Source organism: Gymnogyps californianus, chromosome 10 (genome assembly GCF_018139145.2).
Source record: "Gymnogyps californianus isolate 813 chromosome 10, ASM1813914v2, whole genome shotgun sequence".
In the NCBI taxonomy this organism is placed as follows: Eukaryota; Metazoa; Chordata; class Aves; order Accipitriformes; family Cathartidae; genus Gymnogyps; species Gymnogyps californianus.
In genome coordinates this window covers 13,573,148-13,717,326 of record NC_059480.1, presented here as the reverse complement: position 1 = coordinate 13,717,326, position 144,179 = coordinate 13,573,148, and the positions used below count along the sequence as shown (strand labels likewise).

Genomic DNA, 144,179 nt, shown 5'->3' with positions numbered 1-144,179 from the left:
CTTGAGTCATGCTTTCTGACGAAAGAGCTCTTGAAATTATCTGAGGTTTTCATACTTTGTACATGTATGCTTCCCTGGAATTTCTCTGTCAAAAAAATTCCCCTTGAAGCTGTGAGCTACAACACGGTTGTATTTTCTAAATGCCTGCATTTAATAAGCATTTATAGAAATTATGAAAGCTGCAAAATCTTTGCTACTTTCCAGCTCCATAAAAAAAGACAAACGTGTGAAGTAAAGAAACATGACATATGATAGAGCAGAAGAGTTTCTAGGTGGCCTGGTTGACCGCTCCAAGGAAAAGCAGCAGATAGAGAAAGAGCATTGCTTCTGTCTCTGAAATGGCCTTACAGAGCTCTAAAGAGGTCTATAACAATGGCGGTCCCAGATACACTACATAAAAATGCACAAGTGTATTCTGGTTCAGAAATAACTTGTCATATATATGGCACAGAAAGTAAAATGAGAAGGGAGTATAGATGGGAGAGTTCCTTAGTCAACTTAGACAAAGCTGTAGAGAAAAGTGACTTTTCTGTAGTTTTTTTCTTTTTGTGATGCTCCCTTTTTCTTCAAGTTAATATTAACTCTAAACCAGCTACGATTATTTTCTTTTTAAATCAAGTTGAGCTTTAAGGGGAAGGGGGGCAGGAAAAGAAGAACCAAAAGCTGCAAGGTGGGATCCCTCCTGCATGCAGTCTGCTGGAGAGCACAGTTGCAGAGGAGAGTACTGGTGGATGGTAGGAAAAGCTGCCTGACCCTCCCCATGACAAATATGTAAGTAAAAGGATAAAAAAAAAGAAAAAAAAGTACAGCTTTTCGACATTTTATTTTATGCTTCCTTCATATTTAGCAGTCCAATCTTGAATACAGCACCAGTTTAGAGTACGTATATATTCTTTTTATGCTTGTTTTGTTTCCTCTATCGCTTCAGCCTGTCTCTCAGAAATAATAATTTGTGTGTGGAAGAAAAAAAGTTGAGCTGATTGCAGAGGATGCATGTTCCCTATCCCCAGTAAAATAAACTAGGAATCCCATGTAAATGAGGCATACAGTTTATAATGCATCGGGCTGATCGTGATGATGTGTTCAAGTGTATCTCCCGAAGTTCATTAACTTAATGTAATGTACAGTGGCAAGAATGATACCTATGATTACTCCAATTAAAATTATAGTTTTGTGCTTTTCTGTGATGCAAGTTAGTGCTGTGAGAACATGAAACACACCTCATAAATGCCACCCAGCTGCAAGAGTGACAAAATGAGTCTGCCAGCTTTTCCTAATGGCATCAAGAATAATAGGCATGGCTGCAACTGGCTTTTGTTATTGCTGGAAGCTCTGGCAGCTCACCAAGCATGGTAAGACCAAGGCAGTAAGTCTGTGATGGCATTGCTCAACAAGTGATTAAAATACACTATGGAAAACATGAAAACATATACTCTTAAATGGAAATAAAAATAAAGCAAATACCTCTATAAGTATATGGTATGTGGATACCACTAAGAGAAGGCTGTGTAAGCAAGTGAGGATAGTGCACCATCCTGCTCAAAAGAAGTACAGGATTAAAGCTTTGCTCTGTTTTGAGCTCACTGCTTATTAATAAAGAGTGGATGGTAACTGAAGAGATGAAGAGACTGTATTGTGAGACACCACAGAGCACTGCATGTGTGATGTTCCTTCTGAAGCCATAATAACCATTTGATTTCTGACCCTGAGGTGAATTTTGTATACTCATATGCATGAAGGAGGTGAAAGGATATGCACTGAGATATGCCCTTCTTTCCAAACTGTGTTTTTAGAAGTGACATAATTGAGGTATAAATAAAATAACAAAGAAGGCTTTTATAGATATATATTATTATTTCAAACTACCAACAGTTGTCTTCACACTTGCTGGTATTTGAGAGTCCTGAATTTTAAATGGCACAGCTCTGCTTTACCATCTCCTGTAAAATGCACTCAATAGAGAATACATCTTAAGGGAAATTTCCAGAAATCAGGTCTGTAATAAACAGTTCTAGGAACTTTACTTGAGCTCCCTGCTCATCTCCTATTTGTCCTGTGACATCTCTGACAATACAGCCCTAAAATTGGCACTTAGCAATAGGCGAGTCCATATCCTTTACCCAAAATTAAAATGGGGACCTAGCGCATGGTAGTTGCTTAAAGTGTCTGCCATTATGTGGGATGCCAAGAGGCCACCCCCTGCTGTTTTCTATTCAGATGAATGGGAAACCTATGGATAAATTACCACCTGCAGCGCGTGATAGCGGACATTGTAAGCAGCTGTCACTGTAGCTCTGTAATTATGCAAGTATTCTTCTAATATTATACAATTAGATGGCCTCATCTCCCTTTCTTTCTCTTGATAATGTTTTTGTAGGTGTCAAGAGCACTGAACTCTCTCCTTGTTCAGTCACTTACATCTCCGTGCAATACAACCAGCACTTTCCTGATGCTCCTGGAGCTGGCACTCTTCCTATACCAGAGATTGTCTTCTGCTGCTTTTTCAGTACTGTATTAGTTTTTCGTAGTGTGAGATAGCAAAAACCATGCGGATTACTATCAGGAAGCGGTCACACCTTACCTTTATCAGAGGTATCAGGCAGTGTTGGCTGTTAGAAAGATGCAGCTGGCTTTATTTTCTTCAGCAGAAGCTTCTTGCAAGCATTTGGTGGCTGAAGTGTGATGTGAGAGATAGACTAAAAAGTATCAGTGCATCCTTTCTTTCTACTAAAAGGAATGGGATAGAAACTGGATGGTATGAAGGAAAGCCAACTTTTTCAAAATTAAAAATAGAGTACAGTTCTCAGCTGGGGGAACCATCTTAGTAGCAAATGGTTAGTTTGTTCCCTGAAGTTGTTCAGAAAAGCATATTTTACTACAAAATGTTTCTACCTTTCTCATTATATTCTCCTTTTCCTCTCCTCAGGATGCCAGTCTATAATTAGCAGTGAGTTTATGAATACTAAAAGCTTGAATTTTCCTAAAGATTCATAATAAAAATGGCTGATATTTCATTTTTTTCCCTCGCAGAACCCAAGCCTCAGTTGCCATTTTACAATCTAGTACTTTTGATTTTGTCCATTTCTCTTGTATTTTGATTCTGCAAGTCTTTATTTGAACAAGAAACTGTGGAGATCTCTTGATGCCATACAGGGTTTCAAATCTCATCCTCAAGAGGTGGCATTCATTCTGAAGTGGTCTAAATATTTATTGCTAAAGCAATCTACAAAATCTGCCCATTTTAGTTTTTTCTATATTTCTTAACCTAAGGAAAGTCAGTTACATATGATGAGGATCTGTTCTTCAATTAACCTTTTCCTGTTAGACTAAAGTTTAAAATAAGTTTAGATTCAACACCAAGGTTGCTAATTAGTATCTGCTTTTTTACCTAAATTTGGGCTGAGTCACAGTGAATTTTACGTTTGAAAGGCTTCCTTCTTGCTGCCTTAAAGATAATTCCCGTAAACAAAAGTTGTGAGCCAATTTTGAAATTGCCTTTAATTCTGCTGTTTACAAGACCCTCAAACCTTCTTTCTGCAGAAAGCATGCAAAGATTATTAAATCGCGCTTTGGAAGCAGCTGTAACGATTAGCATGTTAACCCTCCCTCCGCAGCCACCCGGCACCCGGCTGTGTGAGCTGTACTAGTAAACTGGAGTGCAGACTCAGAAAGGTTTATGGCAACCACCATTTTACAGACCTGCGCTCATGTCGGCAGTTACGCAGCCATATGAGAGGTGAACAGGGATAGTGATGTTTTAAATCACTGCAGTTGTAGAAACCAATGTGTGACTCTGCCCAAAGGCTCCCGAGTGGTGGCACCCGGGGCACAACCCCGCCGTCAGTCCCCAGGGCTTTTGCTGGCTGTGTGGTGGGTATTTACACGCAACATCGCAGGGGACTAGGAGACTGACTGAGACTTGGTGACAAAGCCAAAGTAATTTGGCTGGATATTGCAGATTACAGGTTCTCCTGTGTGTGCCTGATGTGCCATGCAAAGGCACAGGTGGACCAGAGCTGGACCAGAGCCATCCTGCCCTCTCCCATCACCCCTGCGGTTGCATTTCTTTTCAAGTCAACAGTGAGGAAATACTCTCATGCTGTGCAGAGCGCAGGACTCTAAAGTTATATTGCCTTTCTCATTTCTTCCCAAAGGTTAGTCCCTTGCTTTCTTTGTATATTCATTCAACAACAGATTTTTGGCACTTTACAGATTAATCTGCACGTTTCAGAGTATGTAAATGGATCTAAATTAAGTTGCAGATAATAAGAAAGGGCACATATCCCACACTTTGGATGTCCTGAGAAGCACTTTTGGAACAGCACAATATGTAGAACATAGTTTTCTGCATTTATTTCTTGAGTTGGTGTAAATACAGGGCTTGTGAGAGCTTGATGAATATGACAATAGCAGAGCATCATTCTAAATTGATAAATTAGAAGAACAAACCATGGTAACATAATGCCCCCTATGGTTTGTAAGGGAGTATGTACAACAGCATTAAGAGGAATGCTTCCCTACATAATTCCTCTTAGCAGAATTAGAATTACATGTTATGCTCTTCAGCTACAGAGGAAAAATATCTGGCTGGATTTTCTTAATAAAGAGGTCAGATGCTGCTAATTTAGATGCTCTAAATCTCCTCCTTTTTGGAGATTCAAAGCAATTGGGATCAAAAGTGTTTTTGAGTAATGTAATTGCATAAATAGTAGCAGCTGAGTTAATACATTTACATACCAGACAGTTTAATGTAGGAAGTCATCACCTAAGGAAAGGCAAACAGCCTGCCCCAGAGGGGAGAGGGTGCTCTGTAATTGAATAAACGGCCACTTGATGGCAACGTTTTACCACACAAAAGTAAACCCAGTAGAATTTGACAGTAGAAACTATAAACCTGGGAACACACACGTTTCCTCAGGAGCCAGTCAAAAAAGCTCCAGACATTCATACAACATGGTTTTTCAATAACCTCTGCAAATAAGACTTTTATCCACCGTATCTTGTGTATATCACAATTGTATGTCCATTTAGGAACTCCCTTGTTATAGGATTTCATTTAGCAAGTTAGCGCTTCCTTCAGGAAGCTAGCACTTTAAAGCAGAAGTGGGCATAACATATTAATAGGTTTGCAGAGTGGAAAGTTGCCTCAGTGGTAAGTTATACAGAAGATAATGCATAAATAACGATAGGACATTTTGCTGGTAAATTAGTGCTTTTTCTATTCAGAGTTTTTTATCCTGCTTCCCCACATCCGGTTTTAAGGCAAGTCTTCCCCCTGACTCTCTCAGTTCCTTTATGGCCTCATGGTGCCAATGAGGCCGAAGCACTACGGTACCCGGGAGAGGGAGCAAACCTGCCCGCTTACCAAGTGCTGTGATCTGAAAGCCCCGACAAGCCGGGCTGCCCTGCTCCGAACCTGCATAGGAACCGCGAAGGCAATACCCAGGGCTGCTCAGTGCAGTGTGGTGAAACGATCCAAGGCCTACAACGGATGAAATCAATTATGCCCACCTTTGAGCTGTGCATGGGGAAACACCCCAGGGTCAGTTCTCTTTCAGTTCCCATGGAGCCCACAAATTCACTTTTAAACCTTCCTGGTGAAAAAAGAAGTCGCTGGTCCTTGTATGGTGGTGAACTGGCAGTGATCGGGGCAGACCCACAGGTGCCCACGAGTGCACACATGAAGTAAGAAAAAATGTATGTTGGCTGTTGCAGGTCACCAAGGAGCCAAAGAGCAAATCCGTGCAATTTGGCTATTCAAGCGGGTTGGTTATGTGTAATGTGATGGAGGAGATGGGATGTCTCCCAGGCCCAGTGTTTTAGGATTGTGTCTTGGGTAGTGTTGTGTTTCAAGACTCACTAATCTTGATTACGCATTTCTTCTATTTCAGTAACTAATGAAAAAGTCATGGGGTTTATATATTTATGTCTTTGCAACCTGGGGACTTGGTAGGAGGGGAAAATACAGGGACAAAGCAGGAGTGACTCACGGGAGTAACTATTGCATGTTGTCAGAATGCAATGAAAATTATTTTGGTCTTTTGCTTTTAAGCTGGAATCCTGCTAGTAAAATGTAGGCAGATTGATTTAGCAGTAGGTACACTTAGAACTCTGAAAAAACCAGACATTTCATTTCACTGACAGTTTATGATAGTAACCCTGTTGCTACCTCTCAGATACAGCCAGTGCACGTCTGGAGTGGGGAACACCTCTTCTTCCTCGCTCATTCTGCAACAGTCATTTATTTGTTGGACTGGGGCTGAAAACACAGTTCACCGCTAAATTTGCCACAGCTAAGTTTAAACAAATGGTTATTTGTTATTCCAGCTACTGGTCTATGGGCATATATACAGTTAATATTTAAAATCCATGAAAAGACATATTCACAAGGTTTGTGAAAAATGAGGCAGTTTTCCTTCTCATAATGGCAGGGATCTCAAATGAGTTGTGTTGTCAATGGGAGCGCAAGAGGTTATATAGTTTTCCATAATCTATAAAGCTTCTTCAGAATCATGTCATTAGCTTTCCTGTGGTAGTGCACAGCAGAGCTAATAATGCAATTATGGTTCATGTAGTTAAACTATGCTATTGATATTTTTTTTTCCCAGGAGGCCTTCATTTCTAGCAATTCTAATCATCTTCATTGTACAGCTGTATGGATTCCACGTTTCACTATGAGGGAAATAAAATTGCAAATAAATACCATCTTTCCTAATGTCTCTGTAAATACCAGATTTAGTAACCATTAACCAAATGTTGGAGTCTATAAAATGTATAATTCTTTGTATAAAAAAAAAAAAAATACAGAAGAGGCCATGTTCACATACCAGTCACAAGAACAAACTATTGTGCTGGAGTAAATGAGAGCAGAATTTAATCTAATATTTGATTATTCTTATTTCTTGCTCCTGTAATTCGTTACATTTTCTGTTTTTGTTATACTAACTCTTTCTCTGTCTGTCTACTGTATTTAAACTGTAAGTATTAGAGTAAATTAGTATAATTATCACATGAAAATGGTGTGTGTGTTTAGCAGGGGGGGAATCTTCTTTTGACGTCCCATTCTTTTGAACAAATCTGGAACCTGGAGTTCTGTACTTCTACCTGATACGCAGTAAGTATGAGAGCTGGCAAGCACAGGATAATTAAGATGCTACTTAGTCTATTATTAAGCATTAATTTATGACTCCCATTAAGCAAATATTATATTTTTTTAGAAAATGAATGGTTCCACTTGTGCCAATCCCCACTACAGCAAAAATCTCAATCCTGAGATGTTGGAACCCTCATTCAAAAACATAAAGCAAGAAATAAGGAATGTTCACTGCCTCTGTGGTCTCAGTCTTCCACATCTAGGTTTGTTCTGAGAAGATAAATTATTATAGCAATGAATCTCTGAAAGGACTGCCCTGTTTTCTTGAGAAAAATTTTGTTTCTATTAACTATTGTGTTTCTTCTGAATAAACTACCAAACACATTACAAAGCCTTTAGAAAAGATAAATGATAAGGTGATAGTGTGTTAATCATTTTGCTGAGAAATGTCATTCTCCTTTAACCTGCCTGGGACACAAAGAGTTGAAAATAAGCACAAAGAGTGATTGCTATTGGGTGTCTGAGGAAAAAAACACAGATATGAGAGGGACCTGCTAATTAGGCTTCCTTAGTGGACCATTTGGAGATGGAAAGGAGTTGAAAATAAAAATAAAGCAAATATAGCTAAGGTCTTTAGATATTTGTGCAAAACATTATCTGTGATAATGAACTCTCCATGCTCTTAGTATCTTTAGAGAGAATATCTGTCATTTTCCTGCATACATGAGAGGCAATGTAGCACCAGGTTGTCACTTAGTGATCTCATGGGATACACAACAGTCCAGGTCAAACCCAAGGGAGCTGAGACGGGGAGACAGCAGGACCAACTTCAACTATCAGAGCATCTTGTTACGGGCATAGAACAGTTCCTGCCATTCCTCCCTCTGCGATTGCTGGAAGAGAGAGGGACTGTGCAGCAACAGAGCTGTCAGAAGTATTAGTAAGGTTCACATGCATTTTCCATCATAACCTGTATTTTTAAATTGCTCAACTCTTTCTACATATTCTATTAATGTTATTTTTTTCTGTTACATAATAACTGGTTTGACTTTTGTTCTTCAGTTATGCATTGAAAATATTCAACCTGGTAGTTTGAAATATAAGCAAAATGCTGTCAGGATATACTAATTAGAAAAGTTGTGCACACATAACTTCCTAGTGTCCTCTTTTGCTCTCATTTGTTCTACAGATGGTGCTAGGTCAAAGAAGCAGGCTGTCTTTACAGGACAAGTAGTTCTGAAATTACAAGCATGAATACATTTTTGTCTATGCAGAAGTTTTCTCCTTAGCTTTTTTTGCTAACCTAAGCCTTTGGTGGTTTGCTAATATTTTCTTCTCTCCTTTTATTTCATATAACAGGGAATCTGTTAAAGTGCTTTGCAGGAATCTAAAGTACAAATTTGTTGCTTTTGGGAATCAAAAACAAATGGGAAAATTTTGCTGTGATTTTTTACCAGTAAGTGAATGGTGATACAAGGAGAGAGGAACATAAAACAACTTGGGACAAAAGAATCAGTTCTCCACATCTGCTTTGAGCAGACTAATGAATTAGCATGTCTACCAAAATGGGTGATTTGACCAGTAGTATAGCAGCCACTCAGTCACCACTGAACGGTCCAGGTAAACTGAGGCACAAAACACCTGCTGTGCAGCTTGGTGTCCCAGATACATTCCTAGAATTTTATTTGACCCAGTTAGGATGCTAATGGGTAACTGCTGTTGTGTGGGTCTGTTGGAAAATCAGTGGTGGGTAAGGATTTAAAAAAAATTCATGTGTTATCCCTGTTGGTTATCAGTTTTAATAGTAGGAAATAATATGAAAAATAAAATTACCTGGTATCCTGCAAGAATTACTTTTCTTAGTGGGCCACTGCCATCCCTTCGATAGGTGGAATGTCTGAAATGCAATAAGTGCAAAGCCAAAACATTTTCAAATTAAAAGAAATGACTAATAATTGTGCTGTACTATTGGGTAGAATTTCTAAACATTGCTACCAAATGTAGAAAACAAATTGGATTGAGATCCTTAATTCTTTTTATTATTTTTTTAGGGGATGAAAAGCTTTATTAGAATTAAGCTCATCTGAAATTTATTATTCTTTCAGCATGCTAATTAATAGAGCAGGATCATGGATTTGTTAATTAAAATAAGATACCTCAGGGAAACTGAAATTAATTTTGATGTCCTAATAGAGTTACCATTATGTCATTAAATCTTGTGGATGTCTTATCCCTTTCTCTTCTCTTTCTTCCCTCAAAAAGTGAAAAATGTTTTATGCAGTTTGAATTTAGAATTAGAATATTGAATGGTGACTTTCTGAAGATGTGGAGATCAGTTGATAATCTTGGAATAGCTGTAGCCCTCATGGGAGTGTCAGGACTGTTCCCCTCATGTGCTCTGAATGAGCACCAAACTGTTCACCTCTGGGTCACTGGATCTCTGTTACTAGGGATTAACTTGTAAACAGTCACTCCAGTAACCTACTAGAGCAATTTAGTAACTTTGGCTTATTTTCCAGAGATGGAACTAGCAAAACTCAACCATCAGGCAGACATTGTAATGACTGTCAAAGACTTCCTGCACCTTAATGAAATGTCTTTCATGGATGGAAGGTGTCATCCCACAGCAAATACTGTGGTCAGTGGGGTATGTCCATGTTAGTGATTTAGTTCATACAGAGTTTTTTAAGGGAATCTCCTGGTCATCCCCGCTTGCTGTGCTTGAATGTAGTTTTGGAGCAGTCCTGGAGTGTGCAGATCCTGTTGGATGGGACCAAGTTGGAAGACATGCTCCAGGAACACACCAAGAGCCACCAACGGCGCTCAACCAAAGAGCCACACAAAAGCCAAAGCAAAACCCAGAGCCACCAAGCATGGGTGAGTCCTCAGTGCCTGTCTTTTCTTTCTACAGGTCTGCTGCTGTTGCGCTGCGCTGTTGGCTAATGTGGACACAGCTAGGGCTGTCCAGATCTTACCTAGTGCTTTGACAAGAGATCAGACTGTTGATGTGACAGTTGATGCAAATGTTGATTTCAATTTAAGTCCTTTTTACAGAAGGAAAAACACCTAAAATATACTCAGTGTTTTCTGATACTCTGACTTTCCAGTACACTTTTTTCCAATTTAGATATTTCACAGTGTAGAGAAAGGGAAAAGGAGAGGTAAGTGTGAGAGAAGTACTAGTTTTTCTTCTACAGCAAAGTACAATTGTTCTAATTTTACTTAATGGATTTTCAAGGCCAGCAAAGAAGTTCTACAACATCACCCAGTGTTAATTGCACTTGTATCCAAAACTTCTGTCATTTAATATACTAGAAGACAGAAATAATCTTATTAATATACCAGTGTATATCGTTTGAGTACTTTATCTCATTTTATCACTGAGTTAAATGGGTAAAATTTAATTAGAGACAAGCGCTAGATCTAATTGTTAGAGGCTGCTGAGCAGTTGCAGTTTGGTTAGTCTTGTGAAAGCTTATGACTTCCCAGGAAGAATGCCTACTGTTTGCTTTCAGCCTGAGAAGTGTTCAGAGGGATTTGGTTACATGTAAGGAAGGGCAAGATGCAGTTCTCTCACTGTTGAGTCTGTGTTTAATAAGCAAAAAGAAGTTGAGATTGTTAGTGAAATTCAGTTGAACTTGGCAAATGGTTTCAAGCCAAAATAAAAATAAAACCAGGTAAAATTCACTTCAGCTTCTCAAAATAGATTAATCACAGTACTGTTTGCTAAAGTAAGCAGAAAAGAGGCATAAAATGTCTTTGTTTCCAATACACAGTTAAAGCAGTGAACTTCATATGTACCTCCAGAGTGCTCTTGCCGCAGAGCTATAAAGTTATTCTCTCTGACACTCAAACCTAATGAATATTAAAGGATATTTACCTGGAGCAGAATAGCTTCAGGATAGATTTAAAAAAATTTCCTCAGAGTGCTCATTAATTAGGGCAAATTCACTTAGAGGTGAGAGACCAGTTTCAAAATTTCTTCGTGACCAAAGAGAAGGTTTGATACATGGTTTGGTGCAAGATACATTCAGGTTTTGCATGCTGCTCCTTTCTGGCCTTATTTTTGCTTAAATCACATTGGTCTGCTTACATAAATCAAGCTCTCTCTTCATGGTCACACTTCCTCTGCTTTTATCCTAAAACCTGTTTAATACGATTCAAATTGAAATATTTGGGTCTGGGGTTGAATTCAGTATTTTGGACTAATCATTTCATGCAGCTGTTTCAGAACTGCTAGGAAACCAGAATGTGTGTGAGGCAGTGCTCACCAGCAGTGCCCACAGCCCCTCGGTGTGCTGTATTTTCACGAGAACAAGATTTTACAGGTGATTTAAAAACAAAATAAAACAAACCACCAAAAAAAACCCCAAAAATCAACACAGCAAAAATCCACTCCCCCCCAAAAACTGACAAAACTAAAAACCAAACACCTCCTCCCCAAAAAAACAACCAACCAAACAAAAACCCCCCAAAGCCTTCTCCATCTACTGTGTAAAAATTGGGTGTGGAAGCTGGTTTATGAATTTCCAGTTGATTGCTGTATTTTCCTGACATCTATATTTAGGCTCTGACCCATATCAATACTTGCCGGGGGTAGCATTAAAATTTCTGATACATATTCAGTACCTGTGTACCATTTCTAAATACAAGTGCTTGAAAGGTTTCGTTCTTGATCTTTTCTTACACAATCATTTTAAGATTGCTATTTTGATCCTATTTCTCCCAGTTCAGTTAAACGCAAAATAAAGAGCAGATTGCTGAACAGTTGTTATTTTAAAGGATGTATTTTTCTATTAATTCATGCACAATAGTCACCTTGTGGAATAGCTGTTGTAAATCTACCTTCGACAGACAAATATGAGAAGCCTGTTCCGCAGTGCCCTGTGTGATACGTGTGCTGTCAGCATGGGAATTGACTGGCGAGCCAGCCGGTCAGCACTGCTGATGCCGGGGTGCTGGCTGCAGTATTTCAACATAATTGCAGACGTCTTCAGAGGGGAGGAGTTACTGTAGACACGAGCTGAAGCGAGACGCCTCACAAACCAAAGTTCAAGGTGAGATCCATACTCGACAGTAGCTGATTTAAGAAATTGATTTTTACTTCCAGTGCAGAAAGCAATACTGGGTAAAAATATGTAACTTGGAGCTTCTTATTGCACAGGGTCACAGTCTAGTACTTACGCTCGCGCTCAGCATTTCTCCCTGTACTAAAGGCAAGCCTAGAAAAGGGAAGAAGGCTACATAATTTCCTATTAAAAAAATGACAGTAACAATGCATTTTAATCCTGGTGACAATTGATATTTTGAGGAAAGGAAATTTAAAATGGAAATGGGCATTAGTGATCACCCCTCTTAGCAGCAGGGAAGCTCAGGCATTGCTCGGTGAGGTTTCAGGTGCATTTCATGATGCCTGCATGCTCTCCTTAACCTGCCTGCTGGATGGCACAGCGCACCCCTGGCTGCTTGGACCCCAGTAAGGGCAGCTGGGGAGGAGCTGAGCTCTCTTGCCTGAACTTGTCTAGACTGTGGGGACAAGGAGAGAGGCAGTTCCTTCTTACCCGGGGGAGCCGATAGTGATACAGTGGGGAAAGGGCAGTGTTGTCTTTTCCCCACTGAGTACAAGGGTAAATGTCTTGCACCAGGTTTATAGGGCAGTTTTCCAAGCAGCAGGGAGCAGGACAAGAAATCAAGCAGCTTTTCCTAATACTTTGAATTTTATTGCTGTCTCCTGTTTTTCTCTTGGTGCCTCTGACCACTAGCGAAGGTGTTTTCTGTGAAACCATTGCCATACTCCAGTTGTGGTGCCTGTAGAAAATAGAAGAGTGATTAGGCTCCAGAAAAGCAGCACGTATGCTGAACCATATGGTATCTTTGCTCTCTTGATCCACCTGGTTGACTATTACTATATGCTTTCTGGAGGAAAATCTGTGTTTTGGCTCTGTGCTGTCTGGGACAATGATGTCTTAGTCCTTGGATAGGTTTCCTACAGGCTACAGTAGTTTGTGTAATAACTATTAACTGCAGTGGTGTTTGTACACCAACTTTGCGGGGATGGATCCCTCTGCTTTTGCAGAAGTGGTAGTTATAGAAAAGATGCGATGTAACTTTTCTTTAAGGAAAAAAGGTTGGTTCTGCATGTGTAAACTCCTCCAGCCAAGCACTGCTTGCCCTGATCTGACTAGTCTCATTGATTTTAATGGATCCATGCTAACTTGTGCCTTGTGAGGATTTGCCCATCAATTTTTATAAGCTTTACAGCATGGGATGGAACAAGTATATATTACAGGTAGAGGGAATACATGTATGCGCACTCAGGTTGGTGGTTCTTTTTTATTTTTTAATACCTGTGAATGTGTTACAGATGTCTAGCACATTCATACAGAGGAAGGAAGTATACTCTATTTTAGTGCTCAGACTCCTAACAATAGAGCAAATGTAGGCAGTGGTCCCCCAGAGCCTTTTGCAAGGGGCAGAGGCAGCGAGCTCTGTGTCTTGGCAGAATTCCCCTTTGGGTGCTGCCACTCTGCTTCCTGAAGTCCTTAAGGCTTGGCTAGAAATAGCTGTACACAATTCCTTAAATGTTTGTCCTGATTTTTTTAGTAGTTTTTCCTGTGCATTTCTAAATAGCACCGAAGTATGGCTGCATCTGTGCCTGGATAAATTTGATTAAGTCTTCTGTTCCTGAAGTCCTTAGTGAGGCTGCTTTTACTCACGGCTGGAGCAGATTTTGACAAATATGTGAGTATTTATTTAAAAAAAAAAAAAGAATTAAAAAAAGCCAAAAATTCAGATTAAAGAAATTATTAAATACATAGCTTTACTTGTAAGGACCTATGTCAATGCAAGACTATTGTTTACAAATCCTGCAGAAATCTATTGATATAATCTACTAAAATTATTGCTTCAGAATAAAACAATAAGAATAGGGTAAGAGGGTACATTGTAAAAGATATGGAAATTTGTGAAAGAAATGGAAAAACCTAAAATGTACTTCAAGTCAAGGTTCATATCTTTCTATTACCTATTTACTGCAATTTTGTAAATAATGCCAGAAAATTAGTTCTTTGGGGCCGAACTGCTTCAGGGAAACGTTTATTTCATGAGTGGCAGGATAATGAAACCTGGCTCCTGCAGACGGGTGGACCTGCCAGTGCCACCGCGGGCACCCAGGAGCCTGTGCCACGGCGCCAGCAGCTCCCAGCACAGCCAGGCTGTCCTGTCCCAGAGCCCGCAAACGCTGCGGGAATGACTGGATGGGTCCCCTGCTACAGGTACTGAGTACAGCACAGACAGGCTGCGTCGCTGTCTGCGTGTTCCTCCAGGTCAGCAAGTGAGCTGCTTGGACTTGTCAAAAATGCTTTTTAAATGTTTGAAAAGTCTTCTTTCAGCATATATTTTTTCAGTGTGTTTTGTCTATTTTAGGCACCTTTCTTAATGTACTACGCTTGCTTTATGCATTGACAGAATTATTGGGATTTTTTTTTTGGTTTGGTTTTCTGGGAGGTAAAGTAAGTCTCTATTAATTTTTAAAGGTAGATGAGTGCTATCTCATCTGAGTTTTCATTTGTCATTTTCAAAGTTAGGTTTACTATATTTATCCAGCACTTTTCCTGTCCTTTTTTCTTCTTTGTTTAGGCTGTGTGTCTGCTCTCCAGGTTAGATCCTCTGCTCCAAAGAAGCACGCCTTTGACAGAGAGAAAGGAAGCAAAAACTTTTAGTCATTCTTAATCTTTATTTCCAGTTATGTCAAACTTCTTCCTAGTCCAGAAGGATTTGTTTAGTGCCCATTTTTCAGCAACCAAAGTCTTTGTCTGCGGGCTGCTCTCTCACTTCACCTGCTGTTTCCAGGGGTGAGCGCAGCAGGGACCGGCTGCTGGGTCGGGTTGTGCTGCCACCGCACCCAGGGACTTCTCAAGCAGGCAATGATAAACTCCTGGGAAGTTTTGCATAGCCAAATTTTTACACGTTCCATAGGTAGACTCAGGCCCTTGCATTTGCTAATATAGTCAATAAAAATCAGCTTCCATATAATCTGGGGGGGGGGGGGGGGGGTGGGTGTTGGGAGGGATTTTCTGTACTCTTCCTTCAGAGAATTCTCATCAGCTTCTTCCTGAACTGTAAACTCTGGAATTAAATCTGCTCGGACATGCTCCTACAGACTGTTCCAAACCAATAGGACTTGCAGTAGCAGAGAGAACAGAAAATGGTCCCCAACACCTCACTCTGCTCTGCTGGGCTCTGTGCATAGGCTCTGCCATTTTTGCAGCCATGCATCATATCTGTCTGCAGATCGCATGTACGTGATGATCTCCATGGCGACTTGGGCACTCGAGGCAGAAATATGAGCTGGTAAGTCAAGGTTACTCTCCCTCCTCCTCCTCCTTTCCTCCCAGTGCAATGCAGCTGATTACATGTGCTACGTTTTGGTATGGACGGTGCTTGTCTGGGCAAAGCACAGCCGGACTGTTTTAATTCTCCAAATCCAGTTTAAACACCTGACACGGATCAGCAGAGCCCTGCATGGCGGTGTGCGTGTGTGTGGGGGGAAGAGGGTACAGGATCATTTTCTGGGTCTGGGTGCAGGCATGACATCCCTTGTAGGGGAGGCTGATGCTACATGGATAGAATACAGTGAGAAATCCAAGGCAGTTTTTCCTGCTCTGTGCACGGGAAATGTTGACTGGGGGCCAGCAGTAGGGAAATGCAGGTAATCAGCTCCTCTGTCTTTACTGGATACCCTGAAGAAATGGAAACATAAATATTGAATTATAAAGATAGAATTTGTGTAGTCTCAGAATATATACATACATTATAAAGCAGAATTTTAGGTCTAATGTGTTCAGTTAGCCAGTGGGTACATTGAAGTTTTGCCTCTTCGTATTCACAAAACACTTTTTCCTCTTTCCATTGGTGCAAACGACTTGAAATGAATAATATTTTTCTTGTTTGTTAGCATCATCTCCCCCTGTTGTCCATCGACATAAAATGCAGCGTTCTGGAACATGAGAAAGGCAATACATTTCCTCCAGTTCTTTGTAAGCTGATATGAAGTAGACAGACACCTTCTGAAGTTTTGTGCATGCTGTGCTCTTTTTTTCTTTGCTGCAACAAGAAAAGCCTTTTCTTTTAACCTGGCTTCCTTTGAAGAAGTAACTCAGGAAGCTTCATGGCCTCTCAAGGTAAGTACATCTATAGTCTGTATTTTTAGATCATGTTTACAGAAAACTAGTCTTGTACGTTTCCAGCAATCAGCAGTCTGATGAAATGAGAGTTTCAGGCTAAAACCACATCAGCCAAAGCACAGTTGTTTTGGCTTCCTTTAATTTTTCAGCATCCAAGAGGCTCCTAAGGAGACTCAAATCTATGCTAGAATGTTATTTGAATAAAATACGTTATAAAATGTTAGCATCTGCATTCAGCTAGAAAATTTAGTGTTTGTATCTTTGTGCTTTAAACCTGTACGTACAGAATGAGTGGGAAGGGCAGGTACTGAGCCAAGGGTACCACTATTTTTGCACGCTTCTTTCCTATTCCACTTCAAAAATACCAAATCAGCAAAGGCTTTTCACTTTCAAAACTGGCCAGAGTCCTGATAACCACATAGGCAAAATAAATATCTGAAGAATAGATGAATTTAATCAGATTACTCCTATCTGGGTTCATCTTTGTCACGTACTGTCTTTTAGCAGCAGCCGGTTGGGTACTCAGGGCTATAGGCAAACATTGCAGCATGCTGATCTAACCAGCCTTCTAAATTAATTTTCTCCATACTTTCAAATACATAAACTAAGCAGAAGGACACAAATCTGTTTTTTCTTAACATGAATGCAACTCCACAGAGGTCACCCTGTTGTGACGTACAGAGGCAGATGTTGGCCTAGGGAGTTTCAGCAATGTCTATTTATGTTTACCAAATGTTTACCCCTCTTTGTTGCCCCCAAAATACTCAAGACATTCTGCATTTACAGCACTAAAAGGTATACAGCAGCAAGCAGGTTTTACAGCATTGTTGTACTCTTGCAATATTTTTTTGTTGTTGTTTTGCTTATCTTTAACCATATGAGAGAGATCTGGTTTTGTATATTTTTACTTCATAGTAGTTAACAGAAGCAGCAAAATAGTAATGTTGTGTAATATGGTTTTCATAATGAAGGAACTTGATAATATACTTCTTTTAGGAATAAGTAACTCTACAAATTATGTTTGTACAGAATGCTCACTGTATCATACAGTAACTTTTAAGTTTTTCCATACCATAAATGAAATGGGAAACATCCACAAAAATAGTCAAAGTGTCAGAGTAGCTCGGATTGTCATCAATATTTAATGTATTTACTGTTTGATTTTTTGTATAGCTTAAAATTTGACAGGTAGAACTGCAATTTGTTGTCTTTTTTTCTCTTTATTATTTGAGAATAACACTAACGCTCGGCCACTTCATGGCATTTCATGTAACAACAAGAGTTACGGCAATAACAGAACCCTGTGAGGTAAAATGATGCAGAAGAGCAAATAAAATATTTATTACCAAGTTATACATTTTTAAAAGCCAGCTACAAATTCAAAGGGGTTACTTCTTCTTCCTGTGGTCTCAGACTTTGAAAGAAAGCAGTGGCTGCAAAGACAAATTAAGATCAAAATATGATTAAACGATGAATCAGCCACAGTGAGTTCAAATAGTGCTAAAGGATCTCATTTAAACCCACAATAGCAAAAGAGAGCCTCAGACTTAGAGCCAAAATTCCTTCTGGACCTCAAACCCCATTGTGCCTAAGTATTGTCACACATGAGATAAAAATGATCAGTTTGGGGACTGCTTTACTGCTGAAGCACAGGGGCTCAGCTTAATGCAAGGATTTGCCATTTATATGCAGAGAGCTTCAGCTTGCTCTTTCTTGTTCTGGCAGAGCCAGTGTTACTGAAAGTGGTGGAAAGATGCTCATAGTAAAACCAGTAGGAGTTTGTTGAGAATCAAATGGCTAAGGTGATCGCTGCGCTGTGGGAGACGGTGCCTGTGTGTATGAAGGGGTGTGGGCATATAGGTGCCTGTAACAGTAAATACTCTCGTTACCTTCACAGCGCTAGCCAAGGTAACCATCACTGTGTCCTAATGGATGTGTTTGCAACAGCAAACCAGAAAACACAGCTTAATGATATCTGATCTTTTCATTAAGATAATAATGAGTAATACACTATAAGAGGCTGTGTAGACTTTGATACCAGGGTTGTAACATCCAGCTTGGGGAATCTGAGATCCCTGGAAAGGTTATCTCTAATTAAGAGAAAATATGCATGCCCTCAAGATGCTAGAAAGCATCTTGCTAGAAGCAAGCCCTCAGCAGCTCAGCGTACATTAGCAGGCAGGGCAGCTCATGGGGAGCAGGGCTGAGCAAATTGTGCGGAGGAGCTTGTGGTGATCATGTGTGTGAGTCCAGACCAGCTCCAGCCTTGTCACAGAGACTGAGTGCTTGCAAGCTCTCAGAGCGGATTAGGTGCCCTCCAAGACCACATCTCCTGGTTTAGCTTCATCTACAGTGATTCCGCTTTGCATACTCTAAGACTGCTTTATATAAAGTGAATCAGAGTGCTTGAAGTGTGGGACCATCAGGAGATTCATTTCAGATCCTCACTTCTGATCTGAACTAGAATGCTGACAGGCAGAATGGGACATTGTTGTTCCAGTTTTGATTCAAGCAGCTAGCTGCTGTTTGGCCCTGTTAGTTCCTGATTTTTTTTTTTTTTTTCTTCTTTTCCTGCAGAATCTCAGGGACAAACCAACTCAATCTTTAAGGACTACCTCCCTGGTTCTTCTGACCTTCTTGAACAGAATAAGCCTGTTGAACCAACAAGTCTCTGGAAGCAAACATCATGCACTCATAACTTGCCACCTGGTCTGGAGTACCTGAACCAGGTCCTGAATCTTTTCAAATGTTAGAATTGTTTTGTTTTCTTCGTAGACTTCTTTGATACCTTGGGGGATGGGGTTGTTTGGTTTTTTTTCTTGCGGGAGGGGCAGGTGGAGATAGAGAGGCTTTTTTGTTGTTTCATATTACTATGAAATAAGGAGCGTAGGAATGACAAGCCCTTCCTTCATTGCTGCCATTCATTTTTATAGAAATCCATTTGTTGTGCATGCAGCTCTCCTTGCACCAAAACCATGGTTTTCTTCCCTCTAGGACTTTTTCTAGGTCATAGTATTACCCCTCTCATTGACTCCCCAGTTTCCTTCCAGCTCCTTAAGAGCTCACCCTCAGGGAAATGGCTATCAAAATCCGGCTGGCCTCAAAAAGACTAAAACAGGCAGTGTGTGAAGGAATTGTCACCTCCTTATAATCCATCCTTTGAGGAACACGAAGGTCTTCTGAGCAAACTCCTTCTGCTAATGACAGTGCTCTCCAGGTTAGAGGTAAGGTCCTGGGGAGGCAAGCTCCCAAGGAGACAGCTTTGTGAGTGTGAGCCTGGGTGGCTACAAACCCGCACCCACTCTGGGTTGGGTCATGGGGCAGGAAAGTGCTAGTGCCCAGGAGAGGGAAATGCCTGGAAATGGAAGTGGACAAGTAGGTCACAGGCAGGGAGGGAAAGGGAATGCTAAAGTTTTCTCCGTCCTGCTGCTAAATGTGTGGTTGTCCATCTTGCTCTGTGAAACCTCTCAGCTCCTGGAGCTCAGACCAGTGATGCTCTGCAGCTCTGCTCCAGAAGTTTCATCTCTTGCATTTTTTTTACTGGGAGGGTCACTCCCTGCCAGCACTTTGGCACTGACTCCAGTTTGCATTTCACATGTGGCTGGATTCTGCCACTCTCATATACGCTGAGTAACAAGTCATACACCCTGCCTGGTATGGGTGGGGACTGAATCAGGCCGCCAGTGTAGTCAGGTTGTGATTCTGATACACACACTTCTGTGTTTGTATTTTGGTGGTGCTGGGAAATGTTTATTTCACTCAAGGTCTGTATTTTAGATATACATTTCTGGTAGTTTTGTACAGAAGCAGAAATTAAATGTATTTTATATTTGGAGCTAAGTTACCTAGATAGCTAATGAAACTGGGAGACCCTTCAGAAACAATCTTTCATGTGGAGTTATGGTTTTCATTTCATGATGCCCATGCACAAATGATACGTGTTGTCAATTACATGAGCACTTGCTCACAGACTGTGGGAGCTACACTTTTTAGTCTAAAAGTGATTGTGATAGTAAATACTTGGCAGGTTACATATTCAGTCTCCTGTACGAACATGAATTATACCTCAGATTTACCCATACAATTGGGCAAGCAAATTCTATTACTCCATTTTATAGAAGCTTTACATCTGACAAAGACAAAAGAGCAAGTCGCTGTCAGAACTATAACTGGAACTGAAGACCTCATTCATGCTTGTTCTCTGCCCAATAACCATGTGTCTGTGCTGCAGCCCTCGCTAATTATTCTCAATTTTCTCTGCAGTCTGAAAAGTGGAAGGCATGTGTGCAATGCTGATTATTGGCATATACCCACAGCTAGAGTTTCTGTGCATTGCAGAACGTTTTGGTGTGCGATGCTGAAGTCATACTGGCTGTGTGACTAATGAAACAAGCTCATACAGGATAGATTGGAGCAGAACGGAGATCCGACCAGCAGGGAGAGAGCTACCTGCAGAATGAATGTGGGATTCACAGCTGCCAGGGTGATCCCTTGGGAGTTATCCTGATGGACTAAGAGATTTTCACGTAATGAAATTCTCAAATGAATGAAGGTGTTTCTAGCAGAACTGGGAATTTTTGATGCCATTGGGAAGACTGGAATACTGTGTATCCTTTTGGTTGTGTGTGTATTGGGGAAAGATGGGTCCAAATTGAAACAGGCACAGACAGGTGCTACTGGAAGGACATGGGGAATAGAGAACCTGCTTTAAAACAAGACTGCGAGTGTTTCATCTTTAGACTGAAAAAACACTACCAGAGAGGGAACCATGACAGAGTACCTAGAAGAGTAAACAACCTGTGGGAGAGAGACACATTTAATTTATAGAATGATATTACTGGAAGAAAGATTATATAGAAAGTGGTTGTGAATAAACACAGGATAACAAATAGAAATGAGGTTCTGGGATTATCTCCAGCAGGAGTGGGGGGGAAGATAGCTGGATAGATTTGAGAAAGCTGAATATATTTCTTAATAAGACCATGATATGTTTGACTCTGAAACAAGGATCCAAATTTAGTGAATCTCAGAGAGATCCCTACAGTCTTATTCTAAACAGCAACTCAAGGACACAGTATATATTGTTGGATGAGAGGAAAAGAAAATATCTGTCCTGTACATTAAGGCCAGACAGCAATATTTCACTCTGCACATACACACCCGAACTCAGTCAGGCTGAGGAGCAATTCGCTCAGCTGTTCAAGGTGCACCAGAGAAGGGCAATAACCTGCTTCTGCCTTGGCAAACGGACACCATGCTTTCTATAACTATCACAGAAGTGACACTCTTTAAACAATTTCCTACAAAAAAAGTTACCCAAACCTCATTATTATCTTCCAGATCACAGCCATAGTTTGAGGAATTGTCCAGCGTCCATCACAAAAATCGAGGGAACCTTTTCCCATAGCAGGAATAGACAGATGAGACTTTGGAGAAGAATTTTGCAAATAGCTCGACAGCATGTTGTGCCACCAATCAGGCTTAACCAATTTTGTAAAAAGCTTCTTAGTTTAGACTTGGTTAGACTGATCAGATGTAAATTTAATGCCCACAAAATTGAATAGTGAGAATTAGCTGTGTATAAGCAATTTTAACATATCTGAGCTCAAGAGGACTCAGACCCTTGTAAACCAAAGGGCTTTAGATGCTTTCAAACGCAAGTGCAGAATTCCCTTAATCCACAAGTGCCCCAATAAAAGATGCATCAGAATAGCTGCCTTGCAGAAACAAGTGAAAGGCAAAACAAGCCTAACAAGTGGTACTGCCATGTTGTCTCAACATTGTTTATACATTGTTCACAATAAACCAAGACACAGACCAAAATCACTCAAAGCTGTTAAAAGTTCAGGCTCACTAATCTTCTTTTCCCTGTGAAAGTCTATGTGGGGCAAAGAAATCCATATTAAAATCAATACTAAAATATTAAAATAGTCCTACCATCTTTAACTTGTTTATTCTTTTTTTTCATCAGCAGAGCACTTCTTATGAGCTCCAAGAGTTCACATCTCTCATGAAACGTAAACAACAAACAGGAAAGATTCTTGGGAGAAAATTTTTAAGTCCAAATATTTTTGATTATTTCAATTACTGGCATGCACATTTCAGAGATTAATGAAAGGGATAAAGTTTCTCTTTTACCAGCTTTTCTCTGCAGCCTGAACTAGCTGCAGGAGATGACTAAAATTGACAAATGTCTGCAACAGTTTGAATATGTACCAGGCAAGATTTATCAATTGTAAAATATACAGATGCTGGAGAGCTGTGACCTGCTGGTCTCAGGTGGTCTCTGGGTGCTTTCTGTCTGCAGCTGTGAGTAATGGCAAAATCCTGTGCCAAGCATTTGCCCACCAAGGAAAAGAGATTAGCAAAACCTAAACTATCACATAAAACAGGCATAAAAAGTCACATAAAACTGAAAGGTAGACTGAAATTAAGTCTTGCTGGTTTTATAATACTGACTGTTCTCTAAAAAAGAATAATGTCGGAGGGACAATAAGCACAGCAAAGCTGGGTATCATGGCAAACAGTTTTTCCTCCTGCATTTGTAACCAGCTCACAGGGGAAGACAGTTTGAGCCAGCCGAGGGTTTCTCTGGGGAGCTGTTGTTTTGCTCGCTCTGGCAGGCTGGCATGACTGTGTGCCAGATTTAGGGTGCAGAACTCCCAGTGCCTGAGATCAGAGCGTTAAAGCTCGTGTGTGCCGACGTTGGCATTACCTGATTGCCTTGCTGGGCTGCTCCAGCGGGGCCCTTTGGGATGTGGCTACAGCATGTTTTGAGCTTGAGCCCAAACTCATTCAATTCTGCACTGCCATGGTGCCCAGCACTAACCTTAGCTTTGGGGTAAGAGGCTTCCCCTCTGCCAAGACCAGGAGGGAAGAACAGGAGTGAGAAGTGGGTCTTGCTTCTCACATACTTCTTTCCATTGCTGTTGTCTTCCTCCTTCCCCCAGTGAAGCTTATTTTTCTGCAAATGTGCGGTTGAATTACATGACCACAGCACCCAATGTCACGCTCTTCTCAGCCAGAGATGTCTAAAGCATGACTTGAGATAGCCCTCAGGCACCCAGCTTGTGCACCTCTGGAAGGAAAGAAATCCTAATAAAAGGGAGATGAGCAATAAAAATAGACAGGTGATCACTGGCAGCCCCAGACCTTTCCAAAACCCACCGTCTTGTTTATTTTTTTTAAACAGCTGGACCGGATAATTATTCATCAGCAAGTGGAGCTTCTTGAAGGTATGGTGCAACCCTTGTTGCTCTTTAACAGTGCTGGTACACAGCTGTCTGCAAAAGGCTTCCAAGTCTTGCCCCCACCTCGTTGAAGTCGTTGCGAAGCCTCCTGCTGCCCTTGCATCAGGCCTGTAATGTGGTGTTAGTGTGGTGAAAGCTCACTTTCTTTATGCCTGTTCTGCAGCAAACCAATGAGGAGAGAAAGATTACAGTGAGTGATCTCTACACCAGTCCTAAATTCTCTCCCTCAGACATCTGCCTCTCAAAGTTATTAAAGTTTAACCATCTTTCCAATCCATGGAAGAATTTATTGTCTTTAAACAATAATTAACATGCTATGAGAAACCAAAGCAAATAAAGAAAGGAAGGTCAGAAGACACAAAATGAAGCATAAGAGTTTCTATTTACATAGTTCCTCAGAATTTCGAAGTACTGAACAAGTATTAAGTTCTGCAAGTAAAACATTTTTTAATGTATTTCTCCCATTCAAAATGTTTTCAGCCTGATTCTTGGATACCTCACTGGGTGAAAGTTTTGTCACTGAAGTGATACAGCCTCATATTGTTACTTTTCACAGATGATAAAGTAATAAAAAGCCCAAACCAAAACTCAGGATCTGAATTTTGTTTTGTGATATGTACTTTAGTGTACAGCAAATCAAAGTCTTTGAACTAAACGTTCCTTCAAAATACAGACCTGGCATTATTATTTCCTTATAATTGTATATTTTCTTTGTGTCATTATTTCAAAACAATTCTTTAAACAGTCTCTGTTCCATAGATTTTTAGCATATATACTAATATATATACACTAACATTATACTAAGGTCATGTTCTACTTGTTTTGCTTTATTAGCCATACTTGGCACAGAGACTTCCAGCAAATATGAGATAAAAAACCATTTGGGACAAAGAGTTTACTTTGCAGTAGAAGAAAATGATTGCTTTGATCGTAACTTGTGTTCGCCTATAAGGTCTTTCACCATAAGGATTGCTGATAACACAGGCCGAGAAGTGATTACAGTGAACAGACCCTTGAGATGCAACAGCTGCTGGTTCCCCTGCTTCCTGCAAGAGGTGAGTGAATCCTAATTGCCTTTTGTCCGAGCATCTCACTGTATGTGCACAGCATTAATGAAGCCTCGTGCAACCTCTGCGAGGAGGGCAGGAAGGAATTTGGACCCACCTCTCAGCCTGGGGGACTGCGTGGAGGTCTTCGTTTAGAAGTAACTGTTGATAAACGAGGCCCTTTTAAGAGTTACTTTCCCAGCATGCCTCCTTCCTTTCATGGGACCTTACTTCCCTGACATCCCAAATAAAGCTTTTGTGTCTGATGATATAGATGTCCCTCCAGTCAGGTAACACCCCAAAACACTGCTTGCCCTGACACAGACTAACGTCTCTTAGTGCTACAGATGGGAATCACCCACTGTACTCTGAGTGTGAAGGATGGAAAATCCCTGGAGGCCATTAGTGCATGTGGGTACGACTGGGAAGCAGCTCTCCGAGGAGGCCGATGCCTCGCTGCATGGCTGTGCCTCTTCAAGGCCGTATATCTCTGGGAAATTGCATAACTTGGAAATAAGCTGCTTTGAGTGAAAAATGCAGATCCTGTAGAGTATCAGATCTTTCCTCCTTATTTTTGACTCTCCTTTATTCAGGCATCTTTCTTGGTTTATGAAAATGTTGTATAGGTTAACTCATCTACCTACTTTCTCAGTACTGCATCAGGATTTAAAAAAAAAAGTCCTTTGGTAGCACAGCTACTGTATAAAAAAGCTTATAGGATACTCACTGATTACAATAACAAAAACTTTTCACAGCACATGGCTTTCATCAAATCTAATCTTATATGTAAGATGCTAGCTTCTGGTGCAGCTTTTGAGCTTCATATTGTCCACTATATTTAAAAGCACCATTAGACAGCCTTGTAATATCCAGTTCACAGTTTGGTAAAATTATATATAATTATATTAAATAAATATTTTGTCATTATATAAACAATACAATATTATGGACAAATATACTAATATAAAATTAGTTTGTAAGATTTTTTTGTTTTCTTTTCTTTGCTAGTTAGAAGTTCAGTCCCCACCAGGTACAATAGCTGGGTATGTTGTACAGAACTGGGACCCTTTTCTGCCAAAGTTTACTATACAGAATGAAAGTAAAGAAGATGTACTAAAAATAATTGGCCCATATGCAACTTGTGGCTGTTTTGAAGATGTTGACTTTGAGGTATGTTTCTTATGAGTGTTAAGAATTTTAAAGTTTTACTACTTTGAATAAAATTCTTGCTCAAAAATCCTGTTGTTCTACCCTTAAAAATATTATGTACGTTGCTATAATTATGGAACAGAAGTACAACAATGTGCATTGGAGTTCCTGACTTGTACACTCAGATTCCCACAGATGTTTTCTGGACAGGAGTGACAATTCCTTCAAGGAAATAAAAACGTCGCTAAGTGAAGTCGTGGTCCTCTGCAGTCCATGAGCCACTTACCCATTGATTTTGATAGGCTCAGGGTTTCATCCCGCATGCATTCACTGTTACCTGACACATAGTCCCTCGAAGCCTGTGGCATTGAATCTACTGTCTTCATTACTCTCAGACTGAGAACCATGGGTGGGATTGCTGTCCAATATGTCTACATCCATTTGACAACATTCATCAGGAGAAAAATAATTCTGAGGAGCCATTGAGATATTTAAGGGATGAGAGGGAGAATGGGAGATGCTCAAAGAAACCCTGGGCAGAGTTTTCTGATGTGAACAAAGTGCTTTGCCTTTGTTAAGGAATCATAAACGAGCTTCTGTTTTGATGAACTCATTAGCCAAATCAGAAGACTTCAGTGGGTGCTGTCCAAAATTTCAGTATACTGAGAAACGTACAGATGGCTACATAATTGAAAACATATCTGTCAGTTGTAGGGGACAGTGGTCCACAGCAATGATACTGCTGTGACTTGGAGCATATCAGAAACACAAGTTAGGAAAAAAGAATCATCATGAAAGAAGAGCAAAAGTGGTATAAACTTTCACAATTGCTTTCCTCCACTTTTCTGCCAGCTCTACAGATGCTGATGTTTCCAAACTTGAGACCCTTTCTTGTGTGCCACTCCTAAAGGCAAATCTGACACTAATAGAGCATCTCAGTGAAAAGAATAAAAGAAGAACCTGACAACTATAGCATACTCTGTGTGTTAGGGCACAGTCATTAATTCTGTGGAGATATAATCAGTATGTACTTGATTTATTTACATATAGGTGTATTCCTATTTTTTTATTTGTGCAGGTAAAAGCTCTCAATGAGATGTCAACGATTGGCAAAATTTCCAAGTACTGGTCTGGATTTGTAAACAATGTCTTTACCAACACTGCCAACTTCGGGATCCAGGTCCCTGTAGATCTTGATGTGAGAATCAAGGCAGTAATGATTGGTGCTTGTTTCCTCATTGTAAGTATGCAAAACCAAGAGGCAGACCTATAGAGGTGGGCAGGCTGCAACCAAAGGGGCCTTTGCTATCCATTGTGATCCTATAGAGACATAAGTGCAGTGGAAAGCCAAACGTGCTACCTAAAAGATAAGTTAACTGAAAACCTTTTAATTTTTATGGCTGCTTTTGTTTTTTCCTTATTTGCTGAGCATCTTTAGGTTCCTAAATTTTTGTTTATTAAACTGTTTAAATAGTATTCCACATGTAGTTCAATATCTTGCATGGCAGGATCAAATATCAACATACATGTCAAACCTACCAAACTCCCCCAAACCCCTTTCTGTTGTGTTTAACGGGTGTATGAACCAGAACAAAAGTTATGTTATTTCTAATGGCAGTTTCAAACCGTGAGTGCCACTTCAATAATTCTGTCAAGTGTTCCATGTAAGACCTTCAGGTCATATGAAATTTCCCAGAAAAATTCCCTTGTGAAGATAATCGTAAGATAAGAATTACATGAAAAGGAGAATACTCACCACTAGGGGTAAGGATAAAGTTAAGAAGCGTGTTTTATAGAATTACAAATTAATATTTGCTGTGTACCTCTTTTACCAACACTAACGTGTTAATATTAACATGCAATGGCATCATGGTTTAACCCCAGCTGGCAACTCCCCCCCAAGTGGGATGGGGGAGAGAATCAGAAGAATAAAAGTAAGAAAACTCATGGGCAAACTCACAAGCAAAGCAAACCAAGGAATTCATTCACCACTTCCCATCGGCAGGCAGGTGTTCAGCCATCTCCAGGAAAGCAGGGCTCCATCACACGTAAGGGTTACTTGGGAAGACAAATGCCATCACTCTGAACGTCCCCCCCTTCCTTCTTCTTCCCCAGCTTTATATGCTGAGCATGACGTCATATGGTATGGAATATCCCTTTGGTCAGTTGGGGTCAGCTGTCCCGGCTGTGTCCCCTCCCAACTCCTTGTGCACCCCCAGCCTCCTCGCTGGTGGGGTGGGGTGAGAAGCAGAAAAGGCCTTGACTCTGTGTAAGCGCTGCTCAGCAGGAACTAAAACATCCCTGAATTATCAACACTCTTTCCAGCACAAATCCAAAACATAGCCCCATACTAGCTACTATGAAGAAAATTAACTCTACCCCAGCCAAAACCAGCACAAATGGTTTCAAAATCATCTGTCATACTTACATCAGGGAATATAAAACAAAAGGACAAAACTATTTAAATTATTCACTGGAAAATGTTTGCTTTAAAATAGCAACAAGAATTCAGAAATTTTGCTTTTATTAGGATAGAAATGTAACTCTCATGACACTTAAGATTTTCAGATTCTGTTCTCCAAAACTCCTGTTGCTCAGTGGTAGAGTAATAGAAAACGATTGACTAATCTAATTACTTTATGTAACAAAAGCCTACAAGTAAGACTTTTGATAGTAATTGTTGCATTTTTGTACCTTCCACATCATTCACAGTTTGTTTATTTGTAGGACTTAATGTTCTTTGAAAACTCTTTGGATGGATTATAACAAGATGACAGAAACAATAAAATATGCAGAATGTGTTTCAGTAAGTAAAATGAACATAAATTGATCTTCTTGCTTTGAAGACTTCTACGTTAGATACTTTCTAATTCTTTTTCATTTTCTTCCAGAAATCGCTTGAGCTTTGGACATGATTTTGAACTGCACAAATCCTTCTTCCTTATAGGAAAAGATAAGAAGCTAATGATGATGTTTATTAAAATATGTCTCATGTAAATAATAATTTCCCACTTACATTTTATGTGTGTTGTAGCTAAACATACTTTTCGCACAGAGCACTGTTGCTTTGGAGCAGTGCTATTCTCTTCCTTCTCTTTTGATGTTCCTGCATGGGAAATCATGAAAGATTAGATGAAGGCTTGCAGCATCACTGATGAAAGTCTATGTTTGGAGAAGCCTTTGATGTTTTGCAAGTGCTGGTACCAGTTACTAACCACATGAGGGTGTGTTCTGGGGGTTTTGCTTTTTCATAATTTTAGAAGTAATTTTCTGATTTGTTAATTAATTAATAGTAACAAACTGAGATTGAAAGTAACAAATATAAAGACATCACCCAATGGGAATTCCAAGATGTTATCTGTTTCAGTGAGTTGAAAGAAGGGAAGTTATGTTTGCTAGTAAATTAATTTTATGGCAAAGATTTGTTTAATGAGTGGCAGCCAGAGATTAGGCTTCCAGCACTAGACTTGGGAATGTAAGCTCTATTCAGAAAATCTAGTCTTCGACTATTTTGGTTGAAGGCTGGCCATAAGGTTTGAGAGATGGTCCTTTATGTGGTAGAGGCACACAAATCACTTCACTTTGAACTATCCAGTGTTAAGGATTCTGGTTCCCATCCGCTCAAGACTTTGCTTAAAAGGTTTGTTCCTCTTTATAATATCTGGTGGTTGATACCTTTTCATTCAGACTTGCCTGAGGCCACCCTAGAACAGAATTATTCTTTTCCTTTGGCAAGCTCAGATGTTTTCTATGACTGTGCAATGGGAGCTTTTTCCATTTCAGATAGCAGTTTTACATAGCTGTTCATTCCTGCAGTCACACCTCATCATACTGTTCCCAAACAATCCCATGGGCTTTTACTAATACAAGCTTCCTTTGTAGGAACATTCATGATATTTATGCAAGACTTAAACAGAAAAATTTTTGTTGCAAAATATTTGCTGTATGAACTTGCTTATGCTTCTCTTAAGAACTCCAATGGGTCCTTCAGGAAGCAAACCAGTACCATACAATATTGGTGGTAAAAACAAATGCTATCATAGTCACCAGTCAAGTTTCCAAGGGGAACATTTTACAAATCACCGGGAATGCTGGATTATTTTTTAGCATGAACCTAGTAATTCAATTCTTGCAAACACCCAACACATCAACGGAAAGGAGAGGAGATAATGAATAATTCATAAAAATGAAAAAGAGCTAAATTTATCAGGTGATTAATTCTCAACAAATATTTAGACTAATTTTAAATTAATGTTCATGGATATGAATTCAAACACAGTGAAGTCAGGAAGTTGCAACTGATGTTCCCATAGTGAAATTAACTCAGGAATGCTTATAGATTTAAACAGTATGTTTTAGATTGTATACCACACTTAGGTATTTATACAGATTTACATATGTCTTGAAAATAATTGTAGTTAACAAGCTCTGACAATCATCATTATCTGTTAACCATCTCATTACTGGCTCTCGCTGTGATTCTTAGCAGTACAATCAGGCTGCAATCTGCAAAGTTACGAACACAGGGAACCATTGCTGTCACCTTTCCGAGGAGGAAGCACCCCGTGAGCTTCGTGGGCAAGAAGCTCCCTCGTGTGGAAATTTATAGTTTTGCAGAAGAATACAGATTACTCATGCCCATTTGCTGTTCTCACTAGTTTCACGCTGGTGTCATTCTATTAAATTCAGTCCTTTCACTCCTGACTTACTCTAATGCAGATTGAGAAAAAGAGCCAGATTTTTATATTAATTTTTCTCTTTAAATTCATTTGCCATCTTGGACAGAAGCGACTATTATTGTAGCTAACAGTCTTGGATCTCCTGCAAAACCACGTTCTTGCACTGTTGTTGAGTTGTGTGCGTCTGAACGCCCAGCTGAATGCAGTGCCTGGTGAGATCAGCAGGCTCCCCTGCTATCTGCCACTCTTCCTCTGCGATTTCCAGCTTTCTCATGACCCTTAACAAGCCAAAAACATCTTTGAAGCAAATATGTCCAACCACCATTGAAGTCAATACAAAATAGGGTCTTGTTTACCTGCAGGGCTGAATTTGGCTGTTAGTGTCCACATATATACCTTGTAGGTAAGCAATACATGCATCTATTTTTTATATATTGCAACCAGATGATAGTACTGTATTTCTTGTACTTTGTGACTTTGTTGCTGTTTTGTGTGTTAGTACAACTTTTTTTTTTTTTTTTTTTTTTTTTTTTTTTAAGTGTAATGCTTGCATGCGTGTGTCAGTATGTTTGAATGCCTCTGTTTACATCCTGAGGCAGCTTCTGGGACATACAGGAACAGGCTCAGTCCCCGGATAAAACAAAGCACTGGGGCTGGGATAGCTCTTGCTGGCTAGAACTTCCTCAGCAGCCTACTTGACCTTGGTCCCACCCTTCAACATCCTGGTAGAAATTCCGTGCCAATGCCAGTGCTTTTTCAACCGGAAGCTCCTTCATTTAAACCACAGCTGCCACACAAGGGCAGGTATTCATCCTCAGCAAAGACGACGGAGTTCTGCGTGATGTTACTAAAGAAAAGCCAACGTGTACTAAGATTTTAAAAATCTACAGCTCTAACTAGTAACTCTTTCTTATTAATAGCAATGTGTTTCACATTATGGGAGCTACTCATGCTCTTTACAAATCTCACCTTTCACGAGTCCCCCACGGGCTAGGAGTGGCTCTCCAAAGGAGAATTCAGTATTCCCCAAAGGAGGACAGATACTCTCTAAAGCAGATTCACATCCTGAACATCTTCTAGAAAGAAACATGATTGTTCTAATGAAACAGAAATTTTACTTAATCCAGCCAAGCAGATAGTTTCACACTTGATCACTAGCCAAATTGTAAATCTGTGTAGTACATAATTCTTGTGTTCAGTAGATGGCAGCAACAGTTCATTATTACAATATTTAGCTTTCCACAGATCGCAAGCTGTACCCAGGATGCTGATTAAAGATCAACACACCGTTAACCTCTAACTGATTTCTACCCTTAACCAGAGGATTTTGTTTTCTATGTCTGATATTAAACCTTTGTCACATGATGCTGGGTTATCTTTATTGCTTGCAACTTACAGCTGATTTATTGGTGACTGATATTTTATGAGATCTGGTAAATGCATGGGCAGAATCCAGTCTACCACAAAGTGAGCTCTTCTGGTCGGCCCAAAACCTGTTTTTTGCACCTGGAGCATCTCTCCAGCTTCCACAGGTGGACAGAGGAGAAGCCCCAGCCCCAGGATGTCCTCCATCTTCTGCAGAAACAGAAAGTGCTGTGTCTAAAGGAGATTGCTTTGTGGTGGGGTCCCTAGAAATGTGGAAGGTTTCTATGGGAAAAATAACTTTGCCCCTATGTCATGTCATCACAGTCCATCGCTATGTGCTGTACTGGAGCAGAGGGATGGAAACTCCCTGTAGTGCCACAAACCCAGACGACACCGGTACCTGGGAAGGAGCTGGTTTGTCCATGGGAAGATCAGCCACTTTTTGTAAGAGAGTGGCAACACAGCATCTCTGTAAGTTCTGAGATTTTTTGGTTATCTAATAATTTGGTGGATGCAAAAGTACTTCTCTTCCTAGACTTTGGTGTGTGTATTGAAAAAATCTCTTTTTATTTCAATTGGGTTATTTGTTTCAGGATGAGACAAACCTAGAAATGATCCAAAATACACATTTTCTAATGGAGTTGTCTAAGTAGTACCTGTTTGGGGGGAAAAAAAAAAGGCAATTTCCTGCTCCTGACTCTCTTAGTTGTATTGATTTCTTTTCAATTAGAATGGTATGTTCTATGTTAGAATGATACATACTAGTTTAATTCAAAGATCAACTTTAGGTTTTTAAATGTTCTTTTTTCTTCCCTAAAAATGGCTCCCTTACAGGACAAAAAAGACTTTAGTTCCTTAAGGAAAATTACCCCATATCCTGTGAAAGGAGATTTGTTGTTATTTTCTGGAATCCTAGATATTTTTCTAAACCAAATATCTCTTAGGAATAGCTTCCTTAATGCCAAATCATTATTGAAGTACTCTATTAGCACCTGCCATGAGACAACAGTTTATTCATGATTTGTCAGCATTTTATTACTTCACTCCTCCAAAATGAAGTTAACAAAACAATTTTTAAGAGACTAATACCTACTTTTTGGAGTGAGACAGCCCAGGCCACATACAACTTTCTGCTTTCTTTCCGTATTTGTTAGTATTATGCTTACAAATGCACACTAACTTTCTACAAAAGAAAGGTCAGAAGGACAGAGACTGATGGGTGCACAGTGACTGTGCCCCCAAAGTGCATTCATTCCTTTATCCTAAACGACAGTGAATTCCTGCCACTGTGAAAAGGAGACCTGCAGGTGACCTCTCATTGTTGTGTATCTCCTAGATAGCCATTGAAAATTCATCTCAATTCACAATTAGGTCTTATTCTCCAGTTTCTCCAATTCCTTTCCTTTCCTAATGGAGCCTAATAGAAAATTAAACAGATTTTTTTCCTTTCAGTGATCCCCAAGATGTGTCATTATTGGTGTTCTTCATCCACCTGGATGCTCACATGGTATTCATCATTGTGATACCAGACCAGTACTCACATTGTTAAAAACACATGCAATGTGAAGTGGTATTATGCTTGCCACTGAGAAAAGCTTGAACGGGTGCATTTGCTGCTTGCTTTGCTGAATAACTGCAAACAGTGCATGAGGCAATAACGTGAAAGCTTCAGCGCAATAAGGTTATTGCCTTATCTGTGTAAACAGATAGGGTGTGTCTTTGGGAAAGACTTTGTTCAGTAAAAGCAGAGAAATACTAATACGCTGACATCAAATGTGCCAGTAAGCGTGACACCTAAATAAGGAACGCGTATGTGATCCACAAAAACTTCTGTAAGCTAAAACTGTTTGCTTTTAGCTGCAGTGGTTGGAACCAGTGGGACTAAGCATTTTATCCTGATTTTTGTTTTTTCAACAGAAAAACGTATCTCCTCCAATGGGTATATGCATGTGATACGTATGCATATGTGATAAGTTATGCTTATAACAGTATAAGCAATCTCATAAAATGATTTCTCTCAATTCTTTCAGTCTTTTGCTCAGTCCTCTCTTGACAGTACTGGGTTTGACACGTTTCAGGGAACATGGTGTTTTAGTTGAACTGTCACCACCCTGGGTAAGGCCATTGGCTCTGATGTCAGGGAAAGGTTGAATGATTGTGGAGCTTGGGAAAAGGAAGAGTCTGACCAAGACGAATCCCTGCAAAACCCCAGGGTAACTTGAGCTGACGGAAAGAGCGAGGGTGTCATGGGAGCAAAATGAGCAGGAGGCAAAGGAGGGCACAAGGCGAATAAAATATTTCTATCAAAAGTAAATGAATGCTTTCAAGTAGCTGTGAAGTCTAATATGGTCTTTACAAATATGTGCTCAGTGGAAAAAGTATGATGGATCTTCATTACAAAATAAAAATCTGCTTGGTGAAGTCACAGTTATCTAATGCACTGCTGATCTGTTCAAGCTATGATGCTCTCTTATCTTCTATTTCAGGAATATCACTGATAGAAGATGATTAAGAAGGAAACATGTTTTAAGAAAATCTGCGGAGATGCAAAATGCATCATGCAGCATTGACATGCTTGGCACCATATATATTTATTACTACAAATATGTGTTAGCTCTCTTGGTGAACTTTTTACTCTAAATCACTTAACTGTAAAAAACTAAAATAGAAGCCTTTCCTGAAGGAGACATATCATAGCAGAAGTAAAAAAAAAAATAACCTGTACAAAAGAGATTGGACTCCTCTCTTCTCCCACACTGTCCCGGAAATTAAGTTTTGTAAATAGCTTTGTTCAGTCTGTCGTTTATAAAGCAACATCATCTTAACTGCAGTCTTGGTTGACGCAGAAGGGTTTAGAGCTCCAACACTACAGTGAAGCATTAAAACCACAGGGCTTCATTCAAAGCCCGCTGAAATAAAGGTTAGCCTTTGGATCAGGTCATTAAGGCCTTTTGTCAGATGAGTCCAGAGTAATTGTATGCAGCTCTACCAACAAGTATTTTATATTATTAACTCAGAGAAAATAACTAGTAAATGATGTAAAACATTTGTTCTAGTTCTAAAGCCATAGAAAATACTGATTAATGCTAATATAGATCCACTTAGACAGAAATCACCTGCTTTGAAATTCTGGGAAAGATCATTGAAAGAGAACCATATAGAATAACTGTAAATACCAGTGTGAAAAAGGCTTTTACCTCAATTTTGGAGACCTGCCTAAGGAGCATATTGGTTCCAGAAGCCTGCAGAGCCTACCTGCGTAGAGGCCAACTCATCCCACCCAACTTGCAGAAGCTGCAAGTCGAGGGGATTGGACCTCCCATCTCCAGCAGCAGAGAGTGTTTGTTTCCCAGGATTGGGGGGCCACAGGGCACTAAACCTCCTCCCGCAGCAACGCAGCAGCATTGTGCCTCTCGGCAGGGCTGGCTCCCGGCGTGCGTCTCTGCTGGAGTGGTGTCCTCCAGCAGCACGCTGCAAACCTGCCACAGCTGGAAGAGAAACTGCAGTCTTTGGCCAGGAGCTCCCACCAGGACCTGTCGTTGCGCCGGCAGGGTGGATGTATCCTGCTTTGGCCTTGCCAGCAGCTACTTTGTCAGTAGCAACCAGCAGCTCAAGTACGTTAAACAATTGAATCAAGGATGGGATGGCAAATACAATTTATAATACCACTTGATAGGGCAACCAGGGAGAAATACCTCCTGGGCTGAGAGTAGCAAATCTGACAAACTTGATTTAAGGAATAGTAGGACTAAATGTGAATCTCCTGAAAGCTGTGCTCAGGATTCTAAGGAATGGCTGAGAGTAACAAATCTGACAAACTTGATTTAAGAAATAGTAGGACTAAATGTGAATCTCCTGAAAGCTGTGCTCAGGATTTCTAAGGAATTGTCCTGGCCTGAGCGTGAGGTCACTGCTTTGATGAGCAATTTCTTCATGTGTAATTACTCCACATCCCAGGTAATTGGTATGAGATGAGTTTACTGTATCTGACATTGGTGGCTAGGTCTTAATAGTGAATAGGGTTTATGTCTGATGTGAATCTTCTCCGTTTTCCTTTTCCTATGTTTCCTCCTCCCAGCTTCCAAACCTCCCCAAATTCCCCAGCTCTTTGTGAGAAGCAGTGCCTGGTGCTGGGTTTCCTCGATTCTCATTCTTAATTGACCCGTAAATTCACCTCAAACTTTTGCAGATCTAGTGGACCTTCTACTTTTACAACTTCTTAATTATCTTCTTAATTAATGAAAGCCTTAATATCCCCAGTATGTTTTTATCAGACAAGTCTGTTATGAAATGTGTTAACTCAAACTTTACTGGTTTTAATAACATCCTCTCCTCAGCCTGGTTATGTGTTCAGGTATTGCACTATTCGTCCTCAGGTTGATAAAAGAAGTGCACAGTGTATATCTCAGCACAATCAAAACCAACCTCATTTACAGCTGCTCCTTTATCAGCAGGTCCCTGATAAGCCTAGAGTGCCTAATCAAGGACAGTAAAGTTAAAAGGTATTATTTTTTCATAATGCTGAATTCAAATGCAATGCTAGTATCCAAAAGACTAAAATGTTATAAACAAAAGCAGATGTGGGCCTGGGTGCTGTCAGATATTCTTCGCTGTGCTCGAACAGAGGTGGAGCTGGGGAGAGGGGGCTCCGCAGGATGGGCAAAGGGAGTGGAGAGGACTCCTCCCCTCGAGCCAAAGATACCCCATGCACCATGGCAATGGGCTGCTGCTTACTGGCTTTATTATTTTACGTACCTTTTAAGAGGGAAGATGTCAATTCAAGGCCCCAGGTGTCCTAACATAACTGCTCAATGTGATTCCAGTTTTGTAGCAGCGTAGCAACATCAGCTCTAGAGGAATTTGGCCAGTGAATCCCACCCACGCGCATTCCTCGCTTGGAAGGAAATGTATTGGAGGAAGGGAGTGTTCAAAGACTACTAACACGTCATTGCTGCTGTATGATCTAATGTTACCTGCAACAGTGCTTAAATGAAAGAACTCGGCTTTGCAAAAAACTTAAAAAGCCCAAACCCAAACACAGATAACTCTAAGCAGCCTGGAAATTCAGAGTGCCAGCTTCGACACACAGAGCTGGACATCTGCAGGATGGGGCGTGTGGAATTGGCCTGAGTTGGCTTTCCTGGTGTATTGTATTAATTAAGCTGGTATTAATTATGTTTTTTAGGGAAAAAAGCATGCCTAGGAAAATGTTGCCTGTAAATATCTATTTGCAGTATCAGTATCCCTTTAGCAGAAAACAGGATTTACATGAGCTGCATTTTAAACTCTTGGTATCACAGTTAGTCCTAAATGCTGTAACTGTAATGGCCTATTTCTTTATGTCGAGTTGTTCTTTTTCTCCCTATATCCTGGTTTCCGACTCTAAAGCGGCTTATGCCAGTTCATCTGCAGTGCTGACATTCAAAAACATGTATGACTGGCAGCAGTAAAACATTCTTTAGCCTCCTTCGCAGTCTAAGAAAGAAATTGGTTTGGCACAAAAACATTTAGTAGCAAAATCAAATGTGTTGTATTGTTTCTATTGTTGTTTAGTTGTTGTTTTCCCCTTGTGTTCAAATATCTTGAGGAAAGACTGATGATGATGGCTGACAGTTCACTGCAGGAGTTACTTTTCCTGTTTAAATGATTATCATGATTGTTAGTGACAGCCTGAGGGGACATGTTGCTGGTCAGTATATGTAAAAATGTAAGGATTGGTGCTTTATGGGGTTTGGAACTCTTAACTGCACGATCCTGCTATCTGGATGCTGAATTAACAATACTAAAACCGTTCTCACCCAGTTTCCCTCTCAAAGGAGAACCTAAAACTCATTTGTTAGACTGCAGGCTCGATGACTGACTTGACATTGTTAAATGAAATCAAATATGCTAACAGTCCTGTTACCACAGTTACAAATCTTTAATACAGAAATAATGTGTTAGCTGCCTCTTCTGGTTTCATGAATACATTTTTTATTATCTTAGTGAAGGTCTAATTACCGAACCAAAAAGAGAGCTGCACTGGGACTCGGGAGATGTCGGGTGCCTGTCAGCTGTTTGCATGATGGAATCCATTTGCCCCAGTTCCACATCAAAGAAATAATAATAATAGTAATTTATCTACTTTTAAAAATGTTTGGATTTAAACTGCCTTTTACTGCATGTACATCATGTCTGACACACTGGTGGTGGTCTGATATTAGACTCATCATGTTTTATTAAAATGTAGATTTTGCCTATTGGAACATTTAATTATTTGCCTATCTGCTTTGAAAACCACTGCTAGTTTGGATACAACGAGTAGTATAAATGCAAAAAGGAAAATTATTTATTGATTCTGGATAAGATTCCTAAAATGTGAATTGGGGGTGGGGTTAGCCTTTTAAAACGCAAACTCTCCCAGCAAGTTCTAAGTATTGTGAAAATCGTATTGGGCAATTGTCACTTTAGTCAGATTTTAAAAGTGCATTTTTGTGTGACTAAATTGTGTGGTCTTTGCCAGAAAAACCTGTACAGTGCAGAGCAGCCAATATTGTGATCTCTGGTACAGTCAGGATTTACCTTTCATCCTGTATTCACTAAAATGTTTCTGATATTTGATATTCAGTTTCACTTTTGCCCCATCATCCACAGATGATAACACTGTCTCTAATTTACTCCATCCTGCCTTATCCCTGCACCAGTTTCCACTCAGAGGGATGGAAGGATTTTACAATGCAGATGTCCAAGAGCTGCTTGGCAGGTCCTAAATCTTAGGTCAGAAACTGAAGGTCCTGGACTCGGTCAGTACCTTTTCCATTCCTCTGCGTACGCAGTTTGAGTGACACCAGCCTTTCAGAGCTGTGCACAAGTGAGGGATGGGAAACAGCAGAAAAAAAATATACCCCTTGGCTGGGGCTGCTGCCAGTGCAGCTCAGGAGCCTTTCCTAGTGTGCCACGGGGAGGGGGGCATATTTTTTTCTTTCTTTTTTTTCTTTTTTTTCCCTCTTTCCTCTTTCCTCTTTCCTCTTTTCTTTTCATTTATTTCCTGGCAGCACCCTCAATTTTTTACCTCAAACCTCACATCCTCTGTCTTTTCTGTATTTAAGACAACAACTACTCACAGCTAACCTTTCTCTGCATCTGCTAGGGCTGCTTGCTGTTCCGGGTTTGCTTTCCAGATCACAAATGCTGGAGAATTGAGTTTGCATCTTCTGTGGGATTATGTCCACAGGCACAAAAGGTAAACCTGCCAGTAATTGCTGTTATTTCCTGTGGCATGCAAACGATGCTTTCTTGAGGTTAAATGCACTTATACACAGTTTGAGCTGTACAAAAGCTATTTGCTTCTCCTGTACAGCCATGAGTGAATTTCCTCCCACGTTCCATCACACAGACTGTACTGCCTGAGCACTAAGGGAAAAGGAGCTGCTTAGATGATGATAGGAAGAAAGATGAGAGCTGCTTTGGTCAACGCAACTCCACCCAGCAAATCAGGTTACCGGAGACCTCTGTGGCAGAAGCTGGTGGAGGAACTGATCCCATTTCTGGAGTTGGGTACCACGGGATCAGACGAGGTGCCGGAGTCAGGGGGATCAGAAGCTAAAGTGGTATAAAGTAATGAATGTCTGAATATGCAGGCCGTAAGCAACATATCTAGAAAATGAGCTCAAGAATCTACAAATAATGTTTCTTTTCAGGTAAACATGCTTAAACCTAAAAAAATAAATCACTAGGAGCATGGTCCCTTTCTCACTTCTGTTGAAGCAATTCTAACTTCTCTTCTTAATGTTTAAGGGGTTCCCCTGCAGCACTGATTAAATCTGCTCACTGGAGAAAATAAAAAGGTACTGAGCATTTCAACCCACTGATCTAACAGAAAAGCACTGACTGCCAGTCATAACACCAGTGATCCTAGTTGGATAAGAAAAGAAGTGGAGCATTATTTGATATGGCAAAGACTGATAATTTACTTTGTATTGTGTGAATCATGGTATCTTTTTTCTGCCACCGCAGGTGAACAGGTTTTTTCCTACTGATAAATGCCTGAAAGGAAGAGAAAGAGATATGCTATCTCTGTTCCCTTTGACAAGATGAAGATATCCTCATCTAAGAAATAACATTCATCCCTATGTCAAAAAGTCACCTTTGCTGCCCAATAAAATCTAAATTTCTGTGTACAAGTCTTAACTGAGCTAAATATAACTATGTTATATTCCTGTTAAAAAAGAAAGGTAGCATCAAATGTTACCATGTATTCCTAATTTCCCAACCATGTCAAAATAATTCTATACCTATTTCTTAAAAAATGTTTAAAACCTATTTCTTGGCGTCTGGTATTAATCCTCTTAGTGGACTCAAAGGAGATGTGTGGAACAATGCTCGTCAGCTTTAGATTAGATTCTTATGTACCTGAGGAAACTAGCAAAATAAAATCCCCAAATCCTTGCCATTATCTGGTGTCGAGGTGAAATTCAGTGCAGGGCTAGAATAATAGGGTTTTTTTGTTTATGGAAAGTTGAATATTGAAATGAACACCTTAATTTGGGAGTTAGAAGAGAAAGGCTACAGAGTATGTAAAGCTACAAAGTGACCTGCACTTACTCATTTCTGTTTTCTTTATTAAGGATTCAAATTTAATTCCCAGTCTTGGGATTCATAATTGTCCTGGTTTCAGCTAGGACAGAGTTAATTTTCTTCCTAGTAGCTGGTATAGTGCTGTGGTTTGGATTTAGTAGGAAAAGAATGTTGATAACACACTGAATGTTTTTAGTTGTTGCTAAGTAGTGTTTATACTAAGTCAAGGATTTTTCAGCTTCTCATGCCCTGCCAGCAAGAAGGCTGGAGGGGCACAAGAAGCTGGGAGGGGACACCATCAGGACAGCTGACCCAAACTGGCCAAAGAGCTATTCCACACCATATGACATCATGCCCAGTATATAAACTGGGGGAGCTGGCTGGGAGGGGGGATTGCGGCTCGGGAACTAACTGGGCATCAGTCAACGAGCGGTGAGCAATTGCATTGTGCACCACTTGCTTTGTATAGTTTAATTCTTTTAGTATTACTATTGTCATATTATTACTATCATTATCATTGTTTTTCATTCCTTTCTGTCCTATTAAACTGTCTTTATCTCAACTCACGAGGTTTTTTTCCTGATTCTCTCCCCCATCCCAGGGGTGGGGGGGGAGTGAGCAAGCGGCTGCGTGGTGCTTAGTTGCCGGCTGGGGTTAAACCACGACAATAATTCATGATCACAAATTACCGTGATCAGGTTTGTCTGGTTTAGATTAAGTACAGCTTACTTTGCAGAGACATACATGGACAGCAGAAGCTCCAGTATGGACTACATGAATGTATAGAAAGGATGCAGAAGGTTAGTTCACCAACACTGTTACTCAGGACATGAGCCAAGTTACTCCAAGTGCTTTCTTTCCCAAACAATTCAGTATTCGTTTGTTCTTGTTCCTGTAACTATGGAGTTCACATGAATATTTTTTTTTCCCTGAGGTGGTGCCTTATAAGCAAGGTAAAATTGTTTTAAATATAATTTATTTTCCTCTCAAGGTGGACATACAGCTTGGAGTTATCACCTGTATGTAACCAGGTATTCTGTGGCTAAAAATTAATTAAATTAATCTAATTAAAATTAATTAAAAATACACTGAATCAGCATTATATTCTACGTTTGGAGATGGAAAAAGTAAATATCATAAGGAGAAAAGCTAAGCAATCTTTAGAAATTTTTTGCATTTTACAATCAGATACACAATGTCCTTTCTGCCCTTCCACTTTGCGAGAGGAAAAAAAGGCCCTAAAAGAGAAAGTGTTAGTTAGTTTTGGGTTGGTTTTTTTTCTATTGAAACAGAGTAATACATTTTGATAGAAGGTTGGGGGGTTTTTTTGAGTGGATATTAAACATGTGGATCTGTAAACAGCATGGGCTTCAGTACCAACGACATCATAACGTCATTCTCCTGAGGGCTTGACTTTGCTGCAGGAAGGAGCTGAAGGCCAGCTGAGCATCGTTCCTGCCCCGGCACCCATTCAAACGCAGGGAGGCAGAGCAGGGGGGCTGGCTGCCAGCAAGGGGAGGCTGCAGACTGCATTGGTACTACTTATTTTCTGCTGAATTTTATTACAAGGTTGATTTTCAGGCAATCCAGAAAAGTTGTTACAACTTTTCCAGATGCATCCAAGTTTTCAAACAGCTGGGATCGGCATCACGGGCCTGATGACAGCAGGGAGGCTTTGCGATGCAGGCAGCACACCAAGTGGCTCCATCAGCGATGCAGTTTGGATGATTTGGTGTGATAAAACACTAATTTGTGCAGCTCATCAAACCCCTCAGCAAAGTTACTATTTAATTCAGGCCGAGGCTGCTCCCAGGTATTTCTATGGAAGCTCAAACCCCCATACTCAGGGAGCAATTTGTCAAACTTTCAGCCCTCAGTGTAGCTGAGTGCAATCCTGGTCAGACTAAAGGCCATGAAAACGGGGCTATTAATTCGGTAGGTTGTAAGAGATGATAGTTAGGACAGGATTTCATACTGTTTTCTAGCATCCTATCTTGGAGTGGCATGAGGTTAACATTTACCTTTCAGAACTGTTCTTTCCTGAGGAACAAGGTAATTTTGTCCTTCAGGGTTATCCATCAGGAGCTCCCTGTGCCCCCGGTACTCCTGGAGAAGCTGTCAGGACTGGTGCTGGCTTTCTTACTGTAAGTCTCTAATTTAGGCTCTATAACCTCTGAGCATCGAATTCTTCGTCTGTTATTTCAAGGTATATAACATGCGATCCAAGCTGAGCTGCAGTTAGTACCTTGCTGCAAAGGTATTCAAAGCTGTGAGATCTGGCGAAGAGGTAACTCTATTTGTTGTGTTGTCTGGGCGAGGGGCTTATACTTGATGCCATCTGAAATACCTTATATTTCAGAATGATGCTACTTATTATAGCCCCCTTGACACCGTGATCATTTCATTTTAAGAATTAGCTAGCTAGTCCCTAACACAGAAGGAGCAGACTGTCTTTTTCCCTTCTTGTGAAAACATCATGCATTTTTGTTTCTAATCATCTATCAAACAGGATTATCTTCTTCATTAGGTAACTAGTACTTGTCTGGAAGTACTCCTAAGCCTTGTGGAGTAGGAATGGATAATGAAAGAAAAGGATATCAGCAGCCTAGAGATGGAAATATCCAAAGTGCATTTTGCTACAATAGATCCATTTTTTAGACCTTTTGACAGAACAGAACTGTTCTTTGCTTTGTTTTATAATTCTGTCCTGAAAATAAGACTTGCATATTGCATCTCATTAGATTTTTATCTGCATCTGTACACATTGTACGTGAAATAATATCCAAAGGCTTCTGAAGAATGAAAGACAGGACTTTCAACAATATGAACAGAAGTTGGAAAGACCCTAATACTTTTTGTTTGTTTGGTTGGTTTTTTTTAAAGCTCAATTTATCATGTTTATTGAATGATCTGGGAACCAAAAACATTGAAGAAACTAGCAGGAGACTTCTGTATTAGATTTAAAACCTAAGAAAATATTTTGTTATTCACTGGAATGTGTTATTAAAAAAATCTAGAATGTAATTGTTTTTATACAATCTAAAGATTAAAAATTCATTAATATGTAAATGACAATCCATTACATTAAAAATATAGACTACATGTTTGTAGACAATAGGACTTCCATGTGAATCTTAACAGTGACATTTAAAGAAATGTCTCCGCAAGCCAATCCTCTGCAATATATTTTACCATTTCCTCTGTAACCCTGGAACATTTTATGATTATCATTAACAAGCATCATGTAAATCTACAGTGACCCTTGTAAAATCAGGCATTTCAGTTTAATATATTCATGGCTGGGAAAATAATGGAAGATTGGTGAGGAGGATTGCAAACCTGCTCAAGTGACTTGCAGCTGGGGTGTAGAAAAACACATATATCATACTAATTGTTGTTTAGTCTTGTGTGTTTGACAAGTAGAACATCTGTGTTTGGATAACATAGGCCTGTGATAGACTTAGAGGCACCCTATCGAACATGCTTGAGATTCCTGCCCTGCTGTGGGAAAGATCAAAGCACAGTGGTAAACTACGCCTGCGTGAATCCCTGATATACAGGTGAAAACAGCAGGTTTGGTGATCCGCTAGCATGGACCAAGCTCCGCGGTGCCTGCGTCCTCGCTTGTGTGCCTCTGCCCGGGTGCTGCTTCGGGGATCCCCTGGTTGGCGAGGTAATGAAAATAAATTTACTCTTTGCATTTCATCTGTGGTTTTGTGGTTGTTCCTGTGTCCTGCCTGTGCTGGCTCACACAATGGCTTATCTACGTAACATTGATGTTAACTGTATCTTTTGATCATCTTTACCCTGAAAATATTTGGAATATACAACACATTTTGTAATAAAGTAGCTTCATTCATAAAAAGTTGAGCTGAAAGTGAGGGATTTAACACTTCCCTGTCTTAATCTCACATGATTCAACAGCAAATGGGGCACTTTGAGATCTAAGAGTATGTCGTGTTGGGTTTTTTTTAAGTAAATTTATGGTATACCTGATTTAACAGAAACCTTGATGAGTCTTTGTTTTAGAGTGATCATCTGGGTCCAAAACTCCAGCTGCTTTTACATGAAAGACCTTCAGCAGCTCTCCTGATACTCTCTTTTTGGGCCTCTCCATTCTTCATCACTAAAGGGCTGCTAATGGATTAAGGACGGTGAGTGGCTCTGCAGAGCCTACATGGAAACAGGAAAGTACAGTTTCCTCTATTTGGGACCACGAACAAAATGTATTTGTATACAGTCAGGTTTGAAATTAAAGTACTGTCTGTCCTTCTTGGGCTTCACCTTCTATGGTTAAATTTGTTATCAAAAGAGTGAATGAATTAATAGGTGCCCCCATTCCTTACCCCAATTCTCACCATCACAGATGTCTGGATTCTGCATCATGAAACTGTCTCTGTTTGTAAGACTCATTTTTGGGATAGCTATCTATAGGCAAATGTTTTTGGAAAAAAAAAAACAAACCAGCTTTAAAAGTTTTAGGAAACTTTTAGAAACTTCGGACCTTTTCAGACTTAAAAAGTGTTTCCTCAGGCAATATGAATGCACTGCACTATCTGTATTTCTCCAGACAGTATCATACCATTAAGTGTTAATGTAGTATCAGACATTAGAGTGAACCAAAGATAAGGTAATTACTTCCTCAAATGACCTGTGTTTTCAGGAAATCTTTCAGAAATAGTTCATCAGGGTAAGCACCAATCAAAGGGTTTTAGGGTTTCGTTGTTTTTTTTTTCTTTGACACGTATTTGACAGAAACCAGCTGTCATTGCTGAACATTTCGGTTACAGCGGAAACTTTTTCAGACAGGAGAAGGTGATACTGTAAAGATTATAGGAAACCTAAGATTTTTTTTTTAGGGCTATACTTTACTGTGAATAATCATTTGATAGAGACATAAAAGACAATAGTTATATGGGCAAGTTTGAACTGCCTCCTTAATGAAAGAACACCGGTGTCATTTTCGTTGTAGAAGTTACACTGAGAGAGACATTACTGCCTTCTAGAAATACTGCATCGCTTAATTTTAAGCAAGCATGTGACCTTCTGCTCCACTGCCACAGCAAAAGAAAGCGGTTAAATGAGTCAACGGTGTTCACGCCCGCGGTGCCCCCAGCAGCGGCAGAGCCGGAGGGAGGCTGCGAGAACGTTCGAGCCGTGTTTCTCGGTAGGATTCATAACGTGCTTTCTTGCCGGAAACAGCAACCGCCCTCGCTCCCCGCCCCCGCGCTGCCCCAGGCGGCGGCCCAGCGCGGGCTGCCCGCCCAGCGCTGCCTGCCCCGGGGCGGCCCCGGGCAGCTCCCGCCCCGCAGCGCTGGGTGTTCCGGAGGCGCCGGGACGGGACGGGGACGGGCGCTGCGGAGCGGAGCGGCGCTCGGCGGCGGCGGGGTCCGGCGCGGCTGGAAGCGGGGTTCGGCGCGGGACGCCGTGGAGCGGCTCCTCGGCTTTGGGAACGGGTATTTTTTTGCTGTGAATATAAGTGCCTTTACCGTGTGTGATTTCTTCTAGGTGGTCCTTTCAGGTATCCATTTTATTTTCATCACTGGGATGCTTAATGATTAGAAGGGCCACGTTTTCCAGTTGGGGATTGCGCATTAAGTTAGAAAATGTCTCTCTTTAGCAAAGTAACTCGCTTGCAAAGACTGGTTTAAGGAAAGATCTTGCTGCCGAGGCTGTCCTGGGAGAGCCCTGCGCAAGAGAGCTGACGGCAGCAGGCACGGTTCAGGCAATGGTGGTCCCGTCACCCAGCAGTGAAGCTGTCAGCGTTAGAGATATGCCTTCGCCTCAGCGAGGCTGGATAGCCAGCATGTGACCTGGTTTTTTGTCTCTCAGGTGTTGGGACTCCCAGGTTTCAGGAGAGGTGTCTATGTAAGAGGAGAGGGTACCTTACTGCATCAGAACAAAATAGTTTTCTGTCAACTTACAGCTCATTTCATTCCTACTCTGAAGGCTATTTTGTTAACTTTAGCAGAAAATAACCTGTTTAATTAGATCAACTAGATTATTAAGTATACTGTTTCTTCAGCAATCAAGGTTAAAATCCAGTGGCTGAATAGTCTAATATAATGTGATGATGAAAAGTGCCGCAAAGCTACCTATGGTGAACTAATGCATGCCTCACAGCTGTTTGACTTTCTAAGTCTGTTTTTTGATTCATAAACCTTTGCAAGGGCCTGGCTTGGTATTTAAATGGCACCATGCACGATGTTTACGCTTGGGGGCTTATGTTAATACGCTCTTGGCGGTATTTTAGTGAGCTGGATGAGAAGTGAAACTGATTGTCACACAAGTATACTGTTTTTCTGATAAAAACCGGCAGCTCTGTAGTTAACTGAATTAAGACATCTCTAAATCAGTTGCAGCGTATCTACTGACATGCATGAGGGTAAGGGAGATGTAGCTGTGTAATGCAGTTCTGAAAATGAGAAAGTGACTGAAAAGAAACATGGGCATTCTGCTATTCCTTAAAAAGGAACAATCTAGAGATTAGATTAGACTAGTTATTTCCTTACTGTTATCTGAACTAGGACAGTTTTGTTCAGACTTCCTTTGGAACCAGTATTTCCTCGATTTCCTTTCCAAAAGTTTTTGGCTGTCCTTAAATGCCTGGGCTCAAAACTGCTGGAGGGGGAAGAACACTGTGCCTGGGCACCTGGATGCCTCTGAGGGTTGCTTCCGTGTTATCCATTTGAATAACAATTCAAGAAAGTAAGGAGGAAGTGAGGAACCGGTTGGGTGTGCTGGCGCTGGGTGAGAGGGTTTAGGCTATCGCAGCAATTGACTGCTACTTCTGAGAGCAAAGGGAAGAAGTCTGGGAACTCCTGTGGGTGAGGAGGAAGGCTGGCAATATGGGTTCTAGATAGTACAACATATAGGGACAGGGTGTGAAGAATGAGACTCGTTGATATGAGTTCCTTTCTCTCGTGAGTAGTACAGCAAATGAGATGTGGGGGTCTGCTGTCAGCTTGCTAACCTGCAGCTGAACAGATGCTCTTCGCAGTCGAAGGACTGTGGGTTTTTGAGGGGGGGGGAGTGGGGCGGTTCTTTTGCCTTTCATTTCCTCTCTGCGTTGCAGTGGTTGAGGCTGGAAGCCATGCTGTGGGGTTCAAGTTGTGTTTTTAGGAGAGGCGGCTGGCTGTGTGCTGGGCGGGCGGGCAGGGCCTGCCTTTCCCACTCCCGGCATGCAGGTGTAGCGAGGGCACCTCAGACCATCCAGAGACTGTATTTCATAGGGGTCATTCATTACCAGACAGCCACTTTGCCTGAAGCGTCTCCAGTTCCCCCAGTGCTTCCTTCCTGCCAGCAAAATCGCTTCTGCTTTCCCTGGCGTAAAGCTGAACTCAGGTATGCCCCCTCTTCCAGAGAAGAGAGGATATTTATCTCTCATCTGTACTCCCTTTGGGAGAGTGGACCCAGAGCTATGAGTTACTGTGGGAGTCTGTCAGGAAAGGGCACAACTTGGTGCCTTTTCCTGGCACAGGCTCCCTTGCATAGCCCTCACCCAAAAGAGCCCCAGTGAGGGGTGAGGTGCTGGGAGCTGGAGCCCCACCGTCCTCTCGCCCTCCTGCACTCCAGCTGGGGGATTTTGGGGGATGTTTGATCAGCAAATACCTCAGGTAATGTAATAAAATGTGAAGGACCCTTATAATCCTAGCATAATTTAGTTTGGAAAGGATAACCTTTGGAGGTCGTTTAGTCCATTCCTCTAATTAAAGCCAGACTAAATTCAAATTTAGATCAGACTGCTTAGGGCCTTGTAAAGCTTTTTATAAGATGTATACAAAGATATACAGCTGCTTCTTCTGGAACACCATGGCCAGCTTATTCACTCCAATACAACTTACTCTCGATCTACGTTGTGAATTCAGGTTGCAGCATGTGGCCAGCGTAGCATAAGGGATTCATGCAGCTACTGTTTTTGTTGAACCAAAATTAATTCAGTAATGGACTTCTACTTGCTGAAGCACTTTCTTTCTTTTTTTCTTTAATTCTGTGGAATTTAACTCCATTACAAAGAAATAGCATTCTCCCTTTTTTGTATTAGTGGGAGCTAAATGCAAATACCTTTACTTTTCCCTGCTAAGTAAGTAATGTTTCAATGATTGCTCCCTATATTTATTTTAAAACTGTTACTAGAACTAGTAACACCTAGCAGCAAGTAAAGCCGCACTTTATTAAACTGAAATGAAAATGTAGGCTTCAAATCATTGCTTTGTGTAACCCAAGCAGCTGGAACCAACACATTTCTAAGTGACTGGTCTGCCCACTGCTACTGCTTCTTGACTGAGGTTTCACCAGCTGGGAATTTACCCATGTGTAACAACATGGCTGAACAATATATTGTGCAATATAAAGGTTGACAAAAGTGAGGTTTTGTTCCTTGTTCCTTTGGTATTTCAGAATTTTGTGTTATTTTACAATCTTTATAAATTATTCAGATGAAAAGCAGGGCATGACTGACAATGTGTTAATCTTGGTGACTGCATTGGAGGTGATAGGAGGAGTCTAGATAAAAAGCAATAGAAGAAGAGAGACAATTTTAGTAAAAGAATCGTAACTGTTCTCTTTAGTATCATGTCTGATTAAATGGGACTTGAACTTTGTAAAATCTTTGTTGCTTTTCTAGCTAAAGAGCATATCAACATTTTCTAAATCCTAGATTGCACAGCAGCATATATATGTGGTTGTAGGGAGAAAAAAGATTCTGGGCTACTATAAAGCCTTTCTTTTAAATAAGTCATATGATTCTGTCTCTACTCTCCCTTTACCAAAGGGTTCAGTTGTAATTCTCAGTATTTCACTGAAGATCGGGTAGCTGGAATATCTCACAGTGTAAACTGATAAACCAATCTTTTGCTAGTTTGAATAATGTTTTTTTATTAATCTTTAATTTGTGCTGTTCCTACAATCTGGTAGTTTTGTCAACATATTTTAATGTGGTCATGTATTAAACTTGTCACTCTGTTATCAACTATGAGAACAAGGTTTAAGTTATGTAGTTTGAATGTGTTCTTTCAGATTTTTAAATATAGATGTATATTTTTAAATTATTTCCTTCCTATTACTTTTTTTTAACCTGTGTTCATATGGGGACCGGAATCCAATTAAAGTACATAAAAGAGGATGGTGATTTAGTAAAGTTAGTAAAGTAGAAGAAAAAGTGTATTAAAAAAGGAACACTTTAAGACCAATTTATTAAACAAAGAGGACGTTGTGTACGAGTTGGGAAGTGAGCTAGATGCCATGTCATCCAGAACCATTAAACATCCTCCTGTGACTCTGGGAGTGAAAAGCAGGAAGGAACTGCTTTCAGTTTCCATTTCTTTGCCAGCTTTGAATGACCATCTTTATTGAACTGAACTAGTTGGAAGAACCATAACAGACAAAATATATTACTAGTTTAAGTTGAACTGCATTCTTTTTAAAGAATAACTAGGTTTATTGTTTATTTTAAAGCTTTTGATCCTATAAAAAGGAGCTCCTATACTGTTCTTTTTTATACTTCCACTTACGGATCTCCTGGCGATTTTGGACCTCTGTCTTTAATAGAAGTTGCTGCCATTGTCTTGCTTCTCTTGTTACCCCAGAGACTGAAAGGAGTATCTCTCAAGGTTGATGCTGGCATCAGTAAATGTTCTTTCTGCCTTTTTTTAACTCCTTGTGGCAACTCTGGAAGAGTAGAAAGAAAAAGACAAGCAGTGGGTCCTTTCGCTCATTATACTCTGCTGTGGAAGCCCACTCTCCTGTGCAAGCCCACCTTTTATTATTGTATGGAGGCAGAAATTGGTTACATGATATTTAGTAGTACCACTTCAGAAGTGGAATAGCATAAAGAACTGAATAGGTGGTAACATGGCCTCACGGCTGCTCCAGGATTTACCCAAGCAGGTTTTGTAGTCAACATCAATACGCTAAACCAGTTGCCCTGAAATTACTGCAGTAATTTGTTCATATGAACTGCATGATGTTTCTGAATGGCTGCACAATGGAGTCTTGCACTGCAATGAAATAACTGCACATCCCGATGCTTTCCTCTGATTTGAGGATGATTTCAGGATGCTCAAACCATGAATGCAGGTGTAGATAATTCAGACTTGTGTTGTGGTGGAGACATAGCCTAGAAGGAGGCTGAGATATTTAAAGTTATTTTAGCTTGTATTTGTAATTCAGCTTTCCCATATGGTTTAGACAGGCAAGTATCTTTTATCAATAATAGAGAATTCTGAATAACTCTTGTCTGAAATTATACGTTTTAAAAACCGTGAAATAAAAATGTTGTTTTGCAGAACAATTGTAAGCAGACCCATGGCAATGCAAGGTGAGTAAAATATAAACAAAAGGTCATCTTTTGTTAATATCAAAGATAACGTGGGTCCTTCCGAGGTGTTCAAGCAATATTAGCTTAGCTATTAGTTTGCCTTCTAATTTTATGAAATATGTATGAATGTTTTAAATTGAAATTATTTAAATTTTAAAATTGGATCATTTACAAAACATAGGCACATCTGGTCCAGATGGAGAGTGAACTGATCCTGCTTGAGCAGGAGTTGGACTAGGTGATCTCAAGAGGTCCCTTCCAAGCAATATGATTCTGTGATTCTGTGACATCTTCATGACATCATGTGCAATACCTGCCTTTTTTCTGCACTTTAAGGATCAGAACTCCTTTAAGTTACACTGATGTTTATTATTTTGAATAAATACGAGCTTGTTATACAGTTTTTGCTACACAGAAAACAGCTACTTAATTTTCTTGTATGTCTGCTCTGAAAAAGGAAGCAATGTTGTGGATCTTTCACCCCAGGGTAGGAGGAAACGAGCAATACTCAAAGCATATGTTCCATTCTTCCAGCACATAAACCTGCCCCAGCACCTGGATTTTCAAACGTTAGCTATGCGCCAGGAAATCAAGTTCACTATGACTACCCACAGCATGCACCTGGGACTTACCAAGGTAGGTTGCTTGGCTACCGATCTGCTATATGATTAGGAGATAAGCATGGGAAGTAGGAGGTTTCATGAGGGTGACCATCTCTGATTTACTTTTCTGCTGTTAATTCTGTAGAGTTTCTGTTAATTTCTGTTTTGCTGAAAAGTCATCTTCTTCCCTTCTTGGTGCTACATGTTAGCATGTGCTAAGCAGTACCAACAGTGGTAGAAGTTAAAAATGTTGGCTGTTCCTTAGTGGTCACTGTGGGGAGTTTGTTAGAGAGGTGTTACTGATGCAAAGCGATTAATGTGTGGCAGCTTCTTGCTGATGATCAGATTTTTTATTAACATATTATTTCAGTTTTTCACTTTATTTCTCTCTAGAAATCCAGAACTGAAGAAAAGAATTGTTTTCCCCTTGCAGTTCTGCTGGTCCATGTATTCTGTTCCTGTTTCCTACTCTGTTGCTGTACTTGCACATGGTTATACCTTACGCTTTCGCTCATTTTCTTTTCTCCTCTTCTATCTCATTTTCTGCTCCACATTCAAAATGCAGCACTCCTAAATAGCTTCTCATGTTCTGGCAACTAATTGCTTTCTGAGGAACCAAATCACAGTAAGCAATATCTAACAATCAGTCTCAAAGAATAGGTTATAGATAAAATGCAAAACATTTGGCCTAAGTTACCATGCTGTTCCTAAGTTAAGGCTTGTACACCTTGTGGCAAGGCAATCTGAGGTCTGTAAGTACAGTTCTCTTCAGCAGGGAATGAGCACGTGCTGCCTGTGCGATGAAGGTCAGGAGAGCATTTTTTGTTTCGAATAATTGTATGTGCACACACTTACACACGATACCAGTAGGTAGTCAGTTTGTGTGCAAAGCCTGTGCTCAGACAAAAGTGATATTGTATTCTGTAAGGGTGGATCCTTCTCTGGGATGAGTGATCCTGCCACTTATGAGTTTTAAGCCACAGCTGTTTACATCACCTGAGGTACTGTTCTCCTTATGGCCACAGCATGAGCTCTCACATGGTACAGTCCGTGTATTGTATTGTAATGTGAAACATTGGTGCTGAACTGATTTGAGCTAAAGATAAGTCTACAAGTCAGTATCTCGAACGATTTGTTTTTGTACAGCTCTGCAAAAATACTCTTTGTGGCTTCTGTGTTGTGCTTGCTTCTGAGTAAAATATAAAATTCCTCTGCATCACATTGAAAGCCTACATGCCTACCAGGAAAGTATTGAATGAGGGAAAAAATATAGTTCTGGTTCTGTAACTTTCAATAGCAAATTCAGCAGCTTCAGCTACAAGGTCATAAAGCATCTCTGTAGCAAAGGCTGTGTTGCTGCAAGCAAGGCAGGGCTCTGTGCACAGCCCGGGGATGTGGGATGGGTTGTGAGCACTAAGGCAGTGCTGCGTGTGCCATCTGGTGGGGTGCTGAGCATTTAGACCCTGAAGTGCTTCATGAGAGCTTGTGTTTCCTATTGAGTGCTAACTGGAGACTTACTTGGCATTCACAAAACGTGGGAGTATTTCCTCCTTTACTACGCACCTCCTCCATGAAGGAGTTGTGGATTTCCTGAGTTTTGAAAGAGAATCCATTAAACAAATGGGAAAGTGCAGTTTTTAGATCACACTCATCTGGTTTGAAAACTGCAGATGAACTTTGCTAAAAGAACATTTCCTGTCACATAAGTAGAAGTTATAATTCCAGGAAAACTTTGCCTTAAAATTCCTCATTTGCTCAACTGATAACTTGTAAATGCCAATACTTTTCATGTATTTTAAGGTATTCTGTCTTCTCTACTTAGAAGTAATCTTCATTTATTTCTAATTTTTGAATTGCCTGTCTTTATGTGAATAAAATTTCTGCTATATTCAAGAATGATGCATTTATTTGTTTTGTTTGGTTTTGTCTGGAAGGATTAGAACATCCCAATCCAGTGTAACTTCCTTCACGAAAGTAGTAGTATTCATAACTGGAATATATTGTAAGTATAAGGATCTTCATAGTTCACAATAGTGAATAAATTAATCTTCTGAAGATCCATGGGGCAATTCTTTTCCAACATCTAACTTTCATAACTGCGTCTCTCCTACCATGCCAGGTTTCACAGGTGCAGGGAGCTATGGCTTCCACGGACAGGCCGTGGGAGTCCCAGCTGGACTTGCTGTTCCACCGATCCAGAACCAGCCCATCATGAAGGAGGGGACAATCTGGATGCCCATCCCTCCTCCTCTTCCCAACTGCCCTCCTGGACTGGAATACCTCACACAGGTACCTGCACCCTTCCTCCTTCCCCAGAGAACAGGTATTCACCTGAGAAGCAGCCTGCATCCATGAAAAAGCTAAAAAAAGTATCTGGCTTTGTTGCAGCTGCATGGATTGCTGGTTTTGGGCTGCTAAGTGAAGCCTTTTGTAATGTGATGCATGTTTGAGCATAGAAGTGCCTGTTATGGCTGCAGCACTTCACAGAGTGCTCTCCTGCCAAGTGAGATGTTAAAGGACTCAGGGCATAGGTCTATCATACATCCTTCCCATTTCTGAAGCTACCATTTGTGAGATGTAATGTGATCTGGCAAGGTGTATATAATAAATATATATAATAAGGGCAACAGTAGCACATTAGAGGTGCTTAATTTTGTACATGATGCTTTCTTCACACCTCTTCATAATGTTGTTAGGAGAGGCGCTAGTCAGACTTCACAAGGTAGAGAATGCTAATAGCAAAAAAAGAATTGTTTCCACATTACAGAATATGTCCTTGTACTGTAAAAGTACAGTTCATCTCATCTCTGGGAGCAAATATCAAGGCTTAACACTGATGTATTGTTGCCAGTTTTGCAAATTGCTCAAAAAAAAAAAAAAAAAGCACCAGTGAGGAGAGGCTGATTTTTCCTGAGTTTCACTCAGAGCTGAGCAGTAGTTGAGCTTCTGCTCTAAAATTTCTCAGTTTCCTGCTTTTGTCTGTACAGACTCCTGATGTAGGCATCTGGGATATGTGGTGTCAGAGGCTCTGTCAGGCTCTGTAGCTGAGCTACGCTGAGTCCTGGAAGGAGCACAGGCACATTAGCCCTGCATGCTTGTAACCAGACCAGCTTGGGTACAACTTCTGCCATCTGCTCCAGTGCTCTGAAACACTGTTCTGCTAAATTGACAGAGGACAGGACAGGGGGCACGTGAGCTACTTCCACAGCTTTACTGGTGGATGATCTGCCCTAGACAATGTATTGATCCATAAGTCTGCATTCTGAAATGAAACAGCAATGCTTCTTAAAACTAGATTTCTCTTAGTTACAACTTTTTAACTATTTATTCTGTTTAATTTTTCAACCACCAACAGATTGACCAGATATTAATTCATCAGCAAATTGAACTTCTTGAGAGTAAGTGAAAAGTATTTATAACAGAGAAATGTTTAAATCTAATAATTCCAAGAATGGTAAAATTTAGACTTTCTTTGATACTACGTATTTAAGGTGGATTGCCACCTTTCTCTTTCCTGCCTCTGTTATCTGTCTCAATTTCTGCAGAAGTTGGGGAGGAGAGGAAGGAGAAAATAGGAGGGCAGAAGATTTTAAACAGGTTCTGTATCTTAAAAGATAGATAGCAATGCGACTGAGTAATCTTGGTAGCTAGTTATAGCTGAAGTCACACATTTCCCATGTTATTAATTCACGTGATTTCTACTTGCCTCTCTTCCCTACTTAAAGATCTTCTTTTCTGTCCTCTCTTACTTCATCTAATTCCATAGACTGGCATGCAGCTCCGATCCCGTTTCCAGGCAATCCTGCTGTTTTAGTGAATTGAACTGCTTTCCTTCTGCTCCTCTCATTCCGTTCACTTTAAGAATACCAAAGTCATGTTACCAGTGTCTTTCAAATAGCAGAAATAAAATGGACCATCCATCTCGGCTGACACCTAATGCTGCTGCATTTTCTTTCCGTAATGCTTCAAAGAGTACTTTCATTTGTTACAGAAATTAATCAAAATTTCTGTCTTGGCTCTTGTTGTTTTCTATTTGTGCTGCTGTGAATCTTGACTGTGAGGCGTTTTTTGTGGCCTTCTCATTCTGAACATATTTGTGCCCTCTAGAGCCCTTTTCTTGCTTCACCCCCAAATTCACAAGTTTCTTTAATTCTCATCCCTTCAGCTCTTCCCTGGAATCTTTCATGCTGTGTTATTTATAATTGTGGTGCTTGCTCTGGCAGTAGGTGTCCGTGCCTGGTGGGAGGGGACTGATGGACATCTCCATGGTCTTTCCATGTTGCCATGTTCATGGTGGCTTCTCCTCTCTGAATTTCTCTGTCAGGCTGCTCTGCTCGAGGGTCTTTCCCCACCGCTTCCCTTCGCCAGTAGCTGCCTCTGACAGACTATGAGTGAGGCCTGCCTTCCCAAAGGGTAGCTTTAGAGTTCGCATGGTGACTTTTCTGACCAGACACACGTCAGAAATTTAACAGTTCTGTTCCTATTTTTCAGTTTTGACTGGCTTTGAAACAAACAACAAATACGAAATCAAGAATACGCTGGGGCAAAGGGTGTACTTTGCAGCAGAAGACACTGACTGCTGTACCAGGAATTGCTGTGGGCCATCACGACCCTTCACCCTCCGGATTATAGACAACCTGGGCCACGAGGTGATAACGCTGCAGAGACCCCTCCGGTGTTCCTCATGCTGCTTTCCGTGCTGCTTACAGGAGGTGAGTTACTCCCTCTCACCATCTTGCCTCACGTGGGACATGGTCCACCTGTGCATTTTTAAGATGGGGTTGTCTTGAATCAGGAGGCGAGGTGAAACAAGTCAGGTTTTGTCCGTAAGTTGTGGGGAAAGAGATCTGTGGGATTTGTGCATGGGGTCTCCTTGGTCTGGGAAGAAGCTAGTGTACTGCAACACTTAGGTTCGCTCTTGGCACTTCTGATTAAAGTAATGAAAAATTTGATTCAACAGCATATCAGGGAACTTGTGGCTAGTGCCAAAATCTGCACTGGAGATGGATTTGCGGTGTAAGAGTTGGGCAACAGCTTTCATAAAATAACAGCTAGAGTTTTCACTATACTGCTGTGAAAGCTGTAGTGAAATTCAACACGTGTCGTGGTTTAACCTCAGCCAGCAACTAAGCACCACACAGCCACTTCCCCCTCTCCCCTCCTAGTGCAGTGGGGAGGAGGAGGGGACAAAAAAAGTAAAACTCGTGGGTTGAGATAAGAACAGTTTAACAACTAAAATAAAATAAAATACACAACTAACTAATAATAATAATATAATAATAATTGTAATGAAAATGAATATAACAAAAAAAAAAAGGAAATAATACCCAAGAAAAGACAAGTGATGCACAATGCAATTGCTCACCACCCGCTGACCGAATGCCCGAGCAGCGATCCGCACCTCCTGAGCAACCCCCCCCTGTTTATATACTGGCACTGACAATTGCATTGTCAATGCACTGGGCATGACGTTCCATGGTATGGAATACCCCTTTGGCTAGTTCGGGTCAGCTGCCCCGGCTATGCCCCCTCCCAGGTTCTTCAAGCTCATCTGCTTGCTGGCAGAGCATGGGAAACTGAAAAGTCCGTGGCTTAAGATAAGCGCTACTTAGCAACAACTAAAACATCAGTGTGTTATCAACAGTATTCTCACACTAAATCCAAAACACAGCACTGTACCAGCTACTAGGAAGAAAATTATCTCTATCCCAGCCAAAACCAGGACAATATGAAATGATGAGCTTTTTTAATATTAAAATACTTACGGAGTGATGCAACTTCTGAAGCCTTCAGTCTGAGCCTACTCAGAGTTCTTACTGAGGGATTTGTGGTGGCTGCATCCTGTGATGTCTTCACTGAATGCTTTCAGGATGCTCACTGTCTTTCTTTCACTAGACTTTGATCTTTCTACTGTAGATACATAGTTTGTGTGCTCCACAGCCTTAGGAGCATCTTAGTGTTTTCACTGAAGGCAAAAGTTGCAATTTGTCTGCAGTTTTCTGAAAATGTTCACAGAAAAACCCATGCAGCTTCATGCACTGGAAAACCAGATTGTTGTGGAAAAATAAGTTGTGTTTGGTTTGTGTGCTAGAGTGGGTTTTGTTTAACAAGCATATCAAAGCGTGAACATTCATGTGGAGATTTTTTTTTTCCTGTGAAGCTGGAAGTTCAGGCGCCTCCAGGAACACCAGTTGGTTACATTGTCCAGAACTGGCATCCCTGCCTGCCAAAGTTTACCATTCAAGATGAGAAAAGAATGGATGTACTGAAAATTACTGGACCATGTGTTGTCTGCAGCTGTTGGGCAGACATTCATTTTGAGGTATGCAATGCTAAAAATTGTTTGTATGTATCTTCTTTCAGATAGTAGTTTGTTGCTCGACTTATTACCTGTCATCTGAACTGTATATATTAAGTAATTAGTACATAATCTTTTAATGCTAGTATAATCAATTCACATCTCTACATATCTAGATTACTCTAGATAAGCCAGACAAACTTCCAGAAATGACATCTTAAAGCCACTCTTCAGTTATCAGTAAGACAGATTGCCTGTGATTGTACACAAATCTCTTAATTGAAAAATTTAGCAGCAAAATCTTTTTGAATCTATTATGTTAGGCTCTAACAAAAAAATGTTATTCTCAGCTGTATTGGGTATTTATTAAAATGACCTCCTACAACCACTCATTTAATCATTTAATAATCATTCAATGACCAAGTAAATCAAGATAATTTAGACCTAAAATATAGATTTGAATGACTGAAGAGTTACAACTTTCACTTAAAAATAATAGTGATTAATGCATCATTATTTTTGTACACATTAACTAGTAGATAGAATCATAGAATCATTTAGGTTGGAAAAAACCTTTAAGGTCATCGAGTCCAACCATTAACCTAGCACTGCCAAGTCCACCACTAAACCATGTCCCTAAGCGCTGCATCTACACGTCTTTTAAACACTTCCAGGGGTGGTGACTCAACCACTTCCCTGGGCAGCCTGTTGCAATGCTCGACAACCCTTTCGGTGAAGAAATTTTTCGCAATATCCAGTCTAAACCTCCCCTGGGGCAACTTGAGGCCATTTCTTCTTGTCCTATCTCTTGTTACTTGGGAGAAGAGACCGACACCCACCTCGCTACAACCTCCTTTCAGGTAGTTGTAGAGAGTGATAGGGTGTCCCCTGAGCCTCCTTTTCTCCAGGCTAAACAACCCCAGTTCCCTCAGCCGCTCCTCATAAGACTTGTTCTCTAGACCCTTCATGGACCCGCTTCAGCACCTCAATGTCTTTCTTGTAGTGAGGGGCCCAAAACAGAACACAGTATTTGAGGGGTGGCCTCACCAGTGCCGAGTACAGGGGCACAATCACTTCTCTAGTCCTGCTGGCCACACTATTTCTGATACAAGCCAAGATGCTATTGGCCTTCTTGGCCACCTGGGCACACTGCTGGCTCACATTCAGCTGGCTATCAACCAACACCCCCAGGTCCTTTTCTGCCGGGCAGCTTTCCAGCCACTCTTCCCCCAGCCTGTAGCGTTGCATGGGGTTGTTGTGACCCAAGTGCAGGACCTGGCACTTAGCCGTGTTGAACCTCATACAATTGGCCTCGGCCAATCAATCCAGCCTGTCCAGATCCCTCTGTAGAGCCTTCCTACCCTCAAGCAGATCAACACTCCCACTCAACTTGGTGTCCTCTGCAAACTTACTGAGGGTGCACTTGATCCCCTCATCCAGATCATTGATAAAGATATTAAACAGAACTGGCCCCAATACTGAACCCTGGGGAACACCACTTGTGATTGGCCACCAACTGGATTTAACTCCATTCATCACAACTCTTTGGGCCCCGCCATCCAGCCATTTTTTTACCCAGTGAAGAGTATGCCCGTCCAAGCCATGAGCAGCCAGTTTTTCCAGGAGAATGCTGTGGGAAATGGTGTCAAAGGCTTTACTAAAGTCTAGGTAGACAAAATCCACAGCCTTTCCCTCATCCATTAAGCACGTCACCTTGTCATAGAAGGAGATAAGGTTAGTCAAGCAGGATCTGCCTTTCAAAACCCATGCTGACTGGGCCTGATCACCTGGTTGTCCTGTACGTGCCACGTGATGGCACTCAGGATGATCTGCTCCATAACCTTTCCTGGCATTGAGGTCAGACTGATAGCCCTGTACTTCCCTGTATCCTCCTTCCAGCCTCAGACTGACAGGCCTACTAGATACACTAGTCTACCATTTAATATTTAAAATGATATTGCAAATAGTTGCTAAAGCAAATTTGGTATCATTTTATTTTGGGGACTAGTCTTTCACATGACCCTGAAGACTGGATCTAACTTTAGGAAACATAATGTTGACAAAGGGCTAATCTCTGCTTTGGAACAGAAGAATGTAATTTGTTTAATTTTCACTTAAGCAGTTCCTGATACATGGCAGGAGAAACTAATTCACTCTCTTGGCTAAAAGATAACACTTCCAGCAGAGCATGCGTGCGTGCATGCAGTAACTGTCTTCCAACACCATTAAAGCATTGAACTCCGCAGTCAGATTTAGAATTAAGTTCATGTCTGTGCTACTTAAGACTGACTTTCTGATAGTCAGGGTTGCCTTTTGGTACAAACAGTTGCATTCAATGGCTGCATTAATTCAAATAGCACAATCTGAAGCTTTCAAATGGATCTGTCATGAAAAGGATTTGGGAATATTATGAATGACACATTTGATGATGTTTTTTAAATTTTATATTAAACTAGGTGAAGTCTGTGGATGAGACTTCTACTGTTGGGAGGATTTCTAAGCAGTGGACTGGGTTTTTGAAAGAAGCCTTTACAGATGCAGATAACTTTGGAATCACGTTCCCAAGGGACCTTGATGTAAAAATGAAAGCTGTCATGATTGGTGCTTGCTTCCTTATCGTAAGTCTGTCATTCACTAATACTTGAATATGAGCTCATGTCCATGTTCAAGTTGTGCTGGTAAAGGATTTGACTCTGAGCTCCTTGAAGTGGGTGACAGCTTGTTGTGAACTTCCTGTGTGTAAAACTAACTATGGAGGGCAACAAAGAATTATTTCAGATGATAAGCTTATTCTAGACTACATGAAGTGCTAACTATATTTAAGCAGAGCTTCCTATGTGATGGAACTGAGAAACCCTGTAAAGGGAAGACTCCTTCCAGATTCATTAGCAGAGGAAAGCATGTTTATGTGGATGGTGAGACCAGAAGAGTGCAGATCAGCAATAGCCAAGAGACCCATCCAAAGCCAGAGCAGCCTCCTGAGCTGGTGAACTGCACAGCTGAATGCTGCAGCCAGTTCCTCCTGACTCTCCTTTTTGGAAGTACGTGAAGCACTGAGCTGAGCTGGGTTAAACGCTCTCAGAGGAGTAATTTCCGATGGGAGGGACTTCTGTGGAGGCAAAGCACATCTGACTCAATACAGGGCTTTTCAGCTGCACTCTGACTGTCGTCAAATACTGCAGCGCAGCTCACTTTGCTCTTTGAAATCAGTGTGCGACGCACTTGTGTTTCCACTTACCTGTGCAATTTGGCATCAGGTACCATTTCAAAAAGTGCACTGCTTCTGTGCTGGCAGAGCTGCAGAGTGGGAGGAAAGGGGCATGTGAAGCATCTTGAGTTTGGAAAGTTCTCACCAGCCTCTAACAGCCCTGTGCAACCCAGGACTCCAGACACAGAAAATGGGGCCCCCAGATGTAAACTAAAGATAGTGACCATTATGATGGACTCCAGCTTGAGGTAAAATTGAGGGGACTGAGTCAAGTCGAACAAAGCCAGGGCAGGAGTCCTGAGTAAAGGAAGCATAGCTTTGGCTAGTGATAATTTAAAGTTTCCATGTAGGTCTTTCACCACCTCTTTCTCTCTCTGTGGGTGTCCTATTCTGAGAGACCCAGGTGATGGGGGGGTGGAGAGAGGTGCCCCCCCCTCCATCATTTGAGGTTTCTGAGAGGAAGGTGCTCTGAATACCTTGCAAAGCAACCAGGAGATCTCTGAACTAAGAACCACATTTGAGAAGTATTTGTTTTGTTTGTTTTTCATTTCCTTCTTAGGACTTCATGTTTTTTGAGCATACTGGTGATAACCAGCAGCGAACAGGAGTTTGGCAATGAAATCTAGAACTTTTATATAGAAGGAAGAAGAACATAAATCTCCGAACTTTCCAGTGGATTGCAGAGCTCCAGTAAGAATGTGAGAAATATACATCTTGTGCTTGTAGTTATATTTCTATAAGCGAAAAGCTTTATGGTCTTTTTTTTTTTTTTTTGGTAATCTGATGAAATAATTTTTAGTATTCAAATAAGAACTCTTTTTCTGTACAGATCAATACTGTAATTTACAGAAATACATAGCAACCTTTTTTTCCAAGAAATTTGGAATTGTAAAATAACTACTTATAGTTACTTTAATTCCTAAAAAGAGGACTATTTCTATATTCAGTATTAGTATAAGCAGTGAGCCTAATAAAGAGGTCCCGATCTTTGATCTTTTCCTGTGTATCCTCCTTTGGTAGTTTTGCCTTGGTGTTCACATGCTGTTGTTTCCAACTTCTTATCAAAGTTATACATTCAAAACAAAGTAATCTAAGTGAACAGAACTATCAGAAATCACTGTAAAATTGTATTAAACTACTGATAAACCTGCTGTCAAATGTGACTCCTTTAGCGTAATTTAGTTTCATAATTCGGGTTGTTTTGAAACTTAAGGCTTTGATTTTCACCAACAGAAGTTTAGAGGAGACAGGAAATATAAATGCCTGTGGTCGCTTCTGCTTAATAATCCTTTAGTAATTGCTTTGTGCATGAGTGTGTTTTTTTCCTGAGGCAAGGAAAAACTAGTTACTTTTCAGTTTCTGCAGTCCTCTTTCCTCTTCATTTAGTCCATGGTTTTCACAGACTGTAAGTCTGTAGGTGTGAGGGCGCGGGAATAAACAACAGAACAATTCCACTTCAAAAGCAGACACGTGAGATGGCAGGTCTATTTCTTAGCATTTGTAGCTTTATGTAAATGTGCAAGCAATGGATAAAGTTGCAATTTCTTACCCTGGCTTCACAGAAACATGTGCATATAGCGGTTCTTGGGATCCAGCTATGGAGAGAGGTCCTTGCCAATATTTTCAATTGTATTCTAATTCTGCTAAAGATTCCTTTTGTTTAGTATTTTCAATTTATTGATTGCTCCTGGCCAGTCAAAAAGCAGAGGAAAAGAGGAGTGCCGTTGCTGCTATGTACCTGGACCCTCTTTGATGTTGTAAGAATTGTACAAACTCGTGACAACAATCTATACTGTTCTGAAAGTCTTTAAAATTGTATATTATGCCTTGTTAAAGTTAGCTTCTTGTCGTGGTTTAACCCCAGTCAGCAACTAAGCACCACGCAGCCGTTTCCCCCTCCCCCTCCCGGTGGGGTGAGGAGGAGGAAAGGAAGAAAAAAAAAAAAAGTAAAACTCGTGGGTTGAGATAAGAACAGTTTAATAACTAAAGTAAAATATAATACTAACAATGGTAATAATGAAATATAATAATAATAGTAATGAAAAGGAATATTACAAAAAAAGAGGGGGGGGAGGGGGGAAAAGCAGTGATGCACAGTGCAGTTGCTCACCACCCGCTGACCGATGCCCAGTTAGTTCCCGAGCTGCGATCCACGCCTCCCGGCCAGCTCCCCCCTGCTTATAAACTGGGCATGACGTTCCATGGTATGGCATACCCCTTTGGCTAGTTCAGGTCAGCTGCCCCGGCTCTGCTCCCTCCCAGCTTCTTGCACACCTGCTTGCTGGCAGAGCATGGGAAACTGAAAAGTCCTTGGCTTAGGATAAGCGCTACTGAGCAACAACTAAAACATCAGTGTGTTATCAACATTATTCTCACACTAAATCCAAAACACAGCACTGTACCAGCTACTAAAAAGAAAGTTAACTCTGTCCCAGCCGAAACCAGGACACTTCTGCTGCTAAAGACAAAATTCCTTGAATATGGTGTCTTTAATAATAGGGATTGCTGGAGGTGCATTTTTGATTCATCAGCACTATTCTTAGGGAATTAAATTACTGTTATTTTGAAAATATTTTGTGCTTTATTGACCAGCTATTAATGAGATACCGGAAATTCAGTCTTGCTAAAATCTGCTAAAGGTTTCTGATTGCTTCAGTTAGGAGTAGAAGCTACATGTATAGAAACCAAAGTAACACACCCAGGAGCAGACCTGTCCTGTAGGGATTCATATGGCTAAGCCCATCAGTATTATTTTTCCTGCAAGGGGTGACACACAGCTTCAGTTCTGCCTGTAGCTCTGAAGTCCCAGGCTCAAGCATGTTCAATAGCTGCACTTTCAACAGAGCGCAGTTACTCAAATATTCCATAAACATTTTTTCTGAGATATTTGAAAATACCTGTTTAATTTCATGGCAGATCCTGCATAGAATTTAAATGTACTTTTTGCCTTAGAGTGAGGTCTGTTTGTGGCTGTTTGAAGAATGGATGGAATAATATTTATCAAGTAGGCAAAACAGTGATACCTTTGCCTATGCTGAAAAGCATCTTGCATCATAAATTCATCCCTTGACAATAAACTGGGGAGTGTATGCAAATTTAAGTAAGGTATTAGGACCTTGGGCTAATGGGACATAACCAGGAGACTTTATTTTCATTCCTCCAAGTAATTCAAAATTTTATGTTCAAATGTTGTGCTTAGGTATTCACTGTAAGTCCTGGAAGAACCATTGTCCCAACAACATTGCATACAAAATTACGTAGAAAAATTCACATACATCTCTGTAGAGCAGTAAGGGAAGAATGTGAGAATGCAAACAGTCAAGAATCACCAGCTTCACATCAAGGTGTGTAGGAAAGAAATGTTGCATTTCTTGTATCTTAAGCAGAATTGCAGTTGCAAGCAGTAACAATTCTGTAAAGTGTAATCAAAACCAAGATATCTTTGCTTACAAACAGGTTTCTCAAATACAGTGAAGCCCAACAATGAAGTTGTGTAAGTTGTGCTGTTGTCATTTAGATTTTTTGATTTTGTGCTGCTTGAGTCTAGTGGTCAAATTGCTACAGCTTATTCCTTTACCATGTATTTAGCAAAATTAGTACATAAGGTGAAGAATTAGATAGCCCAAGGGAATCAGTATGTGAATCCAGCTACATAGTGAGGTGTAAGAAGTTCAAGCTAAGCCTCTTGGATTTGCCAGAATTGTGGTAAGACCAGGAAAGAAGTTCTACAACCTCAGATCATAAAAGGACAGAGAGAGCATTGGACTGGGGGAACTTTTCATCAGTTGGGTAGCTGAATAGCGCTGATACTGGTTACACAGCTCATAAACTTTTGTCTTATGAAATTGTTCACAGTCTCTCATGAAGGTAAAAGTACTGCATGAGAAGTCCTAACTAAAACTATCAAGGGATAACTCTTTAGTTAACCAAACAATATCTTATCACCTTTGTAATCTCTTTCACTTTTTCCTAATGATATTTAATTGAAAAATGCTTATTCCTTAAATTTTTCAAGAACTTTTGGAGACAGCTATATTCACGTGCTCATTTCTGAAACTGATTGTGCTAAATGCAGAATAAATCATTCTCTGAGCTGTCTTTCTTCATTTTGAAAGAACCCGTAACAGCATCCATATTTAATAAATCACCAGGCTTCAGAACTCTCCACTCTTCATCCATCAGACTATAAGCAATACAATGATTTATCCCCCTTTCCATAAATCCAGGCTTTGGAAAGCATTAGAAGACTTTCAGCATGCTGCCTGTTATTCAATACCATCTCAGTTAGATAGAGCTGTTACATAAAACCTTTAGAGAGTGAGATTTGCAGATGGATTTCTCTAGTTCTGTTAATGACCTTTCCATCGGTATCACCCCTGTAAGTTTTTCATCTCCAGCTATACAGGAGATGCAGTCACTTAATGAAACCCCAGGGTCTATACGGCACAGAAAGGCATAATTTATATGATGTTTCTTGGTAGAAAAGCATAGTTAATTCCAGTTTCCAGAAACCAAAATTGTAAGTGTAAAAAGAAAAAGTCATTTACTCCTTCAATTAACTCCTTCTTTAGTCTTAAGCAAGATTGGGTTTTTGCTAATTGAGGAGAGAGAATAATTTTGCTAATCGGAGAAGAGGAGGAGCATTGTTTTAAAATATATTGTATTACAGTTGGTCTCCTAAAAACATTTTAATTCATATTAGCAAAGCTCATAAAAAGGCCTCCTTGGGTCTTTTTGTAGACCCAAGGACAGCCCTTACATCCCTCATGTACCTCATCTTGGTTTTACTAATGAGAATAACTTTGACTAAAAGCTGACAGCGGGAGCAGGGACTGCACAGTAAAAGGTGAGTCAGGGAAGGAGAAAGCAACTGGTTTTCCTGAACTGAATTTAGCTCATTTACTGTAGGTGCAGGGGTAACACATTGGAAATGCTAGCCGTAATAAAGAAAATCAAATCTTTGTTCAAGGGAAGGTATTGTAAAATTGCATGGCTTAAGTGTTTGACTCCTAATGGGAATTGTATGCGACACTGGTGAGGCCACCCTTCAAATACTGTGTTCAGTTTTGGGCCCCTCACTACAAGAAAGACATTGAGGTGCTGGAGCAGGTCCAAAGAAGGGCAACGAAGCTTGTGAAGGATCTAGAGAACAAGACTTATGAGGAGCGGCTGAGGGAACTGGGGTTGTTTAGCCTGGAGAAAAGGAGGCTCAGGGGACACCTTATCACTCTCTACAACTACCTGAAAGGAGGTTGTAGCGAGGTGGGTGTCAGTCTCTTCTCCCAAGTAACAAGAGATAGGACAAGAGGAAATGGCCTCAGGTTGCCCCAGGGGAGGTTTAGACTGGATATTGCGAAAAATTTCTTCACCGAAAGGGTTGTCGAGCATTGCAACAGGCTGCCCAGGGAAGTGGTTGAGTCACCACCCCTGGAGGTGTTTAAAAGACGTGTAGATGCAGCGCTTAGGGACATGGTTTAGTGGTGGACTTGGTAGTGCTAGGTTAATGGTTGGACTCGATAACCTTAAAGGTCTTTTCCAACCTAAATGATTCAATGATTCTATGATGCTAATAATTTGTGACAGGAATACTTATGAAATTGATAAATGGTAAAGGTAAAAGGATGATGCAGTTAAAGAAGTTCCCTTAACTTGCAGATAAGGGAACCTCTCACGACCAGGGTAAGGAAACAGATACAGGTTGCATGGAGGGGAAACCACCACTACACCACCAGATGAAGAAGCCATGTCAAGCAAAAAGCAATCATGTGGTAAGATTTGATCTTAAAGTTAGTGAGACAGGAGGTAAAAAAGGTATAAAACCCCCACAGAAAATAGCAAGAGGTCAGAGGGAGAGAATAACAAAGAAAAAGGTGCAGCTCTCCCAGGGTGGAGGGAAGAGCCCCGCCCGTGGAGAATTCTGTTGTGTTGGATCAGGGCTCTATATGTGCTTTCATGATACATATACTTATGCATGCTATGCTTATGTACTGGATCAGATTGCTCTAGCACTCTAGTAGCTCCCTGCCACCACTCACAGGGAGACTTTCATACATTGCTGATTTTGTTCTGGGGAGAATTTATCCTCTGTTCTACAGATATATTTGACGTATCACTTGGTTTTGGTTTATTTGCATTTTTTCCCTGATAACACTATGTTATTAAAGACAGCAGTGAGGAGAAAATATACATGAAAGCATTGTAACAAATACCAAAGAGGGAGAAGAGATGAGAACAAGGATTTACGAGGACTGTGTCTCCTATTTTTCAATGGGTGGCAATAGGTGGCAGTGTTAGCACAGGAATTATTTTTTCACTGCTTAAAACTTCTCTCTCAGATTCACAGGCGGTTTCATTAGTTGTCATTCTGATTTTCTCAGTGGAAGAATTTCAGATTACACTATCCCCAAAGTATGTATTCCCTACATGAGTGTGGAAAGCTAGATATGTCTTTCCCACCAAAGCTGCAAAATCTTAAGCTTCAAATGCAATTACGTGCCACTAGGAAAATTAAAAAATGTGTGTGAAGTATGTTAAACCATGGTTTATTTAAAAAACCCCAGATGAATACTGTATAATGTCCTTAAAGTTGCATTAGGCTTGGTAAATGGGAGAATTTGGAATTGGACTATGATTTCTGACATAATTTACTACATAACGCAAAAAGTTATTAATACATCACAGCAGGGTATGTCAAAGCAAACAGGCTAATTTCATTGCTGGTTTAATGTCACTGATTTTCATCTGAGGTGCATTTAGCCCCCTAGACATGAGATGGCTTCAGTGTGCATGGCTGTGACGTGGGCCGCAGGCACTGCGGGGCAGTGGAGGAGAGGGCAAGGGACGGAGGAGAGGGCGAGGGACGAGGGACCAGAGAGCTACAGCCAGGCGGGCCTGGGAATCTGGTCCAGGCTTCCCCCCAGGCTTTGGGTGTGTTTTTCTTTTTTTTTTTTTTTTTTTTTTTAAATTTAAACTTGCTGCTCATGCCTCGGCTGGTTTAACCTTTAGCTGACCTAGTTATTGAACCAGGGCAGCTGGTAGCATCTGAGGAAGTCAATATTTCTCCTTTGTTGATTGCCATTTACTGAGGAGCAAACAGAAACTGGTCCGAGGCTGGGCAGCAGGTGCAGAAGGGAGCCTGCACTGGTGCCGTACACACCAGGACCTCAGCAACTCCTGGTGTCCCCGGCCCTGCTGCGCAACCGGCTTCAGTCCCTGATTACAAATGCATGCCAAAAAAAAATTGGGGAGTGGGCTAGTGCAATGCAGGGACCGCTGGCCTGGCCTTCTGGCCAGGAGCCTCCTGTTCCTTGTTGTGTGTGCTACAGAGAGGGAGTGAAGCGGAGACATCAGCAACAGGCAAATTCCTGTGTGACCCTATGTCATGACTGCAAAGAGCACAGACAAAGGCGTATTTCAAAGGTAAGTGGTCAAATGCTGCAACACTGCCATAGCACTGCATATGAAGCTGGGAGATGGTGCTGGCACTGTGATGATGGCACTGTGGTGATGCTTCAGCTGGCATTGAGCCCTGACAGTGAGCGATGGGTGGCAAATGCTGCGTGGCAACTCCTATGCAAACTGAGGAAGCTGGGGTTTATGGTGAAGGCTATAATTAAAGATATCCATGAAAAAAAGTATAAACAAAAGGTAACCTGCTAATTTAAATGACCCGGCCATAGGTTTTGACCCTGAAGACATTAAAGACCTTGGGGGTGCCTTGACTTTGTGGCTTACAGCAACGTTCTGCTGGTATTACGTATAAGCAGCACGTCAGTGCAACAGTCTTCTGTACTTGAGATCCTGGTTGCATGTTCCTGCTCTGAAGTATAGTCCCTCTTGTGTAAGTGTACAGTTCCTCCTGAGTGTTGGGATTTTTTTTGGCACGATTTGAACAGCACAACCTCCCAAAGTATCTGAACTTGCACAAGCAGTGCTTTGTGCTGGTCCACTTTCTAGTTAGTTATACTCCGCTATACAACTCAGCTGTCGTGTACATCACCGATGAGCTCACTCCAACAGTCTTTACATTCTGTAAGTTGTTCCTTCAGTTCTTTATGATCTTTCCCAATCCCCCCAGCTGATATTTCAGCTCAGGCTCTGTCTCCTGGTTTTCCTGTGGCTCTCTGCAGCCGTGCAGTATGACACGGAGCAACACTTGCCCTGGGGAATTTGAACAAAAATGAATCCTAATACTGCAAGGGTTGTGTACATTTGCCAGAGACCAACACTTTAGCAGCTAAATCCTATCTTTTACTCCTGCAGCCAGTCCTGCTTTTTAACTGGTATAAAACTTTTTAGCTGGTATAAAACTATTTTTTATCCCACTGAGTATGGCTGTACAATGGAACCAAGGCACACTGCTTTATTGTGTCAGCAAATTTCTCATTTTTCAGGGAGCAGAATTTGTGGCTCCTGGAGAATATAGGTCTTTTCAGTGGACTGAGGCTGAGCTTGCTGGCACTCTGTTTATGTCCGTATTCTGCTTGTTGCCAGATTAGGATAGAAAAGAAATACAAGGAAAGTTGTTCAACACAGACAAGGGCTCACTGTGCCCTGTCCTCTTTTTCCACTGAACAAACTTTGGAAAGGCCATGAGAGGTAGTGAGCTAATATTAAAATGCACCAAGAATTAAAGCCAGCCATTGAAATGAACAAGAACTTACCTGTGCATTGCAGCACACATTTTTCCATGGGGAAAAAAAGAAAAAAAGGGGGAAAAAAAAGGAAAAGAGCAAATAGTTAATGTTTCAGTGGTAGAGAAGAGAGCAAGAGAGAGGAAGGTAAAATCTCTGTTGAATAAATCAACTAAATTTATGTACGTTGTTTGTGCTCCATTTATGGTTTTCAACTTTCTAAGCAATAAGTTTAGTTGAAGGAAATATTTGTGCAAAAGTGCGTATTAAAGAAAAGTAATGAAAAATAAATTATAAAAATGTCAGTGGTTATGTATGCTTTAAGGGAGCTACTACAATGCGGTGCCAGAGTAAAACATCAACTAATCAACACCTCTTAAGCTGCAAATATGAAATCTTTACAGCAAATTGTTTTTCCTGAGGATTTGCACTTCAGTAATTATGTGGTGAAATTTAGCAAAAGCTTTCACTATCAGATAAATTCAAGCCAAATTTGCAAACAGAAATATGCACTAGTCAAGTTTTTATGTTTTCAAAAAGATATAATGAGGTGTAAACATCTGTGAAATATGTTTGACTTCAAAATCCTGTTGAGCCAAAGCTCGGCAAAGTCAAAGGCAATTAGCTGCCTAGTCCAGAGGGCACCTAGCACCACTGATAAATCTCTGCGTCTCAGCTCAGATCTAGCCACGCCAGTATTTCTATCCAGGTACAGATTAGGGGATTTTTGGTTAATGTACATTTAAGATCAGAATTTGACCATTTAAAAATAGAAATATACCTGCTGACAATGGAAAAAAGCAAGAGAAGGGTGCTAAAAATATCAGGGCTTGAACTCTCAGTATAATCAAGCTGCAGCCTGGAGTGACTGGATAAGAGAGCGTGATGAGTGCTTGCCTTGGAGATGTGCTTTGGTGCTGCCTGATTACAGGTATATGGAAAACTTGCAGTTCCTGAAACTTCATCCCTTACCTGAGACTGTCAACTTCTGCTCCACCTGAGCTATCTACCTGCAATTCATATTGATTCAAGTGCTTTTTCTTCGGCTAGGAGGAAGAATATGGTATATCCACCCAGGCCACAAGAACTGATGCTGGCTGTCCTTTTTGCTGCTGAGGTAAATCTGTATTGATAAAGCATTTGCAAATGCCTTCCTACAAACTCCCACAGCAATTCCACTAATAGCTGGTTGCTGTTAACAGGCTGTCAGCATGGCGTCAACAGTTTACTCTGCTGAGGGCCAAAATGTTTTAATCTAACTCATGGTCTTGGCTATAATATGAGGGTACATAAGAGGAATGCAATGAGTGTGACATTCTGGTCAGAACAGCTCATCAAATGTCTTCTCATGTTAAAATTTAAGAACTATAATTTTGTTCTCCGAAAAGAAAGAAAAAAAAGCAGCCAGGTAGAATTACAAAGATGCTTCTGTTAATCTAGCAATTTTGTGCTTAATGTTTTTATATTTTCATATATGATGGAATTCTCTAAATAATGATACTTGAATAAATGATTGTATTAGATTTAGTTAGACAGTGTCCTGTTTATTGGAGATTTCTGTGCCTGTGGAGCAGTACCTAAGTTTCTTCTAAGTCCCATCAGTTCCTTGCTAATAATGGAGCAGATGACTAGTGCAAAAGGTTACTTCGGTTTAAAAGTTTACATATGCAACTCCTGAATGAGTTTTAGTGCAAGATTACAAATTTATTCCATAAGTTTAAAATCTGTAGAAGGCTGAAAAGCATTCACACAAATAATCTCCTTAAAAGCAGTATTCACTTCCTCTGTCGCCACTGAAAAGGCACAGGGTTCCCTATAGCACTTCTATAGGGTACAATCATGCGGCAGCTGGGGAGGATCAAGGTGTTGTGCAGAGTGGCTGTAGGTCCTGTTGCCAGTGACATAAGCTGTCCCCCAGTGATTTGTCATGAACAGCCATCTCAGGCACAGCATACATGGAGAAACAAAGCATATTTGCTAGTACCTGTTTTCTGAATCTTTGCTGACTGCCAAATATTTTTCAGTGGGTTAGGGAGAGACCACATCACAGAGAGATGCTGCTTCCTTGCTGTTATCCATCCATCATCTGAATTAGGTGGTTTTTAAATGTTTAATCACCAAAGTATCAAAGCCTTTCTCTACCCAGTCATGCTCTCCAGTTATGGAGCCCCAAAATGATGGGAATCACAGATTGAGGTTTGTGTGGAGTTAGAAGTGGATGGACAAACTCAGAATCAAGCCTCCTCCATAATGACAGACTGATGAATCACGTCTGTTTTCCTCCACAATGCAAAGAGGGAAAAAGCAAAGGAATGACCTAATTTAGTCATTGAGATGTATGGTGTGACAGAAGAGTGTTCCTAAAAACGCACATAAAATGTAAATCCATCTTTCCTCTAAGTGCCTGGGCAACAGTTGACTTCTGTGACTCACTTAAGAGAAATTCCACGTGAAAAAGGTTAGGCTTCCTCTGGGATGAAAAGGAAAAGAGTATAAGATATAAATGGTGATTGTAAAGCAAATCCCTGCCTGATATTCCCTGTCTGCACTATATGAAAAGCAAACACAGCCAGTAAAATTTCAAGTGCTGCAGTAAGTTCCCTGTCTTTGAGAGGTGAAGAGTACACGCTCCCGCTAACAGAGCTTGGCTTTGAAGGTCAGCCTGGGAGCGCTGATGCTTTTCAAAAGAGAGAGGGAGTGCATCTTGTCTGAGGCTCTTGGCATGCCGGCTGAAAATCATGGATATTTAACCAGTAGCTTTTTCCTTCCTCCAATCAGATGTCGGTCTGATGTGGAGTAATCTACAGCGGAGTCATGGCCAAAACATCTTCCCCAATTGGCTGCAGGGAGAAACAGCCAGAGTGGAAAAAGTGTGTGGATGGCCTACGTGCAGTTGAGCTCAAATGCACAGCATTTGTTTATGGAAGCTTATATTCAGCTGCACCATCAGCTGTCTCAATTATAGTCCTAGAGCATAAAGGGAATAAAATGCTAGAATTATGTTTGAGAACTAGAGAATTATTTGTAATAATTCAACAGAACAAATGCATATTGATATACAGCAAGCTGGGCTGCTCACAAACAGCAGAAGGAAGATATGAAGAGCAGGATTAAATGGCCTACTCTTACTAAAACAAGAAGAATCTTCATCGTCTCTGACACTGATTTGGAAAAAGACAGACAAGGTACCAAGAAAAGAAAGAGACTGCAATTGAGATTTTGCAGAAGCCTGGCTTTAGCGGTGGATGAATTTTCTTGAATTTCTGTGATTTAGAGGGGAATTTTTTCTGCCTTTATCTTGTCTTCGTTTTCCTTTGGAAATTGCATCATAGTGCGCTCTCTGGCTTTGGTAGCTACTTCAAGCATGGTCCAATTTAAAGATTATATTTTGTTTTGGGAGCAAGCGATTTCTATTCTTTGGATTGGAAAGCTGGGGAGGTTATCACTATTATCTCTAGGTGGGTGAACCTTAAAACTGGGTAACATAAATAGCCTGTGGCAATACTAATACCTCACAACAGCTTTATAATAGTGATTTGAAGAGTCCTGATGGCTCAGTAAATATTTAATAATAGTCTCAACATCATCATTCAGATTGCTAGTCCCCTGCTAGCTCGGGTGGTGCTCAGTAGGCTTTTGCAGACTGTCACTACAATGCTGTGCACAATGTGTCTGACGCTACTCTGGAGTCAAACAATACCAAATTTACTAAACTGATAGCAATAATAAAATCAAATTAATAATAATCTACCACGATTACTTAATGTTCCTGTCTGAGGAAAGATGTTCACTAAACACTTTTTGTCTTGAAAAACTTCCAAAGATGTTTACAATATGAATGTGCTATTTAGGAAGGCAAGGTTGAAAAAAAAAAAATTGCCTTGCCTTTGGATGAGAAACTAATAACGTTTGTAGTAGTTCCTAGTTTCTTGCACACAGTACAATTTCAAAATGACTTTCATGGACACTGTTTTGAGAACTGGAAACCATGGCTTTTATGTTATCTGGCAGCTTTAAATCTTTCAGATGGCACTACCTCCAGCGGCCTGATCCAACAGCTCCCTCAATCTGCGTTTAGTTTAGGTACAAACACTCCAACTGGCTAGCATAAAAATACATGCAAAGTGAGAGGATTAAGTGATCCACAGTTTTGGGATCTGATTCTTGCATCTCATGAACCAACAACTTCAAAAGGATCTTGAAAAAAAGATGAAGGCCACATGACTGGAAATGCTGTACTCATGGCTGAATGCATTTACCAAAGGGCTGGAAAGGCGTGTTGATGTTTCTGAGCACTGTTCCAGGTTGGAGCAGACTGGCGGACTTAGAGATGGTTGAGTCATCTCCACGCAGAGCTGGCAGAGCAAAAGATTATACACAAAAAAAGGGGACTGAGCTAAAGACAGTCATGTCCCTGTCACGAAACACAGAGAATGAAATATGTATGGACCTGCAGAGCTTTTATACTGAGACTAGGCTAATACATTACTAATACAGCTCTGGCTACATTGCATGAGTGTATTTTGGTAGAAAAAGTGAAGAAGCAGCATCGTGAAAACGAGGATACATGAAAGGGAAATAATATGAAAATGACTGGTGTAAAGGATATTTTTGTTTATAATCTGTATGTGGTTAGAAACAACTTAGTAGCTTAACACAAATGTTTACATAGCCTTTCCAAGCAGAGTAACAAGAGTAGTATTACTGATTTTTTTTTTCCTGAATCAGGTGTACAAATCCCACTCTAGGAACCTGAATGCAAGAATAAATGATATCAATATTCCACACTACATGTGGGGAGCATTACAGCTGAGCCGCAGTGAGTTCTGCAGGCCTTATTTCAGCAGAATTCTGAAATCTAGCAGGCAAAATGTAAGCACAATGAGACAGCCACCTTAATAAGACTGTCCTGTAAGTAAGGGTTTTGCAGAGGTGATTATGTGCTAGGTAGCTGCCTGCCACAGTCAGATATAGAGGCTATAAGGTTTTCCTTATTTCTTTCTGGCTACATCAAAGAACGTTGTTAATGTGTATATATCTCAAAGGCAAGAATATCCTTATGTTGGTACAGGGATACAAGGAAAGGGGACTTGTGTCTACCCCTTTTCTTTGCTGTGACAACAGGATGTCTTTTACCTGGCCATTCACTAGGAGCATCCTGGGGATGTGTGCTCTGTGCCTACCAAGTTTCCCTCCTCTTTTAGGTACCTTGGAATAGAGGCTGCCTGCACAGTTTATCTGAGAACATTATTAGGTTGAGTATTGTGATTTCTACTCTTCGAAACCCTACGAAAGTGGTTTTGGCTACAGCCTTACATGCTACACATATCCTCTGGATGGAGTGAAGAAAGATTGAGGAAGAGGGAAGAGCAGAAGACGACAGTGACCGAGGCTCGTCAGCATGTGATGCTCAGGCTATGTGCAATTTTGGCCACTTTCTTAATTCTGCTTGGGATTTTATGAACAGCCATTCACAGTGCTGCAGCACTGCTGGGCTACCTGTGACTCCTGCTATTTATTCATCAAGATGTTCCTCCCCATTCTGGAGGAGGCTGCTGCCGCCTTCTGATACATAAAGTAAGTTTGTTTAGTTTTCTTTAAATAGGAACGAATTTCATTCCATCACATTCCCTAATGTAGAATCAATTTGTATGTTGCCTTGAACAGTACAGCCTTCGGATTTTCTGGAAGTGAAGCAGCCAGATCACCTCTGAAACTACCCTCCTAAAGCTCAGACTGCAGCAGCAAGATGTACTGCCAATGTCAGGTTTTGCCAACCTTGACAAGTCATCAGAATTATCTTAGCTAGAGACTTCATCTTCTTGAGCATCCAAACTAAAGAAGCACAAACTGCAGTCTCTGAGGAATTATTTCAAAGATTCAAAGTAGCCATCCTTCTGGCTTCTGTTGAGTCATGTGCTAAAAAATAATTAAATTTCCAAATCTTTTGAAAAGAGCCCTCTTGAGGATCTATTGGAAATTCTCAATTTATTCCAGTCATTCCCTGAACAGCAGATAGGCGAATTGTCTTGAATGCAGAGTGGATCACATTTATCAAAACTATGCTGCTATTCAAAGCTTGCCTCCTCTGTGCCCCTTCCCATGTAAGCTGAGAACAGTCAAGCTCCCAGCCTTAAAAAAAGGCATGCATGCTTTTGCTCATTGGCCTAAGAAGTACAATCGAGAAGAAGCATCCAGACTGAATGCATTTCACTTTCACAGTACACAGCCTGAAACCTAAAACTTTCTCATTGCTTCAGTAACTCCTGGCCATTTTAGTGTTAAAGGTCTGAATCTGTTCCGCTCTCACACTTACCCTACCAGTGACGGAGTTAAGTGATTAAGTACACTGGTGTGGGTTACCAGTTGTGACCCCTGCTCTGCAGAGAAAGTTTTTTAGTAGTGATCTGAACGTAACCTCCCTTCATATCCCTTTTTACCAAATATCAAACTATGTGCACATGCAATGCAAGATGGAGAAGAGAATGAGAAAAAAACCCTCAAAGGCAGTGTTTAGCTGCTAAATGTTTCTAAGCTTGAAAGCACATTCTCCTACTGATTCAGTCATGAGATTTTTCTTGCTTTCTTGCTCGTGTCAGGGACACTGCTCACAACCTCAACTTTCCTGGTAACTGTATTTAACTGTTCATTTAAAGATAGTGTTTTTACTTTCCACACCTTGTTTTTATTGGCTGCCACCTCTTTTTCCCTGTAAAAGGTTTTCTTGTCAAGAGGCAAAATAGTTAGGTATTGCAAAGCCATATGATATTTTGACCAACCAGCGAGGCACTAAATTAAGTAAGATCTGTGGCTCTTAGCTTTTCCTCACCTTTCCTGTGGTCGGTCTTTCACACAATGCCTGCTGAAAAGTGGAAGTTGGAAGGCTCTGTGCCAGGGGACTTCAGCAGCGGCAAAATAATGGCCAGCCCATCTCCTTTCTTTCTCTCTCAAATCCAGCGTTCCAGAAATGCTGCCAGAAGTTGTTCTGGGGCCATCTGGGACTCCTCATTTAGATCATACAGGAAGTAGGAAATAAGACTAATTTAATGGCAATTTTGTTCTAAATCAAACTAAATTACTAAAAAGACCTACCTGTCAAAATTAGGTTTTGTCAGACAGCAGTTTCTATTTACCTTATACGAGTCAGCTGGAGAGAATGAGATCATTGTGGACAGGCAGAACAGTCATAAAACTCCCAGAGCAGGGGCAGGAAAAGAAACTTCGACCAAAACCATTCCAGTAACAGAGAATATGAAATCTGATGTCTTCCCGTAGGAGAATACTTGTGGGACATGCTTCTCTGCTCCAGCCGTTTTCCCAAACTGCCACTCTAGGAGTCTCCACTGGGCTTCTGAAATCACAAAAAAAGTAGGCTTTAGGGTATCTATTGTAAAACACATACTGACCTGACCTCCCCTCCTCTATTGGTCATACACGTGACACGCTTCAGTCTGTTTAATACCGCAGGCTTACTTCAGAGGAACATTTTTTACATTATGATGGTTTGTTGACATAGACACAAACACATAGACTCCCAGCTTCAGGCAATTTCATAAACACATTTTTCCACTAGTTCCTATTAATCCCACAGTAAATGTTTAAAATTATTTTTCTTTCAGCCGGTTTTCTTGAATGTCAGTTCCTTTTCCATTATATTATTTTCTGCATCCCTAAACTATAACAAAAGCAAGACTTTAAATTAGTCATTGTGATTAATTGTCCGTTTCAACACCTCTCATTTGAGGCTCTGGGAAGCATTTTATAGTTTATTGGGTGACGGGACTGAAATCTTTACAAGATCAACCCTGATCAGCAGGGTTTACAAGATACACTCTGAGCATTTAATTCTCAGTTTCTTGTGTCTATATAAATCATGTAAAAATGAATGCAATGCAAAAAATGGGGATCAGACCTTTGTGTCCACCAGAAGCAGTGACGGAGGTCTAAAGCATCTGGTTTAAGGCCAGGTCAGCAGGATTTATTCGCTTACTGTATTCTGTAGTGCAGCATAGGACCTTCAGGCTGGAGCAATCATGTCATAAATGCCAAAGGATGGATCACAGACAAAAATTTGGCATGGCTTTTCATGGGCACTCATGTCTTGCTGCTCCGTCTCAGTAAAGGAATGTAACTCTCCTTGTAATTTCAAAGCCACTCATTCAATCTTTTGAGTAATTATGGGATGACAGCTGATTATACCCTGGAAATGCTTGCTAACACTATTAATCTTTTGCTCGTATGGGCTGTTTACAGCTATAATTATAAATGACTGAATGAAGCAAAGTAATTTCTGATTGGGTGGCTTGGGAAAGAAACTATGACTGTAGCCCAAAGGGTTCACTCAGCGCTCAACAGCGAAAGGTGCGGAGCATCCAGTGAAAACAGTGGGGTCTCAGCACCCCTCAGGAGTGCTCAGCACGTCTCGGCAATGGGCTGGATCGCACCCATAATAACAAGACTGGGGCAGCAACTCAAAGAAATGTTCTTATTGAAGTTGAGGATAAATTAAAGGGATGCAACCAAAGAGAAACTATTTTCAGACAGCGAGAGTAGGATTTCAGTAACATTTAGCCTGATTCCTTGGAAATAAAATGTCTATGGAAGATTTCTGATTAGGGTTGAAGTACTTAAGAGGCCCTTATTAAAGGCTCGTATACGCGTACTAAGTCAGGCAATGTGATGCATATTTTAATGCCATATTATTGCCAGATGGGCCTTTACATTCATATTGATAGATTTTTGCAAAAAATATACATACTTCTTTTTTTTAATTCTAGTTTAGTTCTAGTGTTTCATTGGCTTGAGGTCAAATTAAAACAGCCACAAACATCTAAACAAAATATATCTGAAGAACATTTTTTCCTATGACTGAAAAGGGATTTTTAAGCTATTACTTTGGAATGTTAATTTCTATTAGTATTATTCTATAATAACAAAGTTCTATTTTCAGCTAGCCTGACTCATGTAAAATACTGATGTGTGTTGAACTTATAATTCAAACCCAGTATTTTCTTTTTAGGAATTACACAAGGTAAATCATTTAACTGGAAAAAATAAGTATGACTTGCTAACTCAAATGTGTTTTACTAATCTAATCTCAAAGCTAAACTCAGGGTTACTACTTTGATATAATAAATTAGATCAGTGATATAACCACATGAAGCCAAAACCTCCTGTTTAATTCTATAGTTTGTATGCACTTGACCCAGGCAGTGAAATCACAGGGCTATGGGATTACCTCTGTAACACAGAGAGGGGACAAATTTCATGAAACTAGAAAGATATTTGAGGGGACAAGCTAGGATAGAATGGGACAGGAATTAATTTGTTCTTCATAACAAATGACTCATTACTGCTGCTCTTGAAAATACATGGGGAATGACTGACTTTTGCGCAGACAAAATAGACTTTTGACTGTTATATGTCAAATTCTTTATCTGTTAGAAAACTCTTTATGATCTTTATTGAGGTACGGGACTTAGGAACCTTGCATGATGATTTTTTTTTAATTCTTGGAATACTGTTGCTGGTGAATTGTTGACAATTCTTTCTGTCCCATGGCTTTTGACAGACCAATCTTGTTATTTTTCTTTTCTTCTGATTTTATTACTGTATAATGAACAATTTCAGTGTTGCAAGATTAGGGAAGGAAGTTCATGTGACCAACACCGTAGAATCTGTGTTCTACAGGTAATTCTAAAGGTATTCTAGTGGGGCTCCAGAATAAAAGAAGAGATTTTGAGGCCTAGATGCAAGGTCAGGTGAGTTCAAGGACAGGCAAAGCACAGCAGGAGCACAGACTGTGTTCTTCTTAAAGACAGTGAAATGAAGAGTAGTTAGAGGATGTGTAAAAGGTCTCTTACAAGAAGATTCTGTAGTTTAGAAGGCAGATTCCTACGACAGGACCTAGCTCCGTCTGGCTGCAGTGACGGGCTGGCGATGCAATGAACTATGTTTCCATTCCACGTGGCACCAGCTATATGCATTTTGAAATATAAAATTGTTGGTGGTTTGGGGAAGATGGAAGTTGCCAACCCCGTGATGATTTCTTACAGACAATTAGGAAAGAGATGGGGAAAAGGAGGTAGGGATAGGCAGACATAGACAGGGAATTACTGAGACTGCAAAAGGACTATCTAGACTTCTGAAGAAAAGGCACTGAAGGAATGGAGATTACTAACAATTCAGGAAGCTGTTGTCTCCTGCAGAGGTCCGGTAGAATTTTGTCCAAATACCTGCCAGCTGAATTCTACATATTATTGCTGATTTGTTGAAAATGCACTGGATCGGGGGGGGGGGGGGGGGATTAGTTTGGCAACTGATTGTGAGGTTACAGAAAATCACTTTTCATAGTGACTTTCTGAAGTGAGGACTGCTTGCAGTTGCTCGCTTTCTGGTTTTGCTCACTATTGCTGGAGTTGTAGGACAAGAAAACTCCTTGGCCTCCCATGTTCAGAGCCCCACAACTAACAGTAATGAACTCGCTCCCCTCCTCCATGCCTACTTAACCAAAGTGAGTCATTTCTCATGAAGAAATTGCCTTGTTGCAGAGGAAAAGGAAGGTTTTATTCTTTATGAAAAAGGCTTGATAAAAGTCAAAGGAGCAAATAATGACAACGGCAAGAATGTGAGACTGTTTCTTGGGACATTGTAGGAATTGTTTTGGGAGTTAACCTCTGTAGTATGATGTGCATACATGCATGTTATATTGCACACTGTCTATGTTATTATTTAAAATGATTTTCATTTGAGGGTAAGTTCCTACTTAGCAGTTCAGAGATTTAAGCATTGAGTACACTATAACAGTACTGAATATAACAGTAATACAGTACTGAAGCAGCTTGCAACAGCACCAGGAGAGCTGAAGACCCTGCTAACCACTAGCTGCCAGTTCAGGCCTTGAAGTTGGTATTTCTGGACAAAAGTACCATTTCTAGCCCAAGTGTCTGTGGAGGCAGGGCGAGACAGAGCCCTTGGGCACTGTGCAGCTGGTGGAGCTCAGTTCTGAAGTCTCACAAGCATTTTTCCTTCCATCGGCCAGTGCCCGAGTGAAGCCTCTGGGGATAGGAGATGTCTTGGCCACATCTGTCACTTTGAAAGCAGTGTTTTGGGTAGCTTTCAGCTCTGTTTTCTCTCTGGGGGCAAAGCTTGCATTTGCTAAGAACAGTCAAAAATGAAATTAGCTTTCAAGAGACCAAGGAAAATGACAAGAAAATGTAAAAGTTTCTAGTCAAAGTCTGGGCTAGCACTTACAGGTATGAGCTGTGTTTATATCACAGTTCTCGCAACCCATTTTCCTCATACATTAGATATCTGTCTTTGCCAGCTATTTCCTTTTCTTTCATTATTGCATATTTACAGCCTTCTTTCACTAATTCTTTTCATTCTTCCCTGCTACTGTTTACATGTACTTTTTGATAACAAAACGCCTCTTAGGATTTCTCTCGAATGCTCCCTCCTCTTTATGCCCATTGGTTTCCACCTAACAGTGCTGTTTGAGGACCTGGCTAATAGTCTCCTCTGGTGAAACTAGCTGCTGCTTCTGACAGAGGTGAGGTGCCGAGCTGTGATTTCTCAGAGCCCTGTGTATGGACGTGACACTCAGCTGCTGATTTTACTCTCAGTTCTCAGGGCTGAAGTTCAGCTGCTTCCCGTCCCGTCTGTGGGAGCCATGACGTCATCTCCATGGTATTCTGAAATGATGCCCAACAGTCCTGTTTTTTTCCCCTCAGACTTTATTGAAGTAATCTGACGGTTGATGGTATTAAGTGTGTTCTACATGTCTCTTGTGATTTAATTCCTTCTCAATGAGTTCTTATTTTTTCAGCTTTGTAATTACACTTTCTTTGTATCTCCAAGTACAAGTGTTACTGTTAAGCTGTTCTGGATCTGAGGTGCAGTTCAATCTGTTGAGGACCTCTTCTGAAATGCTTGCTTACCTGTTTTCTACCTTAAACAATAGCTGTAATATAGTAACTATTTTTTTCCATCTTCATTTTTCATAGGCCAAATTTCTTATTTGAAATCTTGAACTTGTTTTTTAAAAAGATGAAGATAGAAGTACTTGCAGTATCATCCCAGTGATGGCATTGCTCGCTTTCAGCTAATGCAGTCTATGTACCTACGTAAATTGATCAGCAGCAGTAGTGCTGGTTCCTGGAAGAGTGAGCAGAGGCTGTTCACAGATGTGTGCATAAATGTGGTCATACTGTCTGCATTCAAAAGATATTTGTTCTCTGGTGAATCTCTGTGTGCCTGACAGAGGTGGCAGGAGAAAGTAGGTCATGAGTAATTGCCCAAGTACTGGAGGGTCTTTTCTGTTTCTTCTATAGTTGGCAACTACAGCTTCATCATTGCATGAATGCATTTTCAGTATTTCCCAATTGCTGCTTTCCTGGGCCTTCTCTCTTCTAGGAGCTCCTTGAGACCGAGGACCCAGTCTTTTTCTTTGGTTTGCTCTACCTCCCTCCCTGCTGTGTGTGCTGCCTGGTCCAGAAAGAATGAGCTCCCCCAATTAACCTTAAAAGCATCTGGGCACGTAATGCAGGCTCTGATTTCTGCTCTGGGTTCCAAACAAAAGCATGCAGTTCTTACGGTTGCAGTAGCCAAGGTCAAGTTTTCCCTTCTTTCCCCCTTTTTTCTTTCCAATGTGGCTCCAAAAAAGCACATCTGTTAGACCCATAGAGACATTTAGGATAAAAAATGAGGTGTCTATTTGACGATTATATAGGTGGATCTCAAATACATGAATCCTGCTTTCAGCACTAATTTTTGTTTTGGGTTGTGCATTTGGTCCTCAATATTTCCAAGGTGTAAATCCACACTGATTCCAATAGGCTGCCATCTGCTTTTATAATTTTACATGACTTTTAAACATTTAAGCTATTGTTTACAGTATTTTTTCGAATATACTTTGTATTGCAATAGGAAAGAGAGTGGAGGTGGGCCAGTACATCTCCTTCATCATCACCGTACTTGCCTTCAGTAATTTGGTGATTTGTTGGGTGTTTCTTTAACGGTAACAGTGTAATAGTTTTGTGTGTTAAGATTAGGCAAACTAACTGTGTTGCTTTATGGAAATCTGAATGATAAAATGATGGAGTGTTTGACAGGCATGTCGTTCGCAGGCAGATCGGGTGCGCAGTGCGGTCCCGACGCCAACAGTGCCACGCCCATATGCGAAAGGGTTAGATTGTTTTTTGTTGGCTCGTGGAGTAATGGCTTCAGTTGCTCACAATCTCCCGAACAACATTAAATTTTCAGGAATACGTTTATCGGGACGTAATGGCGGCCAACGAAACCACTGACAAAACGTTTTGAGGGGGAGGCGAGTACAACTCCCCACGTGGCCAGCACCGTCGAGAACGTTTCCAGGAGCGGGTCGCTCACGCCAACTCGGCCCCACACCGGGGCAGGTACCGAGAGCGGAGGCATCGCGCTGGGCCGAGCCAGACTCGACCCGGGGCAGCCGCCGGGCCCACGCTCCCCAGCGCCCCGCCCCGCCCCACCCCACCCCACCCACCCCCGCGGCGGCGGGCGGGCGCGTGCAGCGCCGCGCACCTACGGCGGCGGAGGCCGGGGCGGGGCTTGGCCGCCCGCCCTCCCTCCCCCGGCGGCGGCAGCGGCAGCGGCAGGCGCGGCAGCGTGCACACAGGCGCGGCGGCCGCAAGCGGCTCCTGTTGCGCCGCCGGGTGCCCTCGCTGCCCGGGTCCTCCCACCGCCGTATAAAGCCCGGGGCGGGCGGCAGCGCCCTTCGCTCCTGCCCGCAGCGGAGGAAGAGCGGCTCCCCGGGCGCGGCGGCTCCCCAGGCACCGGTTTTTCCTCTCGTTTTCCACCCCCGCCCCCTTCCCCCACCCCCCCGCTCTCGGGGGCTGGCGGCGCGGGGAGCGGCGGCAGGCCGGCTGGTGCGGAGGGGGAAGATGGCGTGGAGCGGTGCCCGGCCGCCGCGCCTCCTCCTGCTGCTGCTGGCCCTGGCGCTGCCGGCGGCGGCGGAGCGGCACCCCGGGCCCGCAGGTGAGGCGCGGGGCGGTGCGGGGGTTGGGGGTGCGATGGCAGAGCCCCGCGGCGCGGTCCCCCGCGGTCCCGCCGCCTGTGGGAGGTGTGTTTGGGCGCGGTGAGGGTGGCGGCGGCGGGGATGCGCTGCCGGCCGGGCGGTACCGGCGGCTTTGTGCCTCCCGGCTCGGTAACATCCGCCAGGAAGGGTAACCGCTCCCGTCTCTTGTGCGGAGGCTGGGAACCGCTGCTTTCCCGATTTATTAATTTTTTTTCCCATCCCCCTCCTGAGCCCCGCACTTTAAAACGCCGCTCTGGGCGCCGGAGCGGGCTCGCCGTTGCGGGAGGGGGCTGCGGCGCCGGCCGGGGCAGGGCTCCCCAGGTTGCTGTCGAGAGGAACCGCTTGGCTGAAAGTGCTTTAACCCGCCGGAGTGAGTCATACAGAAATAGGTGCATAACCCCCTTGAAAAAGATTCCTTAATGGGAAGTGAGTCTCCCTGACTTTCTCCTCCCCCCCCCCCCGTTTTTCTTCCCTTTCCCTGAGACAAGGTGTTGATGAACATGTTTTTCCAAGGCTACGAAAAGCATAGCGTCATTCTCTTCTTCCCTGAACTGTAGCAACCACTGATGAAGTTTTCTACTTCATGCAAAAGTCAGCTGGAGACTTCAGCGCCCCTTCCTGTCCCTCAGAGGCTTGCTTGCTTTTTGCTCGTTGTGTTTTGTAGTCACTTTAGTTTCAAGGAGCCAAAAGATAGAAATTTTATCTTCAGTATGTTAAATGAAAGAATGTATACAGGAAATTCCTTCAGAGAGGGGTATCCAAGCACATGTATGTCTAACTATATGCCAAAACACATTTCTTGCTCTAATACTGTTTTAGAATCTCTACTTCTGATTTCTATTCTAGGCATACAAAGGTATTTCATCCCACTAGATTATTACCACATGAAACCCAAAATAGTTTCATTTCTTGGCTTGTTTACTCAAGAGTGTAATCAAATTGTTCTTAATATCTAGTTTAATTTTCTTCTGGTGTGCAGAAGGAAGCTCCTTTTTTTGAGAAGCAAGTTTTGTCAGCAAGTTCTAATTTTGATAGAAAAACTGCTGACTTGGTTGATAACTAGTGTAAAAAAAAAAAAACAAACAAACAAATAGGAGAAAAGGTGTTGATGAATACCAGACTCTACTCGATAAGCTTCTCTTTTCCAGTTTTCTTAATGCTTTGCTGCTTTTAGTCATTCAGAGGATTTCTCTGAAGGTTGTGGTGTGCACTGTAGTTTGCAGTCTGTCAGGGGCGTGTGAGCATTACCATTCAGCCTTCACTGTCCCTCGGAGGTGCAGCCTATGGGGACATGTTTTGAATAGAAAGTTGAGCTCCTATGCCTGTCGTCAGGGCAGTGAGATTGTAAGTCAAGCTCCTTTGGAAATCAGTTATTGCAATCACAGTTGTATTTCCTGAAAAATATCTATTCAAATAATGCTTTTTTTAACTACATACTTGAGTTGTAGGAACTCAAGCTGATATAAGCTAATACCTGGCGTGGTAAGGATTTTTCTTTAATCCTGCTGGTGTTCAAAGGTGTGAAAAGCAGAGTGCATAGTCCAGACAACACTGTATGATTCAGCAAACCAGAAATAGACTGCTACATCTATATAAATAATAAACATGATACTATACAAATTACAGTGCTAGAAAGCCCCGATACATTTATATATAGGTGTTCACACAGGAAAACCTTAATTATTTTTAATTTAAACATTAGTGGCCTGAATTGTAGCAGGCTCTGCTCAGTTGAAACCACTCCTTGAGTAGTTTGGTGACCGCAGACACTGCCTGCTGTGTTACTTGTTTTTATTCCTGTTTTAACCCTTAAATGTTTTCCCTGGGTCTGTGCTATATTGCTTGAAGAGAGGCATACCTTAGTGTGCCTCCAGTTCTAGAAATCTGGTTTTTAATTTCTAGTCTCTTGATACTCTGTACAACTTGGTGTAAAGCAGCATGCAAAGCCTGTCAGATTTTAGAGCGGTTCATTAGTGTTGCTTGCTTCAGAAATAAGCTGTAACAAGAGTGTCTAAAACTGACTGCCGAGCTGCATCTTTATTTCTTAATAAGACTTCACTGCTTTACTTGGAAAAGGCTTCTCTAGCAAGAGAACTGCCTGTTGCACAGCAGTGGTTACTTGAGCAATGAGTGGTCAGCGCGGCCCTGTGGCAAACCATGTTTGCAGAAATCCATTCTGTGCTCCTTTGCCTCAGCTTTGTGTTTTAAGCAATCACAGAGAAGAGCACTGTTGAGCTCTGAAACACTGACCACTGTATGGTGAAGATACAAAAGTTTCTGTGTTAAAACAACAGTGTTAAAATATTTCCATTGCACCGTACTTGCTGCATGCATGTTGCTTATCATGTAATGCAGTCCAGGACGTGCGGAGAGTGAGTGGAAAAGACATTTGTCATTGCGCTAGAAGCAGACACTGCTCTTGGCAACAGATGTAAATGATGTTCCCAGCTAAAATGTTTTATTAATCAGCTGTTTGCACGGGAAATGGCTTCGCTGCCTTTGAGCCTGTTCCCCAGAGTGGCTGTGGGGCCTTGGCCAGCTGGAGTGTGGCTGTGCTGAGGTGTTGGGGCTGCAGGTTGTAACGGCAGCAAACGGGCAGGTTTTGAGGTGGGCCCCATGGTTTGTTGCTGTCTGTATATGCTCCTGAAATGTGAGGGGTGGGAGGGTGGGTCGGGAGGGGGTTTGTCACAGAGGGGGCCCCTGCAGCGTGGGTGGCTTTCCAGAGCCAGCCTGGCTGGGAGGTGCGGGCAGCCCAGCAGGCTGTGGGAATGCTCTGAGCCAGCAGGCTTTCCTCCACCCCGCCGTCCATCAAATGCTCGTTGCAAATGCTTCAAGCAGTAATTGCTGACTGGTCTAGCTGTGCAAGGACTCACTCAGAGATACAGCATGTACTATTGCCATTTCTGCTGAATTTTTTGGGCTCAGCCAAAATGGTTGCTGTGAGTGACAGTGAGCGATCAATAGACCTTTCCCTCTGAGGCACCTGTGGTGTGCCAAACAAGGGAATTCAGTCATTAAACCATCTTGACATACTTATTAGAAGTACTGAAAGACTCAGCCTGCTTGGTGGAGGAGAGGCCGTAAGTACAGCACTCTACGCCTGCCTCTGTCTCTCTGCCTGATTTTCTGTTTCTTGCTTCTCTACTGATGCTACTTTTGTCCCATCTTGTCACCTCAAGATCTAAAACTGCTACATAAACCTGTGTTGGGGAAAAACCTCCTTTAGGTCTCTTGGGAGTTTTGTGCCCTTTTTGTGAGGACTGTACGAAAAAGCTGCCACCCGCCTCTTACAGGTAAAAGGTGGAGGCAGAGTGTGATGTACCCAGGACCCGACCCAGCAGGAGACAGCGTTTGGGTTACCCATGTCCCAGGGGCACCATCGTCCTGACTCCCCAGGGGGTATTTAGGAATGCATGTAGCATCAGTGTGCACCACTTCAGACGGGTAATGATCACTTGCGTAGATACCTTTAGGCTCCAGCTTTGAAATAAATGGTGAATAACAAATGAAACAGTGTGTTTGGCAGTTAGTTAAAAGTAAGCGAACATGGCTGTGGAGGTGCAAAGCAGCAAAGTTGTTCTTCCGTCACATATTTTTCTCTTGAAAATACTCGTCCTTGAAGACACCCTAAGTTGGCAGTCTGAGTTCTTCATAGCAGCTGGTTTAGAGGCTGCACAATGCCGGTCTCTGTTGTAAAATAAAAAAAATATTTTAGAGGTTTTTTGGCCAGGCTTTTCTTTCTTTCCTTAGGTGGAGGGAATAATTAGGCTCTGGAGGTAGACCACAGTGGTGGATGTGACATTGCCTCTCTCTGCGATATGCAGTGGGGTTGGGTAAGATCACTGCAACTTTGACTGTAAAATGCATTTCTAATTAAAACAAGAAAAAGTAAAACAGATGTGACCTTTATCATCAGCATTTGATGCTGTAAATTGCAGTGTGAAGGTACAGTGGAATGACTACCATGGTTATCTAAGTCAGGGAGGTTTTGTGTGAAACGTGTTCCTGTCGAGGACCTAAACTAACAGATTATTTCTCAAAGTTTTCTTTACGTTGGTGGCATATTCTGGAGAGTCATGATTTACGTCCGAGTTCTTGGCTTTTTCCCTCACTGCTGCTTACTTAAGCAAAAGTGGCTTAGTCTCTTCATGGGGAAGTGTTTAGTTTGTCTGTTGAATTAGCACTATTACATTGTGTAATCAAAAGCAGTATCTTTCCATTTGTGTGGAAGTGAATTCCCTTGTCATGAAGAGTAAGTATGGTCACAATAAGGCCATTTTTATTTTCATTTATAATGTCAGTTTTTATAGTTTTTAAGGGACCAGTTGCAAGGCGAGCAAGTTTGAAAATGAAGAATATTTTTGGTCCCTCTTAATTGAAACATAGAGCGTGGTTCTCTCCAGCACAAAACACAACTTGACCAAACAGATCAGTAGCAGGAATGTGTCTGTATGTGTGGGAATGTTGTAGCTCTAGAGAATAAGTGATACTTAATCATCAAGGAATACATGCTTGCAAACACAGCCTGACACCACAAGTGGCTTTAGGTAGTTTAACAGAACGACTTCTGGAGTATTTCCTTAAGGTGAATTCAGTTTTCAAAATATGGATTATACTGGTCATGAGGAGGATAAATATGTAAAGTCACTGTTTCATCCCAGATATCTTTTTTCCAGGAGGTAGAATGCCTTTTACAATTTGTAGTAGAAGGAAAAACAAACAAATGAAAAACCAACAAATGACAAGTCCACTAAAGAAACAGAGTAAATCTTTTATTTGATGATCGGAGTAATGTGGCTTCTTCATGTGTGTGTGCATGCCTGTGTGCCTTTTTTTATATAATATTTTAACGATACTGGTTCCAACTGAGCACTGAGACTGCAATAGCTTAGGTACCTACTAATTGTTGAAATATTTAGATTATTGACAAATTATACAGTTGACATATTTGATCATTTCATTCTGTTTCTGCTTGAACCAAAATTAAAGATACTGTGGATTACTATATAATTTCTTTTAAAACACATGACTGTTTTTGTAATGGAGTACAAAGTAATTACAGACCGATTTCCTTAACAGTTTAAGGCTAAACAGTAGAACTCTGCCTTGGCTTAAAACATTACTTTGAAATTTATAGGACAATTCTGAAGAAACCCCCTTTATTTTAGTGGTTGGCTCACCAGCTCTTATGGTCTGCCCTTTGAAAGTATTCCAGGGTTCCTTCTTGGACAAGTTGCAAATCTATTGATCCACTGTGGATTTTCTTAGAAAATAGACAGAGGAAAAAAAAGGCAGGGTGGGGTGGGGAGTCCTTTTTGGTGGTAGTACTGATTCTTGCAATGTAACTGCAAGTATGTTTTTAAAGCTGACATATGCAGTATTTGTAATTAATGCAAACAAACTGTAAGGAAAAAAGACAGAAAAATGCTAAACAAAAATAGGTTTGGCATTTAAATGCCATTCCTCTGAGAATTAATTCTGTACCTGTGGGTCTAAGTGTTAATGTACTGAATGAGCCCATTAGGGGTTCTTGCTGCAGTCAGGTGTGCAGAAAATAATCAATATCTGATAGAATTGCTTTTGTAATTTTCTTTACTTTTTTTTTTGGAAAAAAGTAAAAATGGATTGTTTACCTTTAGTTTTGTAGTTCACATGAAACTGATACAGCAAAAGCATTTTGTTAGGCTATCCTCGTAAGCAGTTTACTAATTCTATTTTACATCACTGTAAAGCAATTGTACGCATGTTAGATCAGAACCAGGCCCATAAACTTAATAACTGAAGTTGCTGAGTCAAGTGTTTGATGTTAAAAGCATCTTTAAATATATGTCATATGTGACATGTCACGGTGTCTTGTGTCCGAAGTAGGGCAGAAGTTTTTGGTGCTATTTCATGATTTGAAGGACTGAGTTGTTCAAGGCAGGGCACTACTTGTATCTCACAAGTGTGGAGTTTAAGTTGCTTGTTTGCACAGAAAACGGATCTCTGAAAAGTATGGCTTCTTTCTCTTTCCGGGGTTGTGTGGCCTGTGTTTCTGTTTGGAGAATTTTACATGTCCAGTATCTGGACATAGGGCCAGATGTGAAGCTGTAGGGCAGCTTTTTCAAATGAACTGAGTAATCGGGGTGGTAGTGTTCGCTGACAACATGAACCGTGGTGCAGGCATGAAGGACAGTTACATGTCTTCAGGATGGCTCGAGTTCCAGCTCCAATTTCTCTCTCTTTTTTTTTTTTTTCTTTTTTCTTTAAGCAAAGATTAGTCTAAGGAGAAACTGTTACTGCAGATCTTAGCTGTTGAGTTTCATTGATGGATTGATTAGCTGTCGGAAAACGGACTTTAACAATGCCTGGTGCTGTGTGTGACCGCTTCTGTTTAAACAGCTGGATTTGCTAAACAGCAGCTTAAGAAGAAGCATGCTCTTCTCTAGATACATATTTATGAGAGAGAGAGAGAGGGCAAGGCTATGAAAAGGCAGAAGCTGAGTAAACTTTTCTCACTTAGACAGCTGATGTTAATTGTGTGCTGCTCTCAGCTGCACAGCCCCGATGACAGTTTATAGCAGGGCCATCCAATCGGCACGTTCAAGCAAGACCCAGCCTGTGCCATGACTCCATCCACTCCCACTCTCAAGAAGATTTTTGTGGTTTGATTGCTATCTGGGCACTAATAAACAGCTGTAACCTGATCTGTTTGCCGCTTGTCAGGAAGTTAGGCAGCTCTTGTTGGAGGAGTTGCTTCATGCATGGCAATGATGTCATTTACAAACAGTTGATTTTAATTTTTTTCTTATCTGGGAGCAAAGGAATGTGTCTTATCTTTGCTTTACTACAGAATAACTGATTCAGTAAACAAGGTCTCATCCAAGTCCACTGAAGCTGATGGAAAAACTCTTGACTACTGCTGCTTGTATCTGGTTTTGTTCAGCTATCAAAACAAGGAAATTTTGCGTTAGAATGAGTGTGGGCCTGAGCACCGGCCAGCACTGCACCTGGGACTGACGTGGGTGATTGATGAGTGCACATACTGGTCTTAATGAGCTCTTGTTGACTGTATATTCAATACTACTAAATTAAAAGAAAGTAAATTAAGAGCTGAGACAGAATAAGCTTTCAAATGTTTTCTGAAATCAGTTGTATATTAATATTGGGAGTAACTGCTAGTCTTTGTCTGAAAGTGTGTGTAAGTATATATGCATATACAGAAAAATAGTTACAGAGGTATAGTCTGTGAGTGGTGGTTTTTTATTTATTTTTTTTAGAACTGACTCTATTCAACAGTTGATTACTTCCATGTAAACATTTTAGACCCTGCATCTATGACATCAGAAATGATGTGATAAAAGACAGGCAGTAAGCAGCAGCTCAGCAGGCTTGCCGTTTGAGTCAGTACGTGTGGAAGAGGGAAATGACTGTTCACATCCCTGTGGGATGTGCATTAAAGCACGAGAGAATTTCTTTGCATGAGAAATCTTCATAATTTCGTAACAAACTTTGGATTCTGAAATACACAGTTGCTACAGCACTGTTCACCTCTTCATAAATGGATTTAGATTGCAGGTGGCATTTAACAATAACGGGACTCTTGAATGATAAGTCTCTTTCTAAGTCTTGGAAAACTTGAGTTTGGATTCAGTTAGTAGAAAAGGAAAAAAACCCAAAACTTAATGTCCTGTCCAGGGGCTGTGTGTTAGCAAGTGCTAATCTAGCATAAATTCTATATTATGAGAAAATTCAGAGCAGCTCTTGCTTAATATAAGCACGCATTTCTGCTAATTTTCTGCTTTCTAGCTTCTTTGTTCCTTCAAAACGCATGAGAAGAGAGAGAGAACTCTGTAACAGGCAACATTTACCGTGGCTGAGGAAGTTGCAACAGTACCAGCTATTCAAAAGTAACTGAAAGTGGGAAATGATACATTCTATATTTCTTTCCCTAGACAGCTTCCGAAAACTTCCTGCCTTTACTAGTTCTGTTCCCTGGCTCTGGACGGTGTTGGGAGTTTTGATACCAATAGCTATTGCTCTGTAACTTCAGCAAAGTCTACAAATAACCTGGAGGAGCACAGGAAGGATTATCCACGGACAGCCCATGCGTTGAGTGATCCCTAATAACCATAAATGCCAGTTGTGGTCATAAACTGTTTGCAACAGTTTAAAGGCAGCAGTATTTTTCTTTCTGCTGGTTGAACCGTTTTGAGGATCAGGTGGTAGCAGAGGTGATACCTGTGTACTTACATTAGTTCTGCAGTAACGATGCTTATACCATCAAAAAACAGACTTCTATTTACTTTGCTTTAATTTAATATGTCTAGTTTAAAGTGGAGAAGGTACAAGTCTGCTAATAGCTAGCCAAGAAGAATCTTGTACTTTTTTGGAAATTACATAAATAATGTTTGTGCTGCTCTTTGTATTTTGCAGTAAGACATATATGTATTGAAGTGCAGTGATTACCAGGAGGTTTGTGATACAGAGGAAAACAGACCAAACTGTCAGAAGAGGTCTGTAGAGGAAGGTCTCCTTCTTCAAAATCTGACCTTTAGGATTTATTCGAAGCATTAGTTCTTAGAAATCCATCTCTCTCTCACAAGAACGTGTATTGGTATAGGAAAGCAGTGTGTACTATGTGTTTGGCAACCCATGACTGTTCTTAACTTGCTATCTGTTAATTCTAATTTCATCTTTTATTTTAAATCTTACCACTTTCCAATCTTTCATGAGTTTTTCAAGCATATTTTGTCTCCCCTCCAAGGATATTTTTTAACAGCAATCCAACCATGCTATTAAATTGCAGAGGATCCAATCTTGCCAGGTGATCATGGCTACGGTTAACGGGACTTTGAAACTAGTCTGCCTCTCTGGGAAGCAGTAAGCTGTGGGAGGAGTGCAGGCATGCAGCAAAGTGTTCTGTGCGGAACAGAAGTTGACTGTGTAATATAAAGATCAGATTAAAAAAACCCCAGAACTTCCAAATACCAAGTAGTATTGTTTGTGCACCAGTCGTCTTTCCCCCTCCTGGAGTGTAATGCACATTTCTTTCCTGAGAAGAGAAGATGACCATGTTTGCTGTTTCAGCACATTGTTGTGTTTCTAAAGAATCCTGGGGGAAAATAAACAGCTGTTGGATGGCTCTGTCTTTCCCCTCTTTATGCCAACAGTTTTATTTGACCAGAAATTCTTCTGTTGGTTTACTACTTTCTTTGACTGTATGTACATCATATAAACTGACACTGGGTAGATATATATGTTTAAAGTTTGTGTTTTTCACATTGTGTACCTAAGATCTTCTTTGTTTGCTGCTGGGTTACACTAACCAAGTAAATGTATGTAGGTGTAACTTTTAATCATGGTTACATTGCATATGATGGGTTTCTCCTGTCTCCAGCTGTTTGACATCTTTTCAGAGTATGCAGATTTTAAAAAGTTTTATTTGACGTAGAATATTAAGTTTAGGCTATAACTCCTGTTTATAGGGGAAAAAAATAAATTTTCCTTTTGAGGAGTCTAATATTGCCTTCTTGAGTGATAAGTGGAAGATTGTGTTGCACTAAAAATCTGGATTTTGAAAGTGCTCTTTGATATTTCAACTTTTTAGTTGGCTTAACAGTTCTTTGCGTTTTGAACATATGGTCTGAGTCTGTATAAATTGGGAAGGGAAGTTACTGTTGGCACTATCAGTGACCCTCTAGCTATCTGCAGAGCTTCAACATCGCTTGGAACCATATGGAAGAACTGGTTTTAGTAAAGTCATCAAAACTGCATGGGAAGGGAATTGGTTATCATGACTGTATTGACTCCGCACAGTATTGTTTAGCCCAATGATCCATTTCAGTTTTTTTGAATGCTTTCTTTACTATTGTGGGCTTGAACCTCATGCTGCATTCTTTTTAAAAGCTCTTTCACAGGTTTCCAATTAATTGGGAACTTGGACTGTTATGTTATTCAGTTTTATGGAGGAAACAGCAATTGAGCCTATAAATAAGATATTTTCCAACAGGCTTTGTATCAGCGATTTTTTTGGATCTTAGTAAGTTTTGTCTTGTTCAGAAGATATTGTAGAGTATTTTACATTTTCCAGGATATCTTCCAGAAAAATAACTCATCTGTTAGAGAAATTACAGGAGGCTAGTTGTATAGCGACACTGTATTCCTAAATAGTGTTTAAAGTTTTATTCTTCCAAAAATTACCAGTTTTATCATGAAGTTATGAGAAACCCTAGATCTTGAATCCCAGTTATGGATCATGCCTTCACATACTAAGCTGACCAGCACACAGCTCAACCTGCACTATTATCCTTTTATTTGCTAACTCAAACACGTTGTACTCAATATGCTTATCAGGGCAATGATATTAAAATGGCATGTTCTTCAAACAGGGCTGGTGACATGCTGGAAAGCACCCTCCAGGATCTTCTGATGTGCAAGCAGCTACACTGAGGGCAGAGCTGAGGACTGTGATTTCTCATCCAGCCACAGAAATATTCCTCTTTTAGGGGAGCAGAGTGGATAGGAAGGTCAAGGAAACTGCTAATTACGTTTTGTTTCTAACTCAGACTACTGTAAGTCTCACAACATGGATTTTGTTGATGGAGTATGTGCTTTAGGTGAGGTGCGTAAGGAAGGAAAATAGAACTTGGTGAAGACAAGTTCACCTTCTAGTTACTGGCTGAGTACAGAAGTTGGAAAGGAAAGTGGCAAGTCAGGACTCATAAATTTGAGATGATTATACATGGGGTAGGTTGCCTGCCTTGGAAATAAACAGGCATACTGAAAACTTTAATTCAAAAACAAACAGCCTTTTTCCCCCTTTTATTTTCTTTTTTTTAACAGTTAATCTGTGGAAACAATAAATAGTAGTGGAAATGTAATCAGAAGTCTGCAGTTAGTTGGGACTGTTTACTGTCACTCTGACAGCTACTTCTCAGTTCAGCTTACTTTTGAACATTCCTCATTACTGTGCTTTTGAAGTGTGACGGGATGAATCCAGGCTGAAAACACTTTTTCAGTTGTGTTGTGCTTTAGTGCGTCTCTCCAATGATGGAGAAGCATCCTCCTATGTGGTCTAAAGGCAAGCTAAATCCCGTCTGTGGGTTGGTTGTTTGGGGTTTCTTGTTTGTTTGTTGGGTTTTTTGTTTTGTTTTGTTTTTGTGGGAAACTGTACCCTGTTGGTCTCCCACATCTCCAGAGATAAGGGAGACATAATAATAGGCACAATTACGTAGCTTAATGGGCTCACATGTGTCCATGTGCCTCTTCCAGGTATCCATCTCATCTGTCTTCTTTTCCAGGTATCTGCTCAGCGTATGCCTTAGATTAAGGTCATGCAGATCACTGCCAAGGTTACTACCTGTCCTTTCTTTGACAGTGTGTATGTATTTATTTATTCTTTTAATCCACAGAGGTGTTCCTAGTATGCTTCCAGTTCCCAAGCTTTTTCCATGATCTCTAGCAACTTGTTTATTTGCTTGCTGAAAACCTTTGGTGAACTATTTTGCAATTGTACATCTCTTTGCTCATTTAATGGAGAGGTTGATGCACAGTTGTTACTCTGAGCAGTTCTGGGTGGGACGTAATCTGCAAACGGGAAAGTAGACTGTGTTTTATGTAGACACTAGAACGTGGATAAAACCATATTCCAGGAACCAAACATCATTTGTTTACCATTATAAGCCACTAGTTTTAAAGATAGAGATAGATTTTAATGGCATAATGTAGTACTATGCACAGATGTCCATTGATCTTACAACTCACTCCTACTCCAGAGAAGTCCACAGTACTCGAATCCAAGGACTAAACGTCAGCTCCCATGTGGCTGTGAGCAATATCCTCAGTTTTGGCTGCTCTGAAGCTAATGTACTAGTGCCCGCAACCCCTGGTAGAAATTATGTAGTAATCTCTGTCAGTGTTCATTCAAGATAAATAAGAACCATGTGGGTGTGTGAGGAATGACTGCAGTTCTTTGCGTACTTCTTTGCCAAGGTACAAGGAGAGAGGTCACCGCTACTTAAAGCGGTCCTGCCATGGCAATTCCTGGCTGAGACCTTGCCAGGCAATACACTGAAGACAAAGGCTCTAGTTTATAGTTCTTATTTCTGGAAATGAATATTTATGATGCAGTCACATCCCTGATGGTAGCAGCACAAAAGATTGAGTAAGAGAGTGAGATATTTTGATAAACCTTCATTGGGTTTCCCAGTACGTTGCATGTGCTCTATATGCAGTGTTGTCTTTCATAACTTGAGTGCTAAAGGGTTTCCTAATTTGCATGTAAAAATGAATTGTTTGTCACTGGATATACTTTTCTTGGCCTAACACGTGTTCTCTCAGGCTTGTTTTCAAAACAACACCTGTTTTGTGAATGTAACTATCGGAAAGCTGCCTGGAATAATTGCACTCTAGTAACTTCAGCACCCTCATACCTGGCACGAAGCTCTTCAGAGATTTTTTTTTTTTTTTCATGCCTTCCTGTTGAACGTCAGTATAGGGTTTGCATTTCCTTTTTACACAAACTGACTTTACTTGTGGAGATAAATGCCAAGCTTGGTAATCCCCTCCAGTGATTGCCAAGATGCCTCTGGCAGGCTGTGTGCTGGGGGAGCCCAGCCCTGCTGGGCAGCCCGTACCCTCTGCAGTGTCCCAGTACCCTGCAAGTGTGGAGGGCTGTGACCACCTGCTGTGTTCTTGGTTTCATGTATGTTTGCATTTTGAGGATGCTGTTATTGTTTGTTGGAAAATATTATTGAGAGTGTATTTGTCCCCTTGTGTGAGGGGGTTAGTCAGACTTAAGGAACTGGGTAGCTCAAGTCTATATGTAAGACCACGCAGCAGAGCTCCTTAGAGTAGACACCTGGGTGGAGGGCAGGGGTTTGTGCCAAAGTGGATGGTGAAGCAGGAACAGTGTCTAACTGCAGCTAGAATTCATCGTGGGTTTTTTGCGAAGACTGAGAATTTTGTGGCTTGCTAGCTGGGGAGTACCGGGCCACAGTGGTAACCTGGAGTCTGAGTAATTGCAGACAGCTTTCTGCTACTACGCCTAGGTCTTCATTGCACAGCTGGAGCCCTGGAGCCAGCCCAGTGATGCTGCTGGGGACTCTGGGCCAGTCACTCAACCTCTCAGTGCGACATTTGCATGTGACAGCCTGTGGTAAGGGTTCTGGTGCTGCACTGAACCTCTGCACTGGCAGGGCTCTTCACGGGACCAAACCTGCTCCGGACAGCAGGGACACTGTGGGTGGCTGCAGCTAAAATAGATGTAGCCGAGAACATCCTGAAATGGAAACGGCACTTGGATAAACTTACTCCCCTGGGATCTGTGTTGTACTTGCACGTTGACACTCCTGTGAGTTCATGAAAGTCACTTTGGATTTGTGTTACTAGACACAAATGGGACAGGTGTTCTAAGAGGTTGTTGTACCTAAATGTAGCAAACAAGGAATAGATTTTTCAAAGTGAATGAAGTTAAAAGGTTAAAAGGAAATTAGCAGAAGTATTTGGTGGTCAGAAGCATTCTCTTCACTCGCTTCCACCAGAAGAAACAAGTATCTCCCATGCTATGCTTAATGGAACTCAGCCAGTAAAACTGGTGCAAGTTGTCACTTATATCTAAATAAAGTCACAGGAGCCTACAGGAATTACATTAATATCTTTGTAATGTCTTACTAGCTAGAATAGAATGGTGCTACTTTCCTCATTTGGTTAATAATACCCTGTATAATGTGCCAGGGTAACTATCATTTAATGTACTTTGCATTGTCTGTCCGTACACACTATAGACAGAATAAAAGCATGTTTCTCTGCTCTTTGGTCAGACACAGATTACTTTAAAAAAGCCCCACAAACCAAACAAACACCTGCCCCCCCAACCCCCAACAAAACTAAGTAGTCTATAAAGACACTCTAATTCTAAATGGACTCTAAATGCTATAATTACACTTCTGCTGCACTTAAAAATTAAAGTACCACATGCACCTAAAATTCTGTGGTGCAGCAGAGACATGGAAATAAAGCCTTTTAAACCTCTTCATCTGTAATTTTAAAAAATTGACCGTTGGCAAGTATGCTAAAAAGAAAACATTTCCAATGTGAATAATACCTTTACAAAAATAGCTTTCTGTTGTTCTGTGACTGTTTGCAAACCTGACTCAGGCAGCCTACTTAGATTGCTTCATTAGCTGTGAGTGTAATACAGGTTCTTTCGCAGTTTCATATCAATATAAACTGCATTATTTGTCTGCTCAGCTTTCTCCATTTTATATAGCTCAGGTTGAAATCCCTTATGATTTGGCACATCATTCTCTTTCCTCCTATTCCACAAAACTCAAGTAACATACCAGGCTCCATAGTGAATCTTGAAATACATGAGCAATTTGTAGGTGGAATTGCTGTGGATTCCATTAAAAGAGAGTAACAATATCCCATAAAGAACAGTAGATTATTTTTTGCTTACCAAACTGTACTTGTATGTTGATTTAATACTTTCTTTGACTTAGTGACTATGGGAGGAATCTGATGCAGCCCACATTTTGTCATTTACATCATGTTGTCAAGTACAGATTTTTGAAATCCTTGCTGTTAGGATTCCTCAGGAAGGGGTAGGTGTGAAATATGTCTACCCCAAACCAAATTCCATGGTTATAGTCAGTGCTTGACTGGTCACCTAGGAAACTTGCAATAATGGATTCACTTGGCTTGGTGATGCAATCTGATATGATCAGATTTTTCCAGTTCCCTCTAATTTGAAAATGCAGTGCTTGAACAAAAAATTAATCATAACTTAATCTGTTCCATAGAGAAAAAGCCTATCCTCTGTCTTCAGTTCTGTTTTAGTCATAGTCTAAGATATCATGTTCTTTATTCATTCTGTGGTGACTCCTGTAGAATTACTTTAGATTGCATGACCTTTAGAATAAATGATTTTGAAGGTATTGAACCATTATTGCTGTGTTTATGTCTTATCTGTGAGTCAATGTGTCTGTGACCGCGTTGCGCTGGAATCCTTTGTGGAGGTCCTCCTGCCCTTCTGAGATGTGCTCACAGGATTTTCTTCTGATTCTTGCCTACAAAAGACTGCTAGCACTAAAGTGTGAAAAAGATGGAGCAATTAATCTTCTAAAACTGTCTTCCCAAAATTTTTGGGTGTTCAAATTGAGTTGATTGAAGCATTTCAAGTGTTTCCAGTTTCTTCTTTGCTGGGTGTTGTATTGCAGGAGTGTCAGTCTGATTCAGTAGAGCCAGCAATTAAAATCTTCACTAGGACTGTTGAGGAAAAGGAGTCGTGTCCCGTCCCCCCACCCCCATAAAAAAAAAAAAAAGCTATGGCAGGATGTGAGAGAAATCCGCAAGGTTGCACATGGTGGAGAGGGCAGATAGAGATGTTGTCTGTAGTTGAAGCACTTGGGCAGTGTCAGATGAAAACTGTAGGAGCCCTGCTCAAGGCACAGAAGATTATTTTTCGTGGAGTAGGTACTGGGCACATGGTGCTGTCACTGCTTAAAGGTTACATCAGTTCAAGGAGTGACTAGGTAAGAGCAAGGTCACGAAGCGGACCGAGTGTTTTGGAATATACGGAAACCCCATCCAGGTCAGGAAAACCCATAAACTGAGACTGGTAGAAAAAGCAGAGAAAACATCATATATGCTTGTTTTATCCTTGCTCTTCCTCGTGTATGCCATTACAGCTACTGTTGAGGATGGACTAGTCAGACCACTGTCTGACCTGGTAGGAGTGTTCTTGGAAGTGACCTGTTGACTAGGGCTAAATCTAAGCCTTATTTCAGTGGGAAAAATATCAGTGGCTCCTGAGACTGGTCTCCATAGTTTGCCTGCTGTGGCTATTTTACAGACTTGAATTTCATTACAACAAGTGTTCTTTATGTTGCTCTGCAAACTATGTCTGTGATCCTACAGGTATTTTTGCTTGACTGAGCAGAGGTACACTTGAAGTACCCTGGTACTTGGCTGCAGAGCATTGCATGAGTAACATGCAAGGTGCATTTCTTCTACAAAGTGGGAAGCAGATCGTCATCTTGTGTGTTAATTTTACTGGTGTCAAAACAAAATGGCAAGTGGTGATTGATTTGAATACACTCAGGATGACATCTTGGGTGTCTGAGGGCTGCTAAGTCTGTGGTGGTGGATGAGGCTGAAGGGTTAATAGGAATGTTTTTCACAGCAGCCACTTTTAGCATGTGTCACTGTGCTGGTGAAGATAAACCCAGAGGATGTTTTTTGGGAAAGTGAAACAACAACAGGCACTGTGTCTGGAATGCTCATTAGTGGCAATTAATTTTACTTTCCTGTAAGGATTGATCTCATGGGTTCTGTTTAGAGTGCAGCTGTTGCTTGAACTCAAACCAAACTGGGGAACTGCAATGTGCTCTGGGATCCAGGCTGGTCTGATTAAATACTTGATGTTGGATAGGAGTGTACTGTCTTTCTCATAGCTTTGAATTATGTACCTCGATTATACAGCATATTGCATAGGTTGCTGATTGTTGTTCAGTAGTTTAATTGGGAAGCTGTTTAGTGGGAATTCACAGCCTCATTTGAACTATGTCAAAAGCCCTGGTATATGAAAAAGAAATTGGTTGCATTGTCATTTGCCTGCATGCAGTAAGAGGGAAAAATTAGCACTGCTATAATTTACAGAGGCTCTGAATAAAAACCCAAACACCTTGCTTTTTTGTCTCTGCCTAAGGACTTAAAAGCACTAAGCACTGCCTGTTGGGGGACTGGTTTCCATGGTTGGTTTTTTGCCCTATTTTCATGAAGAATATGAACCACTTGCTTTCAGGGGAGTTACTGAGGTTGGGTAAAGTTCTGTGGTACCATTCAGTCCTGTGATAAGAGGTCAGAGGATTAGCTCAGACTGAAAAGTAGTAAGTTATTTTTGTACAGGAAGGAATCTTCAAAACAGTAGTCATACTAGTTTTGTTTTCATGTCTTGAGCTAATTGTTTACAGAGTAGATGGATTTCTTTGCTTCCTCTTCCTGAGGATAATTTTAAATACAGCACCCTTGTCCGTAGCAGTTCTTGTTTGATAATGTCTCGTGCCTATAATATGTGTATTTGCCTCCTCTCTTTGAATGAGATGCAGGCAAGTCATAAAGCCACCTGATGCAGTGCTGTTCAGTGCATTTTTTATTGTTATAAACTGTGGCCTGAAAACATATTAATACATGTTCCTTCTCTTTCTCCCTCAGATAAACTACTAGTTTTTACTGTGGCAACTAAAGAAACCGATGGCTTTCAACGTTTCATGCAAACTGCAAAACACTTCAACTACATAGTAAAGGTATTGTATGTTTTCATACCAAATATTCATACTATATAGCCTTTAAGGCAGAAACAGTGCAATACTAACTGAAGTTGCATTAGCTTCCTTGCATGCTGGGGCAAAGTAAAACAATTACAGAGCTCGGGGGCAGGTAGGGCACTTGCATATGGCCCTGCTGCTGGCCCTGCTGCTTACCTGCTGGTCTCCCTCTGAACGACCATGGGAGGATGCTTCTTCCACTGCCTTAGAAACTGTTTTACAGAATAGTAGCTATTGTGATAAGCGTCCTCAGTCCAATTACAGGTTCTGTCATGATTTATCATATAGCCTTGCTTTTCAGTGCAGCTGACTTTGTTTGCATGAATACTCCTGGAAGCTGCACTGCACTCAGAGGGCTTTGGATGTCTCCTTCTTCCTTAAACAAGGCTGGATTCCTGCTGCGGGGAAGGAGGGAGGGTCACAACTGAAAGTTTCACTGTGTTTCCCAGGAACCTGTAATTCTCTGAGAGGACAAAACATTTCTATCATTCTTGCCAGCCTTTTCTGCCTTGCTCCACGTCTCCATGTGTCACGTACTGAGGTTGGCCTCTGCCTGACCTTGGGAAAAAAGGAGGGCACTAACCTTCTTCTAAACTTTCCCCACAAATTGGTTCTGCAAGAGAAAATCTAGGAATTCAGATGGTGTTATGAAACTTTTCTGCTTACTTACCACAGTGTGTACACTATAAATAGGAGATTATTTGGGTCTCTGAAGTTTGACTTCTACCACTGAACTTGGAAGACTGAGAGAACCTTTCCTAATATGATAATGCTGTACTAAAGCACCTGAGAAGCCTGAGCTCTGGATACATCGATTAGCTTTGCAGATTTGTCCAAAACATCATGCAGTGTAGTTCTTCCAGGTTTTATACGTTCCAAAAACATTATGTTCAAAACCCACAAAAAGTTTAAGGGTTTTTTCTTTTTTTGAGATGTAATTTGCTATAGTGCTTGGCTAGGGAGGAGTTTTGTTTAGCTGATTTTAGCAGCCTGCTGTGTATTGGGCAACCTATCCTTTCCTGGTACAAAGTGTTCTGGAGGGATTTCAGAAAGACTGGAGCTTGCAATTTTCATTAGTAATACCCTGATCCACCAAGGTCTCTTACACTTCCTGTTCCTAAAGTGGTTATACTGACTTTTAAAGGTCTCATTCAGAATGTTTTTCAAATCAAATTTTGAAACAATTATGAGCTTTTTTCTTTTTTTTCTGAAGGAGACACATTTGAATAAATGGTGGTAGCAGGCAATTGCTCGATTCTTATTTGGTTAAGAAATGTCTCTCTCATGTTTTTGCAGTGATGTCATTGTGCTGAATGCTGCTTGAGACATGGAAAACTTACAATGCTGGAAATGCTGACTTACTATGCTTTAATGTGTTGCTTCTGCTTTAACATCTGTTTTCAATAAGGGTCTGCTTTAAAAAGCCTCTTGGTTTTAGGTACTAGCAAAAAGTGCTTTTTTTCTTATTCCAGGTACTTGGAAAAGGTGAAGAGTGGAAAGGTGGTGAGCTGCCTAACTCTATTGGTGGAGGGCAGAAAGTTCGACTGCTGAAAGAAGGCATAGAAAGCTATGCTGATCAAGAGGACTTGGTTGTAATGTTTGTTGAATGGTGAGCAAACCTGGCTTGTTGCCTTTACATTTTAGTCTGGGTAGGAATGCAAAAGTAGCTGCTGTGACATGCTGAAAGTTGCACGCTGCTTTTCCCCCTCGCTGTTTATTTGAGAGAGTTTACTTCCATTTTTGTCCATTCATAAAAATAGTAGATTGCTCTTGGAGCAATCATTACTTTTAAAACGGATTTACAGATGTAAGAGTTGTTCATAATTCTGTTGCCTCAAGGGGGTAAAAAAATGTTATTGGGAGCTGACAGGCTTTTAGGCAAGCATTTGCCCTCTCCCTCTTTAGCTGCAGTGAGAGCAGGACGTGGCTGCAGGCTGGGAGTGTGGAATGGGGGGGGAGCAAAAGCAGCTCCAGAAATAAAGTGGCCAGTAGGGACCAGAGCATGATCTTGTTCCATGAAGTAACAGTGATACGGAGGAAGCTGGAAAATGGGCCCCTGAGGAAAGCACTTAACAGGAGAACTACTTTTACATGTTAGAGAACTGAAACAAGAGGCTTGGTGCCAGATATACCCCAGGTGCCTGTGCTGTCTGTGCGGTGGAAGGATGGAGAGACAGTGCTGCTGCAGGTGCCAGATTATAGCTCATAGCACAGCTATGCTTGAGCATCCTCACTGGAGGCCAGATAGGTTTCTCTCTGTCACAGAGAAGAGGGAGCTCAAACATGTTCAAATCCCGCTTTTTCCATTGCTTCCCTCTGCTTCCCCCCCCCCCCCCCCCCCCTTCTTTTGCTCCTGTGACAAGAGCATGATCAGAGCACCTAAGAATCCAGCTCACAGCAGCCACCAAGCTCTTCCATGGTAGCATCAACCAGAGTGGGGTCACAGCTCTAAAAGAATTGCTGCAAGGAAGGTACGGGACCAAGTCTTGCATCAGGGACATGAAGCCCCAACTGCAGACAGGCGGCCTTGGGGAGGTAGCTGAGTGCAAGCTTGGAGAGGTTCATGCGTGGGTTCACGCTGCTGTTACTGAGTCATGGTGGAATGTCTGCTCCAGAATTTTCTTTCAGCTTTTAACCTGCTTTATTTATTTTAAAAAATTTGACAGCTGAAGAGTTTTAGGGACCCTTTTGCAAGGTAGAGGTTCAGCAGGATTTGTATAGCAGACATCATCATGAGAGAGAAAGTGGTCTGACAGTGGCAGTTACTGGAAAGTTCATTTGTTGTTTTGCGTAAGCTAAGAGTTTAAGAAAGTTGGAGTAGCCTATTAAACTGGTAGCAAATTTAAAGATGCTACTCAGTTTTCTGTTCTAATTTTACCTCTTGCGATAAGTAAAAGATAGAGCTAGAAAGCCAATGTCTAAATCATCTTAACCAATTTATGAACAAGCTTTATAGGGGAAACTTATTATGCTGAATATTTTCTTTGTACGCTTAATTGATAGTAAAAGTAACGTAGAGTTTGGAGGTACATGTTCAGTTTTTGCATTTTTTTCTTATTGACTTGATCAGTTTTGCATTTGGTAAGGGGAAAAAGTATCTTTCTAAAAGTAAATATATTGTTTGTTCATAGTGTTGTCCTACTGATCATGCAATAACTGAAACTTTTTAAGATTAATTTGGGACATGGTTTTGTTCTTTACTAAACGCTCAGATGAATCAAATGTTTCCCAAATGTTTGCTACTTACATTGAATTTCTTTGTTTTAAAATTTATTATCCTGGTTCATCACTATTTCCCCCCATATGGTAAAATATGCAAATTTGTTATCAGATTTGGGTATAGCTCAAATTCTTCTCCAACATAATTTATTCTCTCGAGGGGCAGGCTGTCTGCTGGCATGGATGAGAGAGTACAGAGGACCATGTGTGTTGAAGTGCAGATACCATAATCTTTCTTGCCATGAAAAATCATAGGATTTAAGGCCTCCCAAGTTCTTGAGTTCCATAATCCCAAGTACATACTGATTTAAAGCTGGTGGAACTGATTCCAGATAGGAGAAAAAAATAGTTTGCCGATTCCAGCATTATATTTTAATTCTAATGAGCTTTTTAATTTCGAGGAATCCTGGTTTGCAATTTAAACATTGATCAATGTAGCAGTAAGTTTGGAAAAGACAAATATAGTGAACTTCCTTTCTTTTTCAAGTGTTTTTCATTATATTCATTGTGAAGCATTTGGAATATTAATCATGGGGGCAGGGAAGGGAAATGTCTGGTTTACTTACTGTAACTAGGCAAATCATTTCTAGTCAACTGTTTACTTAAACTTAGCTTCTTGCCCTTTTTTTTTTTAGCAGTTTTTTATATGGCTCACAATTCTGGAAATAGTTTGAACTTCTGTGGACAGCTTGTGTCTAGGTGCAGATAGCAAAATGCTTTGCCTACAGATGAAACACTATTTAAATTAGGCTTGTTTTTGCAAGAGCTAACTACTGGTTTACTTTGGACCATTCCAGACTGAACTGGCTAATGGCCAGTGTAGACTGGATAAAATGGTTGACGCTGTGACTGTTCATCCAGAACTCCCACAGCCATCTATTTGTATCGTGGAAAACTTTTGAAGCCTCTCAGGTTTTTGGGACTTTTTTAAACATTTGTTGGAAAGTAAGGGATAATTACATTTTCTACATATCTTCAAGTGGTTAAGGTGTGATCCCGGTGGGGACAGAGTATAAATGACAAAATGGCTGTGTGGCTGAACAGTCCAGTTAAATAAGATGAGATACGGGACCTGAATTACTGGTTACTTGTAAGCCCTCTCTCGTTTGTATTTTGAGCTCTTAACCTGCAGCTCCAATAGTAACAAGTCCTTGTTGTTATAAAAGTTGTGGATGCAAAAATTGCATGTTCAATTCTAGAGGACCTGAGCCACCATTGCTGATTCCTCGGGTTGCTGGGAGCACTGAGTGTGTAGCAGCAAAGCATCCCGGCTGCAAAGGAGGAGGAGGGATGGGTGGATTCCAGACCCAAGCATCTGCCATCTGGGAGCTTCAGGAAATGGGATTGGAGTTGTGGAAACTTTCCGGTGTTGGTTTTTTCTTTTTTTTTTTCTTCTTGCTTTCTACTTAATTGGAAGGATTTATGAAGAATAAATAAAAGACTATCTGAGCTTTTCCATCTTGCCGACGCAGCCTGCTTTTTCCTGGATATACCCACACTTTTTCTTCCCTGTCAAAATTTGAAGCCCTGTTTAAAGTAAGTCATGTGCATCACTCATAATAACAGTATAAACTGTCAAGGATAGTCCTGGGACCTGTTTTGTGATGGTCTTTAGTGGTGTAGACCCAAGGCAAATCCTCCCTTACAGTAGGAGTTGAGTGCTGGATAGGCTGAACATAATCTGACATAGCAGGTAAGCAAGGCAAATGATGGATTTATAGGTTTTAGTTTGACTCTAGAAGTTTTCCTGTAGCCCGGAGAGAAAAGCAGGAGCCTCATAAAGCAGCTGATGGGGAGACTGGCAGCAAGGGGCAGAAGGCTGGTGGAGGTCCTGCTCGGGAGGAGGTGTGGTGGCAGTAAGTCACCTCTTGACAAAACAGCCAGCCATGAACGTTAGTGGAAAATGTAGGTCTGTGCTGGATTCATGCTCCTGCGTAATATCCATTAGTGTGTAAAGTTTACAGTAATTGGTAATGCAGTTTAGCAGCTCTGTACTGTGCTTTGTATTATAAACTGTACTGTATTAAGTAGCATGTCCTTTTCGCAAGCGGAGTCTGAGGCTAGCCCAGCATGTTGCTCAACTTTGGCTGTCTTTTACAGAGTGACAGTCCTTGGAAGCAATGTTCCAGGGGTGTTTGGTTCCTTCCTGCAGCTGTAAGTCATTGCAGCAGCAGCACTAACCTGATCAAAGAGGAGAAGCACAGCCTGCCATAAGCTATTAAGTTAAAGCCTCAGACAAATCTCTGTTTTTGTCTGTCTTTAACTTGTCTTCTGTTTCTTGCTTGTTCTTCAGGCTCATTCTGGCTTTGAATCAGGCTACGCCAATTGAATGGAAAAGGGAGGGCAGTGTATTCCTGTATATTTGGGCAGAAACAGGCAGTTTTTGCAAAACTGGGGAAGCTCCAAAATGTACAGTATTTTTTTCATACATTCTTCTGCCAAAGTTACAGAAAAACAAAACAGTGAGAGTTTTCAGAAACCCACTTACTTTATATAGACTACATAACACACTTCCTCTCCAGGGTTCATACTTTGCTCTGCAGTGGAAATCTTCTCTTTTGCATTTGTAAGTCAGCTGTTTTTCACTTCTCATAGGCCAATTGCATGAAACCCCCTTTGAAGAAAAGACGTTTTAAATAATTTCAGAACTGTAATAAAGAAGTACCAGAAGTCAGTAATGGTTGATCTGTTGGCACTATTGCTGGGTAATACATTGCAATGCAAAAAGTTGTGTGTACTGCAGGTGGGGGTACTGCTGTCCTTCTTAGCCCAGCTGAAAGACTTGGCAAGAACAAAATCTTGCTGTACTGTTCCTTTGCCCTATATCATGGCTAATGATTTTCAGTTACTAAGGGAGATGTGTGGAATAAAAATATACCTGCATTCAGATGAGGAAGCTGTGAGGCTGAGATGCTGCCATTAAATCCAAATATTCTGCTGCTTCAGCCAGAGACTAATCTATGACGTGATTCCAGTACGTATTGGGTTTGCGTGGCAAGGTTTTGGTAGCCGGGGGGGGGGGGGGGTGCACTACAGGGGTGGCTTCTGTGAGAAGCTGCTAGAAGCTTCCCCTATGTCCGATAAAGTCAATGCCAGCGGGTTCCAGGACGGACCCACCGCTGGCCAAGGCCGAGCCCATCAGCAACAGTGGTAGCGCCTCTGGGATAACAGATTTAAGAAAGGGAAAAGAAGTTACAGGGGAGTGGCAGTTGCAGCCAGAGAGAGCAGAGTGAGAATATGTGAGAGGAACAACTCTGCAGACCCCAAGGTCAGTGAAGAAGGAGCGGGAGGAGGTGCCCCAGGTGCTGGAGCAGAGAAATTCCCCTGCAGCCCGTGGGGAAGACCATGGTGAGGCAGGCTGTCCCCCTGCAGCCCATGGAGGTCCACGGTGGAGCAGATATCCACCTGCAGCCCATGGAGGACCCCATGCTGGAGCAGGTGGATGCCTGAAGGACGCTGTGACCCCATGGGAAGCCTGTGCTGGAGCAGGCTCCTGGCAGGACCTGCGGAACCGTGGCCCCGTGGAGAGAGGAGCCCAGGCTGGAGCAGGTTTGCTGGCAGGACTTGTGACCCCGCGGGGGACCCACGCTGGAGCAGTCTGTTCCTGAAGGACTGCACCCCATGGAAGGGACCCACGCTGGAGCAGTTCGTGAAGAACTGTAGCCCATGGGAAGGACTCACGTTGGGGAAGTTCGTGAAGGACTGTCTGCTGTGGAGGGACCCCACGCTGGCGCAGGGGAAGAGTGCGAGTCCTCCTCCCCCTGAGGAGGAAGGAGCGACAGAAACAGCGTGTGATGAACTGACCCAAACCCCCATTCCCCGTCCCCCTGCACCGCTCGGGGGGGCAGGAGGTAGAGAAAATAAGGAGTAAAGTTAAGCCCGGGAAGAAGGGAGGGGTGGGGGGAAGGTGTTTTAAGATTTGGTTTTATTTGTCATTATCCTGCTCTAATTTGACTAGCAATAAATTAAACTAATTTTTCCCCAAGTCAAGTCTGTTTTGCCTGTGACGGTAATTGGTGAGTGATCTCTCCCTGTCCTTATCTCGACCCACGAGCCTTTCGTTTTATTTTTCTCTCCCCGTGTCCAGCTGAGGAGGGGGAGTGATAGAGCGGCTTTGCTGGGCACTTGGCTTCCAGCCGGGGTCAACCCACCACACAGTATTACTGTGTCATGCTTTCATGCTGTGTAAAATGAACCTTGAAGTGGTTTGCACATTTATGCATAGATCTCAAGTACAAACAAAAGAACCTTATACTCTGAATAATTTAATCATTTATACGTGTTTTGAGGCTTTGGGTTGTTTTTTTTTTTTTTTTTCAGAGGCATTGATTGGTTCAACAACAGGAAACCACTAGGCTTGTGATACTACATTCTTACATGACCTTTGCCAAACCCGTGCAATGTTTCTTTCTGTTTTGGAGTAGTGTTGACCTTCGGCTGTGGGTAACTGCTGTTTTTAGAGATAAGCCCTCCACCTTTAGGTCTTTGTCCTCAATAGGAGTTGGGAGTCAAATCTGATGAATGCATAAAGGCAGGTGAAGTTTTTCATAAATAGATATTGTGAAGTTTAGAGCCTTCTGAAGTCTTCAGCATAGTAAAGAGGTTGAAGGAGAAATCTATATATTGTCAGGATGCAACACAGTTTAAGTTCATGGGCAACTAGACTTTATTGAGAAATATCTAAGTATATTCTTGATAAGACTTTCAGAAGAAAGTCAGTGCTGTTGTGTTTTGGAACAAGATCATCTAGAGTTTCCCAGTGAGTGTCACCTAAATCATCTTTCAGTCCTAACTCTTTCATCTGCTAAGTTTTGATTTTTTTTTTTTTGGTTGTTGTTCTTAAACACATAAACAGTTCTCTAAAGGGGAAAATGTATTTTTTACTCAACATACATGAAATGTGAAAATCAATTTCAGGTAGACAAAATCTGAAGGAGAAAGAATGTCCAAAATGTGGAAGGTTTAAAAAAAAAAAAAAAATAGAAGGGGAAACTGTATTGGATAAATAGTATTGATTGAAGTTTTTCTCCTAGAAAAGGTATAGGATTTTTACATGGTGGTAAAACATGATTTAATGAGTCATTTTTCAGAGTAAAAGGGCTGTCTGTACGATTTTAAAAATTTGAATAGTCCAACCACTTGTTTTGAACACAGAAGCATTAAAATTAAACTAATCTAATGGATATCTTTTCTTTATTTTCAGCTATGATGTTATCTTTGCGGGAGGCCCTGAAGAACTGCTAAAGAAGTTTCAGGAAACTAATCATAAAGTGGTGTTTGCAGCAGATGGAATAATTTGGCCAGATAAAAGGCTAGCTGACAAGTATCCTGTCGTCCGGAGTGGAAAACGATTCCTGAACTCAGGAGGCAAGTGTGATTCTTGAACACATTAAACTCCTGGACTTGAACATGACTCACTTCTGTTATCTGTTTTATGTGTTTGCATGTAGAACTGTTCCTGAATTCCCCAAATATAAAATTGAGAACTGGATTTGCTGTCTCACTCTTCCCCTCTCCATCCCCACTTGAATAGCTCCTCTTCTGTGCTCAAGAATAGTTTTCATTCAAACTTACATAGTATTTATTGGCAATAACTTGTAAAAAGCAGGTAAGTAAAGTAACAGCGTAGCAAGCCAATGTGCCCTGCAAGGAAATGCTGTGCAGGGATTGCCACCGATTGAATCTACTTCAGAAACAATTGGGTGTACAAGCCCAGTCAAAGCAGTATATGCTATTTATAGGCACAGTTTAGCTGGGTCACAGAATTCCCGACTTGGCTACCTTGTTCTTGGGGATCTCTGCATACAGTGTAGATGTGCTGGTAGCTCTGCCTGGCCCGTCAGCATGGCTTAGGCAGTTCATTCCAAGAGAAGTGCGAGTTACTCCTGTTAATCTCAATGATGTGTTAATTCTGGAATCCTCCTTTAAATGCCAGCTTTGGTAATAATTTTGCAGTTGATTAATACATACACTGATAATGTTTAACTGCTACAGAGCCCAGTATGTCACTTCTAGGTACATGGTGCTGGGCAGCGTGCAGATCTGGGAGCGTCCCTGTTCCTTTCCCTCCCTTCTTTACCTCACCTATCTGCCCTATCTTTTTTTTTGTTTTGGCTTAAACATAATGTATATTGGTTTTAAGTTGAATTCTCTTTGGAGTTCTGGCAGTATTAGATTCAGGCTTCTCAACCAGCAAGAAGTGATTGATGAAAATGAAACTTTTTCCACTGATGGGCATCTTGGGAACAGTAGTAGTCTAATCTCATGCTTTGGAGTTCTCAGGACCATCCTAAACGGATTTCTGTTTCCTATTTTTTCCCTTAAAATAGCGTTAGTATAAAAATAACCCTTAATTATGAACTCTTTAAAACAGAACTGGTACATATCACAGGAAGAAAACTGGATTTTGAGCCAAGTTGTATGAATTTCATACTTTTCCTCTGCTGGCACCAAACAGTCAGAGTGAAGTCCCTGACTGGTGGACAGCATTGGCAGAGTAGTGCTTTTTATGGAAATAACTTACGTGTGTGTGATATTGCAGGATTTATTGGTTATGCTCCATATATAAATCGTATTGTGCAGCAATGGAATCTGCAGGATAATGATGATGACCAGCTGTTTTACACCAAAATCTATGTTGACCCGTTGGCAAGGGTAGGTAGTGACTGGCTTTCTCATTTCTTTCTGCTTGAAATAACATGCTGCTCCTCATAAAGCATGAGGGGATAAAAATAAAAGGAATGCTGTCTCTTTATTCCTGAGTGCCATGTTGACAGTTGTGTTTGTTCTCTGGAGGTTCCTATTGTCGGAGTGATGAACAGGCTTCCAAAGGGTCATGACTTGATATATTATTTCAGGCTGTCTGCAGATCCAGGCAGGTTGTGCTTCGTTGTTAGAAATAATAGCTCTGAGGTATATGATTGGACACATTCATCTCAATGAGGGTCCCATGTACTTGGCAGTTTGACGGCCAGAGAATGTGGCATTTTTCCAGGGTGTCACTGAACTACTTGCTGATCCAGTGTTTTATATTTTGGCTTGCTGCCACTTCAGATCCTGCTTGCAGCTGCCTCTGACTCTTCAGCTTTTTGTGCAGATAAGTTCAATAAAGCTGCATCATAAATTTTTGGTGAAGACCTCTCCCTGCCCTAGCTTAACAAAGTTCTCTGCTGAGTAGCAGCATTAAAGCATGATAGATGTCAGAGGCATGGCCCTGATGCTGGAAAAAGGGGGGCTAAGGAAAGTTAACAATGTATTGATGCAAAACGACTTTTAGAAGCTGATATTGCAGAATTTTGAGGTTGATTTTGAGCATTTGTATGCTTAAGGCAGATGTGAAGTTTGAAATACATGTATGTTTTCCCATTAAGTTATGCCTCAAACATCAGGCATGTTTAGATACAGGTACAGAAATAGAATAGAATAGAATATTTCAGTTGAAAGGGACCTACAATGATCACTAGTCCAACTGCCTGACCGATACGGGGCTGACCAAAAGTTAAAGCATGTTATTAAGGGCATTGTCCAAATGTCTCTTCAACACTGACAGGCATGGAGCATTGACCACCTCTCTAGGAAGCCTATTCCAGGGTTTGACTACCCTCTTGGTAAAGAAATGCTTCCTAATGTCCAGCCTAAACCTCCCCTGGTGCAGCTTTGAGCCATTCCCATGGATACCAGGGAGAAGAGATCAGCACCTCCCTCTCCACTTCCCCTCCTCAAGAAGCTGTAGAGAGCAATGAGGTCGCCTCTCAGCCTCCTTTTTTCCAAACTAGACAAGCCCAAAGTCCTTAGCCGCTCCTCATAGGACATTCCTTCCAGCCCTTAATGTTTGAATTGATTTTATGCAAGTTAAGTCAGATGCTAGATATGCAATTGAAAGGACAGGGTGTAGAGACATTAAAGCTGACTCTGCACCAAAGTCAGAAGTAATATAATTAGCTGTCTAAACAGATTGTCTTCTAGACAAAAAATGTGTACCTCTGCACAGTGCACTACTGCACTGTGATTCAAAACGCCTCCATGGCGCTTAGCTTGGGATACTGTACTATACATTAGCACTAATTCTCTGTATGGTAGTGTCCAATGCTGTGGAATAAGTAACAAAATCTTGGAAGACCAAAACAGTATGTTATCTGTATAAGGGTTTTTAAGTGTGTTTTAAAGGCTATATACTTTGATCAACATGTTAAAACTTCAAAACACAGTACTTTAAATAAGAATCTAGGTAGGATTAATAATACAATATTAGGAATGTGTTTTAAAACCACTGGTGTTTTCTGTTGTGATATGATACTTAAATTTGGCTTTTGTATTTTTGAGATTTTGAAACACAGTATGTTTTGTTGCTTGGCCAAGACTTCTTAATTTTTTTTATAAGCCAAAGAAAATTTGTGTCTTATCTTAAACTGCCAAACTGTAGTTTCTTTGGAGAGTTGTGACCTTTATCCTTCAAGTTTAGATAAAGTTTTTGCATATATAAAACTGATTGCTATACAGCTGCACAACTCAGGAATATAGAAAAACTTAACAATATAAAATTAACAATTATATCTAAGAGCTGAATACATAGAGTAGTTTTGCCTGATTACTTGCTGCACTGCAGTATAACTGCAACATTACCGTAAAAACATTGGCTTTTAGAATACCTCAACATCTTTGGTACTTTTATTTCAGGAACGCATTAACATTACTTTGGACCACAAATGTACAATTTTCCAGACCCTAAATGGAGCTGTTGGTAAGTGTATGATTTGCGCTTTGTTTGTTTTATTAACTGTTATTAACACTTTCTTTGCTTAACCATGAATGTCATTCCCTAAACATATGCTTGTTTTAAAGAAATATTTGGATGGGTAAACCTGATTACCGGATTAGTTACAGGTCTTTTGGGTTTAATATTAATTGATTTCTCCCATTGATAAAATATTTGATTTAAAATAGAAAAAATAGTTTTCAGTAAATGAAGTTAGCAATAAACTCAGAGTTAAGAACGATTTTTCCATCTGCCTTTCACAAACTTAATTACAGGAGTAAGATTGTTAATTAAAATTGCATTTTAGATATTATTAAGTAAATGGCTATATGTAATGAAATGAAATGTGGAATATTGTAGAATTTCCTTTATTTCAACTGTCATGAATTTAAATTGAAAAATGGCATCTGTGCAAACTTCCTTTCTTACCTTTAAGCTCCCATTATGGAACAACTTTTTATAGTCCGATCATATCTGAAATAACTATAATTTCTCTATAAGTAGCATTTGCACAAAATTAGTTTTATTTTTAAAGTAGATTTTATTCAAATACTGAAGGCTGCTGATGGCGAAGTTTGATGTAACCTTATTTAGCATAAAGAGCTTAAAATTCAAGATCTAGTTAAAAAAATGAACAAAAGCTTCCAAATAAGTAACACTGACAATGATAGCAACAGCAAGGTATATTGTATCAGCAAGAACTTAAAGAACTCTGAAATTTTAGCTTTTATTTATAAACTGTTATTACTGTACGATCTTTGTTGATTTGCAGATGAAGTCCTTTTGAAATTTGAAGAAGGAAAAGTAAGAGCAAGGAATTCAGTGTATGACACATTACCAATCACTGTTCATGGAAATGGTCCAACTAAAGTGAGTGACAGTTGGTTTTTATTTTTGTGCAAAGACGGCAATTTTAGTAGAGGCAAAAACAATGGTGGAAGAGTCTGAAACAGTCATAGCACATCACCACTGCTTATTTCCAATTAATATTAATAAGAATTGCAAGGATAAAAACCCCATTCTAATAGCTTCCTTCATCATGTTATTCTGCTGTCACTGTAACTTGATATCGCTGCTGAAACAACTCATTCTGCTCCCAAATTCATTGTAGCATGGGATATTAGAAGAGAGTAAGCTTATGTTAATTTGTTCACTATCACAAAACAGTTCTTGAAGCTAGTGAAGAATGTCTGGTTATTAAATGGTAATCAGAAGAATAGGTTTTGGGGGGAGAAAAATCTAACTGAGAGTCACAGGCTGGGGTACAGAACAGTAACACAGCTAATCCTACTGCAGACCTTGGTATGTGTTTGTATACACACATATAAAAAAATATATCGTATATAGGCAATATATTGTATGTGTGTAAGTGTGTGTATATATACACACACGCATGACTGGCTTTTGTTGTTGCATCTTCAGTGTCATCAATCACTGCCTGCACTGTACCCATGGCTCATGAGCTTTGGGCTCATGGTAGAGCACTGTCTGCCCTGTGAAATAGCTGTTTTGGCGGATTCTGTCCATGTGTAAGGACTCAGTGGTCCAGAGGACCTGGCACAGTTTCTCTGGGAAAAATGGCTAAGTTTTGGTCATATGGCAGTTGCATTTTTTTTGTTATATGGCAAAGAAGTGTAAAGGTGTATCGTTTCTAATAGCCTCTGTTGGCTGAAGGATTGGGCATGGCTACTGAGTTCTTCTGAATACATGTTCCTTACTGTAGCTCCTTATTTTCAGAAAAATGCCTCCCAGGAGAATGAAATAAAGTTTGAAACTCATTCATATCCCAATAACTGCTGCTTCTTAGTTTTTGCACTGTATTTCATCTTTGGAATTAGTGAATATAATGATGCTGTTATTTGTTTGGTTTATAACTACTCAGTAGTGGTGAAATACGTGACCAATTTCTTCCGTGTTGCTACAGTTATTTTTGCCTCAATTAAATCCTCAAGTTATCTATCATCACTGGCTTTGCTGATACTTTGCCAATGAAAAGAAAGGTACTGTATTTGACAGTTGGGCAAGCAGTTTATGTTGGAACTCCTTATACTAATCCACGAGTTACACTACATTAAACAAAACTCAATCTCTGCATGTAGTGATGTAGTTTTAAAAACAAAGAGGAAACAAAGGGCAATAGTATAATAGGATTGGAAAAAGTTTTCACTAGTTAGTAAATAAACTACCATGAAAGTAATTCCCAGAATTAACTCCAAATAGTAAAAGTTTTTTGTTTATAAGAACCTTCTGGTTTGTATTTAATCTCCTTAATTTGCAGATTAGTGAATAGCATCAGAGACACTTCTTTGAAATGGATACCAAATTATCCTGACATGTAATATTCTTTTTTTTCCCTCAAGTGCAATGGCTTTTTTGTGAAATATTCATTTTTGTAGACTTTATTGTACATCTCTGAAATTAAGTTCAAGCAATTCTATTTATAATCTGTCTAGAATGATTTTCAATATGCATAAACAAACACCCAAAATATGAGAAAATGCAATTGAGTATTGGACTGGAGTGTGTTTTCTATGCAAAATAGTATTCTATCCTTTCAGTTTTTTATGAGGGCAGTAGAACAGGAATAAATAGCAGCCTTCCCTCAGGCAGACTTTCACTGGCATAAGAGATCCCTTAACCATTGCAGATGGCACTAGAAAAGAGTGAAGTTCTGCACAAACGTCCCGTGGAATTCAGGAGGACAGAGCATCCCAGGCAGCCCATTAACAGAAAAAGTACATATTTTGTTCAGTGCCAATTCAGAATGTGTTAAGAAGCTAGATGCTGCTTTAAAATGTATCCCCCTGGCTGGCTTCTGGATCTTGGCATAGCTTGTCAAAAATACGTTGTCTGGGCGTCGGTCTTCTACATTTTCTATGTGTTTTTCATATGGTCACTATTTGTGTTTTGTGTAAAGTGTTGATGAATCTCAGATTTAGGAAAAGAATTAAACTATAAGTTTGTGGGTTTTTTTTTTTTTTTTTTCCTTGAAATCATGCCTAGAAGCTTTTGAGAGCTGAATGATCTATAGTCTGTGTCTTGGAAGCCATACAAGCATTTAGTTGGTGGTAGTTGTACTTGCAACAGATTTTTGGTTTAACTGAAGCAGTAAATGTAGATGCTAGGAGAATATAATCTCTGTTTTGTAAATAAAAAGAAGAAAAAAAAGCTTTTACCAGCTATTTTTGTATGTTTGTTTTTCTTAAATTAAAAAAAGACAGTCAACTGCCTTTAGCTATAAGAGATTCAGTGAGTAAGCCTGAATTCTTTAGAAGGTACAAATCGCCATTTGCACGCACCTTTCATTTATCTGAATTGTTCATTTATTTACCAGATTCACTTGAATTATTTGGGAAACTATATTCCTAATGCTTGGACACGGGAGACTGGCTGCAGTATTTGTGATTTAGACTTACTAGACCTGTCAACAGTAACGGTAAGAATATTTTTCACTAGAACAAAACCCTTTTGAATGCAGTTGATAGGAGTATAGTGATTTCTGAGGCAAAGTGGCTTCAGTATGCAATATTATGTTTTGTAGACACCTCAGGACGTTTTTTCTGGTATATGAAACTGTAAAGATGGAATTTTAATTTACTGGAAATATCAATACTTTTAGAAATGTTTTTAGGCATGCATTTTAATATAGGGTTTTCCCAATATTACTGAAGATGATCCCATCCCCAAAAGCCCTCCAGATCCTTACCTCTGTTCACTGAGGGTGAATGAATCATTTTTGAATAATGCAAGATTCAGGTGAATAATTAGAATTTTTGAGGAGGTAGAAAAACTCTTTAGATGTTTCAGATTTTTAACAGCAGACCTACAAAAACTTGATATGCATCAGTTTAGCAAATTCTGTTACAAATAGAGGTTAATAGTTAACTGTAACATGGTTACAGTTACTATTTTCTGAGAGATACAGAGAAATAGTCAAAACTGCTTTACCTTGTAAAGGATGATACAGATATCTGTATTGTATATGCAAATGTGTTTCTGTAGAATAAATCTGATGTAATTGAGATTGGATATCAGTTCAGTCTTCAGAATTCTTACAGGACAAACATACAGGTATACATGGCGTGTGTGTGTATCCAATTATTTGGGAACTTACTTTGGCTCTTTGGCTCCAAGCATGACGTCTTTAGTGTCTTTATGAATATTTCAGCTTGTACTCAGTATTTTAGGCAGAGTAAATACTAAGATCTACTATGTGGAAATGTAAGGCTTGTACTTAAAAGAACATTCTGATTTTTCTTAACAGGCTGTTTCCAACAGCTGTTTCATTTCTGTTCTGTATTGAAGATTTGAATGAGAACAGGTCTTAGAAGGTCATGTTGAAGATAGCATGAAAGTAGTAGTGGCTCGTTGTCTTTGTAACGAAAGGACAAAGTGAAAGAATTTCTGGACAATAAGTAGCTTATGGACTGGAATATAAATCAAAAAAGTTATTGCTGGAATTGTAATAACTTTCAGATTCGTTTTATATCTTTTTCTAATTCTAATTTTGCTTTGAAGATACAACATTCGAATGGTGTTCTACTGAAACAGTGTTTGCACTCCCAACATAAAGTTTACCTAAGGAAAAGAAGTTGTCTAAGTTTTTCCTAATGGTGTTGGTAATTAAAACATGGTTGGGGAGCAGTTAAATCTTAAAGCCAGTAATGGGGAGTAACTTGCAATGATTTACTTGGATAGCTTCCTATAGTTTATGTACATCTACTTGGAATGTGTCTTCCTTACTGTAATTTATTCTTTGGGCTTCATACCTCACTCTGCCAGCAGAAATAACGAGACTTTTCCTTGGCCTCGGTGGAAGTGTTTACTTCAGGCATTTCTAAGTACAAGCGATATTTCATTTTCTGAACGTGCTTTCTGTTCAGGCCTGGCTGGTTGCTACTTAACAAGGAGTCTTCAGTGAAAAGAGCAATACCAGCTCTGTGCCTCTAATCATTCTTCCCATATTGTTTTATTTAACTTTCTGCATTGATACACTCATATCTTCTGAGGATTTTGCTTGTTCTTCTCATAAGCAAGTAGAGAATCAGATTTGTTGATACCAACTATGTTTTGTCCTTTGAGTTTCTTTAGATGAATTCTGGCATGAATGGCTCCTTGACTCGATGAGCTTAGGTGTTGCAGATTCAATGTTTTGGGCTGGGCTTACCTACAGACTTTGACTTTAGCAGTACAAAACAGATAAGCTCCACTGTAGAACAAGGAGCTGAAATAATACTGCTTTCCATCACAGGCATAGGGATATCCTTCCTTCTGTGAAGGTCAGGGGTAGGTACGTGCAAGGCAGAGATGGGTGGAAGCATTGCCATGGGTTGTGTAGGTCAGTCTGCAATGGATGAGCCGAAAAGCCCAAGGCACTACCAGGGTCAGTGTGAATAGGTGCTGGCAGCATGGGCCGTGAAACGCTGAGCTTTGGGGTTACCCGTGAAGGAGCTGAGAACCACGTATGCAGAGTCTTTTGCTCAGTCCTTGTCCTCTTCACAGAAGCAGGACCTCCTGTGCTCTGATCACAGCTGAAGTGTGGAAACACTCAGTAACTGCTTTCTTCTGCTAATGTCAGCAGCCTGTGCCACCCTCAAATTAGCTACCTGCCCAGGTCAAAGCAGGGTAATGGAAAATAAGTTGAAGAACGCACCTTGACTCTATAAGTGTAAATTTTTGCCACTTTTCTTAAGGGTTTTTTTGCTAAAACCTAAATTAAATTGGACAACAAACTTAATCTCCCTAGAGCTACTTCTTAAATCCTAAAGCTTGTTACTGGTGTGGAGACTTCCCAGTGTGGGTGGAAAGGATGACCTTGCTCATCCTCTTGCTTCACTGGCGACTGCTGTGGCAAGGGTTCCTGGACTTCGCTCTGTGTAGTTGTACTGAGACATTGTCCTGTATTTCTTCCAAAATTTGTCACATGCTCAACTACTGCTTGTGAAACAGTAAACTTTAAAGGGCAAATGTGTGACCTTAGTGAAAATGAGAAAATCTGTCAGAGAAAATGGAACATCCTGGTGCAGACTGGGTATTTCCAAAGTGTTTTTGCTGAGGCACAGCTGGGAGGAACCAAAACTTCTGACTTGATATACTCAAAATGCTGGTTATTAAAATTGTTCATTGTGACCTAGATTCAGATTATGCAGTGACAACTCTTTATAGTGTGGTGAACCAGGGTCCAGATTGAACTCTCTGCTTTGAGGAGATGCAGTGGGAGATGCAGCAGAGATGGGAGATGCAGCAGAGAACTCTCTGCTTTGAGGAGATGCAGTTTGCAGGAATTTTTACTCTTAATTTTTTAAACACTATTTTCTTTTGGTCATGCTCCTGAGATTTTAGGGTAGAGCCAAGTGGTTCACACTTTGGTGTACTGAAGGAGCGTTAGTAATTCCTGATTGTCCCTATAACCTTTGCAGATCCAGCCTGAGCCTGCTTCTCTTTGTCCTGGAGAATAAGGGGAAAATGGCTTAGAATTAGAGAAATATGCAAAATAATTACTGCAGCAGTTCTAGTATTGGTAGCACATGTGCATGTTCAGTTTAGTAAGCCTGATGGCACACGCTGCTTTCCTCATCGCTCGCAATCAGCAGTAGCAATTACTATGACACCAGCCTCAATGGGGTGGTTGCCAGAGAATATCGCAGTTGCTTTTTTTGAGACACATCAGTGTACTTGTCTTCATCAGCTGTTTTGAAGTTATTGGGATGTCTGCATAAGTACGTATTAGGTTTGCAGATGAAGTTGTGAATAGGAGGTAGTCAGGGTAAACATTGGTGCCTAATATTTCCGATCTGGTGCACTTGCCAGTATGTTTCTGGATTTCCGATGTAGACAGTGGCACTGTAAAATCTCAATATGCGCTGATGGTTTATCCAGACATTTTTCAAGTACGTGTTGGCTTGCTTAAGGAAAGCTAACTTGCAGCCTTTTAAATTCATATCAGGTTTCTCTCCGAGCCTTGTAGTGGGTTAGACGTTTATAATAATTGTCTGGTTTAGAGGTGGAGAAAATTTTTGTTTAATCAGTGCATTTCTTTGTGTAGGAGTCGAGGCCTTTGAAGGTTAAATTTCTTTGTCTCGTATAATGTAATAATACATTTTAGGAATACACAAGTGCTGTCTAGGTTTGTTTTAGTGGTCATGATCTCTATATCAAGCACATACAAACCAGGAATTAATACCACTGTTCAAAAGATGTGAATTCACATTAAAATAAGGTGAATAAAACTTCAGTATCCTTGGATGCAAGGGGGAAGCTCTAGTTAGTTCATCAAAGGTCTTGATAAAATCAGTGAGTAGGGAAGTAATGCAGAGCCCACTTAAAATGGTCGGGGGAAATAGCGTATATAAGTGTATGGCAGGGTATTGCAGTCTTTGGCTTGAAGTACAGATGAGTAAAATATTTTGTGGTATTTATTCTTTAACTACTTCTAAAAAACTGGTCTTCCCTTTATTTTCTTGTAAATGTAACATATATGTGTGTTACTCTCAAAAAATGCGTTTGCCATGCAGTTCTAAGTATATTTCCTTAAATACGTTTTTTGCTGCTTTAATATTTTTTAAAGTAAGAATTTTAAAAACCATAAGACATTATTTTCTACTTTCAGTTTCTGTTATTGGAATTCATAGAGTTTTCTAGCAATATTAAATCCATTATCTTTGCTTATTTAGTGAAATCAGTGAAAATAAATGGGGCATAGCACTTTTGAGCTACTTGGTTTTGATTGTTTGAAAACTGTGTGACGTAAGTTACTACAACATGACATTAGTTGCTTTTTAATGTAACTAATCTTAGAAAGGAGGCAAATCTTATTGGTTATGTCAAAATATCTTTTTTTTTTTTTTTTTAGGAATATCCAAGAGTAAAAATCGGTGTTTTCATTGAACAACCCACTCCTTTCCTACCTAAATTTTTAGACAGACTGTTGACTCTGGACTACCCAAAGGAGGCACTCAGTATCTTCATTCATAATAATGTAAGTATGATGTTACTATTGTGCAAAGTTTCAATTTTGGAAATTATGGTATGAATGAAAGTGTGTGAGGGAGTATATGGATTCTATATATGTACATAGTTAAACTGCATATGAAGAGATAATCCTTGAGAATTTAATATGCAGAAGTGGAAAAAATACACAAATTAAATGAAATTGTGGCAGTGCTTACTGAAGTCTATTTAAAGAAACTGCTTCGATTCTTTCTCTTTTACTAATGAAAAAGATTGTATTTTTAAAGTGTGTGCTTCTGGGGGAAGTACTAATTGACATAAAACAATAGAGTAGAATAAGAATAGAATAGTTCCAGTTGGAAGGGACCTACAAAGATCATCTAGGCCAACAGCCTGACCATTTCAGGACTGACCAAAAGTTATAGCATGTTATTAATAACTATTATGCAGTAGTTGACATTGGATTTGCTTTTCATCTTGTTGATATCCCAGTGCATTTATGTTTCTTTTGGTGCTCCTGCTGGGTGCCATGGGAAAGACTGGTGTGTCCAGGTATATTTTGAATGGCAGTACAGATAAGTTGCTTTTTTTGAATATTTTTTGAATGCTTTTTGCTAATTACCTAATGATCTGGTGTTGCTGATACCTCACCAGTGACTTCAGTATTGCTATTTTCATGAGTGAGGTGACAGATGTGTGCAAGTCTTTTGGAAAAAAAAACTGGGCTGAAAGAAAAATGGGAGGAAAATATAATTCTGCCGTTTTTGACTTGGCGTGCATTACTGTTGATATCATAGCACAAAAGGCCTGAGTAATAGAAGTAGAGCTTATCTTTAAAGTCTTCAGTGTGCTTTTTGTAAGAGGATGTTAAAGGTATAAATGTGATATGCACATAGGAATTGTAGGCTATGCTAGGTTTCGTTGCTTCAGCCAGAAGTCATATGGTATTTGAAATGAGTATAAAAGACTGAATGACTTTTTTATCATAGAGGGGAGAAAACCCTACCCAATATTTTAATTCTATTATCAGCCATAATATGCAAAAGTGTCAAATGAGGTCACTGGGCTGGAAGTGTTGCATGCAGCTGAGATCTCTTAAATTAGAGGCAGGGTAATTAGAAATTAAAGAAACCATCACTGTGACTACATTTTAAAGAAACAATGACTGTGACTGTCCACCTGGGTACAGGTGGCAGCTCCCTCTCTAAAGCCGTTCTGGAGCGGCATAAAAAACTCCTGTGTGCCACTGAGGTTGTAGGATGGGTTTTGAAGATAGTAAAATAAATATCCTGAAAAAATATTGCATAAACAGTGTATGAATCTTGCATCATTGGTCTGGAGGTACAGCTTTGATTTATATTGCTGATGAGTTGGATTCTTTTGCTAAAATTTTGGACAGAAGAGCTTCATTTTAATGATAGATATACTGGAATATCTTTAAATACTGTTTGCCATCTGTTTGTTTAGGATAGAATACAATGTGTTCCTGGACAGTGTTTATGATTTCACAGCAACTTGTACTTTTCATTCACTATAAATAATGTTAACATGATTACAGGAGGTTTACCATGAAAAGCACATCAAGAAATTCTGGGAAAAAGCCAAGAACATTATCAGAAATATAAAAATTGTTGGACCTGAAGAGAATCTGAGTCAAGCAGAAGCCCGGAACATGGGAATGTAAGTTCTAATTTATAAATCTGTTATAATGATGCATACACTAACATTTTTTTCATCTTATGTATATTATTTTGCATCTTAAAAACACTAACAACTTTACATCTTAAGATACAAAACTGGGAGCTTTTGTGGTAGAACAAGATCTAGATATAAGATATGAACTGTTGAGTATCTTATGGTTTCTGTCTAATATAAAAAGCTGTTGGTCATTGTGAAAACATCTGTCTGGTCTGGACTACTTCGATAGTCTGTCATCTTGTCTTCTAATGAAGGCATAGACAATAGTAGACTACAAACAAATAAGAGGTGTCAGATTATTTTTACATTATAGTTATCTCAAACATGGGTATGTGTTAAAACATAATGAGCATAAACTGTAAAGTTTAAATATTTTTTTAAAAAAGAATGCTACTGAAGCAAAATAGATGGTACAATACAACAAACTTTTTATTAAAGTTTGTGCAGAAAATTACATGTAGTAGTAAATAAAAAAAGTGGAAGCAGGTGCAAATGTAAATAGAAACTCTAATTGCAGTGTATCTTCTAAAAATGTATTTGATTTTATTTTTTATCCAAAACCTTTTCAAGCTAACTTATCACAGAGTGATTTCACAGAACAGAAGTACCTCTTGCATTGGATATGCATTTAACAATTGCACTTTTGTTCTTTTGTTGTCCTAGTCCTTCCTTTTTTTTTTTTTTTTTACATGACATTACATTTAAGTAAAAATATGGTTAAAGCTTGACCTGGGCATACATGTGACAGAATTATATTTCTTCCTATGGCTCAAAGAGACAGGAATATCCTTTAGAAGTACTCTAGCAGAAGTCTCTGCTTTCAGGAAAAAAAAGGACTTGCAAAGACAACTGACTTGATCTTATCTTTGGTCTTACATTTTTTTTCTTTTTTCTTTTTTCCTTTTGCTCTTACTAGGGAATCCAAATCTTTAGCTTTTAAACCTGGCACTTGCCAAGCCTAAATCTGAACCTTGGAGTATGTACCCCGTGTCAGACCTGCCTGTCAAGGGGTTTCTTTAGTGGCTGCAGCACTGGCTCTACCACAGAGTTGCTCATGGCTCTCCCAGTATGTCCATCAGTCAGATTATGGAGTTTCACAGACCAGGATCCCACCAAGACATCGCTGTGGCCCTTGAGCAGGCCTCATTCTCACATTATTCTCCCACTCTCTTTTCTCCCAAATCCTCCATGAGTGTCAGAGCAGAGAAATTAATTTCAAAAGGCCCTTTTCTTTTATATTCAGAGGTTAAGAGCATAGTATAGGCTGTTCATGGCATCAACTGAAAGAATAAAGGTCTAGTCCTGAGTCTCCATGGTGTTCTTGGAAATGTGTTTGAATGGGGTTTTGTTGTGCTGAAGCCACTGGGAAACTGATATTTGGCTGAGGTCCAAGCCTCTCCCATAGCCTTTCTAGGAAACACTACAGATGTCCAATGTTAGTGTAAGCAGCCATTCACATGATTATAAATCATTCTTTCTTTTTTTCCAATAGTGTCTACAGCAAATGGACCATGTTTGCAAACTTTTTGAAGTAGTGTATGTTACATGTAACTGAGGTGGAATTTCTGGAGTTGCCTTTTCCTCTTTGTTATTATACAGACACCATAAGGCAGAATCTTCAGTGTAATCAATTTCTATACTGTTAGTAAATCTCACCCAAAGATCTTTAAACCTGTTATCTTTTGATAGAACCTACTGACTTATGTGACAGAGGTTTTGATATACGGTCTTTGCTTGATCTGTGGATAAAAAATAGTAATTTAAATGTATATTTGCACAAAATAATTTCAAATTCTGTTATGTAAGGCAGGGAGTTAATCATACTTGTGATGTGTACCACTGGATACACCGCATTGTGATGTGCTATCCATTGTCTGGATATAATTTGAGCCATCTTGCGCCAGCTTTGAAAGGCCTCTTTAATAAAGATTCTGTCCTAAAGAGAGATATTGTATATAGAGAAAACGTGAAGTATAATGCATGTGGAATGAGACCGTGCCAAAATACTGACTCATCCAGAAAGTATGAATGTTAGTAGTAGGATCTTTCATGTGAACAATGTAGATATAATTTGATGGCTCCTTTCAACTTGACTGAAGCAGGTTCAGTTCATTTGCTGCTTCCTTTGCACTCCTGGTCCGCTTGGCTGCCCTTGTGAACATCACCAGCTTCTCTGGAACAACTGCGTTTTACTTTTCCTCAAAAAATCTAGCTTGGAAGTATGAGATGTTCATGGCAAAGGCAGTTAGTAGAAAAAATTATTTGCTTTCAACCCTTCAGCTGGCTTCCAACATAATAACCTCATTTGTTTCTCACTAATACTGCAATAGGAATAACTTGAAAAGAGTGATTCTTCAAACCTGTTTAATGGTTTGATTTACAGAGATTGATATATTCAGTCTTCTGATTAATTTTCTCCTGCCTCTGTCTGCATTATTGACTGAGTTTTGTTCCGTCTGCCTCAAATACTTGCTTTCTCGCTTTTTCTGGATTAGCTGATTTTAGTATCTCTCTGTTAATTTCCAGTAGATTTAGAATTAATTTGGTCTCCTTACTTGCACATTTCACACAAAAGGTCTGTTTATCTGAAGCAGCAAAACAGGCTTCAATTAATACAGAGAGAGAACTTAAGCATTGAAGGTCTAGTTTGTTTTTAGCAGAACACTTTTGAGTATATACTGCAGTTGGGTCAGTTTCCTCCTTACCTCTTCCCCCCGCCTCTTTGGCTCAGTAAAAAGTAGTGATAAATCACAATGAGGTTCTCAGTAAATGAGACTCTCTTACATCAATATAAATGTGAGAAAATAACATTTTTTAATTTCACCCATAGCCATGCGGTGAACCTCTGTCTACTTGTCTCATTCACATAATAAGGAATAACTGAAGCATTTACTTTCTTGCTTCTTGACATGGAAAGCCCTCTCCTGTGCTTGTGAAAGTTGGATAGGTATTGGAAAGGACCCAAAATTGTGCAGTCAGCAAAAACTTGTTACAATTCAACAATATTGGCAAACAGGAGTGCACAGCTTTCCTTACGGGAGGAAAACAACATAGAATAAAGAGAAGGAAAGTTTAGCTGCACGTTGTCCGAGTATTTTCTCTGCATGTACATCACTTGAAACCCTAAAATAGGTTCCATGTCTTCTTTTTTTTTTTTTGCCTTTGTCTACAAGGAATATATTAGCGTTCTTACAGTTGTTCTTTTTTCTTTAAGAAAAAAGTCATTTGTGGTTTTGCCTTGTTTGGAGATGAGATTTCATCCAGCTGTTACAGAATTTGTTATGCGAGAAAATGTAAAATAACAATATGAAATATGTTCAAGCAATAACAGAAAGTGGGGAAATACAGGAATTTATCTCATTCCCTTCTCTGCGATTTTATTGACAAAAGGCTTATTTTCCATAATCTTTTTTCCCCCCAGTACTTACAGGCTTCAGGGTTTCTTTTTAGGGGGGTGGTTTTTTTTTCCTCCTGCAAAAAATATTAGTAGAAGAACTAGCTAGGATTTTTCCTGAACTCTTTAAAAAAAAAATGTGATTTACCTCAACTTTTAGTGGGAATGCGCACATTTTAATGAAAGTTTACATTGAAAGCTTTCAAAAGTTTCAGGAAGAATAGTGGAGAGATCAGAATAAGTTAGAGTTCATTGACCTCACTGTTGAATTTTGAGCTGAATTTGGGGTCTCCTGTGTGTTTCTTGAAAGAGGATATTAAGTCATTGTCTCTGAGCTCCCATTTGGTATTGGTAAATGATGACGTGGACACATGAGGACTCCCTTTCAGTCCTTCGAGTAGGGAAAATACCTTGGCTGTGGTTGAAGCAAGAGCAGGGATTAAATCTGTCTCCCAGATGTCAAGTGATTTCTGTTGAAGACTTGGATTTTCTGGAGCTGCTTCTCCTGAACACTTTAGCGGTTTTGGGTTTCAGCCTCAGATGGAGGAGGAACATTTTGAACTTTGAGTGTTGCAGAAGAAAAATAACTTTCCCACCCATATCTGATTTCAGTAGCTTCCAGGTGTGGTAACTGTGGTGACAATACTTAAACCTGAGATGCAAAACTCAACATTAGTGCTTTATCTGTTTTGTGGCTACATTTGTCTGTTTTTAGTGATGGTTGATAAGAGTTTATACTGTTGTGGGTATCTGGAGAGATGCAAAATGCAACACTAAATGGCAGGCAATGTCACCCAGTCTTTCAGTGAGTGTTGCAGACTTCTATCTGGGACACCTTTTCTTTCAGAGGTCTGTCAAATGGTGTAAGTGCTCTCCCTTTGGCCTCACAGTCCACATTTGGAATTGTATTCCCAAACTGTGAGGGGTATAAAAATTAATTAATTAAATTGATTAATTACAAATTCAAACTATGTCTAAAAAATAAAAAAGTGACTCAATTGTAAAGAAATTGGGTAGACCATATGTCTTACTGCTATAAACAACTAGCCCCTTGGAATATCTCAGTGGAAAGTTTGATGAAGAGAAGAGCAGTGACACTTTCCCTTTTCAGATGAGGTCACTGTTCCAGATGGGCTCGCGGTTTGTAAGCAAAGTTAAACATCGCTCTGAGTGCAAAATACTTTAAACTCATCTGTTGAACTTTACTTCACACTTGGCATTCTATTAAATTTTTAATCGTTACACTGAAATGGCTTTGTTATGTAAAAAAAAAAAAAAAAAAAGCTTTCTTTTCAACATTTGGTCTTAGTTTATAAGCAGGTGGAGTGTAAAGCAAATAGATTAAAGCTTTTAGCCATTGAATTTAGATTAGGAAGTATATTACTATACATATAAGTATTGCTAGAAAGCACTTTCCACTTGTTCCTTGCTGTGACCTGGGTATACATAATAAATAGTTTCACATATAATCTGGGATTTCTACATCTGGAGAGGCTAGCATACACTGTAAGAAGGTAACACTTTAAAGCACGAGAATATCCAGGATTACTCTTATTTCCTTGGGAAAGCTACTTGGCAATGTTGAAAGCCTAAAGAGAAGATGCATGAATTTCTTAGGAGTAGGCTTGTTTTATTAATTTTGACAGAAACTTTTACAACTCTTTTCCTGTATATCTAAAACCTGAAGTGTTTTGTGGAGATTTTTGTTAGTGACTGTGGTGGGTTGACCCTGGCTGGATGCCAGGTGCCCACCAAAGCTGCTTTATCACTCCCGTCCTCAACTGGACAGGGGAGAGAAAATATAACAAAAGGCTCCTGGGTCGAGATAAGGACAGGGAGATACTCAGCAATTACCGTCATGGGCAAAACAGACTTAACTTGAGGAAAAAAATTAATTTAATTTATTACTGGTCAAATCAGAGTAGGATAATGAGAAATAAAACCAAAGCTTAGAACACCTTCCCCCCACCCCTCCCTTCTTCCTGGGCTTAACTTTACTCCCGAATTTTCTACATGCAGCCCCCAGCAGTGCAGGCGGATAGGGAATGGGGGTTGTGGTCAGTTCATCACACATTATTTCTGCCGCTCCTTCCTTCTCAGGGGGAGGACTCCTCACACTCTTCCCCTGCTCCAGTGTGGGGTCCCTCCACAGGAGACAGTCCTCCATGAACTTCTCCAGCGTGAGTCCTTCCTACAGGCTACAGTTCTTCACGAACTGCTCCAGCATGGGTCCCTTCCATGGAGTGCAGTCCTTCAGGAACAGACTGTTGCAGCGTGGGTCCCCCACGGGGCCACAAGTCCTGCTCCAGCGCAGGCTTCCCACGGGGTCACAGCCTCCTTCGGGCATCCACCTGCTCTGGTGTGGGGTCCTCCATGGGCTGCAGGTGGATATCTGCTCCACCGTGGACCTCCATGGGCTGCAGGGGGACAGCCTGCCTCACCATGGTCTTCCCCACGGGCTGCAGGGGAATCTCTGCTCTGGCACATGGGGCACCTCCTCCCCCTCTTTCCTCACTGACCTTGGGGTCTGCAGAGTTGTTCCTCTCACATATTCTCACTCCTTTCTCCGGCTGCAATTGCTACCCCTGTAACTTCTTTTCCCTTTCTTAAATCTGTTATCCCAGAGGCGCTACCACTGTTGCTGATGGGCTCGGCCTTGGTCAGCAGCGGGTTTGACTTGGAGCCGGCTGGCATTGACTTTATCGGACACAGGGGAAGCTTCTAGCAGCTTCTCACAAAAGCCACCTCTGTAGCACCCCCGCTACCAAAACCTTGCCACGCAAACCCAATACAGTGACCTTAAAGTGCAAAGGCAAAACTAATACTTTACGTTTGACGTGGTGACTTGTGTCTGGAAATGCAAGGAGAATTATGCTTTAAACATGAAGTTTTGCCATTTGGTGATCCAGTCTTCAATGCTGTATAGAGAGAAATAGGGGAAAAAAATGAGTCGAAGTACGGTCAGAATAGTAGCCTTGATTTTTGGCCTTTTTATATCTGTATACACACACATATAATATATATAATATAAATACATATATTTTAATATTCTTGGTTACAGAGGTTGAAGTTAGAGGTTTCACATTGTAGGTGATTGGTACTACAGCTGAATTTCCAGACTGTTTAAGGCAGGAACGCTTTCAAAGAGGTCTCAATAGATTATTGAATGACTGAGTGTGACTTAGACCAAACCTTTTAATTTAGTATTTTGTGTTTTGGATTACTACGTGAGTGAAGAAGAGGAGGATTTTTCAACACTAAACACATTGGACCAGCTTTAATAGAATTCTCTGGCCCTGTATTTAAAGAGGGGGGCAGGGGGAAACAAAAAAAAAGGGCAAAAGTTGAAGGACCATACATTTTGAAGTTATGTAACCAATTTTTCCAGTCATTTTTGCCTATAGCTAAATATAAATCTGTTCCATTTGTTTTTTTCACATTTTCATAATTAAAAACATTCATTCCATTCATGTTTTTGTTAGCAGTAAAAGGTTTAGCTGCTTTTGGGGAGGTGCTGGCCAGTGTTGTGGTTGGAACCCTGGACTGGCATCGAGTCTGTTGGTCTCTCAGGTTTAGTTTCCTCATTAGTAGAATGAGGATAAAGGGGCTGAATGTTTTTGGAAGAAATCTAACATCTAATGTCAAGTGCAATATAAAAGTGAGGTTACTATTAATAATTGTAAGTATACTAATGATTAAAGCTACATGTGAATTGCATTCAGTAGTTGTACAGCTTTGAACAGAATAGGCTAATAATGGAAAATGCCATAAAGACTTAATTGCTGGACTGTGTTATGGCCAAAATAAAATCTTCTGGTTTCAATTGGGGCAAGTATGCGAAAAAGGGCTGATTAAGGAACTGCTGTCATAAAAACACATATATAAGATAGAAAACTGTCAGTGAAGGAGATGTCAGTTAAGGCAAAACCAGAGACTGACCAAAGATTTAAATTATGGATGTGTGTCCAAACACGGTGACTTCAGCCGTAGTGGGAAGACCATTTCTGTCATTTTGGTATTTTAAAAATTTGGCTCAAATCATTACTACGTCTTTAGTGGTCGAGTTTGAAGAGGAAGGATTGCTTAGATTTATGGAATAGAAAAGCTCTACCTTCTACTGTGATTCCAACAGTCATACCTCTGAAGTTCTTTGAGCAGAAGAAAGTTTGAACAAAAAGACCCGGAAGGTGTTGATAAGTAGTAATCCTTATGGGACACAGTCTAAACGCTGACTGAAGTGTTGTGCTAGGTAGTGGAAGGGAACAGAGGAGGAGCAGGCAGGAAGGAAGCTATGCCAGCAGTTGCCTTGACTTGTATGTAGCCTGTCACATCCACTGTTTATAAGATTTTCTGAAGTGACAGAGATCTTTTCCTTTGTAGAAAACAGTCACAAACAATCAAATCAAGTGGAACTTAAACTAAAGCAGTGTTTATAGACATTTTGAAGTAGGAAAGTAAAATAATTTTAATGTTTCAAGCTGTTACGATGGAATTAATGCAAGTTCTGTCGATAATATTGGGGAAAATAGACAAAATCAATAAGATCACCTGTATGACAGAAAGCTACTGCTGTAGTATGGCTTGAGGAAATTGTTCTACTTTCTCTAAGGGTATATTTGATTTACTATAATCTCCTACTATTTTGTTGGCATAGGAAAGCTGAATTCACTATACTGGATCTTGGCCTAGCACATGTACGCTGCCAGAAACATACAAATGTAGTCTGTGTATCTTCTATATTTATAGTAGAACGTGTCTTCTGCTTGGTAGAAGCTTTCTCTTGAAGGTATGAGAATCTATGCAAATAATTTATTCTTCTGAGGTCAAAATCATAACTGATAGAAATAGTGTATGGGACAAATTAAATCCCTTTTTCTAATTTCCGTTCACCGCCTGTGCAATTGTTTTATATTTCTCTTTACCAACTGTGTTATTCTTGTAGGTCACAAAAAGACTAAGAAAAGGTCTTTAAATATATATTTCTTTATACTTTTTGTCTTACACTCTCCATAAGGTTTCAATTACTATTCAGATCAGCAGATCACATCTGTAGCATCTTTTGACAGTGTTACAGCCACATGCGGTTACTTACTAGAGAAGCTTACTTAATAAGCTCCTACTTCATTATTAAGTGACTGTACTGATATCCAGCTATATGAATTAGTGGCTAGATCCCCGCCCCTGTTTTCCGTCAGGAAATGGTGGCATAGTAGCTCTTACTGAACTTGGTAAAGGTTAGAGATCACTTAGTTTATTAAAAGAAAAATATATATCTTGTATATATCATAAAAGAAAAATATATCTGATCCATGTTTTTAAATCTTCTTTTAGTTTATCACACTACTGTAATCTGAAGACACCTTTCTTTTACAATACTACACTGTAGAGGACTTTTAATGTAATGTATGAGTAGAGCACTTGGATGTGGTTTGGGTTTTTTGAGGTTTTTTTGTTTTGTTGTTTGTGAATCTCTTCTGGACATGTGTGAGTTAACCATTCCTTTTTGTCTTTTTAGGGACCTTTGTCGCCAGGATAAAGCATGTGAATATTACTTCAGCATAGATGCAGATGTCGTGCTGACAAACCCGAAAACTTTAAGACTACTGGTAGAACAGAACAGGTGTAGTATATCTCTTGATTTTATAGAATTTCCTCTAGCTTGAAAGGATTCTCTGGGGCCCATCCAGAGAAAATAAGATCCTGTCTGTTTTTGCAGAGTTAGATCCTCTTTGTTTACCTGTGGTATTTGATTGCCATAGTTCATAACGGGCTTGGAGGCCAACAATTCACAAAGCATTTTGTTCCTGTCAAACAGCAATTCCTGATGTGAGTTTCAAACGCCTCAGAGTTCCTCTGAAGAGAATGGTATGGTGTAAGCAGGTTTTGTGAAATGAATTAAGATTTCACTGACTAATGATTTTGAAGTTGGTAACACACAAAATGTTAAAAAAAACCAACCCCAAACAACAACAACCCCCCCCCCCCCAAAACAAAACCAAACAAAAACTCCCTAGAGTTTACTACTCTGGTATTGCAGTATTACTGCTTTCTTTTTAAATCAGAGATGCAGGTAAATAGTGGAAAAGTATTGGAGATGAAGCAGCTGTAATGACCAGTTTCTCCTGGTATTAGTATGGTCTCTTAAGCTATGCAAAGCTGTGACTTTATCAGCTTTCAGCAGACTGGGCCCACTGTGAATGCTGTGCACTTCACTCCTGCCAACTTGTAAATTCCCATGTTAGGTAGGTAGTGTTTGCCTGTTCATAAAAAATCTGGGAATCTCAGGTGTATCATAGAAAGATAAATTATCAGTATCTATTCTGACCTACTAGTGAGAAGGGACGGAGCTTAAGTAAAGATGTGGCTGCCAGTGCTTTGCATTATATTCCTTGTAATATTTATTGTTGTAGAAAGAGGCTAAAAGCCAGGTACACTAGGTGGAAGAAGCAGAAGCTTTGCAAAATAATATCTACCAGTAGGCACCCTCTGAAACAAAGTGCCATTTTATTCTTTTTATTCTGGTCAACTTAGATTTCCCCTTTTGACTCTATTAAATTTTGGGTAAGCCAAGTCTCAGTGTGGTGTTTTTTTGTTTGTGTGTTTATGGTTTTTTTTTTTTTTTTTTTCCCACATGTCTTTGACTTTGTGATGCTTTTTGTCATTATGCTATAGGCAGTATTTTTTTGCTTGACTGAAAATCAAGCCACCTCCAATTTATAGGAATCTCTGCTTCTGTTACACTGATGTTGTTTCTGGGCAGTGGGTGCTTGGATGCTATTTCTTCCAGCTTAAGTTCAGAATAGCTGTTCCAAAATTTGAGTCATTGGTGTTTTAACTACACTATACTCCAAACTGAGTAAAGCTGGTATATTTTGATGTATAGTCTACGTATAAAAGTTCGTATTTTCTTATTCAATATGTCACTTCACAGAAAGATAATTGCTCCACTCGTAACTCGTCATGGAAAGCTTTGGTCCAATTTCTGGGGTGCTTTGAGCCCAGATGGCTATTATGCTCGATCAGAAGATTATGTTGATATTGTCCAAGGGAACAGAGTGTAAGTAATTGTAAGCTAATTTTTAAAGTCAAGGCACCTAGTATGGTTATTAGCAACATATTCTTACATTTTCATGCAATATGGTATTACTCCTGAAGAGCTTAGGTTAGTTATATTGTTTAGCTTTTTCTATTTCATAGAAATGCATTTGTTTTTCCCATTTCTTTTTTCCCATTCACAGCTTGAATAAAAAAGCAAAGTGTTTAATATGATAAGCTGGTATTAGTAATGGACATAGTCATTACTAGTACCTGTCTGATTGTGTCTCGTTACTCTAGCAGTGCATAATACAGAAAATGGCAAGACAAACAAACAGCAAACCCTCTGTATCCCAGGAACCTCAGTCAAAAGAAATGATTGTTGCATTCGTCAAATGACTTCATCATCTCTTTGGGGCAAATGTTTAATCAGCTGAACAGCTATAATTTCTTCATGTGTTTCTTCCTCTATATTAAGTCAGATATATCCTAAGAAGCTCTTGAGAAATACTTTTGTCGCATAGCCTTTTGGGTTTGTCCTTCCCCTAAATGAATGTGATGTCAGTTGTTCTAAGCTTGACTTTCCCATGCGGTGATGCCTTTTCATTGCCCTGGAAGAACAAAAAGGTCTGAAACAGATTGACTGCTTGAATAGGGCCGGCTCACTTTCAATCGCACTGAAAGATGTGCTCGTGGCACTGGGAGGGAGGAAATCTGCAGAGCGAGCATTGTGACGGCAATGCTTTTTTGTTGATATTGGCCCAACTCACATAAATACATGGCCTGCTGTGGTCCATGGGTATTCGTGTGAGGAGGTCAGACCAGCTGTGTGAAGCTTCAGTGAAGTCTTTAAACAAATTTAAAAATCAGTTTTAGAATTACTTTCTCCATCTGGTAGTGTAGAATAATATTATAGAAGAGTTTGACTGATTGCCTTAACTATGGAAACATTAAGTACATTTGTAGTTAAAACTCTTTAGAGAATTTGACCTTTCTGTTTTTTATAACAATACTTAATAAAAGTTGAATTACTGTGTACGCCTATGTTTGAGATGTCCACAGTGTCCAGCTGTAGTTTTTCAAATGTCTCGGGAACCTTTCAGCTTCATTTCCTTGAAACTTGCTTAGTCTTGTCAGCAAATACAGAGACACTGATTTGATAGAATAGGCAACAAATTAGTTTTCCTGGCTTTAAACTATTTACATTTTGGGTTTTTTTTACAGAGGAGTATGGAACATTCCTTATATGGCTAATATATACTTAATTAAGGGACAAACTCTCAGATCAGAGATGAAAGAAAAGAACTACTTTATACGTGATAAGTTGGATCCTGATATGGCTCTCTGCAGGAATGCCAGGGAAATGGTAAGATGTATCTATAACAGCTTGCTTTTAAATACACACAGACTTCTTTGTGTCCTGCTACACTTGACTGCTTCACTTGATTGATCTTGGATATTATATTTTTACTTCTAATTCAAAGTACTGGCCAATTTTTGTGACATAGAACACTTTAGGTGTGTTTCTTTAAATTGTTGAGAACAGAGGTTTTTGCAGGGCCAGTGCGCTGGTGCACTGCCTGCGTGATGGTTTTTATTTAAATTCACTGAAAATTCTTATTGAGGTTAAAATACCTTCCTTGTTGGCACAACCTCAACAGATGAAAGAGGGCTCAACTTCTCTGCTGTGTATGACTTCAAGCTTATCAAAGCATTTAGAGCATCTCTGTTATGCATGTTTTTATACAGTGTGAAACTTCTAGCAGACTAAGTTGGAATATTTTGCAATTTTATATTTAAGTAGATACATATTTAAAGTAATGATGGGCAGCGTTGATATAAAAAGCCTAAGTGATTTATGAAACGGTAGGAATCTTCTTAGGGAGCATGAATTACTTATTAATTTTTCCAGATAGATTAAAACTGTATCAAAAATTTGTTACTTGCATTAAGCTGTAAGTAATGAGAAAAAACTTATTTGTACTGTAAAATTATGAATATGTAAATCCACATTTCTACTGATATTTACACTAGTTTCGGCACAGAAACAAATAAGACCTAAACCAGACCTATTTCCAGACACTATAGCATTGAAAAATAATTTTGCTGAATTGAACAAGAAAAGTTGGCAAGTATTAATTTTTTTTATTCCCTCATAACAAGGCATGATCTCCTTTGTTTGTACTGATTCTTCAGAACATCCCCGTCCAATTCTGTTGTATTCAAACCTTCTCAGCATCAGTTATTGCAAACCTGTGCTTCCCATGCGCTCATTAAACTAATCTGACTGGCTCATCAGAAAATTGCTTTCTCTTTTCCTCTTTCTCAGTCTGTGCTGTAAGATGGTCTGGTACGTGCTTGTTTTTGTATTGCAGCAGATAAGAAGGGGCTGGTGGAAACAGCTTTGACATGTGTATTATGAGCTTTGCTTGGAGATGCATGTTGTCTGTAAAGGCATATCAGCTTTTGATCAAAGGCTGCTATTTCCCTAATGTAACTGTGGAAACCTAATAGTAGTCGGAAAAAGAGAAAGATTATGTATCAGAAAACTGATGTGATGATTCTCCTTCATTTTAGACTTTACAAAGGGAAAAAGACTCCCCTTCTTCGGAAACATTCCATATGCTCAGACCCCCAAAGGTTTTGCTTTATTTTTTTTATTCATTAGTTATTATTACGTGCAGTATTATTCTACCACAGGAAGATACTTCTCCTCTGTCCACTTACTCTAACGAAATACTGCTCTAGCTTTCTCTTCAGTCTTCTAAGGTTTAAGTTTTTGCCAGGGACGGGTTCTTCATGACCAGCTCAAAGCGTCTGAGAGGCTCATTGTTTCCTCAGGGAGGTTTCTCAGTGCTTCAAGGTGTGCTGAAGCTGTGCTTCCATAGCTAAAATTGATTCAGCAGTCCTAGGAAGGACAAAGCTCGAATCACTAGCAGGTCTGCCAGGCCCCCTCCGTGACCACACAGGGCAGTTGTGAAATCGCTGTCACTTTAAGCTGTTTTTCTTGACCCAGACCCTCCTTATTCTCCCTGCTGCAGCTATTTTATGATTTGGTAAGTGCCCAAAACTGGGCATGTGTTTAACATAATCATTATCTTTCTAACAGTTTAACTCTTTTTCAGACAAAAACATAGACAGAAATACCAAAGTATCCAAATGGTAATGTCTTCATCTGCTGCGAATCTAAAAGTCACGAACGCTTCAGAAATGAAGTTTTAGTCTGAAAAAAAGTAAACTAAAAAAAACCCCACAGAACCTAAGTTTCTTTTAAAAAAGACTATTTTCTGCTACTATTTCTAATCAAGAGAGTTTGTTTATCTTCTGTTAATAGCTTGATAATAAAGCTGTATCTTACCACACTTGATATCTTGCACATATTTTGTAATGTTTGCTTAGGTGAACATACTTCAAAGTGCTCAGCTGTTTTGTACCCTGATCTGAATATTCTTATATGCTGTATTTGCCAATATCTTTATTTCAGGCCAATTCATCAGAAGGATCATGTAGTGAATACTCTGAAATAAGCTTCTTGTTCTGACTTCCATTAGCGCTTTTATTGTTAGCTTATTCTTTCAGTTTTTAATCAGAAACTAAACCCTAGATGTTGGTTTTCGTGTATGAGTATTTTCAGTTTGAGAACAGGTGCTTCCAGTGTGTCTGCTTAGGTTTTTCTGGAAAACAAATCAACCAATCACTTCTCTGTTTTTTCCTTTCTATAACTGTATGGGGGTTTACGTTATGAACAATATATGTTTTGGTTTAATGTGTTCAGAAAATAAATTCAACCAAATGCTTGTAAACAAGAAATTATGAACACTGGTTGGTGATTAGAATCAACCATTTGAAAACTAAAGATGCTAAATGAACAGCACGTGTATAATATGTATGTACAAGTGTGTGATGTATTTTATGAAAGTGCAGGCATAAACAAACAGACTTTTTTAAAACATCATTTTTAGTAAGATGGACAGTTTTGCTAATGACATTTTCTCTACTTGGTATAGGGTGTTTTCATGTACATTACCAACAGACATGAATTTGGAAGACTTATTTCTACAGCCAATTACAATACCTCCCACTACAACAATGACCTCTGGCAGATATTTGAAAATCCTGTGGTATGCATCCAATTATTGATGATTATTTTATTTGAAAAAATTGTGAAGTTCATGTATTATGAAGGACTTGGGATTTAAAGACTTTACATGGAGAACATTTGTTTATTATGCACTAAATATTGGTTGTTTACTAAAAGGTGTTCTCTACCACGCATTTAAACAAATGACAATATATGTTATCAACAAGCCAACTGATGACCAGAGTAAGCAGTTGGAGGTATGGCCCTGATGTAACAGGTTTCATGATTTTTGACATAAGAACCAGTTCGTTCATGGGTATAAGAAATTGTTTGTTTCCAATGCTTTCAGTAGAGCAAATGAATAGAATATAAATTATTTTTTGTCACTTATAAATTTATTTGTTCTGTTTTAATGTTTTAAAATCATGGTTTTTAGGACTGGAAGGAAACCTATATAAATCCCAACTACTCAAAGATCTTCACTGATAATATAGTAGAACAGGTGGGTATAAGTAGTTTTCTTAAAATTTGGGACTGACTGATAATAAATTGGCATACAGTAACTATTTCCATGCAAATGCTGTTTTGATCTGTGGCTGAACAGGTTTTTGATGTTTTGGATCAGAACTGAATTTTTGCCATTTTGAAAACTAGATGAGAGTTGTCCAAAAAATAATTGCTGGATTGCTCAGAATAATGTAGTTGTGCAAGTAATTGCCTTCTCCAAAATAGATATGTATTTAGTTTGTTTATTTGAACTAGCTAGTACCACTAGCAGAAGGCCTAATAAAATTTCTGTAGCAGATTGCTGTGTTTTCTGGTACCTAGTAAAGACAAGCTCATCTAGACACTTTCCTTGGGGTGTGCCTTTCCCTATGGATTCCTAAGGTCTGACAACCATGAATCCAAGGTAAAGCCTTTTGCTGGATACAAAGAGGTTTGGGTTTTTCTGGTGGTGGTTTTTTTTGGTTTTTTTTTTTTTTGGCTGGCTGCTTGCTTTCATGCAACTGATCTGGACAGAGCACTTCCAAGATGGTAATTATTACACCAGCGTTGGATGATCAGTTCTGTGACAATTAGAGACAGTGATTTAGTGAACTTTGCTTCCTTAAGAAGCTGGGATAAGTTGTTTTTGTGTTTAAAACAATGTTAAGTTTTAAACTGTTTTTCTTAATAGCTTGTAATGTAGAAGATCAAGGTTGTTATTTAGAACATCCAAGGCACAGAATATGTGGGTACACTGATGCAGCTGTTAAGTCTGGGTCATGGCTTACAAGGTAGCTTGTAGTTTTTGCTTCATTCTGTAAGAATGTGCTTGTGGATCAAGACAAAATTTAATTATTTACATATATCTGAATTATGGCTCAGATGAGAACGGCTGATATTCTTTAGTGATCAAGAAAAGTGAAGATGTCCTTTTTTAACAGTTGAAAATAAAAGATAGCTGTTAAAGCTTAACTCCGCTGAAAGAGATGAATGTAGAGGTTTTTGGGTTGTTTTTGGTTTTTTTTTGCTTTCGTAGCCATGTCCAGATGTGTTTTGGTTTCCCATATTTTCTGACACCGCCTGTGATGAATTGGTAGAAGAAATGGAACATTTTGGACAATGGTCTGGTGGAAAACACCAGGTAGGTGTCAGCATATATAAAAATGATCTTAATGAGTGAGTGCCTTTATAATAGTAAGTCACAGTGTACTGCAACAAACAAACATTCCAACAATTGCGATGACCTGAGACATCTGCTTCATGGTATAAAATGCTTAGTTTAGTCTACCATGTAGCTTGTTGTTCAATAGATTGAGATGTTCCTCGATTAACCTTGTGATGGGTTGACCCTGGCTGGACGCCAGGTGCCCACCAAAGCTGCTCTATCACTTCCCTCCTCAGCTGGACAGGGGAGAGAAAATATAACAAAAGGCTCCTGGGTCGAGATAAGGACAGGGAGAGATCACTCACCAATTACTGTCATGGGCAAAACAGACTCAACTTGGGGAAATTAGTTTAATTTATTACCAATCAAATCAGAGCAGGATAATGAGAAATAAAACCAAAGCTTAAAAACACCTTCCCCTCACCCCTCCCTTCTTCCTGGGCTTAATTTTACTCCCAAATTCTCTGTCTTCTCCCCCTCAGCAGTGCAGGCGGATGGGGAAAGGGGGTTGCAGTCAGTTCATCACATGTCTTTGCTGCTCCTTCCTCCTCAGGGGGAGGACTCCTCACACTCTTCCCCTGCTCCAGCGTGGGGTCCCTCCACAGCAGACAGTCCTCCACGAACTTCCCCAACATGAGTCCTTCCCACGGGCTACAGTTCTTCATGAACTGCTCCAGCGTGGGTCCCTTCCACAGGGTGCAGTCCTTCAGGAACAGACTGCTCCAGCGTGGGTCCCCCACGGGGTCACAAGCCCTGCCAGCAAACCCGCTCCAGCCTGGGCTCCTCTCTCCACGGGGCCACAGGTCCTGCCAGGAGCCTGCTCCAGCGCGGGCTTCCCAGGGGGTCACAGCCTCCTTTGGATGCATCCACCTGCTCTGGTGTGGGGTCCTCCACGGGCTGCAGGTGGATATCTGCTCCACCGTGGACCTCCATGGGCTGCAGGGGGACAGCCTGCCTCACCATGGTCTTCCCCACGGGCTGCAGGGGAATCTCTGCTCCGGTGCCTGGAGCACCTCCTCCCCCTCCTTCTTCACTGACCTTGGGGTCTGCAGAGTTGTTTCTCTCACGTATTCTCACTCCTTTCTCTGGCTGCAACTGCCACTCCCCTGTAACTTCTTTTCCCTTTCTTAAATCTGTTATCCCAGAGGCGCTACCACTGTTGCTGATGGGCTCGGCCTTGGCCAGCAGCGGGTTTGACTTGGAGCCGGCTGGCATTGACTTTATCGGACACAGGGGAAGCTTCTAGCAGCTTCTCACAGAAGCCACCTCTGTAGCCCCCCGGCTACCAAAACCTTGCCAGGCAAACCCAATACAAACCTTGAACTAGCGAATTCAGACACTAACAGTGGTGCAGTTGCGGTAGTAGTTATCTGACAGTTATCCAAGGCTGATCTTGGATAGCTGTTGATAACTGTTCAGAGAAGTTTTACTTGTTTACCTCTTAAGTACTAATTTGTCAGACTTGTCCCCCTAAGCAGTTACTCATAAATGTTATGAGCTATTGTGTTTGTTTGCAGAATTTTTAAGGTATTCATTAACTACTGCTAAAATCGGAGGAACGTTTGTCATATTCACAAATGTGGTACCTTGGAAATGAGATAAATTACAGTCATTATTTTACTGCAGGGAGGAGCCTCCAGAAAGGATTTTAACATACTTTTATCTTCAAATTATTTCAACATTTATTACCATGTCAAGTTGAGGCCTGTATTCTCTTGTTCTGATATAACTTCAGTTGCATCTACATCTCAATAAATAAAACCATTGCCCCAGGAAGCCCTTATTTACAGGCAACACATCCAAATATTGACTCACCTTTTAAAAAATTTCCAATTTTTGCTCATTGATAGCTCAGCATTTTTTTTACAGCAGTTAGCTGTGAAATTATTGTACAGCAAGCTCACATATGCCCACTAAAGCATTGCTTTGTTGCAGTTTTGTGATTCTGCAGATTTCAAATAAATATTTGTAAAAGTGCCAGAAGCATTCCATGTCCATATTTCAAGGCTATTTATGGTGTTTTCATTAGGACAGCCGTATTTCTGGAGGTTATGAAAATGTCCCAACTGATGATATTCATATGAAGCAAATTGGACTGGATAATGAATGGCTGCATTTCATAAGAGAGTTCATTGCACCAGTAACGCTAAAAGTATTTGCTGGCTATTATACCAAGGTATGGGTTTAAAACTTTTGCAGATAATTACTGCATGGCATGACTAATTCTAACTGTTTATTGAATATACCCTATTTGGTTTGGTTGGGGAGTTTATACATGATGTAGCGGTAGTTATAGATGAATGTTGTTGGGTTGTTAACTCAGCTTTAAACAAAAAACCCCCCAGGAACCCTGTGTGTGACTCGGAAGTTCACATATTGAAGTCTGACTGTATATTTTGTTTCAGGGATATGCTTTATTGAATTTTGTTGTAAGATATAGCCCTGACAGACAACGGTCGCTCAGACCTCATCATGACTCCTCTACATTCACAATCAACATCGCTCTCAACAAAGTAGGAGAGGACTTTCAAGTAAGTTGACAACTTACTGACTTAAAAAATGTTGTCCTTTGAGTGTCTAATATAATTTCCAAACTAGAGCCTAAACGGATATACTTAAAGACCGCGTTCAAAAGGAAAAGATGTGCGTCACCAATTGAGATATATTATTCCTTGGTGTTTTTTGACAAGTACTAAATTTGCTCGATTGCAGGATCCAGAACTGTTGATGCAGTCAGGCTGAATTGGTCAAAATGGTTTCAGATGGTGGAGGAGAAGGGGTTTAAAGAAAGACTTTGGAGATGTTACCCATTTCATTTTTAACATTTCTGAAATGCTTCATTTCTGTATAGTGAAAACCAATTTTTCAAAGTACTTTAAATAGTCCCAGGTTGACTCAAATGGCTTCGCTTCTTTACAACATTTTTAGTGATGCTTTTTTAGATCAGCCACAGAATGAAACTGTTGTTGAAAGGTTGTTCCTTTTTTTTTTTTCCCCTGAGATAAATTATTTTCTACTCTGATACTGGTTCAAATAAAACAGTCCCCAGAGTATGGAGATAGGCAGGGCAATGGCAATAATATCCAGCTTTGACTAGTAGAGAAACGTAACCTGTTTTGTTTATAAACCTGTATTATTCACAGTCCTACTTAACACCCATAAATGTGCTTGTCAATCTTACTACTTTAGAAAACACACTTTTCAGTTTGAAGGCAACAGCCAGATTAATTTATTTAAGATTTGTTTAAATGCTATCCTGGATAGGGATGCAGTCCTGGAACAAGGTCTGTGGACATTATTTGCTTCTCTCTCGTATCATCTACAGTAAAGTTGTTGAAGATCTGTTTGTCAGAGTTGCTGCTTGAATGAATTGATATCCAAGGAATGCTAAAGCAAAGCAAGGGGAAATCTTTGATTGCAAATGCATGTCTGTTATGTATTGCTCTGAAGATGGTGTCATTTAAACAACCTTGTTAGCAGGGATAGTAAAAAAAAAAAAAATAATTATTGTTAACAGCCTATTAATAATAGCAAAATATTTTAAGTTGTGGATAAATAAAAAGGAACTTACTCTATTAAAACACAAGGTAAATGTTTGGGTTTTTGTTTTGTTTGTGTTTTTACTACAGGGAGGTGGATGTAAATTTCTTAGGTACAACTGCTCCATTGAGTCTCCCAGGAAAGGATGGAGCTTCATGCACCCAGGAAGACTTACTCATTTACATGAAGGACTTCCTATCTTGAATGGCACAAGATACATTGCAGTATCATTTATTGATCCTTAATTTTTTTTTTGCCCTCTTCAACAGCAGTGTTTGATTCTTTACATAAACATTTATTTATAGTTTTCTTCTGGAAGACGGTGATGAAAGAAACTTTAAGTTACTGTTCCTAGACAGCAAAGTTACTTTGGGCTAAAAGAATGAAAAAAAGAAAATGTTCTAAAATTGTTGAAGATTTCTCAATATCTGCTCTGAGCCTTGAGTCACAAAGTAAACATGTCCTGCTTGTTTTTCCATTCTGCTGTCTTAAAGAGTAGGTAAGGAGGGAAAATGGAAAAGCATTTTATAATGAATCCATTTCTTTGTTGAAAAAAAAAACCAAACAAAAACCCACCAAACAACCCTAGATACAAAATTACCTGCAAAATTTGTCGTTTTCATTCAGTAAAGTGACACAGCTAAAGTTTTTGTGATGTGTGTATTTGGTACCAACCAATTAAAAACCACAGCATAAAACCAAAATCTAGTTAATCTTGTATACAGTTGTTGGGGATAAGCAGTAATTCCATCTGCTGGTATATACTGAAGGGAAAACATCTCAGTAGCCTGTTTTCTTAATTAATTTTCAATACTGAAATGTATACCTTTAGAAAAAAAAATAAATTAATTGGGGAGATGGAGCAAGGATTAAATAATTTAGCTAAGAAAATATGGTTTATCATTTGTTTTGAGAACTCATCCTGTTGAAAATTTACTTTTCTTCACCAAGTGACCTTCATTTAAAATGAGTTATTTTTCTAAATGTGTAATTGCACCCAGTTGATACTGGAAATTTGATGTTTATTTTCAGAATGTTGGTAAATTTTAATAATAGGATGTTTTATAAAGACAATTTTCTACTCTTACTTAAAATTACTTGAATTTTGTATCAGGAAAATGAAATGGTGGCAATCTCCATTTTTAAAACTAAGGGTCTTAACTTGCCATTTATTTTAAAGAAATTGGTTTAAAATATTCCTACTGTATCTACTGTTTGTAATTTAAAGAAACTTGAAGCTAACTGTCTCAAAGTCTACCGTGCCAAAATGCACAACGTGTTGGAAAAACTTGTGAAAAATAAAGGGTAATTTTAAATTAATGTAACAGCTTTTACTTGACTGTATTAGGTAGTTTCTTTGCATGTTGCCATTGTTCTTACAGAAATTATATTTACTGATGAATATTTTTAAAGGAACTGTAGATACATTTAGATTGGAGGTTTCTCTAAGTGTCAGTTTTTGGCTTATTTACTCTGTTACTATTGAAATTATTTCTTACATGAGTTGGTGCCTGTGTACCAAACCTTGCATTACACTTGCAGCATGACCCCAGCAGGATGGATGTTTCTTGTTTTCTGTACCAACCTTCCTTTTTTTATGTAGAGACTTTTTGATGATCTAAACAGTAGTTCACTTTTTATCTGCTAACATTTGAAGAAGCTTAGATCACATTTCCTAAACAGAAGCTTTATTTGGAGCTGAAAGGATTGGGAGAGGAGTTCAAAGGTTGTTCTTTTACCAAAAATAAGCATGTCTGCTCATTTCCCTGTTCAGCTGTTTTGAGAAATGGATTGTAACTGTACTTAGTTATGCTGAAGCAAATACATCAAAACGTGGTAACTTCAATAATGTACTAAAATGGGCTGGCTTGAAAAGGAATGGCTTTTCACAGGAAGTGCTTTGCTTTCTTTTAATTTCTCTTCACACTGCCAACTTTTCTCCATTTCAGGCTAATATTTGGAGATTGATATCCCTTGACTTTGTTTCCAGACATGGAACACCTCTGTTTTACTGAGTGTCTCTCTCTGTTATAGCCTGTGCTTAGGCAAACTTTACAGATAAGAAAATCTTCAGGCCTTCAGAATGAAAGCAGCCTTTGTTAATCACCTTTT

General features: G+C 40.2%; 3 protein-coding genes across 7 annotated transcripts; all 3 read left to right on the top strand.

The window, feature by feature from the left end:
• Nucleotides 1-16,262: 16,262 nt before the first annotated feature.
• PLSCR5 (phospholipid scramblase family member 5) lies at nt 16,263-28,489 on the top strand. Its single transcript, XM_050902551.1, has 7 exons — nt 16,263-16,275; nt 18,856-19,007; nt 23,471-23,513; nt 24,363-24,583; nt 25,583-25,744; nt 26,802-26,963; nt 28,451-28,489. The coding sequence occupies exons 1-7, from the start codon at nt 16,263-16,265 to the stop codon at nt 28,487-28,489; spliced, it is 792 nt and encodes a 263-aa protein (XP_050758508.1).
• A 13,924-nt stretch (nt 28,490-42,413) lies between these two features.
• PLSCR1 (phospholipid scramblase 1) lies at nt 42,414-61,890 on the top strand. 4 transcript variants are annotated; one of them, XM_050902584.1, is made up of 12 exons: nt 42,414-42,467; nt 43,884-43,996; nt 44,353-44,477; nt 45,296-45,490; nt 50,610-50,641; nt 51,176-51,277; nt 53,363-53,532; nt 54,599-54,641; nt 55,735-55,955; nt 57,404-57,565; nt 59,998-60,159; nt 61,309-61,890. In XM_050902584.1, the coding sequence occupies exons 5-12, from the start codon at nt 50,629-50,631 to the stop codon at nt 61,366-61,368; spliced, it is 933 nt and encodes a 310-aa protein (XP_050758541.1). In that variant the 5' UTR covers nt 42,414-42,467; nt 43,884-43,996; nt 44,353-44,477; nt 45,296-45,490; nt 50,610-50,628; the 3' UTR covers nt 61,369-61,890. The 4 variants fall into 4 exon arrangements, with proteins under 4 accessions (XP_050758541.1, XP_050758542.1, XP_050758540.1 ...); XM_050902585.1 differs by lacking the exons at nt 42,414-42,467; nt 43,884-43,996; nt 44,353-44,477; nt 45,296-45,490 and adding an exon at nt 45,744-45,779; XM_050902583.1 differs by lacking the exons at nt 42,414-42,467; nt 43,884-43,996; nt 44,353-44,477; nt 45,296-45,490 and having other exon boundaries at nt 50,442-50,641.
• Nucleotides 61,891-83,236: 21,346 nt separating this feature from the next.
• PLOD2 (procollagen-lysine,2-oxoglutarate 5-dioxygenase 2) lies at nt 83,237-143,397 on the top strand. 2 transcript variants are annotated; one of them, XM_050902355.1, is made up of 19 exons: nt 83,237-83,395; nt 100,632-100,723; nt 102,217-102,353; nt 109,167-109,330; nt 110,505-110,617; nt 112,640-112,703; nt 113,491-113,588; nt 116,053-116,154; nt 120,571-120,696; nt 122,227-122,348; nt 131,276-131,380; nt 132,692-132,817; nt 134,020-134,161; nt 136,803-136,916; nt 137,313-137,378; nt 138,399-138,503; nt 140,557-140,703; nt 140,933-141,058; nt 142,157-143,397. In XM_050902355.1, exons 1-19 carry the CDS (start codon nt 83,302-83,304, stop codon nt 142,310-142,312), a joined length of 2,199 nt encoding a protein of 732 aa, XP_050758312.1. In that variant the 5' UTR covers nt 83,237-83,301; the 3' UTR covers nt 142,313-143,397. The 2 variants fall into 2 exon arrangements, with proteins under 2 accessions (XP_050758312.1, XP_050758313.1); XM_050902356.1 differs by lacking the exon at nt 138,399-138,503 and adding an exon at nt 135,373-135,435.
• The last annotated feature ends 782 nt before the right edge of the window (nt 143,398-144,179 follow it).

What these genes read in the sequence shown, in the direction of transcription:
- PLSCR1 (XM_050902583.1), top strand. Translation starts at nt 50,596, where the DNA reads ATGTTGTTTTGCAGAACAATTGTAAGCAGACCCATGGCAATGCAAG. An exon ending in CAGACCCATGGCAATGCAAG is followed by an intron (nt 50,642 to 51,175) that starts GTGAGTAAAATA and finishes CCATTCTTCCAG; the next exon opens with CACATAAACCTGCCCCAGCA. An exon ending in GGGCAGACATTCATTTTGAG is followed by an intron (nt 57,566 to 59,997) that starts GTATGCAATGCT and finishes ATATTAAACTAG; the next exon opens with GTGAAGTCTGTGGATGAGAC.
- PLSCR5 (XM_050902551.1), top strand. An exon ending in GTCTGGAGTACCTGAACCAG is followed by an intron (nt 19,008 to 23,470) that starts GTCCTGAATCTT and finishes TTTTTTAAACAG; the next exon opens with CTGGACCGGATAATTATTCA. An exon ending in GCAAGTGGAGCTTCTTGAAG is followed by an intron (nt 23,514 to 24,362) that starts GTATGGTGCAAC and finishes TTGCTTTATTAG; the next exon opens with CCATACTTGGCACAGAGACT.
- PLOD2 (XM_050902355.1), top strand. Translation starts at nt 83,302, where the DNA reads ATGGCGTGGAGCGGTGCCCGGCCGCCGCGCCTCCTCCTGCTGCTGCTG. An exon ending in AGATATTTGAAAATCCTGTG is followed by an intron (nt 136,917 to 137,312) that starts GTATGCATCCAA and finishes CATGGTTTTTAG; the next exon opens with GACTGGAAGGAAACCTATAT. An exon ending in CTGATAATATAGTAGAACAG is followed by an intron (nt 137,379 to 138,398) that starts GTGGGTATAAGT and finishes TTGCTTTCGTAG; the next exon opens with CCATGTCCAGATGTGTTTTG.